Raw genomic sequence first — 144179 nt, 5'->3', positions numbered from 1 at the left:
TTTCCAGATAGAGAAAGAGAGTGAAGCAGCCTCACCTTCTAGTTGGGTTTTCTATCAAAAGGGTTTCCTTGATTTGATTGTGATAATTAGTTTACTATAATAAATTCCTTTTTAGAATATGTTAAAAGTTCTTAAGGATTCATAAGGTTAATTTTACGTTTAAACATGATTTTTTGAGTGTTTTTATGTAAATTTTATGTAGAAATTAACATAAATGAAAACAACAACATATAACATACATGAACATCACCAAAAATAGTATCACAACAGAGCATGATGAAGGAGTTTAGCCCTTCTGGCATATGTCTCCTTGGTCCAACTTCCAATGGCTTGGCCCTCTTTTTTATGCTCAAAAGTGTGAATACATTAGTGTACAATGCTGAGATAGCTTCGAAACCTATTCCTATGGCTCCAGGATGCCCAAAGATTCCTGTGTAGCCTTTTTCTACCATTGATTTGGTTAAAACATGAAGAATTTATGGCTTCCCCAAGTATTTCTGCTAATCGCACTTCAAATTCCCCAAAATCCAACACCATCCTACAATTTCACCAGGATTTCCATTAATCAGGTGCCATTTTTGCTGATCTTAAGGAAAAATTATCGACTGCTTTAATTAGCCTCTAATACCTTAAATCTGTAATTTATGTCCACATGGAGGCCACATGCTCGAGGCTAAGCCAATGGACCACCCCCACTAGCTGGGCCCCCCGCTCCGCTCCATCGGTAGACATGTGGGTGGCGCATGCCCAAGGGTTGGCCCCCACGGGCTAGCCCTTTCCCTGGAATGACACACACGTCAACAATAAATGGAAGGCACAACCATAGTTTAATAAGAACTATTGGTGTGGCGCATTGGTAGGAGGCTTTGGTCTTGTGCTTGGAGGTCACAAGTTTGACCCCCGCTGCTGCTACCCAGACCTTAATCAAACTTTTGGTGGCCTTGGGCTACCATGTGGCGACCTCTGGCTAAGTCATGTGTCATCCTGTGGTTGGAAACCTTCCAACCAATAAAATTCATCCAAAATCGAACCAATCATGTCGTGCCACTTGGAACCATACCATTCATCGAAGGTCTGTTGACTAGACAGCCTTGTCACATCAGACTACACAGTAAGCACCACGTCAGTAGTACAGACTACTGACTAGGCTGTCACATTTTTCAAAAAATTGCCCATTTGGGAAAGCGAACATAACATGATTCTAGGAGAATACGATTTTTGTTTCACGCAAAATGAGTTGCGTTGAAATCAGGAAGATGAGCACTACACAGTCATTTAGGTTCCACACTGATTCGACAACTTTGAATTTTGAGCTATTTTTTGAGCACTTGATCATTCCTCCACACTGGAAGCCTTTTGGACCCCAAAAGATCACTTTCAGTTATCCAACATGTGAGGGTACATTTCCCTCGCCTTTCCAATCTTGATCCATTTGGCCTTAGAAGGATTTGTTCCTTTGAGCCCCATACAAAGGTAATCCATACACATTCATTTTGAGGACCTTGTTCTTCTATCAAGAATGGTGTCTTGTTGTAGTTCATCATGGAATTTAGGAGAAAAATCCTTAATGGAAGGAATTTGGACATTTTCTCCTTGATCTTCAATCAAAGGAGGCTCATACAACCTTAATTTCTCAACATTAACAATAACATAAATTTGGATATATGAAGGCAAATCCAACTTGAAGGCATTGTTACCAATATTTTCTAGAATTCTGAATGGACCATATCTAATTGGCTTTAACTTCTTACCTTCTCCTTGGAGTCTCTCTTTTCTAATGTGAAGCCAAACATCATCACCAACTTGGAACTTGTGATCTACACGATGCTTGTCATGCCTTGCTTTATACTTGCCTTGGCTCTTTTACAGTTGTTCTTGAAATCTTTGGTGTACTAATTGGATTTTTTCATTGAAACTTGCTTTGTCTATGTCACTATGACCATCAATAGAAACATCCTTTCCAAAATTGAAATCCAATGGAGACTTAGGCAAGTATCCCAAACATGCCTCAAATGGTGATGTTTGAGTTGAAGAGTTCTTGACCCAGTTGTAAGCATCTTGAATGTACTGCAAATGTTCATCCCATAACTTAGGATGCTTGTTGCAGCACCCACAAGGAAGATATATCATTGTCCTATTCATCACCTTGGTTTGACCATCTGTTTGCAGATGAAATTTTGTACTCTTTTTCAATTTGGTGTCCATGAATCCCCACAAGCTTGACTAGAAATTCCTCAAAAAGCGAGACTCTCAATCAATAACAATGGATGTGGGCAATCCAAAATTCACCCATACATTCAGAAAGAATAATTGAGTAGTTTTTTCAGATGTAATTTTCTTTTTACATGGCATCAAAACACACATTTTGCTGAACCTATCCACAACTACATACAAATAATCATGACCTCTTTTTGACAATGGAAGATATATTACAAAATCCATAGAAACACTCTCCCAGAGTCGTGAAGGAACCGAAAGTGGTGTGTATAATCCTAACTTCCCATTGCTAGGCTCACTGACTGCACATAATGAGTATCCTTTAATAAAACGCGACACACTTTCAAGCATACGAGGCCAATAGCAATACCTTTGTAGATGTGCCACCACTTTACCTACACCGAGATGACCAACAATAAGAGAAGTATGTACCTCTCTTATGATGTTAACTCTTTCTCCCTGTGGAATACAAAGCTTACTAAGATGGTACAACAAGTTATCATGCAAATGATAATCCAATTTCTCTACTTGGTTAACTTGACTCAAGCTTTCATAAACATGAAGAAAGTCATTCTCTAATGTATATTGCTGAATATAACTTTCATGCAAAACAAAATTATGCTTGAGTAAAGTGGTTGCACTAATAATAGGCCTATAAATCATATCAACAACTTTATTGTAGATACCTTTCTTATACCTGATTACGAAGTGGAATTGTTGAAGAAAACCAATCCATTGGAAGTGCCTTGATTTCTGCAACTCAAATTGAGATTGCCAGTATTGAAATGGATAATGATTAGTGTAAATGATTATTTCCTTACGCATCAAGTAGCGTTTCCACTTTTTCACACTTTTCACCAATGCATATAATTACTTGTCATATGTAGCATAATTGATCACCACACCATTGAAAGTTTCTAAATGGAAACATATAGGCTTACCATGTTACATGAGGACTGCACCCATGGCATAGTCACTAGCATAAGTTTGTATCTCAAATGAATGTCCGAAGTCTAGAAGTGCAAGTGTTGGGGCTGAAATGATCTTTTCCTTCAATGCATCAAAGGTGTTTTGTTGTTTGCCTCATCACTAAAAACATTTTTCAAACTAGTCAATGCATGCAAAGGAGCTGCTATAGAAGAAAAGTTAGCAATGAATTTCCTCAAATATTGGGTTTCTCCCAAAAAACGTCTTACGTCAGTAACTGTTTTGGGCCTTCGCCAATTCAAAATGACATCAACCTTGGAGGGATATATTTTCGACTCACCTCCTCCAACAATATGACCCAAGTAAAATAAAGAAGTTTTTCCAAACTCACATTTTGACATATTTAAATACAATTTTTCTTTCTTTAAGACATCAAGTAATTTTCTCACATGCATGACATGTTCATCACGAGATTTACTGAAAATTAAGATGTCATCTAATTAGACTATAATAAACTCATCAAGAAATGTCCTCAACACATTATTCATCACAAGCAAGAAATTAGCAAGAGCATTACATAAACAAAAATGCATAACTAGCCATTCAAACAAACCTTGTTTTGTTTTGAATGTTGTATTCCAAATATCTCCTTCAACAATTCTAATTTGATGGTAGCCACTCCTTAAGTCCAACTTAGTAAAATACTTTGCATCTTTCAATTGATCAAGTAAATCATCTATTCTAGGTAGTGAGTAATGATTATTTACTGTAATCTTGTTCAATGCACAAAAGTACACAAACATGCACCATGTTCCATCCTTCTTTGGCACCAAAATAATAGATGAATCACATGGAAAATAATTTGGCCTCATGATCCCTTTATCCACCAACTGTTGAGTTTTCTTTTCAATTTCTGTACTTTCCATCATTGACATCCTATACATGCCAAGGTTAGGAAGAGGACTATCTTTCTATGGCTGTATCTCATGTTGGATTCATCCCTTGGGAGGAAATCCTTTTGGTTCCTGAAACATCTCATCGTATTGGTTAACAACATCAACCAATTCAGATTTATATATTGAGTGACAACCTTGAAAAGCTTCACTATTAACGTCATTCTTGGGTTTGATCAATAGAAGCACAAAATTCTTACTAGAATTCACTAGTATTTTCATCTTCCCCACATTAACAGGTGAAAGATTTAGTTTCTTGTTATGGGATCTTACAATGTATTCTACTTCATCTTTGAACAAATGGTATTTGTTCTCACATCTATGGAAGATAGCGTTTCTGTCATAGAGATACAAGCTACCCAAAACTATACCACATATGTTTAATGGCACAACATCAATCTCCACTTCATCTATGAAATTCGTAGTAATGGCGAATTTCAGCTTACAATTTCTAGTTACCTGCAATTGTGTATTTTTACACACCCATCCTAATGGATATCGTTTCTCATTTGGAATGGTTTCCAAGTTTAAATTCTTGACAATATTTTTAGAGATGACATTGGCTTGAGAGCCACTATCAAAAAGAGTATCAATTTTGCTATGTTTTGAGATTACCCTTATGTGGAAAAGTTCTATCCTCTTCTTTTCATTTGGATTTTCATGGTGTAAATTTAAAGTACTAGTGCTAGCAATGGATTATTTTCCTTTCATACCCATGGTTGTGATTTTAGTTTTGTCACCCGAATCGAATCCCAAATCTTGTTGAGTGGTTGTAGCTATCTTTTGTTTTTCCTTGTTGTTGAATTTCTTTGGTTTCATCTGAGGATGAAGCTTCCAATGATGAGCTTCATCGTGACCCTCTTTGGAACAATGTTTGCATGTTAATTTCTCTCCTTCCTTCTTAATGGATGCATTTTTATTTCCTTTCCCTTTGGAACCCTTTTATTTTCCTTTACCCTTAAATGGATTTTTATTACCCTCTTCTGGAGTATTTTTCCCTCTTGCCACATACCTCATCTAGATTATTTGGATTAAACATAAGTATAGTATGCCTAAGGTAACTATGTAAAACCCCTATATACTTCATCAACTTGTCTTGTGATTGAAAATCTACACCTACCATTAGAGACCTTCTTCTAAATTATTGGGTGTAATCTTTCATATTTTGACCATTAAGTTGTCTAATGTTTTGCCAATTCATTATGGATTTCTGCATATATTCTAGAGCGTAAAAGTGTCTTTTAATTGCATAAATGAAATCAGGCCAAGAAATTGAGATCTTACCATGTTTTTTTTTAATCTCTTCTTGTGTATTTGATTACCATCATAATAGTGTTTCACCCTCCAGCCTCAAGGAAGCTAACTGAATCTTTATGTCAACATATTGAAGGTTTTGGATTCTGTGATAGACCTCCAACTAACAAACCCAATTGTCATTCTTCTTTGCATTGACTTCACCATTATACATGGGTAGTTCAAATTTAACATCAAGTTTTAACAGGGGTGTTTTACCAGTTCCTTTTGAGGTATGTTGATGAGTATGAGTAAGGGTTGTATAAGTGTAAGAGGGTGAAGATGCCTGTGAAGATGAAGATGAAGAAGATGGTGGAGAGGGCAGAGGTTTACCTCCATTTCCATGACCTCCTCCTCCTAAATAACCTTCTCCTTTTGGAGGCTTGGAGCTTTCACCCTGCAGTCGTATTCATCTCTTGATAGAGGACCTTCACCATCTCTCTCATGTCAAAGAAAGTCTTTGTAAAAACCTTCTCATCCTCTGTCATATTTTTAGGCTCTCCTTCATGTGACATGTTCACTAAAGCTTCAACTACAACTTATGAAAGAACTAGTGGTGGAGATTGTCGAAACCTTGCACTCCTTCTCCTTGAACCAACTTCACGACTTTCAACCAGCTTCCCTTCTCCTCTCTAGAGCTTCAACCTTGTAATCATGGCATTCACTTGCAAACAGTTAAATCCTTCTTGCATAAATAAAACCAAAAGCTCTGATACCAAACTTGATGTGAATGGGATAATTAGTTTGTTGAACTAAATTCATTTTCAGAATATGTTAAAAGTGCTTAAGGATTCATGTGGTCAATCGCAAGTTTAAACAAGAGTTTTTGAGTGTTTTTATGTAAATTTTATGTACAAATTAACATAAACAAATGACTGGACAATAGCATATAACAGACATGAGCATCACCAAAAACAATATCACAATAGCACATGATGAAGGAGTTCACCCCGCTTGGGCTACATCTCCTTGCTTCAGCTTCCAATGGCTTGGCCATCTCTATTATGCTCAAAAGTTTGAATACATTAGTTTACAATGCTCAGATAGCTCTCAAACTTGTTCCAATGACTCCAAAATGCCAAAAAATGCATGTGTAGCCTCTTTCTGCCCTGATTTGGTAAACATTTGAAGAATTTATGGTTTCCCTAAGTCTTTCTGCTAATTGCACTACAAATTCCGCAAAATCCAGCACCATCCTACAATTTCCCCTGGATTTCCACTAACTAGGTGCCATTTCCACCGATTTGAGGGTGAAATTGTCGGATGCTTTAATTAGCCTCTAATGCCTTAAATCTGCAATTTGTGGTCACATGGGGGCCACGTTACCGGGGCTAAGGCCAAAAAATCGCCCCCATCGGCCAGGCCCCCCACTCTGCTCTAGTGGTGGACATGTGGGTGGTGTGTGCCCTGGGCTGGCCCCTTTCCCTGGAATGTTGTGCACATCAACAATAAATGGAAGCTGCAACCATAGTTTAATAAGAACTATTGGTATGTCGCATTGGTAGGAGGCTTTGGTCTTGTGCTTGGAGGTCGTAGGTTCGACCCCTGATAGTGCTGCCCGGACCTTATACAAACTTTTGCTGGCCCCCGGGCTGCCACGTGCTAGCCTCTGGGTAGGCCACGTGTCACCTTGTGGTTGGCCTCCTTCCGACCAATAAAATTCATCCAAAATCAAACCAATCACGTCATTCCACTCGACACCATACTATTTTACAAAGGTCTATTAACGAGTCAACCATACCATGTTAGCCTACAAAATCAGTGCCATGTCAACAGTATGGACTGTTGACTAGTCTGTCACATTTTGCAAAAAGTCACCTGTTTGGGAAAGTGAACAAGACATGATTCCCAGAGCATACAATGTTAGTTTCATGCGAAATGTGTTTCACCACATTCAGGATGATGAGCACTATAGGGTCATTTAGGTTCCACATTGATCCATAAACTTTGAATTTTGAGCGACTTTTGAGCACCTAATCATTCCCAAAGAGCATATCTTGTGTCTTATGTGTGTGAGCTTATTTTTTCGTTCTCTACCTTTTCTTCTTAATTTGTATTCAAATGCATGCACTAATTATAGTTAAATCCATAGATCTTAAAATTTAATAAACTGTAATAATGTAGAATTTTCAAAGTTTTAATATAATATCATTAGATCTATTATGACAAACTGTCCAATGGAATATCCACGACAATTTATGCATCATTTTTATATTTCAATTTCATAACCTCATATCACAATTTTAAGTTTATTTATATTTAAATTTCAAATCATGATAACATTTATATATTTATTTTTTATTATTTAATTTTGATTCTTGGATAGGGCGTATGATGAATACTTAATTGCCAACTCTATAGTTGAAAATTGATGCAATAAGACTGTGCCATCTTGTGTCAACTCTCATGAAGCTTACAGATGGGAGGTCTCCTTGTTGTTCGATTGCATTGAGGAAGAACAACGTGATGGGCTTGCTTTGTAAAAAACGCACAAGCTTTGACTAAGCAATGAATTTCCCAACTCAAATACTAGCTGCCATTCATGGTATTATGGTTTCAAAATAGACCTCACCAAATATATGAAATATCCAACAATGTTTCCTAATTCTTCATATCGTAGTTTCATTTCATTGAGGATTGAGTTTGGTATCCACCAAAACCAAAAGGAGAGTGCTCATCGAGTTAACTCATAATTCTTGGTGGAAGCACTCTACTACCTTCCCTCCTCTTCTTGCTCTTGTTTTGGTTGAGCCCATCCTCATAGGCCATCACTTCTTTGTTGGGGTTCACTCAACCTGTGTGGGATTTTTTTCCCTTCAATCAATAATGACATCCTCTTTTGTTGGGCTCCAAGCCCTAATTTTGGGCTTTTATCTCATCGATTTCTATATGTATTTTCACTTCACCCTCAATGAGGTTTCTGCTTTTTAGCTAGGACATTCACTCCGTTTAGGCATTCTTCCCTTGGCATGATATTCTCACACCTGCACTCCTAAGCCTCCTATTCTATAAGTCTACTATTTTGTTGAGTTTTATCCCTACTGAGCATGGAAAGACAAGGAGCTCTCTCTCCCATAGGGGAGATGGAGGCTATGATAGCCTTAGTAATTTGCATGCTCAAGGCAGAGCAAGCACAAGGATGAAATGATACAGAGATCACACACCATTGGCAACACGACAAGAAGGTGAGGATATTAAACAAGAGGTGGTAGATGCGATTGAAGATATTTGTGATACTAAAGTGCTTGAGTTGATAGTTGGCTAAATACCCAATTTGGACTTTGAGAGAGGAAGGCACAACTACTACCTCCTCACTGTGGAGTTATATGGGAGGCTTAAGAAAGTTTTGGGAAAGTCCTATTCGATTGTAATGCCCGCTACAATGTGTTGCTCCTTAGGATGGAAGAGTCAAACTTATTGTAGTAAACCATGGATCAACATTTTCAATGCATTGAATGAGTCCTCCTATATGATTGAATGCCTCTTCCTCCAACGATTGTTTAGGTCCAATCATTTGCATAATTTTATTGTTAATGTTACCTAATCGTTTTATTTTGTCTCATCCTACCAATATATGTTTTTTTCTAATTACTAAACTCTCCCTCTCTGAAAAGTTACAACCTAGATTTTGATCGTCTCAACAAACATATAATAAATATTTTGTCAATTTTGATGAACTATTACTAATTTCTAATTTCTTAATTTACTCTCCAACCTCAGTTTTTACCTTTGTTCTAATTTCTAAACTTACTCTCGAGTTTCAAAAGAGTTAATTGAATATAAATCTGAAGTAAAAAATGTTTTTATAATCTTAATCACAAACTTCATAGTAACCTTAGTAAAAGCATTAAATTCCAGCTTAAATTTAATCATGGCCAAATCGAAAGTCAAACCGTCATCGGCATCAACTCTGATTCATTTCATAAGATATAAATATTTTGAGGCATGAGGATCTGGTGTAATCGCATAAGTTAAGAAATATGATCATGGACATGATTGCAAGGGTAAATTTTGGGTTGTTTTAAAATTCTATAAACTAGCTTTTATTTTTAAAATTGTGAAATATTCTTAAAATTTATAATTCATACAAAACAAATTATTTAATGATAATAAAAAAAAACAAATTCAAATATAAAAAAATACTGAATTTAAATATAATATAATAAAATAATAATGTAGATTTTAAGAGGGTTTTTGCATTGCATTATATTAGAAGTTATTCATTTGTAACCATTTTTAAGAGAGCTAGTTGTAACTAATTAATTTCTCGTGATTTTTGAATAGTTCACTTAGTATTCATTGCATGGGGTGATACTCATAGGGGTGAAGAAGTGGAATTGATATTAGTGAAATGAATCATATAGTGTCATCAATTCCAAGGCTTACACCCTAAAGGTGATGCTTAAAGGTGATGCTCAAACGAGTGAAGAAGTGAAATTGAAACTAATGAAATGAATCACATAGTCAATCATCACTTCTAAGACTTACACCCTCCTCAATGACCATAAATAAATGACATATGAATAACTCATTTAAGACAATTCTAACGTAAATTTTACTGTTTTTTTGAATTATCTTTTACATTTCTATTTTGAATTCATCTCAATCAAAATTAACAGTTGTTGTTTTTGTAGGGAGTCATAATTTTAAGCTCTTGATTCGAAAGAATAAAAACAGATTTGAGATTGACGATTGATGTAGATTTCTATTATAGGCCGTGAGTTTGAATTTTAAATGTATTTTAATTAAATTTAAATATAATGTATAAACCTGCAGTGAGAGGCCGACAATCCACCACATGCCCTGTTGTTATTGCCTGTTTGTACACAGCCATGTCCTAAAAACAAAACAGTTGTACATATAAAAGAAGAAAAGAGCCCTCAAACGTAATAGTACGCAGACAGTAATGCAGACTTTGAGAAAATAATGCAGACTTTAAAACAAACTTCTATTTCATATTTAATTTTTATATAACTGTAAATGGGCCTTCTACTTTCGTCCTTTAATTTTGATGTTACCTGAACTTAGATGAAATTTGCTATACGGATGTGCAATAAAAGGTCGACAATCCACCACCTGCCCGCTTGTCGTTATTCCCTGTTTGTACATAGCCATTATACCAAAAACAAAATAGCTGTTTGACATAAAAGAAGAAAAGACCTTGAAACGAAAGAGTCTGTAGACAATAATGCGGACATTGAGAAAATAATGTGAGGTTTAAAACAAACTATTTGGATTCATTTTTGAGTTCTTCTGGATTAAAATTACAACTTTAGAAGCTGCGTCCTGACTGAGGCAAAACCTGAAATGACAGAAAGCAAATGTGATATCTATATATATATATATATATATATATATATAAAATATGTGATATGATATATGTCTCAGGTTTAGCACATCTAATTCCAATTGATAAACTTAGTAAACTTTGATATTGATTTTTGATCTACTTGTCAAAGCTATTCTTCTACATTTATTTGGAGTTACCTAACAATTAAAATGAACTTGGCAATTAGCCGGATTAAAAACAAATAAGCTCTTAACATGAATGAAAAAGGCATAAACAAATTTGATATTGATTTTAATAATATATTAATTTAAATGGTTTAAATTTAATTTAAAGTTATATTTTTAAATTATATGTAATCGTTAAAAAAAATATTATTAATAAAAAAAATTATTTTATAAATAAAATATTTGAATATATATTTATATTTGTTTAAAGTAAAATAATTTTATTGATTTTATATATATCACAATAAAATGTGTGATATTTCAATATTATAGAGGAGATGTTGTAATGTTATGTTCTGTTACCTTAAATATTCTGATTCAGTATTAAAAACATCACAATGAAATGTGTAATTTTTCATTATTGTGCCAAGAAATGCTCTCTAGCCCAATATGTAAAATATATTGTAACGCCATGTTCTATCCTGTTAAACATTTTAATTGACCTATTAAAAAAAACTAAAATTTAAAAACTCTCAACCTTAATATGAAGAAATGTAATTTTTAACATTTTAACATAAAAAAAATTAAATTAAAATTTAATAAAGGAAATTAAATTAAATTAAATTAAGAAACTAATGATTATAATTATTAATAAAAGATTTTGAATAGATATAACAACATGAAAATAAAATAACAAAATAAGAAATAATAATTTAAAAGAAATAGAATAAAAAAATAAATTATTTAATTAAAATAAAATAGCCAATTTACTCTATGAAACATTTTGATTTACCATTTTCACAATCCATGGATTTTTCCCATGGTATTCTTATCTAATCTAGTCTATAAAAATAAAAAATAAAATTATTTAATTAAAAGAAAATGTCCAATTTAACATTATTTAAACATTTTGACTCTCCATTTCCACAACCCATGATTTTTTTGCATGGTATTTTTATGTAATGTAGCATATTTAAAGGCAAAAAAAAATCTAATAAGTTTTAGAGACATAAAAATAACTAATTGTCATTTTTTTTTACCAAATCTGAATCCTTTTCTATGAGAGCCATATATTGTAAAAAATAAATAAAAAAAATTATCGAAGCAAAAATAACTATATTTTTGCATCAAAGTGCTTTATAGAATCAAAGTGCTTTATAGACAAAGTTAAAAAAAAAATTGTTTAGGTATATATAGTTTTTATGTCTAAAAATTAGGGTTTACTTTTGTATAATAATCATTGTGCTCTAACATGAGAATGTCTTATAGGCAATGTTCTCAATGATTTTGATGATTTCTCTATAGTCTTTATGTTTGAAAAATTAGGGTTTGTTTTTGTATAAGAGTGTATTATAGGAAAAGTTTATAATTTTTTATTTTTATTTATGTATAGGTTTTCCTTTTGTATAATTATTGTTTTTGTACGCAATCAAGCATCAATTTGTTAGGCCAAATATGAAATTTAAATCATTTTGTGTGAGAGCTATATATATATATATATATTGTAATCCAGGGATTAGGAACTTGAGTTGCCAATTTCATACATGGCTATTATTGGTAAACTAAGATTTCTCTTTCAAAACACCAAATTAAGGTTTATTTTTGTATCAGAATGTCTTACAGATAATGTTTAAAAAAAAAACCTAAAAAATTGTTAAATTTCTTCATTATAATTTCTTAATTAAAAAAATAAAATAAAAACTAGAGTTATTTTCTCTTTATATATATTTTTTCTTCTTCAATTATATTTTAAATCTTTGTGAATAGTATTTGTAAAAAAAAAAAGAAAATTCTCACACAAAAATATCTCTATTTATTGTTGTCCTCCAACATGAGAAGTATTTTTATGAATGTTTATTAACTTCTTCATTTAAATTTTTTGTGAAGGATCCTTATATCTCAAAAGTTGTGCTTTAGTTTAGTACGTTTTATAGGAAAAGTAAAAAAATAAATACGAAATCTCATTTTATTGATTTTGATTTATGTATTCATAATCCTGAATGGCATATATCTGGCATCTTTTTTTGATGCACTTAGCTAGCTGGGATGCAGTGATTGGCCGGACCTGCACTGGTCATTTAATCCCTTGCATCTCTTGTTCCTTTCCAACATCATCCTTGTAATGAATGGTTTTCGTCTTGCAGTTCACTAACGCCCAGTGCTTCTCTAGCCAATCCATCCCGATTAGGATGTCATATGAACCAAGTGGAAGCATATTCAAATCTGCTACCACTGGCTGCCCTGCTATTGTTAAGGGGCAGTTATTAACCTTCGCCATTACTCGCCTCTTAGCCCCCGTAGCTAGCTGTACCAGCCAAGGGTTCCTGAATTTTTCAGGTTGTAATTTACACTGTTCAACTATCTTTGGGCTAATATAACTTAAAGTGGCTCCTGGATCAATTAGAACAGCGATAGAAAAGTCTAAAATTTTACCTTCAAATTCTACCATGGTGGGCTGGTACTCTGCCTGGCGGTCGTCCAGAGCTGCGTTAATCCTTGGCACGCTTCGTCCCACATCGCCGACGGTTGATGCCTCATGAATCTGGGATATCTGATCAGTTCCCTTCTGTTGCGGATAGTTCTTGACGTAGTGCGGTCCGCCACAACCCCAGCACTGCACTAGGGGTCTGGTTATTCCTTCGTTGTCCAGCTTGGAAGATTGCTCACTCATTCTGGTTTCACCGATTGTCTTGGATCTGAACGAACCTCTTGGTGTTGTTCTGCTGTTCTGCCCTTTACTGCTTCCTTTAATTCTGCTGCCTCGGCCTCCTTTACTGTTTCCAGTAGTTTTACTACTCTTTTTCTCACTCCATTTCCTATTGGAAACGTTCCCTTACTGTTTGTTCTGCTGATAACAGATTCTGGCCTTGCGAATAGCTTCATCCATTGTTCTAGGATTGTCAAATTCAATCCTTTCTCTCATATACATGGGTAAACTACTAACAAATCTGCACCTTGGCTTTTTCTTCCTTAAGGTAGGGCACATAGCGAAGCAGGGAGGTAAAACGGTTAATAAACTCATCCATAGTCTGTTGTCTTAATCGCAGATCGTGGAATTCCTTTTCCTTTTCATCATAAAAGCGCTCTATCAAATATCTTTCTTTAAAATATTTCTGGAACTCTTCCCATGTTATGGTTCGTTCGCTTACCCCTTTAACGATTTAACCTCCTCCCGCCACAGGGTTGCTTTTCCTTGTAACTGAAAGATAGCCAATCGTGCCTTCAGGTTATGGTCATATTCATATAGCTGGAAATAGTTAATGAACCATGCTTCAGCCGCTTCCTCTTGTTCCCCATCAATGTGTGGGGGTTTGATTTTCCGGAATTCTCCCTGAAATTCCACTCTTTGACGTTTTGAGGTCTGCTGTTCGGATGCATTGCCAGATTGATCCTCTCCTTCCTCCAAATTTTCAGGTTCCGCTTGGTAGTGTTGTTCCTCCGTCATCCTCTGCTGTTCTGCACTGGGATTGGCTAACGGCGGGTTCTGTCTTTCAGACAGACTTTTTAAAATTCTTTCTTGCTCCATTGTCAATCGTGCATTATCCTCCCGCAACCGAGCAATCTCATTTTTCAGGTCCTGGACTGTCTCCAATATAGCCAGGTTCGTGCTCCGTGTCTCCTCACCAAGCTATACCCACAGCTCTGGGTTATCTCTAGGATTTTTTGCAGGTCCCTGTTCGGCCATGGACCTGTGCGGAGCGCTGCTAGCTCGCTGCATATTACTGTTACTATCTATTGTCTTCTGTTATTCTTCTTCCCTTTTTTTCCTGGTATAAAATCAGGGGAATATTTGACACAATGAGTTACTTTTCACATTTTAGTGAAGAAAAAAAAATAATCAAATACTATGATTACTTCCACAATTAACATGTTTAAGCTCATCCCAGAGGTCACAGTATGGGAACCTCTACTCTGATACCAATTTGTCACGTACCCGAAAAAAAAAAAATATTATTAATCGTATTTAATATTCTATTGCTCGTTATGGTTTCTGGTACGAATGCCTCACTGTTCGTTGACTTACCCACATATGGATTTATATGTTGTAATGTATATGAACATATATTGTTTACACAAATGATTGCTGGGAAATTAATTTATCAACGATTATGGTTTTCATAAACCTAGGGTGGCAAGGACCCTTGAGCGATTTGGTTGATTGCTTTATTAAAATTGGGCCGCCATATGAACCTTGGGTGTTATCAGAGTTGACAACCCGAGGCATCCATTGGCATTCCATTGTAATGACAGGTGGGCACGACATTAAACACGCCGTCTCGATCACGTGAAGGGAGTGGGCTGGCGTTAAGTCCCTGCCTAACTCTTTACCGCCATGATCAAGGGTGTGGATGGCCCGGGATGGATCCGAGGGCGGAGACGCCTCCAGATGTCATAGCCAACGTTTGGATGGTATATGACTTGCCCTTCTCGATTAATCGGGTTATTGTGAAGCTCGACGCCCCTTTCCTCTACTCCGCGCCACCTCGTTCCAGTCTGAGCTCTTCTGGTAAATTCCTCATGCGCTGAGCGCTCGTTCCTCCGCCGAGCAAGTAATCTTGCGCCAATCATCCGTCTGTTCATTATATATAAACATATACTATTGAAATCTGGAGGTATGTCACATATTGTAACCTACCGGCTCTTTTTTTTGTTGTTCTTTTGCTTTCGGGTAGATGATTATCTTCCTTCATGTGGCGGTGCTAATTGTTCCTTGCCATGGTGTGTGCATGCAGTAGAACCGGTTCGGAGTTCGTTCAGATGAGGAGGCCCTCCTTCGAAGGCTATGGTGCTCCCGGCTCTATACCAGGTGTGTTTCTCTCGGTTGCACGGTATTCGATTTGGGTTACATTTCTTACTCTTTATTTGGTCTACCCGCAGAGGGTCTCCCCTACGCCGAGCCATAGCCCAACCTTACCTCACCGTGGTTGGTCGCAGGTGGCAACGGGAGGCTCCCCACTGTACTATTCTGAGCCTGCCCTTGTGCTGGCCATGGGTTCCGTCGAAACCTTGGCACTTTCCGTGGTTAAGGCTAGAGATTCCTCCAGAAACTGGAAATTGTATTCGCATTTTAACCATTTGTAATTTGAACTGTTATGTTAATGTTGTATATCGAATGGTACTCCGGCCACGGCCGTGTGGTTTACAGATGTTTGGGCTTCAGGCCCTTTTTTTTTAATTCCTTTTCTAATGATATGTTACAGATATTGGGGCTACAGACCCTGTTGGTTTTCTTTATTGTGAACTGTTACGACCGTATGGTTTTTTATCAATTGACTTTAAATCTCCACCACTGTTTCATGTCGGCTAGGAGATTTCTTTTGCGTCAAGAATGATATGGTTCTGTAGGCCAAAGGCTGTGTAAACTTTCCATATAATGTTCTGGTTAATATTTATACTGTGGTTATGCTTTTGATACATGGTAGAAGTTTTATGTACATTCTAATGCATGAAGTCGCAACTCCCGTTACAGTTCTTGCATGGATATTCTATGGCTGTCCCACTGGCAGAGTATGCGGCCTCGGTTGTCCAGCCCTATGCTTACTCTGTGGACGGGAATGGTCTGAAATTCCGCTCTTACCAAGAGCCAAATGTATTTCTCTGGTTTATAGTTCAGTTACTTTACCATTTGCTATTACTTTAACCCCGCGGATGACAACCTAATGCTACTGGGTTTTATGTTCGGGGTTCTGTTTGTTAATGCATTATACATTGATACTGTTAACACATCAACATTCGTATTATTATCACATTAATCTTGGTATTGTTAACACATTATTCTTTGATACACGTTCTGTGGGGTCGCAGTTTGCAGAGGTGTACCGAGGCACTCCCGGTATTCACTATATGTTAGTTACTTCTTTATTAAAATCTCATTGCAGGGTTGTCTTGTATTGCAGGGGTTGCCCGACTCGGAGGGCTTGTCTCCCCTTACCCTTTCTATAATTATTCTATATCATGAGTTTAATGCCACACTCGAAAGACCACTGATCTTTCCTAGTAATAGAATTGAGTTATGGAGATTATTGTCTCACTTCCTTGTTTTTCATACCTGTAACTTGTAATTCGGCAAGATTCTCTCTCTGCTTTTCCCAACTACTCGGAATAGTAGTGTTGCGATCGGTCTGCTACAACCAGGGTTTTATTCTTACCCTTTCTCGTGTCATTTGGCAGTGAGACCGAAGCTTAACCGTTCGGGTCTCTGTCTGGAACAAGGCGCAGGCTCCTATACATAAAGACTAACATCTCTTATCCAGCTAGTGTGCAATTAGGAAGTAGCAATGATATTTTTAAGAAACAATTATCTCCTATGCATTACAGATATTTATAGGGTTTAACTTAAATGACTTGCAGATACTTGCAGAGATTTGAGGGTTTCAGTCTTACTTAGCTGGCCTCGGCCAACCCTTAAGTCCCTTAGTAGATCACCTGCACGCAAGGCTACGCATAACTATTTAGCCGCCCATCCGTGAGACTCGTCCTTCGAGACCAGAGCCTCCCCCCTTGCATTCCTCTTGCCGGATCACTATCCTTAGCAAAGTTGCACTGTGTGCTCGACTATCTGGTCCTTACCGGACGTAGTCTTTCATTCCTCTTTTTTTTTTTCCTCTGCCTGTCTCTACAGCGCAGATTTTTGCCATCCTCTCCCTTTTTCCCTGGAAGCTTTTCCAGTTAGGGAAGGTGGTTAAAGTCAGTTCCAATAACCGACTTTCCTCCCAAGAGTTGCCAACACTTATCATGAGTATTCTTTATTCAAATATTTAAATGCACATGTAAAATAAAAGAAATACTCTTAGGATCTTTAAAAAAAAAAAAACAGACAATAAAATAGTCTTCCAATGTCATTTTTAATCCAGTCTTTTACCGTAGTGAAATTTAAATATTTACATATTCCCGGGGTCATCACATGATCATTCTCCTTCTTGTCTTTCTATTGAAGTGAATGAAGCTCCCCATTATGTTAACTCCACCGAAAATCAAAAACCTTTGCTTTGGACATCTCTGTAACATTATTGATTTAGCTGAGTGAAGAAAGGAGGCAGCATTTCAATGGCAAATGATGGTTATTAATTTAACATTTTATGATGGGTGCAGTTTGTGCTCATAAAAAGGTTTCCTTTTAACTACACTAAGGACCAAACAAATGCCCAAATCCAATGAATTCTGACCACTACTAAAGTCAACCTCGTTGAGTGTAACTTAATGAATACGTATTATAACAAATTTTCAATTGTTAACATCCGTCCTGGCATTTAAATATGAAAGAATAAATAACATCATCATCATTTTAAATTGTATTTCATGCGAATTACAAGTGATTTCTATGTCAATGATAAAACAATTGTTTTTGTTATCCGTCCTAACAACTTGTTAGGAACCAAGGGCTTCTCAATTTATGGAATAAATATTTTTAATACTTAGATTGAGATGTGTCAACAATAAATTTGTATAATTTTGAGAAGTATATTTATATTTTTTATAAAAACTGGTCACTAAAGGATCGAGACACAAATTCGTTAATAAGTAATTGAATAGATATTTGCTTTATTAAAAATAATCTGAGATATCTGTATTGCAATATTTAAGTGAGATTTAAGATATAACATTTTTAAGTGAAATTCAAGATACAAGTATCCAAATAACTATTAAGTAATTAAATTCATTTATTTTCTTAATTAAATTAAAGATTAAGAAAAAGTATTAACATTTTACAATAATTTTTTCCCAAATAAATTTTATGTTATTATTCTTTTTAATAATTATATAATTTTATTTTTCAATCAATTTTATCAACTTAATTACAAATTTATTTGTTATAATAATACTAATAAATTTGTAAGCAAAAATAAATGAATATTATTTTAAATATTTTATTAAAATAAAATTATAATTTAAATTTTTATTTTTATATTTGGAATATCAAAAATTTATATCTATATTTTAAATTTATTTCAAATATTTTATTTTAAATTTTAGTATGTAATAATTTCTTATATCCATATACATTTATACATATACTCAAAAATATATATTTAAAAGTTCATCAAAATAGTTAGACACTTTTGTAATTATTCAAATTTGTAGAGTGTATCATATTTTATTGTTTTATTGGATTGTATTAATCTAAGTTCTTGAATATACTCTAATGTTTCTGAGATCAGATTTTACAATTTTTGTTTCACTTTTCCATATATATATATATATATATATAATGGCATCTATTGAACTGCACCCAATAACTCTTGTTTAATGTTGGATTTTCATATATTTTTAATCTCTTAAACTAAGGCTAATCACCTTGTCATAATATTTTAATTTTTTTTTTTTTTTTTTTTTGCAAATTCTTAATCTCATCAGAAATGTTGTAATACACATACAAGCATATGGTAATTAAAAATAAAAAAAAATTGAGGCACTTTCTACAACATAATGTGAGAAATATGTGTTGAATAAAATTGTGCCAACATGCATTTTTAATGTTTCGCTCTTTCCATGCTTAGCCTAGAGTTGACACATTATATTTAAAAAACATTATTTATAAAAAAAATTACAATCTGGAATAATATAATACTTTTATTTTTTATATAAACACATCCTATTTCTCTAAATAAATAATAAATGAAAGTTAAAAATTCATTTTACAAATAAGGGCTTATTTAAATAAAATTAATAACAAAAAAATATTGAAATAATTTATTTTTATACCAATCCACAGGACAACTCAATTAGAAATCACCATATTACTAAATATTATGTAAACCATGAAATCAACATTAAAATTATCAACTTTATAAATAAATTAGTAATTGAAAATAAAATAATTCTTATTTTATAAATAAGTGTTGTTTAGATTATCATTAGAAAGTACAATTTCTTGGATCCATGACATAATGTCAAAATACTAACAATAAAAAATTAATTCAATATAAATTAATAATAAATTCTTAATTTTCTTATTTTATTAAAAGGTATTTACATTACTATGAAAAAATATAATTCCTTCCATGCAGGACATAAAGTCAAAATAAATTTAGCACATCAATCATTGCACTTTGACTTTTTATTAAATCCAAAAATAACATAAATTTATACTACCTAATATAATTATCAAATTTAATATAAATTTAAATAATATAATATAATCTCACAAAACAAATAACGCAAAATAGTTGTGTATAGATCTTACATAAAATAATTGCGTATAAATCTTATATAAAATATTGTTGAAGGTATTATTTATCTTTAAATTCTCTATTAATAACTTGTACTTACCACCCTTCTTTAGATATATAAGTCGTACTTCGAAATTGTTGTCCATCCCTAAAACATTATGAATAACTCAGAATTAACTACGACGAATTATATTGATGTGGAAAATATTCTTAAAAATGGATTGTATAAATTACTAGTACATCTTATTTTAAGCAAGTCTTAGAATCTATTTTATAATTTTCTTAAATAAGTAATCGACGACCAGAATGACATTTGTTAGATGGATAATGTTCACTATCACCTTGAGGCAACCAACGTGCATCGAAAGGCATGACAAAAAAATGACAGTGGGCAACCTTAGAAAGTCAATAGCCTGATTTTCTTTCCCTCAACAGTTCTATAATGTCAATGGAGACGATTGCTACAAGAGGCATTATCGCTAGGGTTTATAAATCGTGGAGTTTGCATCAAATTCTGTATATGAGTTGCTATTTGTGTTTTCTTTCAAAATCATGAAGTTCCATCAAATTTTTCATATATGATGTTATTGCTATTTGAGTTGCTATTCTGTAATGATTGAGTCAGAGGTGTGTTTTACATTTTTAATATAAAGAGTCTGCACAATTCATTTTGTACTTAACGCATATTATAACATAATATCTACATATATATTAATAACGATTTTGTTGGGAATATTTATATAAATAAAATATTTCATTATTTATATAAATATTTTAAAATCAATTACATTTAGTGTTTTTTTTTTCTCAAATTGGATTATATTTATTTCGCATATATTTTCAAATTGTTCTTTTTTTTCTATATCAAATTGGATTAGATTTATTTTTCTTTGTGAGTGATAGATTATGTGAACTAATTTAAATACTAATTATGCTCCATGTTGTTGCGGAATCACATTTTTGAGTTGTGATGTTTATGGACTTTTGTAGCAAGGATTTGTATATGGTCAAATTATTGTGTATATCTCTTTATTCTTTTGCATGTTAAAGATGCTACATTTCTCTTTATTAGTTTAACATAAATTACTTATTTTCGATTATTGTGAAACTAATTTAGTCTTTATTTACTAAAATTAACATGCTCTATAATGTTATAATTTGGTAATTTCGAACTATTCATGTTTGCTAAGCCTAATGGATGAGAATACATTTTTCAACCTAAGATGTCATAAGCTCAAATGGAGAGGGCTTCTAAGATCTTTGAACTTAAATGGCCATAAGGTCATCTTAGACTGAAAGACATAATTTAATTATTTAATTCCATGTAAATCATTTTTAATAAAAAAGGTAACGAATAGTTATTTATATTCATGACTTATTAAAGAAATTAGAAAAATAATTGTTTTCAATTAGTAGTAACAAATAATCCCTAATAGGAGTGGATCCAAGGAGGGGTCTACGAGATCATGCAACCACCTCACCCATCTGAAAAAGACTAAATGAAGGAGGAACATGTCCTAGGCATTCTAGGCATGCTGGATCATGCAACCACCATGGTGGCATTAAAAAATAGCATTGGTTTGATGATCCGCATTTTTTGCCTGGTGGAGAAGGTGAAGGGTTGTCGTAGGTGACAAGCCCCTTCAACTGACTCTTGTGTAGTGGAATCCTAGTATAGTTTCGCACCTAGCCTACTTTCTATGAGGTAGGTCTCATTTGCATCTAGAGAAGTGGAGGGTGGTGGGTTCTTCCAGAGACAAGAAAGAGATTTAATTGTGGAAGTTGGGTTTTGGTCGTATGTGCATTGGTGTAGAGGGTAAGATACAAATTTTACTGAATGGTGATAAGAGGGGCGAGAAAACTCTACAAAGGGCACTAGGCATTTGGAGGAGGGTGAAGAACTCTAGGTGAAATGAGGACAACTAGTTGGTGGATTCAAAATTCAATGAGAGAGGTCATCATTGGCCTCAAATTGTGCTCCAGGTTAATGGTATGTTGGTATCGCCCTCTCTTTTTTACTTTGTAACTCTCAGTTATTTGTCTGATTATGTTAGTCTAGTCTGTGGAAATCCTCATCCCATTGCGTTGGTTATACTGTCACTGGTTCTTAGGTCTAGTTTGTGTTGGGGAGATATTTTTGTGTCTGGTATTACTATGGGTGAGGGTTACCTCATGTGAGAAAGGGGATTGACCTACACAGACCCTATAAAATTTGTGTAAGTTGGTGCAATTACAAAAGGGTTGGCAGTCTGCGGGGTTGGTGTTTTTTTTTTGTCTTATAATCCTGATGGCTGCATGTTCCTCTAATTGTAGAACCCACCTTAGGGGGGTCTACACATGAGGCTCATATTTCTGGTTCGATTTTTCATATGTCTTATGACAGTGCGGGTTTTTTGCTGGTTCATACTTTTGTTCAGGGTTGGGATGGATTTGTCTCTTACCATTTCTATGGTCATCATATATTTAATTTATTTTACAATTGATACCGACTCTTGTTTGTCATGCCACCTACAAAATATATGCAGTGTAGAAGGTGTGGAGGTTGCATCAACCCACCAGGTCAACGGAGGTCTCATCTCTTCGTTTAAGACTTAATCACTACATACATCAATGAATTCCCTCTAGAGACTAGAAGAGAAATCAGAAGATGGAAAATTAGGCTGGAGAGATAGTCTTTCTCTATTTATGAGGTTATTGAGGATGTTCCTTGCTGGGTTCTAGACCCTGGGCATACCAGGGGTCAAAAAAATAATATTCAATTTGGTTTCCCTTCTTTGGCAAATGAAGATGTTGTTGGCCTTGGTTCTGAAAGATAGCAAGTGAAACGATACATTGTATTCACCTCATTGGAAGACATTGAGCTGATATTGTGGAACCAACAATTCACTTTGAATAGGCTCGACTCAAGAGTGGCTCATATTGAGGGCCACCTCCTTTGTAAGTCAGACAGTGCTACTTCTCCTAAATTGAGTGTCAGGGATCTTGGTCCCATCTCTTCATGTGATTCCTAATGGTGTATTTTTGTATTAGTTATGACTAACTTTATTTGATGTTTTTATGTACTTCTCCAACATGTCAAGATTGTAGTATTGGATGTTTTAGCTGGGGGACAAATTTTGTATTTGGTTTCATAATATGATTTGCATCAGTTCACCAACAAGTTTGGCCTGTAGTTTTTTTTATGCCTAGCTAGAGAATAAATCTTGTATGAGGTAAGTTGGGCCTAACAAAAGAATATGTGTACTTAGTACCTTCAAGGCTCAATAGAGTCTTCCTTTGAGACCTGATCATATCAACCATGTAACTTGAGTTTTTTTGTTAATATAAATATCTTAAGTTTACAAAAAATAAGAAAAATAGTAATAGAAAATAAAAAGATGAATATCTATTCATAGCAATGTCACATGGTTCTAGTAAACAATATAGGATAAAATAGTAAGATATCAATATCAGTAAACATCAAAAAATTTATGACGCGAAATATTATCACCTGCACGGAAACTGCAAGAATAAATTACAAGCTTGAGTTGTGACATGAGGTTATGAGTTTTGATCTATGAACTTCTTCAATGGCTATGAGATTTGATGAGGTTCACCAAAGCTCAATTTTTTTTAAGGTTAGCCAAAATTCGAACCTCATGGTTAAAGTTTGACTAGCTTTGTTACATAGATTTATAGTAGTTCTATAATCTAGTATGGAGAAATGTAGTCATATAATATTATGTTACAACAAACACATATAACAAAAAGTCCATTAGGTCACTTCAATTAGTGATACTTGTGTTGTGAAATATATATCATATAAACCATAAAATTAAAAGTTGAAATCTCCTTAAATTGAATCAATAATATATATATATAAAAACACTAGAGATGTAATATTTTATCATATAATACAAAAAAAATTAAACTGTAACATAGAATTAATCCAAGATAGAAAATAGATATTAAAATAAAGATTACACTCGATGGAAATTAGAATAATATTAATTTTTTTAATTAAACCTCAGAAATTATATTAAATATAAACTAAAATAAGAGTGTTTTTTGAATAAAATATATCCGACATTATGTATAATTAATTATACTATATTCTTGGTTGATTCGATTATATTATTGGATAAGAAATAATTAATATATTGAATGGATAAAATATATTTACACCCTACAAAATTTGATCAATCATTTTGTAAATCAATGTTTATTATTGTTGGTCCAATCACTGAATATATGATCGGAAAAGAGTTGGGATCGTTGGATGTTATGAGTTGAAATGATTTTATTTGATAAAGCAAAGAAAGTTCTTGATCAGTTAAATGATGTTGATTTGAATAAGCTTTCTTGTAAATTATTTACAAAGCATGTCATATTAAGATTATGTAGTTTTTGATTCGAACTCTTATTCACATGTGTTCAGGTTTTTCTACATACTCTTGTGAGTAGCTATTTTCAACTAAAGTAATATGGTAACGTAACTTTGATTTTGATATTTAAATGCACTAATGTAGATTTAAAAACCAACGATGATTTTGATATTCTTTTTTATATTACAATAATCTTTTACATTTCCATTTTGAATTCATCTAAGTTGAAAGTAAATTATAATTCGCCAGTTGTGATTCTCGGTTTGTGGGGAGCCATAAGATCAAAAAGAGATAAACTCTTCATAGGAAATAATAGAAACTTTTCATATTGCTGATTGATATAGCTTTCTGTTCTAGTCCTTGCATCTCAATTTTGGATTTACTTCAACTAAATTCAAATATAATGTACAAACATGCAGTGAGGCGCCGACAATTCCACCACCTGCTCCGCTGTTATTCCACCTGCTCCGCTGCCATTTAATAAGAACAAAATATCTGTACATATAAAAGAAGAAAAGGAAACTCAAACCTAATAGTACGTACACAATTATGCAGACTTTGAGAAAATGATGTGGATTTTAAAACAAACTTCTATATGATATTGATTTCTTTTATGACTTTTGATGAGCTTTCTACTCTAGTCTTTTTCATCTCAATTTTGATGTTACCTTTCCTAAAATGAAATTTGATGTACACATGTGCAGTGAAAGGTCGACAATCCACCACCAGTCTACTGTTCCTTCAAACCTAATAGTACTTGGTCAATAATGCTGATATTGAGAAAATGATGTGGATTTTAAACAAAACTTCGATTTCATATTGATTTTTTTATATAGCTCTTGATTCGATTTTGAATTCATCTGAATTAAAATTAAATTTTCAACTTTAGAAGCTGATTTGTGACTGAGCCACATTAAAAACGCAAATAAGCTCTTGACAGTAAACAAAAAGCAAATACGATATTGATTTTTGATACATATGATGTTGATTTTTGATATGTCAAATTTAGTTCATTTAATTACTATGGATAAATTTAGCACACTTATCAAAGCTAATTGGATATGGGTATTTGATAAATATTTCAAACGTGATATCAATTTTTGATACAAATTTAGTACATATAATTACTATTTATAAATTTGGTACACTTTGACATTGATTTTTGATCGAAGTGGCAAGTTAATATTTTAGATCTCTTTTGAGGTCAATTGATAATTAAAATTACATTTTACCTTTAGAATGTGTTACACAGCCTAAAACAAATAAAATTCGTGAAAGAAAGAACCATATAGAAATTTGATAACCATTTTTATAAATATATTAAATTTAATTTTTTCCTAATAAATTTGATAGATTTTTTTTCCTCTGGGAAAAATTGTAATTTTCATTAATAGGAAAATTACATGCTGTGCTGTGAGCATATGAAAAAGTGGAGACTGTGTGCTAGTTCAAAAATTTGAGGTGCCAAAATAAACTACTCTACCTAGAAAGTATACTTGAGAAACATGTACTGTTATGTGCATATACAAAAATAAACAGAAATTAAATATTCAAAATTTTCATATATTCAAAATTTTCGTATGTTTTCAGGCTCTTATTGAGCCTCTTCTGCATGGTCCATATATGGCCGGTGGTAGTACTCCTGGATCATCCAGATGAAAGTTGGTCAGCGATGGTGTTTTGTTCCCTGTATATGTGATGACAAATGGAATCGCCAAAATATGTGATGCATCTATGCACATCATCCAAAATATGTCCCAATGTGAATGTGTGGCAAGTTGTGGTTTTGTTTATCCAATCACATACAATTTCACCGAACATTTGTAAATTATGACATTCTTTTACTATAGAAAATTGTATGAGGTAGTTCACTGTGCAGAGTTCAGCAAAGTTGTTGGTGATATTTCCAAGTCCCATTTGGATGTCATAAGAATGGTTATCCGATATATGTAGAACAACCCCTCCTCCACACCCTGTGTCTTGTGCGGTGCCATCAAAATATGCCGAGGGATTTGTACGGTCGATGGGTTCAGGGGTTATATTCTTGGGAGGTGTGGCTGCCAAGTCCTCAGGGAGGGAGTAGTAGTCAGCTATAATTCTGGCTGAGATGGAAGTCCAATGAGGGGTGATGTCTCGGAAGATATAGCAATTTCTAGCTATCCAGATTTCCCAACATATGAGTAGGGGAAGATTTATGGCCTTGGGTGATGTAACAGACGACTACCAATTTGCCCAAGCTTCCTTGGTAGTCTGTCCTCCCCAAATAATAGGCATGTGAGAGTGGGTGAGGGTGGAGGTCCAAAGATCAATAGTGACAGGACAGAAGAGAAATAGATGATCTAGGGATTCAAAGTTGTCCTTACAGAAACATCACCAATAAGGGCCATATAGTCCTCTTCTAGCCAAGTTATCTCCTGTCGGTACCTTGTTTTTCAATATAGACCACAATAGTAGTCTGGTGCGGGGAGGTGCTTTAAGCTTCCACATGTCTTTCCACCATGTTTCAATGTGCTGAGGTTTGTGCTTGTTGGCTAGTAGTAGATACCCTTCTTTTGGGGAGTACCGACCATTTTTGGCAATGGCCCATATGATCTCATCATCCCCTTCTCTGAGTCGAATGTGAGATTCCTGTAGAGCAGTAGTGTAAGTGTGCCAAGCTTGGTGCCATTGATGAGGGAGGAGCAAGCTGCGAGCTGTCTTCCAAGCTTGATGAAGGAAGGTCGATTGCTCTGAATCCGCTGCATGAATTAAGTGGGTGATTCCTTTCTCATTGAGGCTCTAGAGTAAGTCCAGAGGAAGCTGATGTGCATTTCCGCATCCTATCCAAGGGTCTCAACTGATTATAACCATCTCGTATAAGGGGCATCGAGTGCAAAACCGCTTTCCAGATATTTGAGATCCCCGTTTTGTTCCAGCTAGGTAGTCTCAGCCAGTCCAACGACCTGAGGGGAGCAATATATTTAGCGATAACAATTTTGGTCCAGAGACTGGTGGAGGTAATTAGATGCCACCCTAGCATGGCCGCTAGTGCAGAAAAAAAGTCCTCTAATTTTTTGATGTCCAACCCCCCACATTTCTTGCGTATAGATAGAAGGTTGCATCTAGCTCATGCAAATATTCTCCCAAATTAATTGCCTTTCCAAAGGAATCTGCTGCAAAGGTTCTGAATTCGGTTGAGAATGCCTCTAGGAATCCATGCAAGGGACATCCAATAGACCAAGATGGCCTCTAGTACCGTTTTGATGAGCTAGTAGACTAGCTCTCGAGAGGTGTTTATGATACCATATATTGAGTCTTCTCTCAAGCTTGGTGATCAACCATATCCAGTCCGCAATCTTATATCCAAGAGGATTTAATTTGTAACTCGGATATCTAAGGCCTCCATCTATCTGGCTCAGAGAGAAGGGAAACCTTTAAATAGCAAAGTTTATTTCATGGAGGGAACATTCTAAGACTGTTATAGTGGATCTAGAGTTGTTGATGATCATGCTTGTAGTCGTTTTGAAAAGATTGATGGTGTTCTGGATAGTAGTAAGGTCACCGATTCCTCCATTAAGAAACATAAGTACATCATCCACAAAGAGGAGGTGAGTTATAGTACAATCCTCCGATAGTCTAATTCCAGAGAGTCTACCTCTGTGATGCATGTCCTTAATCAATCTGCTTAGGCCTTCCATAACTAGGAGAAAGAGTAGAGGGGATAGAAGGCATCCTTGTCTGAGGCCCCTTTAAGAGACAAGGAAGGGTGAGGCAACCCCATTTATCAGAACACCATAGGATATATTGGTGATGCAAGACATGATCCATTTAATAAATCCTACTGGAAAGCATAAATGAGTAAGAAGCATTTTGAGGTATAGCCAGCTTACCTTGCCGAAGGCTTTGGAGAGATCAGCTTTGAGGATCATACCTTTGATTTTTTTAGATTGTATGGAGTGCAGCACTTTGAAAGCTAAACCGTTGGATTCATGAATTTGTCTGTCCTTTACAAAAGCAAATTGCTTTGGGGATATGTGGGCAGATAGGATGGGGTAGATGCGATTGGCTATGATTTTAGAAATGATTTTATATAGGTAGTTGCAGAGGGAAATGGGGCGGAAGTCATTATAGGATGAAGGATTGTTAGATTTGGGAATGAGTGCTATGAAAGTGGTGTTTATAGCCTCGTGCATGCACCCAGACTTCTTGCACTCCTACTAATAATAGTAAAATGTTTAAGTGTTAATTATAAATATATTTTTTTAATATTTAATGTTTTCTTAAAATAAGTTAATTTCAACAATTTTATGTAATTGAAAATTAAATATGTTTGTGACTTGCATATTATATTACAATGAAATTTTTATCAATTTTATTTATAGCTAGATATATAATTAAATGTTTTGGGTTTATATATTATATCATGATGAAATGTGGATTTTTTATTTAGTCATAGGAAGATAACTTTTTCAAGGATGAAATGGATGACTAGGCCTATAAGAACATGACAATAGAAAATGATTAAGAGGCTCCTTGACCATGATTGAACTAGAACTCTCACTATAAGTGGCCATGTAAAGAAGGAAATAGGGTTCTACACGCATTTAAAAATTTCGAAGATATACAAGCTTAATCTCATAAAGCAACAATTGGATAGAGAATACCCAAATTTTTATGTAAAAAGGCATCCCTCATCAAAATAAGTTTTGAGGGAATGGTGAAGTGACTAGAAACTACTCATTAGGAAGGACAAGGGGATGTACCCAACCACATAGTTCCACCCAATTTATACACTCACCATAATTTTCGTTACAAAGATCTACGAAAAAAGGGAGATTAGAGCCACCTTAAGCTAAAATGGGTGTCATTCATAGATTAAGTCATAGAAAAGGGCACATGTTTTAACTAGGCAATGACCTTTTTATGGAGTCTCCATAACTCAGTCATTTAATATGGAAAATTAGAGCTCATAAAAAATGATGGTCTTGATACGTTAACATATTTTATCAACCTTGAATGGATTAAGTGTGTATTCCCATTCATGAGTTGTAGATAGACTCTTGTTGAATTCTTGTGCATATTTACTACAAATATCTATGGGCTAATAAAATCATGCCTGAATTTCTTGAGATATAAGATGATTTTATGGCTCCGTTATATCAATTTCTTTTCAATAAGCCCACTTTTCATCTCTTGGAGGAAGCACAAGTCATAGTCATGCTTATAGGAAATGAGAGGAACATTCAACATTCCCTTTCATTTATGGCATCATTAATACCTCTCATCTAGCACTAAAATTTATCCTAGACATGGTATCCATTAGAGAATTTTTGTCCAAATAGCCATGGCTCACTTCCATGAGTCCTTATCCCATAGTAACAAGAACCAATGCTCTAATTATCTATTTACACTCATGTTTTATACATTACTCAACAACTCACCTTTTAATATAGAAAACAAACACATTGAAGAGTTGAATATCTATGAGGGTAGGATTAAGAATATGATCCCAAAAATGTAGTCAATAATCATTGTTCAAACATTGAATTTCATGAGCCTTACACTCACTAGGAATTTTCAGAAGAAGAAATATCCTATGGATCTTAATATTATTTGTAGTTAAAGGAGAGGGTGAAAAACACTCCAAAAGGACAACACCACTTACAAAAAAAGGCCTTAGAATATGATAGGCAAATAAAACTGGAAGAGGAAATAAAGAAGAATTTAGAGCATGTAACTATTTAGCAAGAACAAAAGGACTATGAAGTGGTGGAGGGAGAAGGATGCTAGAATTTATATCAAAATAAATTATTTTTCTCTATGCCTATCTTGTCTTTACGCACAATAATTTCCAACAAGACCTACTACTCAATTGTCTATTACAGGCTGCCAACTTCAGGAATAATTTCTCATGCAACTATATGGAAATAAAGGAGGAAGAAAACCACTTACGCCTTTTTTAAAATAGTTATCTATATGCATGAGGTTTTGAAGACACTTTCAGGTCACTATGGGCTTCTCTCAACCTTAATTCCTCTTGTATCTTCTTCTTGGCCCTCTTGTAGTAGTTCAGGCCTTCTTGTAGCTTCCTCTTATAACACTTGCAAATAGAATTCAAAACATTTCGGTGTCACCCTAGGTAGTCTGGTAACATTAGCTCATCCTTCCTCCAACTATTTTTAAAAAATGAGCGATGGTGCAAATGAAGTTGAGCCTAGTACATAATATTCCCTTTGTGGTAAGAACTCAGGGTGCTTTGGTGACATGAAACATACACGAGTTTCGTTTTTTGAATTGTTGTGCCCACTCCTTGTAATCATTACCCTCCGCCTCATGATTTTCACCCTGCTTCTCATAAGAACCACCTCACTCGAATTGAAATTTCCACATTGCATGGTTGACTAAGATAGAATTTAGTTTACTAGCTGAGGGTGGCCAAGTTCACTAGCCACCTCGAGCATATTAAAACTCCTTTCTCAAATATTAACCTCGAGTCTACCGTTAGATTGAATTTTTAGAGATGGTTACATTTTGGAGTTGGGCCTCATAACATCATGATCTTGAGGGAGATGACTTCCTTGGCTTGATTCTATTTAGATCTTCATAACTTGATGATATTCTGACTGATAACCTTGATGTTTGTGTAGGTGCCTTCCCTGTGTCTAACCTACCACTGCTGGAGTAGATGCCTTGCTTCTTAAGGATGATGTGCCTCCTATTTGCTATAGAAATGGCTCCATGCTACTCTCTATGGGTGAAAAACAATTCAGGGACTTCTGTTGTGACTGTACAAGCTGCTACAAGAGGAGTCTCGTTCTTGTAGAAATCATTTAATCCTCACTTGAAGTCTTCATTTTTCATTATAGGCTGAGGGAACGTGATGAAATCCATGATAATAGAATTAGGATAACGAGAAGGTGGTGTAGGAAATAGAAAAATATAAAACAAGGATTTTCTGTGTTTTTTTAGATGCATGAACAAGTGGAATTTTTTAGAATATTTTTTGCTAGATGGAGTGGATGGGTGATGGGGTTGGAATTGGAGGAACCTTCTTAGAATTTCTGAAAGACAACATGGCCTTCTGGTTTCTTTTTCCCATTAGAATCTCCTCATGTAGCCTTATAGGCTCCTCCTATAGCATTACATGTTCCTCCTGTAGCATCACAGCGAGGGGGAAAAATTGGAGACTTTTGTTGATTGCATGATGGTGTGAGGTGAGTATGTGAGAGGAGAGTGTGGAAATGAAATGTATAGGTGGAAGAACGGAGGAATGCACTTGTGTAATTTTCTATATAACCATGATTCTGTCACTGTTTGGAGTCCTGAAGAAAGAAAACATTAGTAGAAATGGCGTAAGAACTCCTTGTATTTCTCTTCTTCTCTTTTTCTTTTTTTTTCTCTTTTTTTTTTCTTCTCTTTTTTCTAAGACAAGCAGTACCTATGTAAAGGTTTTCAACCAGCATGCCTTCCCTAGGCGCGTTAGAGGAAGTTTTCACATAAGGATATTTAATTTTTCTTTTTTCTTTTTTTTTTCTCTTGGGTTGCCTCAGAAAGGTTTTCAACTCATGAGTTGGCCTCAAATGCCTCATGGAGGTTTTCATCTAGGTCCTCCTATTATATTTTCTTATTTTTTTTGAAATTTGGTGGACTGAGGGCTGTGACACAACCAATCTCATTTAACTCTCTACTAACTACACTGGAAAATTATTCCTTGGACAAAGGTTTCTTGTACAACTTCAACCTATGACCATTGACAAGTAAGCGAATCCCTTCCACATTAATTGTTTTGATTTGGAAAGACCCATTCTCATTACACTTCTTTACGACATAGGGACCCAACCATCTTTTCATTAATTTCCCCTTGATATCCTTGAATTTGGAATCATACATCAAGGTTGAATCTCCTTCTTGAAAATTCCTTTCAATAATGTGCTTATCATGCCAAATCTTCCTTTGTAGCTGGATTACCTCAGTGTGCTGGAGAGCTTGCATTCCAAATTCATCTATACCACTGAGTTGGAGAAGCCTTTCTTGTTTTGCTATAGTGAGATTCAAGTCTACCTGAGTTTCCATCCTCAAGGTGTTGTACTAAAATTTAAAAGATAATAGGGCCTTCTTCCCATAGACCAACTCAAATGGAGTGAATCTAGTGGTGGTCTTCCAAGTGGTGTTGTAGGCCCATGTGGGTTCCACAAGTATGTCTGCCCAATATTTTCTGCTACTCCTAACAACCTTGGTAAGAATGTTCTCCAATGCTCTGTTGGTGAATTCCACCTACCAATTTTCTTGAGGGTGCTAGGTAGTAGATGTTGTGTGCTTGATGTGGTGTTGCTTCATAAGATATTTAATCAAACTTGATGTAAACTGTGCTCCTTGATCAATGACTATTTCCCTTAGAAAACCAAATTTGTACAAGATGTTATACCTCAGAAATTTGACCACCTTCTGCTCAGTTATTTCCTTTACTACTTTTGTTTCAACCCATTTGGTCAATTAATTAGTGCATACAATCATATGCCTTTTTCACCTTGATGTGGGATCAATAGGTCCAATGAAATACATGCCCTAATTTTCAAATGGCTCTAGATTCAATTGAGGTTGTAAGGGAATTTCATCCTTGGGTGTTGACTTACCCATTCTTTGACACTGATCACACCTGGTGGTGTACCTTCTTGCATCCTAATGCAAAGTGAGCCAATAATAACCTACTTGTAAAAATTTCAAGGTTGTCCTATTAGAAGTAAAGTGGCCCCCACAGGTTCCATCATGCCATCTTGAGAGGATTTCAAAGACCTCTTCTTCCCTCACACATCTTCTCAGGACCTGATCTAGCCCCATTTTGAAAATGTTTCCCCCAATCCAAGTGAATGGAGAACTTTTCCTAACAAACTTGCTTTTCTTCCTAAAGGATAAGTTAGGAGGGAACCTCCCAACAACCAAATAATTAGCTATATCAGCAAACCATGGAGAAAGAACTGAGATGGAAAAGAGATGTTAATTTGGAAGTCGATCATTTATCATTTCATCCATTCCTGCAGATAGGGTTAGACTTGAAAAGAAATCCACAACCACATTCTCTTTCCTTGGTTTATCAACAATAGTTAAATCAAATTCTTGTAATGATAACAACCATCTAATTATCCTAGCATTGACATTAGGTTTAGTCATTAAATGCTTAATGGTTGTATGATTAGTGTGAACCAAATTTTGATAACTAGCTATATAATGCCTAAACTTATTTAAAGAATGTACTAAAACTAAGATTTATTTTCTAGTTACAGTTCAACTCAACTTTAGGCATATTCTTACAAATGAAATATATAGGATAAGGTAATTTATCTCCACTTGTCCTAATGCAGCCCCTACAACTTTTTTTGAGTAATATATGTGTATATGAAGGTAATGTCTAGTTGGGACCCATAAGGATGGGTGTAGTGGTAATATTTTCTTTTGGTATTTCAAACGCTTCTTGACAGTTTCTATCTAGCAAAAAATTGAATCTGTAGCAGGACGTTCAAACATGGGTGAAGTCGGTTTTCTAAAATCTTTAATGAACCTTCTATAATACCTAACTAATCCAAGGAAACCCATGAAATCTCTTTGATTTTGAGGGACAAGGACCCTTTTGATCATGGAAATCTTGTTTGGGTCAACTTGTATTCCTTCCTTGGATATGGAATAGCCAAGGAAAGTCCCTACATTCATAAAAAATTCACATTTATCATGACCCAATGAGAGATTCATTTTAATACATTTCTTCAAGACTTTGCATAGATTGGAGAGAGCTTCCTGAGCATCACATCCATAAGGAGTGAAATCATCCATGTATTTGTCAACAAAGTTATGAACAAGTTTAGTAAAAATATACATAACTGCCCTCTGAAAAGTAGCACAACATTGCACAGACTGAATGGAGGAACTCTATAGGTAAAGGTACCCTAAGGACATGTAAATGTGGTCTTATATTGGTCTTTAGGGTTGATATGGATTTTTTTGTATCCACTAAATCTATCCAGGAAGGGGAATAATTTATTTCCTGCAAGGCCATCTAGGACTTGGTTAATGAAGGGAAAATGAAAATGGTACTTCTTTGTATCTTTGTTAAGTTCTCAATAATCAACATAGATTATCCACTTCCCATTCTTATTGGTCACTAAAACTATAGGTGATACCCCCTCACTATCTAAAATGGGGTCTATGAACCCTGCATCTAGTAGCTTCTGTAATTATTCTTTCACAATGTCCTCAAGAGCTAGGTTCATCCTTCTCTAGAGTCGGCACATAGGTTTGCATCCCTCTTTGATGTAAATATGATAAATACAAACTGAGGGATGCACACCTTTCATTTCCTTATAATTCCAAGAAAAAACAACCAGGTGTTTCCTTAGTATAATGAGCAATTGTTCATCATGTTTGGCCGAGAGAGATCGATTGATCTGTAAAGCTCTTGATGGGACAAAATATGCAATCTTCAAATGTTCTGGACATGAGTCAACAGAGCACAATTCAGTCCAAGGAATACTCCTAGATTCATTCATTAGCTCATCAATTGGCATGGAGGTGGGAGGTTGGTTTGTAAGATATGGTCAATGAGGTCATCTTCATCAGGTTCCCCCCTCTTATAATAGTATCTATATTCTAGACTAGGTAGGGGTTCATGTGATACAATTCATCCTCTTCCTCATCCTCTACCCATAAGGCTAAGTCATGTCTAATAGAAGGCTGAGCAGGAGGATAAAACACAAGTTGTTTTGTATCTTGACAATGAACCACACTGGTTGGTTCGAAACACAATAACAAAATTCTCCTTAACGTGATTATTTCTGAAATAATTTCTTATAACAGAAAAAGTTGTTTTAATAAATGTCTATTCTTAATAGTCATGTTGCCTACCCTAAAACTAATGTAGGCATCAATAGTGGCCAACCGAGGTCAACCTAATATGAGAGGATAGCCATTAAACTTGGTTTTGGGTTGGAGTACGAGGAAATTATATTAGGGTATTCCCATGAATAAATGGAGACCATGAAATCATCAATAATTCCCTCAAGAGCTATGATGGATTTTTCTACAAGCTGCATCACTGTGCTGGTCTTTCTCAAAGCCCCTTGGAGATTGAGCTATAGCATGGATTCCCTAGTCATCATATTGGCTATAGCCCAAGATCAATTAGGGTATTGGCGACCATAATGCCATCAATGTGCACATCCACTACTTGCCTACCAAGGTCTAGGTATATTTGGGAGATCACCTTCCCAAGCATTAGATCAGATAATTTTTCAAAAGAATTGATGGCGGGGGTATCTCTTCTTCTTCTCCCATGAATTTTGAAACATGTTTCTTTAATAAGGTTGTTGTATATGGGAACATATTTAATGTCCTTGAGAAGGGGTATCTTGACACACAAATTCTTCAATTCTCCAAGAAGTTCAACCTCTTCTGGGGTGTGATGGTTAGGGTGGATCAATCTTTCAGGATAGGGGTGCATTGAATTGAGGGACACTCTATTCCTTCTCTTCTTTAAGCTCTTCAAGTGGAGAAGGTGAGTGATTATCTAGGAGTACCCTATGAAAGCGAAGATTCATTTTTTGGATTTCCACAACATAAGCAGGATATGATATTTCCCCGCTATATACATGTTGTTCAGGGTTAGATTGGGTTGAGAAGGCATTTTAGGTGGCTTAGGTGGGGTATGATGAGCTATTTGTGGTTGAGGTTGAGGTGGAGGCAATAAAGCAGGAGGCTTGTTTGTTTGAGGCATTCACCCTTGTCAAGGGTTTCCCCATTAGGAAGATTGGGGTGGATATGGATGAAAATGATGGTTGGTAGGTTAAGGAGGATATGAAGGAGCATAAGGCTAAGGAGGAGGTGTGGACCATGATGGATGCATGGAAGGTTACCAAGGCTAAAAATGTGAATTCTAATTTGGATTGTAGTGAGGATAATGTGCACCTAAATATGTTTGAGGTCCTGGGGTTCTCCTTTGGTTAATGAAGTACAGTTTTTCTGACCAACTTTCTACTCCTTCGTATACGACCTTTAGGGCAGGAAGAGAGGGAAATTTTTTTGTTGCATGATACTCTTCACATACTAGGAATACTGCTATGATATTTAATGGGCATTCATTCCTAGCATGTATTTTAGTACATATAGGGATAAAATAGCTAGTTCCCTTTCTGCTTCCTCTTGTTTCCTTTTGATTTGCATAGTATCCAATTTTAGGGTAAAGGTGTGAAACATTTAGCTCTTGAAATCCACCAACATATTCCATATTTCATGCTTGATGGATGTTTTGGAGGGAGATGAACTGACCAAGCTTTGTCTAGACCTACCCTTATTCCTAACAACCCTAGAGTAGTTCTTGAATATAGTTTTCATGTCATCGTAAGGAAGTTGGTAGATATCTCCTCCATATAGCATGTTGATGGTTTCCATTACACCTTGCCTGATCCCTTGGAGAATAACTGGCTTGAGTGACTGAGTATCAAGGGTACAGTTGGCCCTCCTATAATTGATTTGAATCCTTTCCTCATAGTCCTCCAAAGATTCATCAGGTCCAAGGGTCATCCTAAATATTTCCTCCTTTTTTTTATGGACCTATAGTAATCCCAATATTTATCATTGAAGGTTTGTTGCATTTGTGCCTAGGTATTGATGCTACCTCTAGGTAGACTCATAAACTAGTGCAAGGATGCATATTTGATGTTATAAGGAAACAAATTAAACTTATGCTCATCATAGGCATAGGCATAGGTCATATAGACAACAAAATACTCAAACATGAAGGTTTTAAAATCCTTAGAGGTTATTCCATGAAAGTGTGGAAGGGCAACAGGGCTTATATTCTTCATTCTAGCCTCTCCATTGGTTTCTATGATGAGGAAAATCTCATTGTTCCTCTTTCCAACCATGGTTTGGGTAGGTGAGATGGGTTCGTCTTATTCCTCAATAGGTTCTTCAAAAATTTCAGGTTGCTCACCTAGAGGGTATTCTAACTCCCCTGTAGTGAGACAGGGAAGTTCATAGTCACAGAAGAAGAATGACGGTTGGCTACTTAAGGGTATGGGGGATTTTGGTAGGAATTTTCCTTGGTTATCCTTAACCCTACGAGGCATGAAAGAATTTTTTTTTTAATTTTCACGTTTTCAAAGAAATAAGATAGATGCAAAACATAAAAAATAATGCTTAAGAAGAAAAAACTCCTACTTTGACACCTACCCGGTAATAACACTAATACATGGTGAGCCCTGGTATTGCACCAAGACTGTTGCAACTCACAATGGCTCCTCAAATTAAATTATCAACCCGAGGTTCTAACAAGCTTAGAGGTGACAATGTTGTATGCATAGTAGGTTAGGTTCTACTCATGCCACCCTCAGTTATGATATCATATCAAGGTGTTGAGAGACCATTCCTCCAACTTAACTATAGTGAAAACTCCTGATGAAACTGATTTTAACTATGAAAGTGAAAATTTCATTCATTCAACTTGTAGATGCTAATTAACATTACATGAGAAAATGGCTAGTCTACATGCAAAAGTGAAGCTACTCTATTTTTCACATTTCATCAAATCAATAACATACTTGCATGCATCATTGATCTACTTTACATTTTCTTGAAAACCATAAATCTAACTTGTAACATGCTTATGAATTAAAAACACTAATTCTACTATGTATGTAGTGAGGAAAAGATGAGGTTGGATTGGTCTAAGATCTTCTCTAGATCATAAAATCACAATTTGGGGGTCATTATTCATCTTAACAAAGCTAAGGTTGAAGTGAGGAGAAGAATAGGTGGAGGAAAATGGTGCTACATGCCTGCTACAAGCGCTACTACAGGAGGCCCTATATTGCTATAGGAGGGGTTTCGAGAGCCTTTTGAGGGTGGAGATGATATTTTGAAGGCAAAACAAGATGGATGAAGGTAGGAGGGAGTGAATGAAGTTTGGGGATACCTTCTAGACAATCCCAGGACCTATCATAGGTCTTTCTTACATCAAGATGGATTCCCATAGTGTCCCTAGTTTCATAAACAAAATTATTATGAAAACATAGTTTGAGAGTAGTGTGAGAGGTAAAGGGGGAAGATGGAATAGTCTAAGTGGAGGTGAAATATGTGGGCACCTTTTCAAGTCAACACAACCCTGCAACTAGACCACTACATGCATTAAATGATCAATAATAGAGTGACATAAATTTTAATGCATAAAATGAGTTGAATTTGACTACAACCTTATTCTATTTCATAATGTTCGTTGAACTAACTCCTAGGTTGTAGAAAGTAAATATGAAAAATGATAAGTAACATCTACCTATTTCCAAGGAATCAAACAATTTTTTTTAGAATGAGATTGTGAATCTTTCCCACCCCTTTTCCCAAAAGAGAGGTGATAAGAAAGCCTTCAATCACAAGTTTAATATTTTTTTTAAATTTTAATAATAAGTTTAAAAAACTACTTTTTAAACTCATATTTTCAACTTATCTCCCTATGGTTTTACTCAATTTTTTAGCGAGATCACTTGTTGTATGCATAATTTAACTCCTCAGGTAAAGAGTACACATTTTGCATATTTTCGATCGACCCTGCTACATGAAAAAATAGAAATACGTGAAAAAGCATGATTGTAATCATGTTTTTTCATGTATTTCTCATTTTTCATGTAGTAGAGTCCATAAAACGTATGTAACATGGATACACCTTGGATGATGAATTTAATTTTGTATCAAAGAAGTGCTCCTGCTTGAAATTTGAGTAAAATTGTAGGGAGATAAGGTAAAAATATGAGTTGAAAAAGTAGTTATTTTTTTCGCTCTAAAATTTGATGATGTAATCTAATCTTATTCTATTACTTTCACTATTTTTTATAATATTCTTTAGGAGGCCCATTTTAGACCTCAAATTTTCTCTAATGGGTGACTGATCATCATCAATCTAGCTAATATTGATTTTCCTAACTTTCAATAAGAAAGGACTATGATGATATAAATTACTATAAACCATATATGTTTTTCTTAAATTCCGACTTGAGATACTTCAAGTCATAGGTTTTCATTTCATGTTTGTTTTGTCTGTCACGATTTAGAAATCAATATCAACATACTATTCTATTAATATCCTAATTATCATTCTATTTTGATTTATGTAATGATATAATGACACTTAAACATTGATTTTATTGCATTGGGTTACTTCTTGTTTATGGCAGCGTTTCTTTCCATATTGATTCAAATTTGATGTTTGATCCAGATTAACCCTAAAATTAACTAAATCTCCCCTGAAAATGAACACAAGTATTTTCAACATTTATTTACCGAATCTATGTGTATTCATGACATCATTCAAGTGCTCAATAACATTTACTTTGTTATCTTGTTTCACTACCAACCAATGTTTTACTATCATATTAGAGTGAGAGAAACTTGGTATTGACGTTTGTTGAATACTAAGTGCATTAGTGATTTCAAATTTGTGAATGGAACACCTATTATCCAATATTAAATGAAGTGTGTTTTTAATCCATGTTAGGAAGGAGTGTTGTATGGGAGAAAAAATATGCCGAGCAACAAACACAAAAATTGTTTCACAATGTTTCACACTTTTGCATACATTCTTCCTCTACACAATACTACACATAAGTCAATTAATTAGCAATTCTAGATTGTTAAAGTTTGGGGCATGAAAATTTTGGTTTATATGTATATTGAATGTGGAATAAGTGTAGATGATTAACTTTATCTACGAGCCAATTTCATATCTTGAATCGATATGGTTTCTACCGATTCATATTAAGAAAAAAACTAGCATTTGAAAACTATTAGTAATTTTTATGATTTTTAATTTTAGTATGGCTTTTATATTTTTAGTGTGTGATAGGTGTGTCAACTAAATAAAAAAAATGTTCCCCCTTTCCACATAAAGACTGGATATTTTTTTGTACCAAGAAAAAGTGTGTGAAGGGAGCATGTGTGGAAGAGTGTGCATCCCTTACTCCACACGCCCATTCCCTGCACACTTTTTGTTGTACTCCCCGCACAACTTTTCTCCACACACCAAAATAGAGTCTATTATGCTCATATCTTAGATTTTATATGGACCTTTGTAATAGTTCATATTCCTAAGAATATTTCTCAACAACAAGATGAACCATTTGATCTTGCTGATGGAGAGGTGGAAGCATTGTGTAGGGAAATAGATTGCATCCCGATCTGAGAATGATTAATAACTGGTCAACTACATAACTAATATATACTATTGTGGGAAATCAAAATCTTAGTTTGGGGATTCTTATTGACTCCATATTATCAATTAATGTAAATATTTGACCTTTTGAATGTACAAGGATTCTAGGAAAGGAGGCTTGTTGTATTAGTCTGCACAAAGGGAGAATTAATCTATTGAACCATCAGCATAAGTTTCTTGCACATAGGAATGCATTGAACGTAACTTCAGCGAGATGGATTGAACATTAAAATAAAGTGTTTGAGTTTTAAATGTTTTTTGGGAAGCAAATTAATAAACTAATTGATGTTTTTTGCTTATTAATGTGTGTGGGGAAGAAATGTTGTGCAGAAAGATAAGTGTTCAGAGCAAGGAATTAAATCTTTCTTTTGTAATGTCTTGTATCTCCACATACGTTTCTACACACTACATATTAATCAATTAATTAGTAGTTTGGTTTTATTAAAGTTTGACACATGAAAAGTTTGGGTTATGTGAATACTAAGTGCATAATTTCTGATTTCACATTTGTTAATCGAATAGTTATATTAAATTAAGTCTCTTTTCAATGTGTATGAGGAAGAAATGTTGTGCAGGAAAACAGATGTTTGGATCAATGCACATAAAGTCTCTTTGGAAATGTTTCATGCCTCTTCATACATTCCCACAAGGTACATATTAATGAATTATCTAGTGGTTTTTAGTGTAAATAGAGCATCGTTTAAATGCTAATAGCATTTATTGTAAAACATTGTGTAATGTTCGCTAGTTCATTTGGCTTCATAGCTAGTATCCATTCTAACATATTCAAATGATATGTGCAATAAGGATATGTGTGGGAGAACCTTTATTCACCCATATTCGCAGCTTTGCATAGACTCTCCGTATGCACACCTCGTCTAGACACTGCAAAACATCAACTTTCATGGTATTTAACAGATATTTTCCCATTCTACAGCAACAATTCTACGAAATGTCACATAACCTCAATCAACTTCCCACACTCCGCACATATTCCCACTCCATACACTTCTTTCTACACCTTGCTAATCGTCAATCTATACGTTATTTGATACACACATTTTCTCATTCTGGAATGATGTTTTTATTGGTGAAACAAATCTAGTAATTAATTTATCTTCATAGATAGTTGCATGACTTGATTCTTCCACCGCGCAAGTAATAATTTCCTCCAATTACAAATTTCCAACGAACGTGACAATTGGTGTCATGTATATCTATATAAATGTGATATACAATTAGCTAAATTTGGACAAAGCTACATTTCTGTCTCTATTTATTACCTATTTTTTCTCCTATCACTGTGTCTCCTACTATATCTACTTTTGTAATTGTGCTCACATTATTTTAATAATGAAATGGTTATGCCTCACATTTTAATATTTTAAATATGAATGTGTGGTAGTATGGAAAAAGAAGAATAAAATATTCATTTGCACTATTCATATATCATTTAGATGTTTTGGGTTTTTACCCAAAATAATAAAACAATTTATTGAACAATTCATTTGTTTAATTAAATAAATTGATTTGAGATAGAAAAATAAACATGTTTTTTAAAACTATTTATCCATTCATTTGTACATTTTAACATTCCTTTCAGTTCACTAAAAGGCAAGGATTTCTTGTTGAACCTCTAGACAACATCCTACATTCAATTATGGTGTTGTGTGATATGATAAATAAAATATTTTTAATGCATTTCATTAAAGCGTAAAGCATAATATATTAAATACAAATGAATTCCAAAACACTAGGATTGGACACCTTGTCCTAAAGAAGAAAAACAATCATCTCATCAAATTTTAAATAAAATAAATGAAAATAAAGAAAACAATATGCGGATACCATATCAAGAAAAGTGAATCCTCGAACACTCAACAATGTTAGAAGCATTTGTAAGTGAAGCTAACTGTCAATTTATCCAAAAATGATTACATTGTCGATAAAAACTTGACAAAATCTTACCGGCCTTAGCCTTCACATATTTGTTGGACAATAGCTAATTAGAAAAAAAACATTACAAATTGTAAAAAATCGCTTCACTTCAAAAAAAAAAAAAAAAACAAGATCCATAAAATTTTCAAGATCATTACACAACCAACAACTATTAACTATGAGGGGTATTTAACAAACATGAGTCTCTAGTCTTGAACATGGTGACGATAGAGGCTAAAAATCATAGTATACATGTTGCTCCATGTGACCAAATTTCCTTTTAAAGAGATCTAGTTTTTAGTGTTGACACCCTTAACCCCTTTGCAGGTTTGTTAATTTGTCCAACATCTACCATTGGTTGCATTGGAGATCATTCATGAATGAGATGATCATATTTGGGTCATCATTTCTGTCTCTTATGAGTTGTTCTATAAGCATCTTGAGATATCCAAGCTGATTGAGAATTTTTCTTTTTATCAGATGTAGGGTCGTTAAAATTAGATCTATTGACTAGGTTGAGTTTTATAGCCTCCCTTTGACCAATGCTCTCCAGGTGATGTTGGCTTGTCTCTCCTCATTCACCAACTCCATGCCTTACTCTACTTTGTTCACATTGCATCTTGTATTTCATTAGAAAATAAGAAAGACTTGAATACAATAATACTATGGACGGTTTAAAATAACAAAACGTTTTACGTTAAATATAAGAAAAACTTAACCGAGAACAACAACTACCCACCTATACTTGCAATGCAATGAATAAAGACATAGTCCCAAAAGAAACTGTCTAAATGAATAGTCACAAACTGCAAAAGAAAATTTACAGAACTCGCAAGAAGTCAGTTAGAACAGAGATACAAAAAATCCAAAAGGAGATGCAGGAGCATCCAGACTTAGCTAACAATGTGAAGGATTGTTCACATGTTGTGGATAAATGAGTTGAATTTCACTGGCTTGCGTGGTCAAAAGTCAGTTTTGGCCGAGAGGGTTGGAACTCTCCAAAATGATCTGTAATTCATTATTGTAATAGTTAGGAAATTGTCTTATTTTAGTCTAAGGGATAAAGTTGTTAGCATAGGTGTGTAATAGATATTGAAAATAGAGATCGATTTGTTCATACATTTAGAATAGGATTTGATTCATAAGAAGAAGAAAATGTAATGAAGAAGGATTAGATGAGATGATTGAGGATTGAGTGAGAGGCGACAGTTAAGTGATAGAAAGGGTTTTGAGATTGAAACAAAGGTCTGTAAAATTGTTGTAATTGAGCGAGAGGGCCAAGACTTTGTAATGATAATTATATTGAAGAAATTGATTACGTGTGTGATTGCGTGTCAATTCTGGTGAAGACTTTCATTTACTTCCGTGAATCTGCGTTCTGCAACGCATCCAAGTATTTTCTTTGTTTTTTGTATTTTAATTATAATGCTAGTATTTATTGTTAATCATGGTCATTAGTATTAATAATGGGGGTAGAAGAGCACAGAGAGGCTCGATCGTGATTGAAGGCCCATACTCCATCCTAACCATCGATTTAAAGTTCAACTGTTTACGTCATAGTCAACAGTGGGGTTATGCCTATGTTTAACCTGTGCATTAGTTGAAGTCACATGAGCCGTAGAATCTGATGGATTCTATTATCCAATGGATATTGGGGTTTAAAGTGATTAGAGTTTAAGTCTAAACTCGAACCCAAATATTTATAGATCAAGGTTTATAAAACATATCGACTCCATGAGGCCGGTAAGCGTCACGCAAGTTCCATGTGCAATATCGCGTCAACTGTTGGATGACTATTGATTGATGACCATTGGGTCATATCGCATCGCATCATTCAGGAGTGAATGAACCTTGGCCGGGTGAAATTGTGATTTGCGATGCCACTACCGACCATTAGATATGGAGAGAGGAGATCAACGACGTAGAGTGAAGTGTTGGTCAAAAGAGAAAGTCAACATGGGAAGTGAACATGGGACCAGTTGTTGTTCAATTGTTGTTCAGTTGCTATTCAATTATTGTTTAGTTGTTGTTCAATTGTTGTTCAGTTGTTATTCAATTGTTGTTCAGTTGTTGTTCAATTGACGTTCTACATCATTTTTGGTATTAGAGAACAAAGATTAGGTTTGACTGCAGTAAACATGACTCTAAGGAGAGGTGCTACATAGGTCAAGGAAGACCTAAAGAAAATGCAGTTCTGCTGGAAGAGATCTAGAGTCTACGTACAAGGATGGACACAATGGAGACTGCGCAATGGAGAACACTTGATGAGGGAGATGCCAGTGCTGCAAAAGAATATTTTGAGGAAGAAGAAGAGGAGGAAAATGAAACTACCAAAGTTATCAATATGTTGGCTAAAGTAGGCAGAAAACCAAAGGTGGAAATTCCTGTGTATGAATGGAGTCTCAATGCAGAAGAGCTAATGGATTGGATCAGTTAACTAGACAAATATTTTGACTATGAGGAGGTTGATGACAAAAAGAAGGTGAAATTTGCAGTTACCAAATTGAAGGATCACACAACTATTTGGTGGGATGAGCTAAAAACATCCAGAACAAGAAAAGGAAAGTCCAAGATTAAGCAATGGGACAAAATGGTGAGTAAAATGAAATCTAAGTTTATGCCAAAAGATTATCAGTTAAATCTTTGAAAACAATTACATAATTTAAGGCAAAAAGGAATGTCTGTTAAAGAATACACAAAAGAATTTTATAGATTAAGTATTAGAGCAAGACATGCAGAGGATGATATGGAGAAGTTAGCTAGATATATCAATGCATTGAGATATGACATACAGGATGAGATTAGCTTGCTGAGTCTGAAGACCATTGAAGACGCCTATCAAGTAGGTTTGAAGGCAGAAGAGAAGATGTTGAGAAAAGAAAATCATAGGAATAGAGTGAAAAGTTCAGTAAGAGTTAGAGGAACTACTAAACAAAGGTTTCAACAACATCAGTATGAAGAAGAAAGTTCAAGTAGCAAATCACCATAGAGGGGATATTTTAATAGAGGAAGATTTGCACCCAGAGGAAGAGGCTGAGGAAGAGATATTTAGTGTTACATGTGTGGAGAATGGGGACATGTATCGTGGAACTATCCTCATAATAAAACATCAAGTTAGAGGAATACGTATGTGGCTGAGGCAAAGAAAGAAACACCTCGAATTATAGAAAAGGAAGAATCCCCTGAAGTAGGAGAATCCCTGTTGTTGAAAGGGGCATTGCTTAAGGTAGAGAAAGAGACTAAAGAACCAGCACAGAGGAAGAGTTTATTCAAAACTACATGCAAATCCAAAGGTAAATGTTGTAAAGTGATAATTGATAGTAGAAGTACTGATAACGTTGTTTCAACAGAGATGGTCGACAAGCTAGGATTAGTAAATACTATACACCCCACTCCTTATAGAGTGTCATGGTTGAAGAAAGGACATCAGGTCATTGTGATAGAACAATGCAAGGTAGAGATATAGATTGGTACGTATAAGGATGTGGTATTGTGTGATGTAATTCCAATGGATGTATGCCATGTATTTTTGGGAAGATTGTGGCAGTTTGATCAGAAAGCTATTCATGATGGGAGGAAAAATACTTACACTCTGGAGAAGAATGGAAATAAACATACATTGCTGCCATTGAAGGATGATGCTGACAAAGTAGCACCTGGAAACAATGTGCTGATGAGTGGAAAGAAGTTGTTGCAAGAGGTAGGAAAAGGTGAAGAAATGCATTTTGCTGTAATAGGGAGACCTGAGGTAATTTTAACTTCCACAAACTTGGATGATTTACTTGAAGAAATCAAAACTCTGTTAAATGATTTTGCTGATATTATTGTGGATGAGTTGCCAAATGCGTTGCAACCAATCAGGAGTATTAGTCATCATATTGATCTAATACCAGGAGAAAGTTTGCCAAATAAAGCAGCGTATAGATTAACTCATCAAGAGAATGTAGAAGTTTGAATACAAGTGCAAGAACTAATGGATAAGGGACTAATTAGAGAGAGTCTTAGTCCATGTGCTGTACCAACGATACTCAATCCAAAGAAAGGAGGTGAATGGCATATGTGCACAGATTCTAGAGCCATAAACAAGATCAATATCAAGTATAGATTTCCTTTTCCATGCATGGATGATTTGATGGATTGTTTGAGTGGGTCAAAGTATTTTATTAAAATAGATCTGAAGAGTGGATATCATCAAATAAGAATTAGAGAAGGAGATGAGTGCAAGACTACATTTAAAACAAACAGTGGGTTGTATGAGGGGTTAGTGATGCCTTTTGGACTCACTAATGCACCTAGCACGTTCATGAGATTGATGACTGAAGTCTTGAAGGAATATGGAGGAAAGTTTGTTATTGTTTATCTTGATGATAATCTAGTTTTTAGTAGAAGTAAATAATAACATCTAGATCATCTTAAATTGGTTTTAAGAACTCTGAAGGAAGAGAAACTACTGATAAATCTGAATAAATGTAGTTTCATGAAAGAAGAATTAATTGACTTTGGATTTGTAGTTTCTAAAGAAGGGTTGAAAATGGATCTAGAGAAAGTCTAAAGAATTTGGAACTGGCCTATTCCAAGGAACATATTTGAGGTAAGAAGTTTCCATGGTCTTGCAAGTTTTTACAAGAAATTTATCAGAGGTTTTAGTCAGATTTGTGCACCAATTCTTGAAACAATCAAGGAACCTAATCATCCATTCAAGTGGATAGAAGTAGCAGATAAGAATTTTAAGTTGTTGAAGAGGAAAACCATAGAGAAACCAGTTTTAGCTTTACCTGATTTTGGAAAAGTATTCCAAGTTGAAAATGATTCTAGTGGAGTTGTGATTTGAGTAATTTTGAGTTAGGAATAGAGACCAAGAGCTTACTTCAGTGAGAAATTAAGCGAAGTGAAGAAGAAGTATTCTTTTTATGATAAATAATTTTATGCTATTGTACAAGCCCTAAAAAAGTGGAGACATTATATTCTACCAAAGGAGTTTATATTGTATTCTGATAGTCATGCATTGCAGTTCATAAACAATCAGCCGAAATTGAATCAGAAACATGCCAAGTGGGTAGAGTTTTTGCAGAGATTTAATTTTGTGATAAATCACACAAGTGGTAAGTTGAACAAAGTTGTTGATGCTTTAAGCAGAGTAAATTTCATTGTGCAAGAATTAAAAGTTGGTGTTGTAGGATTTGAAGAAATGGTTGAAATATATAAAGATGATGCAGATTTCAAAGATATTTACATAGCAGTTCAAGATCCAATAGTTCATAACCGAAGTCAGTGGTTAGATTATCTTATTCAAGAAGGTTTATTGTTTAAAGGCAACAAGTTGTGTATTCCCAAATGTTCTATGAGGGAAAACATAATAAAGGAGAAACATAGTGGAGGATTAACTGGTCACTTTGGACAAGGAAAAACCTTTGCTCAGGTAAATGATTTTTATTATTTGCCAAAGATGCAAACTGATGTTAAGAGATTTGTTGAGAAGTGTAGAATATGTCAACATGCTAAAGGGAGAAGCCAGAATACAGGATTGTATCAGTCATTACCAATACCAGACTGACCATGGGATGCAGTTAGCATGGATTTTGTTTTACGGTTACCTAAAAATCAAAGGGGGAATGATTCTGTTTATGCTGTGGTAGATAGATTTTCCAAGATGGCACATTTCATTGCATGTAAAAAGACTAGTGATGTAACACATATTTCTAATTTATTTTTTCAAAGATTGTAAGATTACATGGACAGCCTGTAAGTATTGTGTCTGATAGAGATACAAAGTTTGTTGGGCATTTCTCGAGAAATATTTGGAAGAAACTAGGAACTAACCTCAGTTTCAGTTCAGCATACCATCCTCAAACAGATGGACAGACCAAGGTAGTAAATAGAAGCTTGGGGAACATATTGAGAAATTTAGTGTATCAAAATCCAAAGCAGTGAGATTTAGCACTAGCTCAAGCTAAGTTTCCTTTTAATGACACTCAAAATCGAAGGACTGGAATGAGTCCATTTTAGATTGTTTTTGTGATGAATCCAAGAGGTGTGTATGAGCTCAGAAATTTTCGTAAACAGGAGACAAGAAGTGTAAAAGCTGAAGAGTTTGCATAGCAGATGCAGAGACTACAAGAAGATGTCAAAGGAAGATTGCAGGAAAGTAGTATCAAATACAAACAGAGAGAAAATAGGAAAAGAAGAGAGAAAGAATTCTAAGTGGGAGATTTAGTGATGGTATATTTGAGAAAAGAAAGATTTCCTGCTCAGAATTACAATAAACTAAAAATGAAAAATATAGGACCATGTAGAATTGTAAGAAAGTTTTCAACTGATGCTTATGAAATTGAATTGCCAGAAGGGATTGGAATATCACATATCTTCAATGTTGTAGATTTGTATCCATACAAAGAGACAGAGATAGAGCTACAAGAGGAGACTACAAAAGATGAAGTTCAAACTTTGAACTGGGAAGAACAAATGCCAAAAACAGTTAAGAGAGAGGTGGAAGCTGTTTCGGAGAAAAAAGTATCCAAAAGAACCAAAGGACAGGTTTATTATCAATATCTAGTCAAATGGAAAGGACAACCAGTGGAGGATGCTAGTTGGTCGACAACAGCAGAGTTGCAGAATTATGGAGTAAACCCTGAAAATAGGAGGGATGATTCTTTTCTTCCCCGGGAGTGTGATGCATGAGCATCTAGACTTAACCAGCAATGTGAAGGATTTTTCACATGTTGTGGTTAAATGAGTTCAATTTCACTGGCCTGCATGGTCAAAATTCAATTTCGGTCGAGAGGGTTCGATCTCTTGAAAATGATCTGTAATTCATTATTGTAGTAGTTAGGAAATTGTCTTATTTTAGACTAAGGGATAAAGTTGTTAGCATAGGTGTGTAATAGAGCTTGAAAATAGAGATTTGATTGTTATATTGATTAAAAATAGAGATCGAGTTGTTCGCACAATTAGAATAGGATTTGATTCATAAAAAGAAGAAAATGTAATGAAGAAAGATTAGCTGAGATGATTGAGTATTGAGTGAGAGACGAGAGTTAAGTGATAGAGAGGGTTTTGAGATTGAAATAGAGGTCCGTAAAATTGTTGTAATTGACCGAGAGGGTCAAGACTTTGTAATTATCATTATATTGAAGAAATTGATTCTGTGTGTGATTGCGTCTCAATTCTGGTGAAGACTCTCATTTACTTTCGTGAATCTGCATTCTAAAGTGCATCCAGGTATTTTCTCTTTTTTTTTGTATTTTAATTATAATCTCAGTGTCTATTGTTAATCATAGGCATTAGTATTAATAATGGTAGTAGAAGAGCATAGAAAGGCTCGATTTTTATTGAAGGCTCGTACTCCATCCTAACCATTGATTTAAAGTTCAACTATTTACATCATAGTCAATGAAGGGGTTAGGCATGTGTTTAACCTATGTGTTAGTTGAAATCCTACAAGCCGTAGTATTTGATGGATTCTATTATCTAATGGATATGGGGGTTTAAAGTGATCAGAGTTTAAGTCTAAACCCAAACTCAAATCTTTATAAATCAAGGTTTATAAACCATATCGACTCCATGAGGCGGGTAAGCATCACACAAGTTCCCTGTGTGATATCACATCAACCATTGGATGACTATTGATTGTTGACCCTTGGATCATATCGCATCACATCATTGAGGAGTGAATGAACCTTGGCTGGGTGAAATTGCGATTTGTGATGTCGCTACTAATGGTTATATCTAGAGAGATGAGATCAACGATGTAGAGTGAAGTGTTGTTCAAAAGTGAAAGTCAACATGGGAAGTCAACATGGGTCCAACTGCTGTTCAATTGCTATTCAGTTGCTATTCAATTGCTCTTCAGTTGTTGTTCAATTGTTGTTCAGTTTCTGTTCAATTGTTGTTCAGTTGTTATTCAATTGTTGTTCAGTTTCTGTTCAATTGACCCTCTGCATCAAAAGAAAAAAAAAATACGTAAATCATTGTACTAGCTAATAATAACAAAAATTAGTCAAACAACAAGAAAAATAAAAAAATATAACAACAAATATCAAATGAAACCAAAGCATAAAAGCATTCAGCCTTATCTCGTTATCAAGCTGGGAAACAACATAATATCATATTATCAAACTTTTCAAATAAATAACGTTTAATTCCCATGGGTAACATGTGTCTATATACCTCTTCTTAATTTGTTGGTTTTACCCTACATTAATGTGGATCACCACTCATTTAGCCATTGCTATGATCTGGGTGCAAAAACTTATTTTCTCCATCTTTCCATAAACCAAAAAATATTTCCCTCATTTAACTTTTGTATTTCTCTTTTTCTTGCTTGTTTTCTATTTATTTCATTATGTCTCTTACAATATTTCATTCTGTTACTATACTCACATTATATTAATAATGAAATAGTTATGCCTTATATTGCAATTTGTGTAGTGTGGAGACGCATGACTATAGAGGAAGCATAATAAAATAATCCTTCTCACTCCACACATATCATAGATGTTTTGGGTTTTTCCCAAACTATATTCCCAAATTTTAAAACATTTCCCTAATTTTAAAATATTTACCTAATTTAATTTACATATTTTTCTGTTTCTTGCTTGTTTTTTGCACCTTTTGCTATGTCTCTTGCAGTATCTTCTTTTGTAATTATGGTCACATTATTTTAATGTTAAATGGTTATGCCATACATTGAAATTTGTGAAATTTAGAGTTCCTCACATATCATTTAGATGTTTTGGTTTTTTCAGAAAATTTAATAATACAATTTATCAAAATATTTATTTCTTTAATTAAATAAATTGATTTAAGATACCAAAATAATGTTTTGAAAACTATTTGTGCATTTATTTGTGCATTTCAACATTCTTTTCAATTCACTAAAAAGCAACAACAAAATTGGACTTGTTTTATTACTTTTATATTTCCAAGGCCGAATATGCACGATAAATCGACATGCTCCACAAGTTTCATTTATTTTAATAGTTATGGAAACAATTGTAACGGGAAAAGAACAATTAATTCATAATTATTATATTTCTATATTCGTTACAAATTTCAATATTGACATAAATATAGACAACTAAATTAGTAAACAGTAACCAGGGAAAAATTTTAAGGATGGAAAATTATCATAAAGTTTAGAAACCCTGGCGATTCCCACTAGTCCACAATATGCAATGTGTAAAATGTTCGGTGATATTTTCTGTAAAAATATTCAAATTTCTAATAATTTTATATAACCTCTATACAAATTTTTGGGGATTTTTAGGGTAAAATAATTTTGTACAATAACATTTGGGAAAATTATTTTTAGAAAAAAATGGAAATTAGCGAATATTTTTTCGGAAAAAATATAGAAAATTAGCCCAGCTATGAATATTAGCCCCTAGATCACTTACAACAATAAAATCAGTAACTAGATTACATCTAACCAGAAAAAAGTCCATAATTCATGAAATTTGGACAAATAATAGTTGTTGCCTTATTAAATTCAATTTGATTCTATCTAAGTAACCAATATAGTAGATAGAGATCTATGCACATGACTTCTAAGGTAGTATTGTTGAAGCGATCACCGTGATTAAATTATTTGAGAAAGATATCTTCATATGTACTTAACCTAACTAAACAAAAATCTCACATTGAGTCCTTTACACATACTTACATATCTTTCCCAAGAAATCATGGAGTTGTTGTCACCCCATTCTCTAATTTATTACCTTTAATGGATACTACCTTTGAGCATTGAACAAACTACAATCAAAACCAATTTTCATTTTTGTATTGCATTAGAGAGGTACCTTAGCTTCTTCATCGCCCTTGTTCACAACAAGACCATGAAACACAAGTAGTACTATAAATTCTCTTTAAAGAGTGAATCTAAAAGATATGAGTTTCTCAAAGATGTTAATTAGATTTTCTACTTCATTCCTTCCTTTGTACTAAAGTTTGGCCCTTGATATCATAAATATTATGGCTTTACTAAGTGATGTATATTGTGCCATGTTTATTTTTGCAACACTGAAACAAGAATAATCAAACTTTTTCCTCCATTTCATTTGTGTATTTTGAAAAAGGGTCCATATTTCATTTTCTTATGTTCCCTTGTTCATTCTGACCTATAAAACCTTGAGATGAAAGGAACTTGTCACAATTTCTTCTTACTATAAACAAAACAAAAATGTGACAACTCTGTAACATGAATAAACAATAACCAAGAAACAAGAGCTACTAGAAAAAATCAATAGGCTTGAATTCACATAAGATCTAAATATATAATGATTTTACCATTACTCTGCTATGAACTCTTATGATTTCAATAGTACTTTCCATTAGGATATGGAAAGATATATGTTAATCATAGGATTAATCCTTAATTATGTTTATAATATCTTCTAATCTATGATTTGGGAGGTTGATATGTGTGGAAGAGCAACATATTTGGAGGTGTAAAAGGGAGGGAACAAAGGTTTTGAACACGTATCATTCTTCTACGCATCCTTCTAGTCTTTTATAATGGATATTGGTTGTAAAGCCATGTTTATGCGTGGATTCATTGAATAAATATTGAAAATACTATTTTATAATATCGACAGATACGATCATCTTGATTTATTAAAAATAATTAATCATTACACAATGTGTTAGAGTAAATGTATTAAGCATTGGAGAAAGGTCCTCATTACACATCGATTCACTGAATAAATTCTTACGTTAACGAGGAAGGGACCTTTGGTTAATGTAGGATTCAACCTTAATTATTATTTTAATATGATATTAAGAAGTTAAAGGATTTCCTAATTACATGTTGATTGTTCTTTTATATTTGATATTCTCTGACATGGGAGGTTGATTGAATCTATGTAACATTTCACCCAAACATTGTCGAAAAATGAGGCAATTTACGCAAGAAGTGTCAAAAACATATTATTTCAATATGCTATAAGAACCCTACACATATTATTGACTTGTTTACAAGTAGTAAATTCTACTAATCACTTGAATGATGTGTGGATTCCCCAAATAAATTTCGAAAATAATATTTTATAATATTGATAAATGTAACGGTCCTAGTGAAAATTCCATGTAATAAAAGTTAATAAAGGAAAAATAATAACCAAGGTTGATGGGGCACTTATTCTAAGTTGAATGTTGGGCAAGACATGCTAGTGTGGGTGTTCATCAGTCTATTAATGGCTAAGGAAATTAGCAAAGGCAATGACTAAGGATTTGGAAAGGAAAAATTGAATTCTTGGCACATTTATTTATGAAAATAATGGAAATTAGGAGAAAAGGGAAGTGAAAGGTGACAAGTCGCACGCGAGGAGGAAAAAGAAGAAAAATAGTGGAAAATTAAGAAAATAGAGGCTTCATTCATAAAAAGGCTTCCGAGGATCAATACACATATTTTTGTGAGTTCAGTTTTGGAGCTCTCTCATTATTCTATGTCTCTCATACTCTTGTATACTTAGAGTTTACTTGGAGCACTCTTGGAGAGTGGGGCATAATTTGATTTATGGAGCAAAAAGTCAAAGGAAGAGTAGGAAAGCGCAAGAGTATATCAGGATCAACAACTAGAATGGATTTGGCTTGCACGTACTGAGTTGCATGTATGTTTTTCTCACTAGCTTTGGCATGCATGGCATATGCATGTGGATTATTGGTCATGATATGTCACCGGCGTGGATGATTTCCTCGATCGAGAGTGGATTTCCTAGCCTTTCCATTTCCTAGATAGCCATGGAGATTTTGGGTTTATTCCCTTGTTCTGTTTTGGTTGGTTCTCATGGTTTCCTTAGCTTGGTTGAGTTGCTAGTCTTGGAAGCCCTAGTTGGAAAAATGCTCTGTAATCCCCATAACAGTTTGGGTTGAATTATTAGTCCTAGAAGCCTTGGGTGGAAAGACACTCTGATAGCCCTTGGTAGGTTGAGTTACTAGTCATGAAAGCTCTAGTTAGAGAAATGCTCCAGAAGCCTGGAATAAGTTGTGGGTTGAGTTACTAGTCCTGGAAGCCTTGGTTAGACAAATCTCCAGAGCCCTAGAAGGCTTGGATAAAGACCTGTCTAATGATGGTCTTTTGATCTCTAGCCATGAGGTGGAATCATTGTTTGATGGGTTGAGGTGGATGGCCTCTAGAAGCCCTAGATGGTTTTGGATTGATGTGTTTTATGAGATCCCACATTCATGCTTGGAAAATGGAATGGGGGTGAATGTCTGAAGAGAGATTTGGCTCATCCATTCTATGGTTGGGTCGAACGTGGAAGCCCCATCCCAGGTTTGGATTTTGCATCATCAATATGAGGTTATTTCTCCTCATGTTTCTATGAGTATTATACTAGTTTATATGTGGATTATACAACTGTGATTTCCTCAGTATTTTTGTTGCTATTATGCTGGTTATGCATATGTTTTATGATAATTGTTATGCATGGATGTCATCATGTTTTTACTTATAAATGAATGAATAATGTATCTATGACCTAATGGATGAAATGGCAGGCAATGCATTGAGGCATTAATGTTTCTTAGATATTCTCAACTAAGTATGAGACCCCTATGCTTAGACATGTTATTTACACCTGTAGACTACATATTCATGATATGTTTAACGAAATGGTTATCATCGCTAATAGGGGTCTAGTCAAGGTATTATTCAAGTAATTTCATTTATACTATCATTTTCCTATTCTCTTACTATTTTGAAGGTGTCATTCAATTCTTGATAGTGACCTGGGATTTGGGCCTAAAAAAGTGGCCAAATCTTGAGGATGTTGGCACAACACTAATCAAAATAGTCTTTTGATGCTCGCATTCCTCTTTTTGCAAGTGTCCAAAGCCTCCTAGACACTGGCATGCCTATAGTGTGGGATGGTCAAGTCGTAAAAAATGTCAGTGGGACCCAGGACCTCGTTGGCAGAAAGATTGGGTGGGTTCTTGAGGGTCCTAATATTGATGTTGAAGGTCTATATGGTGTGTTTCCATCGGTTCCATTTCCTTAACGTGATTTAGGAGATCAAGTCATATGATAGTGGCCTCTCATCACATTTTCCCCGGTTGGCCTATTGCTTCGGAAGATGTGGGAGGAGGTTATTACAAAGTGGTATCAAAGCATGGTTCACCACTCAGACTGTATGGGTTGGGTGTTTTTTTCATGCATTCATGCCAGTTGCATGTGTGTCTCTTATGTGTGTATTCCATGTGTTTTTTTCATTTCATGGTGTTGATCATGGTTGTAGTGATGTCCCCATGTGGAAGTTGATGGTGATGCTATGGGATGCATCATCATGAATGTATGACTGGTTACATGTCATTATATGTCATTTACATGTATCATTATTTTATGGTCGGTCACATTCTTTTATGCTTGGTTACATGTATCATTCTTGTAGGATTTGTTACAAGTATTGTTAGTTTATTCTTGATTATATGTGTTTATGTGTGCATGTGGTGGATTATGAATTTCTTATGCATGTCAATGTTTGCATGTGGTCAAGTGTAGAGTGATGTAATGGTGGTTGTCATGCATGAGTTTTTAGTATGTTTGGTTGACATGGTCATGCATCGGTGACTGGCCTCTAGCTAGAATGAAGGTTGTATGGTTATATACTTATGTGTTATGTTTCTATATGTTGTCATGATTATGTTATACATGTATCACACTGATTTGTTGATCATGTAGATAAGGTATCATCCTCGCGCTATACTAAGGTACATTGGCTTATTGTGATTTGGTCTAGCTAACATGATATACCTTGTAGGAAGAAATATCAAATGGATAGCAAGATGGTAGACTACAAAGACTCTACCTATCAATCAAATGAGAAATATGGTGTTTGGAATTATTATGGTTTGGCAGATACAATGAGAAGCTTAAAGGAAGAAATAAGGAGTTGTAAGGAATATAATGAAAGAATCATATAGGCACAGGAGAAGATAATAGAGGTAAATGCAGTCATACTTCATAGTTTGTTAGATTTGCAGTGATAGGGACCACTTCAGATTAGCCATGAGCAAGAGGAAAAGACTAATGGGGCATATGGCAGTAGGTCACATCATGGCCACAAGTCAAATAGAGATGACACGACCAATGATGGAAGATTTTTGGACACTCCAGATAGGAGAGGGGATAGCCATTAGGTACTATTCTAGTTTTGGTTCAGATAGGCACTATGATTTTCATCATTATCATCCTTACAAGAGGAGTGTTGGGGATACTTGTCCAATGAGTTTAAGAAAGAAAATACACCTACATTTGATAGAGAGGTAAAGAAAATGTAGCATGTAGAGGTATGGGTGCTTAGTATAAGGAAGTTCTTCAGGTTGCATGATTATTTGGAGAACATGAAAGCCAAAGTAGTTACATCCAGTCTCAAAGGTAAAGTAGACATTTGGTGGGAAGATGTGAAGAATGTTAGATATATTCATGAGGAAGAATTGACTTGGGGTGATTTTGAGTGGTTATTCAGGAAGAAGTGCCTATCAGAGAGATACTTTGATGACAAGGAAAAATAATTCTATGAGATAAAGATGTGATCGATGAAAGATGAGGAATACACTAGCAGGTTCTTAGAGCTACTAACGTATGTGGCTTACCTCATGGAGGAGAGGCCCAAGATTCAAAGGTTCATTAGTGGATTATTGGTTGCATTCAAGGACAGGATTGAGTTCAATGAACCAAAATAATTGAAGAAAACCATTCAAAAGTTAAGGAATTGTTATTGACAATCAAAGCTTAGATCTGAGACTAAGCGAGACTAGAAAGATAATGCAAAGAACAAAGGAAAATGGGACATAAAGTGAGAAATACCTTAGCGTACATGCAATAAATAGAATGAAACTCCATCTAATAATTTCAATGCATCAGATAGAGGACATGGATTTTGATAGGAGGAACAAAACAAGCATGCAGGTTGGAAGCCTATAAAGCATTGGAATGGTGGCAAGGATCATCACAGGAGATATTGTCTGTAGAATCAGGGTGGTTGGCCTTAGATATATAGTAGAAAGGATGCACAGACTGTTGGGGATGTTGTTCATAGTTTTCCTCATATATATGCAACATTGGATAATAAACAAGTAGACCATCAGGCATCTATCATTGAGATGGACAATAAGCTTTGTGATCAAGTTATTTCTACTTTAATTTAACCTGCATCTAATTATAACTACGTTAGTCTTGAATTGGTGGATAAGTGTGCTTTGAGTAAGGAATTGCATGTAGAATCTTGGATAGTGTGGTTGGCTACAGGTACAAAAATGTTAGTTCACCATTGGGTAAGAACTTGTGTATTTGATTTGAATGGTATGCCTATCATAGCACATTTGAATGTATTACCGTTTGGATCATACAATATGTTGTTGGGCATGGATTGGTTGTACTCCATAGAACTAAGGTGGATTTTCATAAAAAAAACCATTTAGTGTGTTTATGACAATGGGGAACTAAGAGTCTTACTGTTATCAAACTAACTCACAAAAGATAGAAAATATAGATAAGTGACTTCAAAATCAGCCTCTTCAAGGGGGAAACCTCATTTACATTACACAAATGAACAATTATTGGATGATAGAAATGACAACACCTCCTTTATATATATAGGATTCTAAGGGGTCATAATATAATCAGAGTGGACATAACAATAATAATGTAAGGGCACAGCAATAACAATAGTGGGGTTCTATGGGGCACAATAATAATAATATGGGGACTACATGGGCACAACAATACAATAAGGGGGTTGGTTGCACTAATAACAATAAGGGGTTACACGAGTAGTATAGGGACCTAACATGCTCCTCTCCTCCAAAAAGTGTTGTCCTCAATGCTTGAGTAGTTCTAGAGGCTTGTTTATACAATTCTCATCCTCCCATACAGAATCTTTAGCAGGTAAGTTCTTCCACTTGATGAGATACTCTAAAATTGATCGATTTCGTAGCTGTCGAGTTCTTATTTTCATGACTGCTTCAGGTTCCAATATCATTTTTCCTTCTTCATAAAGTTCTGACAATATTGTTTGAACTAGGATATTCTCACCTATAACCTTCTTTAAGCATGAAACGTTTAAAACTGGGTGCACTCGGGAAGATGCAGGAAACTCCAATTTGTATGCCATAGTACCAATCTTTTGTAACACCTTGTATGGACCATAATTCTTTGGCAATAATTTATTATCCTTCTTAGCTTTCTTGAGGTACATTTGTTTGTATGGTTGTAGTCGTAGAAATATCCAGTCACCTACATCAAAAATTCGTTCACTATGATGTTGATCTACATGTTGTTTCATTCTATTCTGCACCAAAGTGAGGTTATCCTTTAAGAGTTTTAGAAATTCTTGTTGATGACTAATGTGATCCTCCATTGATTGAACCTTAGAATTTTCTTTTAAAGATGATGTGATGGACAGTGGATGATATCCATAAAGTGCCATAAATGGGGTCATTTTTGCTGTAGTATGGAAGGAAGTGTTATACCACCATTTAGCCAAAGGAAACCACTTGACCCATTGTGATTATTTATTAGATACAAAGCAATGAAGGTATCCTTCCAAACATTTGTTCACTATCACAGTTGCCCATCAGATTCAGGATGATAAGATGAGCTATGAGCTAACTGAGTACCCAAATATTCCACCTCTTGTACTCCAAACAAACAATTGGAGCTTTTTGCATATAATTGTTTCTCCTTCAATAGTTTGATCACCCTATCAACATCCTAAACATGATCCTTTGAAGGCTTGATGTAGATTAGTATATTATCAAAAAATACTAACACAAATTTTCTAAGTAAGGGTTTGAAAATGGAATTCATCAAACCTTGAAATTTAGAAGGTGCATTGGTAAGGTCAAAAGGCATGACCAATAATTCATAATGACCCTCATGAGTTCTAAATGTTTTTTTTGGAAAGTCTTCAATCTTCATTCTTATTTGATGATATCCTGAACGAAGGTCCAACTTGGTGAAGTAAATTCCTCCATGTAATTCATCCAATAATTCATCAATGGCAGGAATGGGAAATTTATCTTTAATAGTAAGCTTGTTGACCTCCCTATAATCTGGAAACATGCACCATGATCCATCTTCTTATGTAAAAATACCATTAGAGCAGAGAAAGAACTTTGACTAGGTTGAATTATACCAACCTCTAGCATTTCTGCAACCATATGTTCAATTTCACTCTTTTGAGCATATGGATATCTGTAAGGATCGATGTTTAGGGGAAAACTTCCTTGAATCAAATGAATAGAAGGATCATGATCATGAATAGGTGGGAGGCCTTTGGCTGTCTCAAATACCTTCGAATGATTGTCCAGAACTTTTTGGAGATATGGAGAAATGGATGATTTCGATGTGGGTACCTCTAGTAAACATAATTGTGCAATTTTGCCTTGTTGTTCTTTCTTTAGAAGCTTTCTCATCCTGTTAGAGCTAATTATCTTTCCCAGTTTCCCTACAATACCCCTTAATTCAACCTCCTTTCCTTCCCAAAAAAAATCAAGAAAAGTTCTTGAAAATTAAAACCTATCGTACCCGAAGATCGTAGCCATTGAACTCTTAGTACAACATCTACACCACCCATTGGAATGGAAAGCATTGGAATATTCAATATATATTCTCCCATGGATATCTTGATATTATGGAACTTTCTAGAGAAATTTATGGTTCCTCCATTTGAAACCATTACTTGACACTCCAGTGTTGGATATAGGAAGCAATTCAATTCCTTGGCTGTCTTAAAATGAATAAAATTATGGGTACTACTCGAATCAATCAACAATATTACCTTTCTATTCTTGATATTCCCTTCTATCTTGAGAATTTGAGGAGACATAATTCCTGTCAATGCATTACAAGATATGGTCATATCTATTTCTTCTTTATCTAGGATTGGTTTTTGGTGTATATCCTCTTCTATTGACGTTTCTTGTTCCTTTTATTTCTCATTTTCCCCATCTATGTAAATTAATTTCTTCTCAGCACACTTATGACCTTTAGTGCAATTTATATCACAATTGTAACAAAGCCCTTTTTCTCTTTTTTCTTCAAATTGTTGTGGTCTCAACCTTATAGGTGGTGAAAGTCTAAGAGAAACAACACTTCGATGTTTATAGTTATGAGTGGTAGGCTTGATTCTTGCCATAATTGCTTTCAATTTTTCTTGCCAACCTGTATTCCTTCTCCAATGAATCAGGTTCCCAAAGGTGAACCTCATGTTGAATGTTAGCCTTTAAAGTCCCTATCAAAACATCAATCCTCTTCTTCTCCGAAATATCATTTAACCTTATATTCAATTTTTTGAAGTCCTCAATGTGCTCTACCATTGAACCCTTTTGTTTGAGATTTATAAATTGGCTAAAGAAGGTGTTGCTTTGTGTATCCTCATAATGTGCTATCATTTCCTCCATGAAAATTGACCAGGTGATAAGTGGTTTACGAGAAAAAACCCCTTTATACCATAAAAATTTATTCGGTTCTAAATATAAAGATGCAATATGTACCTTTTGTAACAATTGCACATCATGTAGATCAAAATATTTCTCCATCTGTAGTATCCATGTTATGGGACCCTTGCCATCAAACTTCCTCATATTGATATCTGGAATATTGTGGGTGTTCAATCCAATGTTAGATTGTATGAATCATGATTAACATTTATTTTTTTCTCATCATGAGTTTCCTCTACCACCTTTTTGACATCAGGAGGCGTTTCTTGTAGTAGCTTTGTCCCACCTTCCCTCAAACCTTCCATGTATTTCTTCAAATCTTCCATGCCTTTCTTCAAATATGATTCCCTACAATTGATATTAGCTTCCCTAGCACATACAAGTCTATTTATCTTAGCTTCGATTGCATTCTCCAAATCCTCCATACAATTTTGCTTGATAGGTGTTTCTGTTTTCTTGATTCGAGTCATTCTTTTTCTTTCTTTTAGCGGCATGATCTTAAATCTGTTGTATATATGAAATTTTAGATCTCTGAGGTCTAAAATTGCGACCTGTAGTAGCCCTCTGCGTCTTATTTCCAATACCACCAGTCTTATCGAAATTGGATTCTCGAAGAAAGAGTTATTCCCAATCTCCCAAGATGGCCTAATTATATATGCTTTTCGTAGAGCGAACTTGTAAAAAGTGCCACATGTCATTGTCTCGACCTTCAGACTTGAAAATACTACACAAAAACTTACATTCCATCCTATTTTTGTATCTTTTGACGAAATTTCAATCTAATGTTAAGAGAGAAAGTTATGATAATTTTCCCTAGATCACCTGTTTGGGATGTAATTCGAGAGCCTACAGAAACCCTCAATGTCATGGACTGTATCTCCAAAAACATAGCGCAACAATATCTAAAATTTGGGCCTGAGCTTTACCATGATATCGGCTCAAATAGGTTTTAATTTCAGAGACTGAACCTTCGTAGAAAAAACATTATAGCGATAATTTGATGATTACCTGTTTCAGATGGAATTTTAGAGCTTGCAAAAACCCTAACATGCTCATATCATATCTCCAAAAATATAGCGAGACAAGATCTAAAATTTGGACCCAAGGTTTAGAATGATTTTGGCTCAAATGGGTTTCTTTTTTAGTTTCTAAAATGTCGTATAAAAAATGTTATATAAAAAATTCCACGATGACCAGTTTAGAGCAGCGAACCCTATAATCCAAATCTCTGATACCAAATGTTATGAAACCAGCTCACAAAATATAGAAAAGATAGATAAATGACTTCAAAATCAGCCTCTTCGAGGGGGGAATCTCCTTTAGATTACACAAATGAACAATTCTTGGATGATACAAATGACAAGACCTCCTTGATATATATAGGAGTCTAAGGGGTCATAATATAATCAGAGTCGACATAACAATAATAATGTAAGGGAACACAATAAAAATAGTGGGATTCTATGGGGCATAATAAGAACAATATGGGGACTACATGGGCACAAAAATATAATAAGGAGGCCGCACTAATACCAATAATGGGTTACACTAGTAGTATAGGGACCTAACACTTACAAGGAAAGAAGAAAGCCACATTAGTTAGGATGGTAACATCTATGCAGGCGAAGCGCAGTCATAGGAGGGGGTGTTTGTTATTCATAGTGCACATTTCTAGTGATAGAGGTAAGGAAGTTGAGGATGCAAATGTTTTGAGCAGGTACTGAATTCTATAGTAGTTTCAAGATGTATTTCATGAGGACATTACAAAGTTTCCACTGGATAGGGAGGTAGACGTCTCTATTGAGTTACTGTCAGGGGTAGCTCCAAAATCAGAAGCACCTTACAAGATGCGCACACTTGAGTTGGTAGAGTTGAAGTTACAGTTGAAGGAAATATTGGACAATGGATACATTAGGCCAAGTGTATCACCATGGGGCGCATCGGTCTTGTTTGTGAAGAATAAAGATGGTACTCTTAGATTATGCATTAGCTACAGGTAGTTCAACAAAGCGACCATCAAGAACACGTATATGGTACTGAGGATTGATGACTTGTTTGATCAGTTGAAGGGAGTAGTAGTGCTCTCGAAGATTGATATGAGATCCGGATATCATCAAGTAGACATCAAAGAGGAGGACATCTATAAGGTAACATTCTAGACTAGGTATGGAAACTATGAGTTTGTTGTAGTTCCATTCAATTTGACTAATGCTATAGCTACATTTATGTGCTTGATGAAGAGTGTGTTGTGTCTGTACTTGTTTAAGTTTGTTATTGTGTTCATTGATAACATATTGATATATTCTAAAAATGAAGAAGAGCATGTCGAGCATTTAGCAGTAGTGTTGAGATTGTTGAGAGAGCATTAGTTGTAGGCTAAGCTCAACAAGTGCAGTTTCCTTTAGAATGAGGTACATTACTTGGGACATGTTGCCTCCAAGGAGGGCAGGGAAAATTTTAAGGATGGAAATATATCTTAAAGTTTAAAAACCTTGGCGAATCTTACTAGCCCCTAATATGCAAAATGTAAAATGTTTAGTGATATTTTTGTACGAAGAAATTGAAATTTCTAATGATTTATATAGTCTCTATAAAATTTTGGCAATTTATAGGATAAAAATAATTGTATACTATAAAATTTGAGCTAATCATTTTTAGAAAAAATGGAAATTGGTGAATCTATTTTTTGGAAAAACTATGAAATATTAGCCCACTTGCGAATATTAGCCCCTAAAATTTTCCCTGAAGGAGGGCGCTGAAGTAGACCTAGAAAAGAAAAGGGTCATCATGGAGTGGGTAGCTCCTATGAATGTATATGAGGTGAGATCCTTCATGGGATTGGTATGTTATTATAGGGGGTCCATCAGGAACTTCTCATAGATTGATTATCCTATTATATCATGTTGGAAATAATACTGAGAGGGGGGGTGAATCAGTATTATCAAGTCAATAATTTTCTTTTTCAAACCCAGATCATATACGCTACTTCAGTTAATGAAAACCACTTATATAAGCAACTACAGATAAGGAAACTCGTGTATACCATGCAAACTTATAATTAATCTATCTTATAAATGTTGATCATTAATCCGTGTATCATAATCAAATAAACAGTAACCAGAAACAGTGAAACAGAGCAGAAGACAATCACACACAAGAACACAAGATATAAGGTGGAAACCCAATGTGGGTGAAAAGCACCTGTTGTAATTCATCTCTATCTTCTCTAATTAGAAACTTCTTTTTACAATGATTATGTACTAGTGCAGTTCTTTACCAGTATGCAGGCTGCAACCTGCAGAGAGCTACAACCCTCTCTCGTTCAGTAGCTTCTCCTGGAAGGGAGCTACAACCCCCTTAGCTCTTGCACTAGCCAAGATACTAGTATGTAGGTGCTGGCCTACAGAAGGCTACAAACTTCTCTTTCTTCCAGGGACCACATTTCATAAATTTTCAGACTGGATCCATGAACATCAATCAATCATCAAGAATTTATGCATAAAAGAGTCTCATTTTCACCAATTAGAACTGAATCAAGTAGACACTTCTCTGACAGTTGTACCCAGAACACAGTAACAGTAACCACAGACCAAATTCTGAACCCAGAACACTACTACAACAAACAGAATCAACCAGAACACAACTTAACAGATGTACGCTAGTTCAATACCCAGAAACCTGTGTGCATATGCTTCTGTGTTTGGACCAACCTGCGTATACGTTGTTTTTACTCACAGAACTAGTGTGTATACGCATCTTCGATTCACTGAACCTGCGTACAGATTTATAAAGGATAACTCACTCTTTCAAATATTCAGACATTAATTAAGCCAGATTACCAGATTTATAGATCAATCATGCACCACATATAACGGATCGAAATCATACAAAGATACTATTATTCAAGCCTTAAGATTATGACCCATCAATAGAACTTATCCTTCTCTTTGCACTTAGGTTTCTCCTTCATTCAGATCTAGATCTGCACCATAACCCAACCACCAATATTTCAAATCTAGCACTTTATCAGATATTCAATAATTCAGATCATATCTTGCCAAATGATCTCCTTCCTCTTTTATAGTCTTAGGCCTTTCACAATACCATGGTCCAAAACCATAACGAAACAATACCATGGACCCAATACTTGGGTTCAACACTTCTGACGAGATACCATGGCCCAAAACCATAGGTTCAATTACCAAGGACTAAATACCACGGACCAAAAGTAAGTTCTCCAACATGTACATGCTTTTCCTTGTGTGAAAGTGCGTGTATACGCATACGTGCCTTTGAAACGTCTAACCCGCGTATATACGTGTCTTCATCTAGGTGAACCTGCGTATATATATTTTCCTTCTTTCTGAGAGCCTCAACTGAGATCTGTCACTAGAGTGAGTTGCCATCAAGGACAACACCTGTGCCATAATGCCAACAATCTCCCCCTTTGGACTTGATGGCAACCCCAAGATCCTCAAAGTCATTCTCCCCCTTTGTCATCAAGGGAAAATGGTTCTGCTCCCCCTGAGTACATGCTGAAATCTCTGCTCTACTGTGCTGACCATGCTCCCCCTAACTGTAGGCAAGATCTGCAAAAAGATGTTCTTCAAGAAGAACCATGACTTATACATCATAAAATACATTCCTATCAGCAAAAGACTCTATACATACATCCATCACCCAACCAAGTGGGGATCATCCACCCAACCAAGTGGGGATACATAAAAAATTTACATATGACAACCAAGTACATTACATCATTCATCCCAGGCATAGTGGGGAAACCAAAATAGGCCATTACATGACCTTGACACCATAAAAGAGATACATGACATAGAGACGAAATATTTAGAGCAATACTTATGATATTCACCAATAACTGATATCAACAGCATCTGTCAATCACTATTCAGATCAACAACCATGTTTTCCTTCTGTTCTCCCTCTACATTTGTTCCACCTGAGATCAACAGTTGTGAACCTGAACCAAGAGCTTCTAATGTAATGCCAACAATGCATTATCAGAAGTTTATCTGCTCCCCCCGAACCTATGCCAGATGGTCTATATCAAACTTTCTTCAACCAGAGTTTGTCCCCACTGATTTCTTTCAAACTGCCATATACGCGACTGTCTCTGCATAAACCAGTGTATGTACGTGGATCCTCCTCAGGCAACTCACATACACCCATTTTTCTCTGAAACAAACAAGTTTCAACAGCAAGATGATGCATCAACTACTCCCAGCTTCTGTCTGAGGTATTCAAAAGTTTCCCTGGGCAGTGGTTTGGTGAGAATATTAGCAACTTGTTCCTTAGAGGGAACATACTCCAATTTGACCTTTTGTTCCAACACTTGTTCCCAGAGAAAATGATACTTGATCGGTATGTGCTTAGTCTTTGAATGCATGACAAGATTCTTTGAGATACTGATAGCACTTGTATTATCACATAATATGGAGATAGGTGGAGTACAAGTGATTTGAAAATCCTGCAAAGTTTGCATCATCCAAAGGAGTTGTGTGCAACAAGATGCGACAACCACATATTCTGCTTCAGCTATAGATAAAGAAATCGAACTCTGTTTCTTCCTGAACCAAGATACTAATCTGGAACCCATAAAGAATGCACCACCACTTGTGCTTTTTCTGTCATCCACGCTTCCAGCCCAATCTGCATCTGTATAGGCATGAAGAGTGAGATTTGTATCTCTTGGATACCACATGCCATAGTTTTGAGTTCCTTAAAGATACTTGAAAATTCTCTTTACTACCTGAAGATGAGTTTCCTTAAGATTTTCCTGAAATCTTCCAACCATTCCCACTGCATGCATGATGTCTAGTTGGGTACCTGTTAAATAGAGTAGACTTCCAATCATGGATCTATAAGTTGGTTGATGCACTGGTGCTGATTCATCATTTGCACTGAGGTTGCATTGTGTAACCATAGGGGTACATACTGGTTTCGAATCTTCCATGCTATACTTATTCAAAATCTGCTTGCGGTACTTGGTTCGAGATAAAAAGATACTGCCTTCATTTTGTTGGATTTGTAATCCAAGAAAATATGTCAGTTCTGCAAGCAAGGACATTTCGAATTCTTTCTGCATGACCAAGGCAAAGTTTTGACTCATAGCTTCTTCATTGCTGCCAAAGATGATATCATCAACATACACTACAAGTATTAGCAATTTGTTATTTTTAATTTTTATATAAAGATTGCTATCTATTGATCCTTTTGAGAAACCTTGTTAATGAAGATATTTGTCCAGAGGATAATACCAAGCCCTTGGAGCTTGTTTAAGACCATAGAGAACCTTCTTAAGTCTGCATACAAGTTTTGGATCATTTCCAAGGATGAATCCATCTGGTTGCTCAACATACACTTCTTCTTCTAAGTCTCCATTCAGAAAAGATGATTTCATGTCCATTTGAAATACTTTGAACTTCTGAAAGCCTGAGAGAGCAAGGAACATTCAGATGGCCTCAATTCTAGCAATTGGAGCAAAAGTTTCTTCAAAGTCTATCCCTTCTTGTTGAGAATACCCTTTACAAACAAGTTTGGCCTTGTTTCTAATAACTTCCCCATTTTCATTCAACTTGTTTTTAAAGATCCATTTTGTCCCTATGACATTCTTATCTTTTGGTCTAGGAACCAACTCCCAAGTGTTATTCTTTTCGATCTGCTCAAGTTCTTCATCCATTGCCTTGACCCAGCATTCATCTTTGCATGCCTCTTTTACATTTTGTGGTTCACTGGATGAGAGCAATGCCAAATAGCTTGAGGCTTCTGCAATTGTTCTTCTTGTTTGTATACCTGCCTCTTTCTGCCCCAAGATTTGAGATTCTGGATGATTCTTTTGAACGTACCTAGATGGAGTCTTTTCTTCTATCCTTATCTGTTCTTCTGGTGCCCCATGGGTTTCTCCTTCATCATGAATCTGATTTGATGATGATGGATAGTCCTCATTATCTTCGAAATCTTCAAATCTTACCCACCTAGGAGTGTTTTCTTCTTCATCAACCACTACATCAATACTTTCAACAATTTTTCCAAGCCTTTTATTGTAACACTTGTAAGCTTTGCTATGGGGAGAGTAACCAAGGAGAATGCCTTCATCTACTCTAGGTCCAAACTTGCCAAGATTTTCATCAATATTTTTGACATAGCATTTGCTTCCAAAAATTTTGAAATATTTTACTAAAGGAGTCTCACCATACCAGAGCTCATGAGGATTTTGAGTGTTGTTCACTCGGACATTTGTTTTGTTGAGAATAACAACTGCAGCAAATGCGGCTTCACCCCAGAAGGTTGCGGGAGTTGCAGACTCATCAAGCATAGCATGAGCCATTTGTTGAACCGTTCTGTTCATCCTTTCCACTACTCCATTTTGCTAAGGAGTCCTAGCTGTGGAGAATTCCCTTCTTATTCCATGTTCTTCACAAAAATTGAAAAATTCATTCGAGGTAAATTCTCCTCCTCGATCAGACCTGAGGCATTTGATTCTGTGATCTGACTCATTCTCCACCATGGCTTTGAATGATTTGAACTTTTCAAAGGCTTCGTCTTTGTGCTTCATAAGTCCTATCCAACACATCCTGGAAAAGTCATCAATGAATAATATAAAGTATTCTTCTCCTCGAGGTGACCTTTTCCTAGATGGACCACATACATCAGTATGGACAAGTTCAAGCAGCCTGCTGGCTGATCCTTCCTTCTCAGGGAAGTTAGTTTTGGTTTTCTTACCAAACTGACATGATTTGCATATTGTATTGTCTAGAATTTTGATGTCTGGAAGACCATGAACTGCCCAGTATTTGCATGCTTTCCTTATCTGTGAGAAACTAAGATGCCCCCATCTTCTATGCCATAGCCAGTGTTCATCATTCTTGCTTAGATAGCATTGATGTTGTCCTTCTTTGAATATGTATAAATTATTTGGAGTTCTTATGCCTTTGATCACTGTTTTTCCTGTATCAAGATCACGAACACTACATCCATTTGATCGAAATATTACCTCAATTCCTTGATTGCACATTTGACTGACACTCAGTAGATTATGCTTTAAAACATCAACATACATAACATTTCTAGCTTTGACCCTTTCTTTCAACTGAACTGAACCTTTACCTTTTATGAACACAGGGGTGTCATTTCGAAATGATACTTTCTTCTCCATCTCTAAGGCACAATATGACTGAAGTTTTTCTTTATCACCCGTCATATGTTTTGAACATCCACTGTCGATGTATCATTGATTTTCCTGCCCTTCCACATATAAGGCTATACCACATCTTTCTGGTTGTGGTTCTTTCATTCTCCATGTTCTGGCACTTGAGGCTTGCTCCTTCTGAGTTGTCTGCCAAAACCTGTTCCTGCATTCAGAATCTTCATGACCAAAATTGTTACAAATAGAACATTCTATTTCATTTTCAAGAGAAGAAAAGTTATTGTAGGTCCTTTTCATGATCCCAGTCACGCTCCTCTATTTTTGAGCTTCTCTAGTCATGATAGTTTTGTAGGCAACACACTGAGCTGCTTTGTGTCCGAAGTTATGACAAGAGAAACATTGGCCATTGAAGAAAATCCTTCGATTATCAAATCTACCAGCCAAGTGATTGTAGCTTCTATTGATATCCATTCTTGAGGCAAATTGAGAAGGTTTTACCTGTGGTTGGTTGTAGCTTTTGCTCATCCTTAAAGTAGATTTCCCTTGATTTACCTGGTAGTCTTTTCTTGAGGTAAATTGTCCCTGATTTACCTGGTGAGCAACATTGTGCCTTTGCTGTTGATTGTCAACTATTTCACTTCTCCTTGCTGCATCAAGATAACTTTTGGAGGTGGATGGCTTCTGCGCTTGAGATGATTCTTCATTATATCCCAGACCTGTCTTGATTAGTTGAGAACACTGCACTTTGATAATCTCATTTAAAGTGTTAGATCCTTTAACAAATATAAGATTAAGAGATTTTGTTTTCTCAATCTCTTTTCTAAGTCCTACAATTTCACATTCTAACTTTTCATGATGTTTTTCCTTTTCAACAAGTTGGAATTGTAGAGTATCTATGATCACATTCTTCTCTTCTAAACAAATTTTGAGTCTAGAAATCTCTTCATAAAGACCTTATTCATCTATAGCATCCACAAAATCATCATCTTCAAAAGCCATCAAAAGTTTATAATTATAACCTTATTCATCTTCATCACTATTTGAACGTCCATCACTATCTTCATGAGTGTAATAGCTTTTCTTATTTACATTCTATTTCTTGTTCCATTTAACAGGTTCCTTACCTTTGTCAAGGTTATCTTTATGAGGACACTTGGCAACATAGTGACTGAATCTTCCACAAGCAAAGCATTTGAAAGGTAACTTACCTCTAAATCTTCCAGCACCCCGTTGAAGGTTCTTGACAGAATTTGATTCTTCCTCTTCTTCTGACATATGTCCTCACTCATAGTAGTCTCCTTTGCCTGAAGCCTTGAATGCAGCTTCTCTTCCGTCTGATGGTCCTCCTTTCCTCATTTCGTAAGTAGTTAGAATTTCGTGCAGCTGTGACATGGTAAGGTTCTGTAGATTCTCCTTTCCTTCTATTGCAGAAAATTTTGATTCAAACATAGGGGACAAAGATCTTAGAACCGTTTCAACCACAATAGCCTCTTTTATTTCTTCACCCATGTTTTTCATACAATTAACAATCTCATCTATACGTAGGAAATAGTTAGCCACACTTTCATCATTCTACATTCTGAGATTTTCATACTGAATTCTGAGGGTTTGAAGTTTTGCTTGTTTTATCTGTTCATCTCCTTCATAGCTCAGAACGATCTTGTCCCATATTTATTTTTCGGATTTATACTACATAATCTTGACGAATTATGATTGAGATAGACATCCTAATAGAGTATTGACAGCCTTTGCATTTGTTTCATATTGCTTCTTACCAGCCGTATCTGTAGGAGTTGCTGAAGGAAAAGTGTACCCTGTATCTATGACATCCCAGACTTCTATACCAAGAGATTGAAGATAGGTTGTAACTCTTACCTTCCAATAGACGAAGTTGGTCCTATAAAAAATTGGTGGCCTGATTGATGCTTCTCTCTCGTAGTTGCTCATGATGATAGATCTTCCTTCAAGCGATCAAGCGTCTTCTAAAGGACCTACTCTGATACCAATGGTTGGAAATAATACTGAGAGGGGGGTTGAATTAGTATTATCAAGCCAATTATTTTCTTTTTTAAACACAAATCATATACGCTACTTCAGTTAGTGAAAATCGCATATATACGCAACTACAGATAAGGAAACCCGCGTATACCATGCAAACTTATAATTAATTTATCTTACAAATGTTGATCATTAATCTATGTATCAGAATCAAATAAACGGCAACGAAAAATAGTGAAACAGAGCAGAAGACAATCACACACAAGAACACAAGATATAAGGAGGAAACCCAATGTGGGTGAAAACCACTTGCTGCAATTCGTCTCTATATTATTTAATTAGAAACTTCTTTTTACAATGATTATGTAATGGTGTAGTCCTTTACCAGTATGCAGGCTGCAACCTGCAGAGAGCTACAACCCTCTCTCGTTCTCCAGCTTCTCCTAGAAGGGAGCTACAACCCCCTTAGCTCTTGCACTAGCCAAGATACTAGTACATAGGTGCTAGCCTACAGAATGCTACAACCTTCTCTTTCCTCCAGGGACCACGTTTCATAAATTTTTAGATAGGATCCATGAACATCAATCAATCATCAAGAATTTATGCATCAGAGAGTCTCCTTTTCACCAATTAGAACTGAATCAAGTAGACACTTCTCTGACACCTGTACCCAGAACACAGTAACAGTAATCGCACACCAAATTTTGAACCCATAACACTACAGCAACAAACAGAAGCAACTAGAACACAACTCAACAGATTTACGCTACTTCAATACCTAGAAACCTGTGTGCATACGCTTCTGTGTTTGTACCAACCTGCTTATATGTTGTTTTTACTCACAGAACCAGCGTGTATATGCGTCTTTGCTTCACTGAACCTACGTACAAATCTATAAAGGATAATTCACTCTTTCAAATATTCAGACATTAATTAACCCAAATTACCAGATTTATAAATCAAGCATGCACCACATATAACGGATTGAAATCATACAAAGATACTATTATTCAACCCTTAAGATTATGACCCATCAATAGAACTTATCCTTCTCTTTGCGCTTAGGTTCCTCCTTCATTCAGATCCAGATCTGTACCATAACCCAATCACCAATATTTCAGATCTAGCACTTTATCAGATATTCAATAATTCAGATCATATCTTGCCAAATGATCTCCTTCCTCTTTTATAGTCTTAGGCCTTTCACAATACCACGGTCCATAACCATAACAAAACAATACCATGGAGCCAATACTTGGGATCAACACTTCTGATGAGATACCATGGCCCAAAACCATAGGTTCAATTACCAAGGACTAAATACCACGGAAAAAAAGTAAGTTCTCCAACATGTACGTGCTTTTCCTTGTGTGAAAGTGCGTGTATATGCATACGTTCCTTTGAAATGTCTAACTTGTGTATATACGCATCTTCGTCTAGGTGATCCTGCGTATATATCTTTTCCTTCATTCTGAGAGCCTGAACTAAGATCTGTCACCAGAGTGAGTTGCCATCAAGGACAACACCTGTGCCATAACTCCAAACCTGTGCCATAATGCCAACACATCATTGTAGAGAAAATGTAATAAGTTTGAGTGCAAAGAGGACTGTGAGTCTAGTTTTAAGTAGCTTAAGAAGTTTTTGACACGCACCATTGTTAAAGATTGCAAATCTGGACAAAGAGTTTGTGGTATGTACATATTCTTACAAGAAAGGACTTGGTGGAGCCCTTATGCAAGATGGATAGGTGGTATGATATGAGTCACGAAGACTAAATGAGAACGAGAAGAACTACCGCAACCATGACCTTGAGTTGGTAGTGATCATACATGCATTGAAGATGTGGAGACATTACCTTTTGGGTGGGAAGTTTATGTTGATGAGTGATCAAAGTGGTTAGTGATATCTATTTGACCAGCCAAACCTGAATGATAGGTAGGCTTGGTGGTTGGCCACAACCAGTGAAGTCTATTTTGAGATCAGGTATATCAAAGGTAAAGAGAATAGGGTAGCAGATGCTCTTAGCAAATAGATATAGGTAAATCACTTAGCAGCTATGAGATCCTATGGGACAAAGTTACATAATAGGATCTTGTAGGAAGGTTATCAAGATCTTAGGTATATGGAGATTTTGCGAAGGTTGTAACAAAGCACAGGTACATGTACATGTAGTAGTACAGGTATAGGTACATGTAGTAGTACAGGTATAGGTATAGGTAGTGGTACAGGTATAGGTACCGGTGCAGGCACATAGAATATGACTATGGCCTTACAACAAATGGATTGGCTAGATTTAGAGACAAGATATATGTGCTAGACAATAGTGAGATAAAGAAGGTTATCTTAAGGGAGTTTCATGCGAAACCATATTCAAGCCACCCAGGTTATCATAAGACATTGACCGCAGTGAAGATATTTTATTATTGGCCAAATCTAAAGAAGGGGATGTAGCAGAGTTTGTGGCTAGGTGTTTCAGTTGTTATCATGTGAACGCATAGTGTAAACATCCAGGTGGACTTCTGCATTCGATTGCGATTCCAAAATGGAAATGGGAGGTCATTTCCATGGACTTTATCACAGGTTTTTCGAGGACAATGAGAAGACATGATTCCATCGTGGTTGTTGTGGACAGGTTGAAAAATGTTAAACACTTCAATCTAGTGAAGTGTACAGTCTAAATTAGTGATCTAGCACAAGTATTCATTAGACATGTGGTCCAATTGCATGGTGTTCTGAAGAAGATTGTGTCAGAAAGGGATGAAAATTTCACTTTCAAGTTTTGGAAGGAGTTATTTTCATGTTCAGGCACAAATTTGGCCTTCAATACAACTTATCATATGCAAACAAATGGAAAAACTAATAGGGTCAATAGGATATTGGAGGACATGTTGAGGATTTATGTGATGCTTTTGTAGTGAAAGTTGGAAGAGTATCTTCCACTGTTAGAGTTTGCTTACAACAGTGGATATAGAGAATCTTTGAGGATGAGACTGTTTGAGGCATTATATGGGCGGAGTTTCAATACTCCCATCAGTTGGAGTTATCCAATTGATAGGATGTTAATTGGAGTGGACATGTTGGGGGACATTGAACAAGAAATGCAGGTAATCAAGAAGAATCTATAGGCAACAGAGGATAGGCATAAGAGATATGAAGATCAGAATAGGTTGTTCAAGGATTTCAAGGTTTGTGAACAGGTTTATTTCGACATCAAACCAAATAAGATCTCCATATAGAGTGGATCATGTCCCATCATTATTGAGAGGATTAGGCTAGTAGCCTATCGACTTGCATTACCTCCAACAATGAAAGTCCATGATCTAAAATGATCATAAGTCAAAACGGATGTAGAATTGATTAGCCATTATTGAATTGATTATTAACTGAAAGTGGGGGAATCGAATAAAACTACTTGAGAAGAAGACTTTACGACAGCTGATTAAACATAAGAAAGATGCATTACAGAAGTGAAAACAGTGAAAACACAACAATACTAGACAACAAATTTGATTACGCAGTTCATCCCTGATGGACTACATCTTTGAGTCTACTTTCAAGATGGGTGACCGCTTTATTAGGATTGAAACAATAGAGGTCAATTACACTTGGATTTGACCAAACTAAATGTGCACATAGGCACTTCTGGTCACTGTCAACAGATATCCCTCTAAACCAAATTTCCAATGCCTATCACAGTTCCCAATTCCAACTCCAGATGCTCTTGTTACACTGGAAACAAAATTGCCTATGACCTCCAGAATCCGCATACAAAAACCGAAATCACTAATCTCCCTTCAATGAAGAAAAATTGCCCGTTATAGTCCTGCAAGTACATTGAAACTACTCTCGCTTAAAATTGGCACGAATGTGCTGCATTAAGGTGTTCATTAGCATTGGTCTAGTCATACCATGAAACCTAATGAGGAGGCTACATGGTGGATGCATTAGTTTGTTTAACAAAATTCAAACAAAACCCAAAAATAACATTGGATAAGTGCAAAACCATTGGCAGTTAGGTTGACCAGGTGGAGGATGCTGACGGTGGTGTGTGACTAGGCGCAGTCTAACCGCAGGCTACCACCTAGTGGTTAACCTCTGGCACTTCCACTTTCAAAGCTCCAGCAGTTCCAGTTTGGGTGTTCACATGTCAACTATCCGACGGTTTATTCTCCGCAGTTTGCTCTGGCGGTTATTTGTAAACTGTTCACATCTCCATGGTTAATGTTAACTTTCCACTACAAATGCTAACTCTTGGTTAACATATCCGCTTGTCTGTTCACATAGACATGTCTGTAGTTTTCTCTGTTGCAGTTAGGAACTGGCAGCTTATGACCTCCTACGTTTACACACATCTAGTCACATGGCTTGGTTGCGGCTAGAACCCCGCATGGTCGGAGGTGGCAATTACGTGACTATGTATTGTTATTTTTAATGTTTTATATGTAATTGCATTAGGCGGAGATCTAATACAAAGGTTTTTGAACTTAGGCATAGGTTCTAACACATATTTTTCAATACTTTTGAAGTCTGATAGGTATGGATTAGGACTAGGTAATGGTCTTTAGGTTTTTGATGGTGTAGACATAAGATTTAATAAATTTAGATTCTAGATTTAGGTTTGATACATGGATTTTTAGCATAAGTTTTGTATTAAACTTTGATTAGGTTTTTAGATGTAGATTAGGGTTTTAATACATAGAGTTCATCAAAACCCATTTACAATCAATCATCACCAAGCGACATTAGCAACATTTGTCACATGACGACAAACCTGTCAACATAAAAACCTATGAAGGCGGAAGACAACCACATGTCAATGACTAATCCTAGCGGAACTATCAATGACATTTGTTGAAAACCAGATACAAACCCATTCTGATGAAAACCATCAACATCACCTAAACAACCTGAACCATAATCAACACTGTCGAAATTGAATGATACCAAACTGAATACTGACAATTACACGGAACTAAATGCTGGTGATGACACTAAACACTGACAATGACCTGTGCAAATAATCTGACAATGATCTTTCTGGATCAATCCTCTCCACTTGAAAGGTTTTGGACCACAAATGTTTGACTAAAAAAATAGTCGATGAGGGTAGAACTCCCTCACTTTCCACCTTGACCTTATGATGTACCAATACATTCTATCAATCACCTGCAAGTGCTGACGCTGATGATGCTGGCATGGCATTTTTTCATTCAGTGACCTATTCCATCCATCTGCAGTATGAACAACTTGCGACGATGGTCAAATAACCTATTATGAACATGGAAATTGATTTCTTTCCACGAAGAACCATGAGTTAGTGATTCATAATCAACTTGTAAAATAGTCTCTGCTGGATATTCTCAATACCATCAACATGTATTAACAATCTATTTTATGCAATAACAAAGAGAATCAGGGATGTTTTTGACATCAAACCAGCTATACTTTCCTGATGCTTGATTACTAAGTGAACTTGCTGCAATGAACCCATCAAACTGTAAGGTGAAAATTGATGTAATTTAATTTGTCTTTGAAAGTATTGAATTAGCTATTGATTTGTTTGAATCACTTTTTCCTTATTCATTAAATGTTGTTTCCATTGATTAGCACTTTCCCTTGATGCATAATTTTCCCTTAGATACTTTGACATTGCTTTAGAAAAGGCTTTGATATGAAAACAGATAGGTTTCCGCTCCACCTGAAAAGAGGTTTCCAAACTATATTTGAAACATGAAATGGTGACACAATATAAGAGAAATTGAACACTGACTTTCCCCAATACTGACCTGTATCTCTGTATCTGTTAATTTCCAAACTTGAACTGATTTGATTCATTATGACATTAAGAAGAGGATCTTTAGGCACAAACTGTAATTCATGTTGTATTCCCTGCTTATGGGTAAGATGTTTGATTTTACATAGAACTAGAAATGTTTCTATCTCTTTGACCAAACCATCTTTAAGCTGAGTCTCATAACTTAAACAATCATCATGTTGATTATTACGTTATTCCTTTACACACATGATTACAAATCTCTTATTTGAACTTATTAATCGCTTCATCTGATTAGCATTAATATTCAAATGATTTTTACTTTGATGTTCCCCAAAAATAAATTCAACCCCATCTTTCATAAGGTGATATTTATACTCTCTCCTGAAAAAAACTGCATCACGATCATAAAGATAAGGACTTCCTAAGACAACTCCACATATGTCTACTGGAACCACATCTAATTCCACTTCATCAATGTAATTAGCTATAATGGAAAATCTTAATCGACACTGTTTTGTGAATTTTATTTGAGTTGATTTATTTAGCCATCCTAATGGGTAATGTCTTGTATGATTCCATGTTTCCAAACCCAAACTTTTAACTAAATATTCAGACATTAAATTCACCCATGATCCACTGTCAAACATTTTATCTATCTTTGTATGCTTAGAAATTATCTTTATGTTAAACAATTCAACTCTTTTGTCCTCATTTGAAGGATTTATGTTTGATGAAGATGCAATAGTTTTTGAACTTGAACTAGTGTTAGAAGTTTTACTTGTCATAACCATAGCAGTTATCCTCCTTTCATCACTTGAATCTGAACCTAGATCTTGATGGACTGCTGCAATTGCCTCCTTTTCATCCTTCTCCTTAAGGAACATTTTGGGCTTAAGTTCTGGATGAAGTTTCCAACACTTAGATTCATCATGACTGATTCTCTGGAAATGAGAACAAGTAGGTCTTTCCTTCTGAACTATCTCTTATTTCATTCTCTTCGAATTGCTCTTCCCCTTACTGTCATTAGAATCTTTGATTTCCAACGGATGTTTGAGATGAAAACTTGAATTGTCTGCCACCTTATTCAATATGCATGGCCTGAACACACACTTCATCAAAATCATCAGGATTAAACATCAATATTTGTTTGCTACAAATATTAATGCAAATTGTCGATGTATTTTAACAAAGTTTCACATGTACCCAATGAAATATCAAGCACCAATGCTTTCTTTCTGAACTCCTGAGTAAACTCCTGAACAGTCTACCCTTTAGCTTGCCTCAGATGCTGCCAATCAATATCAACTTGCTGCATGTATCCTAAAGGATAGAATTTTTTCCTAAGAGCTTTTAAAAACTTAGACCATGAAGAGATGACTTTCCCTTTATGCTTTACATCTATGTGAGTTTTACTTTCCCACCAAATTAAAGATTTTCCCCCCATTCTAAGTGTAGCTATCTAAATTTTCATTTTATCATTAGAGATGTCCTAAATACGAAAATACACTTCTAACTGCTTAATCCAGTTATCAAACTTTTTAGGATTCATTTCGCCATCATAAATAGGTAACTCAAATTTTACACCAAGTTTCAAAAGAGATGTTTTCTTAGGTTTCTTTTCTGTTTCGTATTCTGCAATGGAAGAAGAATACGAATAAGATGATGGATATGATGGAGGTGAAGGTGGTTTATCATCCTTGCCTTTACCTTTGTCCTTCTTCGATGTCTTTGAAGAAGAAGTTGCATCTCTCACCTTCTTGTCTTCATATAGTTCTCCCAACATCTGCTGCATAGTCAAGAATGCTTGCTGAAACTATTCATCACATCTTAGTTTCAGTGTTTTCACCTGCATCAGATCCTGTCATGGTCGACTTATGAACGACTTGTCGCTTTCCAATCTCTGGATCAATCTTCTCAAGGGTTCCTTCTCCTCGTTGCGACTTTGAGCCAGTTAACATTCAACAGAAAATTCTACAAACGCAACCTTCTCTGATACCAAATTATATGATCTAAAATGATCATAAGTTAAAAATGATGTAGAATTGATTAGCCATTATGTTAGGATATTCTGACACATAGGAAATAGTTAAATATAACTTGGTCTAGTGTAGAGTTAGGCAAAGTGTGTTTCTTTACTATGTACATTTATAACTTACAATCTGATGGTCAGGATATGTAGTGATCTGACAGTTCATTCTCTCCTCAGTATTACCAACACTTGATCCATGGCTTAACACCCAATTATTCCATGATCTCTATTTAAAGAGCATGGAGGATCATTTGTAGGGTAACTGTTCATGAGAGAAGCTTACATAAATTTTCATTCTTTTATTAATAAATTGCCCGAAGTGGCCATGTTGGCTTAGGCCGTGGATTATTTCCCTATTTGAGGGTTTTAACCACGTCAAGAATGCTAGTGTATTGATCTGTGATCTATTTGTGAGTAGTGTTCTTTGTTGTTCTGTCTGAGGCACTTGCCCTGTAAATTCCTACATGGTATTGGAGTTATTTGAGGGTTGCATCCATTGGTGATATAAATCTAAAGCCAGTAGAACTACATCTAACTGTCACTTCCTAGATATACTATTTCTGACTGCTTTCAGGCTGAAAGGGCTTCTCAATTATGTTAAGAGTAGTTGTTCCAGTGAGGAACCCCTTTTGTTTCACGTGAAAAGGTTTCCAGTAGCCCTAGCTATGTCATTTTTAAGATCTGAAGATATACAGTCTTTATTTGCAAGTTTAGCTACTCATCTTTATGTTTATTTTGGTTTATTTAGCTCTCTATTTTTTATTACTAGATCTATACCTTTCATTTTTGTGTATGCTCTTTGCCCTGCGACTCTGTGCGATCTGGGAAAATTAGAAATAGAAAGGAAGGATTTTTCTCATGCGTATGCCCTTTTCTGTCGCGCCTTAGTGTGATCTCAGAAAATCAGAAACATTGAAGAAAATATTTAGTTTCCAGCTAAAGCTAACTTGAAGTCGTAAGGTTTGTTTTTTATTGTATGTTTTTGTTGGGTTTTATGGTTTTTGTTTTTTTAGGCAAAAAAGAGTTTTTTCAAGTAAGCACGCACCCCAAAGCTTCAGTGACTTAGAAAAAAATAAAAAATAAAAACCCTTCCTCTTTTCCAAAAATTACTAGCCTTTTAAACCAGTTCACTTGGTCTAAAGTTACTTTACGAGAATAGAGGTATTGAGTTCAAGTCTTTCTTTTTGCTGAGTTACTTTTTCAAAAAGCACATGTAACTTATGTTTTAAAGTTACTATATGTAAAAGTGTTCTCAGCTGTTATAAAAAGTGAGTCACTTATAATTCTAAAGTCTCTTTATCTTTTATTTAAGTTACAATTTAGTGGGTAGCTCATAAAGTACCATTGTAAAAGTGACTTTCACTTATTTATAAAGGTGAGTCACATAAAATATTTTTTTAAAAGTGAGCGAATTAGATTAAGTTTGGAAGGAGGGGGATTTTTTTTAAATATAACATTATCATTCATTTCCCCACATTCACACACTTCGTCGGCATCTTCAAGAACTTTTCTTCAAAAAGCCATAACTTCTTCATCCAAAAGCCATTTTCACAGCTGTTTTTTTTTTAATCAGCCTAATTTTTCGAGATCTTTCCATTCGAAAACTTAGTTTCAACATCCACAGCTTCAATTTCAGTTAAAATGGAAAGTCCATGCCAAGTTATTCTTGAAAGCACCAACTACTTCCAATGGTGGTCCTACATTGTGGATTTACATAGAAGTAAAAGTCTTTATAGAATAGCCTCATGCCAAGAAAACAAAACGCAAGATAAAGATAAGGCAACCAAATGGGAAAATAGGCAAGATCAAGCACGTGGGTTGATAGGAATGTCTATTTCTCCATACACACTTGGGTATACTTCTTAAAACTCAAAAGTGAAGTATTTACCATGTTCTTGGCCTTTCAGGCCTTTGTTGAAAAACAATTTGGACATCAAATTCTTAAGCTAAGATCTGATAATGGTGGAGAATATGTTAACAACAAACTCATCAAATTTTGCAATGAGGATGGAATTCAAATGCAACATACTGTTCCATATACTCCACAACAAAATGGTGTAGCCAAAAGGAAGAATCACGCCTTAAAGGAAATGGCTAATTGTATGCTTCAATCTAAACGACTTAGTCTTAATTTTTGGTCAGAAGTAATTAACTGTGCAAATTACATAGTAAATCACACTCCTACTAAGGTTTTAAAGAATATCACTCCAGAAGAAGCATGGAGCTCAATTAAACCAGATGTAGGTCACTTTCGTGGTTTTGGAAGTAAAGCATGGGCCCATATTCTAGATGATCAACATAAAGCTTTAGAACTTAAGAGTGAAAAATGCATTTTTGTTGGATATTCTGAAGATGTCAAAGGATATAGACTTATTCCACTTAATTCAAAAAATGTTATCATTATAAGAGATGCAAAGTTTGCTAAAAATATATCGGCCTACGAGCCTACTTCGGTGGATGTGCCACCTCTCTCTATCCATTCTACTTCTGAAAATATTTCTTCTTCAGATGATAACAGGGAGGATGAAAACCCTCCCCCACCTTCTCAGGATCATCCTTCAACTCCTCAACTTCAAAAATGGGTCTATGCTACTCAAGATGTAGCAGGTGCTCTTGCAGTGATCTTACAGATAGTGACGTACATGTTCTCAGTTCGATAGAGCCTCTTCTTTACTGGCTCAAGCTTCGATGAATTATGATCTTGACACCTTTGCAAAAGCTTCAGGCCATCTATATTGGGAGACAACTATGAATGAAGAATATAGTTCATTATTGGCAAATGATACATGGGATCTTGTTCCTCTTCCAAAGGGATGAAAACTTGTTAGATGCAAATGGGTTTACATAACCAGGTATGGACCAGATGGACAAGTTGATAAACATAAAGCTCATCTTGTTGCTAAGGTTTTTTCACAAGTTGAAGGCATTGACTATACTAAAACCTTCACCCCTGTTGCCGAAATGAACTCTATCCACCTTGTTCTTTCCCTTGCTGCCTCTTTCAAATGGGAAGTTCATCAGATGGATGTTAAATTTTCCTTCCTGCATGGGGACTTGCATGAAGAAATCTATATGGAACAACCTATTGGCTTTATAAAAACAGACTCCAGCCTTGTAGGTTAGCTTAAGAAATAACATTATGTTATAAATCAAGCCCCTCGGACTTGGTATGCCAAAATGGATAGCGTTCTTTTAGATACTGGCTTTTTTAGGTGTCATTCTGACAATACTGTCTATGCCAAGAAAGTGGGTAAGTCTCTTATCATTCTTATTTTTTATGTTGATGACCTTATCCTTACTGGTAGTGATCCCAACCTTATAAACCATGTGAAGTCCAGCCTTAAAAAGAAGTTTGAAATGATAGAATTAGGACACTTACATTATTTTCTTTGTCTTAAGGTCCTGTAATCCAATGAAGGTATTTCCCTTTCCCAGTCCAAGTATGCCTCTAATATTATATGCCACTTTCACATGTAATTTTGTAAGACATCACCTTCTCACTTTCAATCTGGAGCCAAACTTTCAGTGACTTGTACTTCCCCTAATGTTGATGCTACCTTATACTGTCAGCTTGTAGGAAAACATTTTTATCTGACCCATCCTCGTCCTGATGTTTCCTTTCTTGTTGGCCTTATTGCTCGATTTATGCAAAACCCACATGAAAGTTATTGGAAAGTAGGTAAAAGAATGCCTCGTTATGTTTGAGGTACAGTTTATTTTGGGATTCAATACAGTGCAGAAGCATCTCCTTTATTGGTTGGTTTCACTGATTCTGATTGGGCTGGTGACCCTAATGATCAGAGGTGTTTGGTCTAAAATGCGGATGCAAATTAGAGTTTGATTTACTATCAATCTGGGTAAGTAGACTTTGAGGATCATCCAATATATATGGACTTAGAGACAAACTAAACTAAGCTAGGTGAATAAATTCCAAAGCTCCCTTATAAGAGGTCTTTCATTGGGATCTCCAACACCTATTTAGTCATTTAATCAAAATGAAATCTAAAGACATTGTGACAAGTGTAAGAAATATTAAAGCTCCCATACAGGAGATTGTTCATTAAAATTTCTAACATCTTAACCAATTAACTAAGAAATGAAGGCATTTAAACATAATTCAAATTGATTACAGGAAATATTAAAGCTCTCTTACAAGAGACTATTCATTTATATTTCCAGCATCAAGATCTTTAAACTAATGAAATTAAAAACATAAATGAATGAAATCTTACTATACCAAAACAAGTATGCAAGTGAGGCAATGGGGGCCCTCCATAGCTCCACAAGCACACTCTAGAAAAAAGTCAAATGTAGAAGAAAATCCAATCCACTTTATTTATCATCAATTCCAAATTTCAATTACAAGCTCCAAGTTCTACATTCCAAGAGGTCCTAAACTCTACATCACAATGATTCTAAAATCTAAAATTACAAATGAAGAACTAGGTTTCTAAATTCTAAAAATTAAGATTACAAATGAAGGAGATAACACTACTATTTATACAAAATCTATGATAAAAAACTCATAAATGTAAATCAACTATTCCCTCCTTTGGCCCCCATATTTCTCAACCAATGGTGACACATAACCCTATCCTCCATGATCTCCTCCATGAGGTCCATGATCTTCTCCATGAGGTCCACGATCTCCTCAATTTCGAATTTGAACATAGAGTGCCACATAAAGATGCCTTGGAAGCTTCCTTTGTACCTACACATGTCAACAAACTCATTCTAATTGTTAAATATAAGTATATGGAGATTATTTTCTAAAGTTTAACCATAAATTCTCTTAAAAATACTAAGAATTAATAATGCTTTGGAAAATACAAAGGTAACCCATATAATGATGAAAGTGAAGCTGATGTGGTGACATGGTGGTGGAATAAAGGTGAGAAAACGTGTGAATGGAGTGAAAGTGGATGTATTTTAAGGATAATTCATAGGACCAATAGGAGGTCTACTACAGGTTATGTATTCACTCTTGGTTCTAGACCTATTACATGGGCTTACAAGAAACAAAGTCCCATTTCTCTTTCTTCAGCAGAAGCAGAGTATCGTGGCGCCATAGAAGATGGTAAGGAAGTCCTGTGGCTCCGTCAGATCCTATCAGAGTTTGGATTTCAGCAGCAGCATCCGATTACACTTTGGTGTGATAATCAAAGTGCCATTCAACTATGCAAAGATCCAGTCCAACATTAGTGCAGAAAACACATTGAAATACACAAGCACTTCATCAGAAAACTCATTCATGACCATGTTCTTGAAGTGCAATATTGTTCAACTAATGATAAAGTTGCAGACATCTTTACAAAGGCTCTCACAGAGGCGAAGTTGACTAAACTTCGATTTATGGTTGGAGTGCAAGAAGTTGTCACTAAAGAGGGATGGCTCTAATGCCTCCTTCCTTCTCTTATTGTGTCATATTTGTACATCCTTCAGTCCTATCCCAAGTTGTTCTTAAGGGGGGATGCTAGGATATTCTGACACATAGTAAATAGTTAAGTATAACTTGGACTAGTGTAGAGTTAGGTAAAATGTGTTTCTTTACTATGTACTTTTGTAACTTACAATCCAACAGTCACGATATGTAGTGATCTGATGGTTCATTCTCTCCATGGTATTACTAACACTTGATCTGTGGCTTAAGACCTGATTGTTCCATGATCTCTATTTAAAGAGCGTGGAGGGTCATTTGTAGGGTAACCGTTCATGAGAGAAGCTTCTGTAAACTTTCATTCTTTTATTAATAAATTGCCTGAAGTGGCCACATTGGCTGAAGCCATGGACTGTTTCCCTATTTGAGGGTTTTAACCACGTCAAGAATACTTTTGTATTAATCTGTGATCTATTTGTGAGCGGTGTCCTTTGGTGTTCTGTCTCAGGAACTTACCCTATAAATTCCTACACATTATTGAATTGATTGTTAACTGAAAGTGCGGAAATCGAGGAAAACTGCTTGAGAAGAAGACTTTATGACAACTGATTAAAAATAATAAAGATGCATAATAGAAGTGAAATAGTAAAAAAACAGTGATACCAGACAACAAAGTTGATTACAGAGTTCGTCCCTTATGGACTATGTCTTTGGGTCCGCTTTCAAGATGGGCAACCGCTTTATTAGAATTGAAACAATAGAGGTATATTACACAGGGATTTGACCAAACTGAGTGTGCACACAGGCACTTCTAGTCACTGTCAATGGATAGCCCTCTGAACCAGCTTTCCAAAACCTATCACAGTTCCCAATTTTGACTCTGGATGCTCCTGTTACACTGAAAACAAAACTGCCTATCACCTTCAGAATCTATATACCAAAACCAAAACCACTAATCTCCTTTCAATGAAGAAAAACCGCCTCTTATATGCCTACAAGCACATCCAAACTACTCTAGCCTAAACTTGGCACGAATGTGCTGCATTAAAGTGTTCATTAACCTCGGTCTAGTCATACCATGACACCTAATGCGGAGGTTACATGGTGGTTGCATTAGTTTTTTTTAACTAAATTCAAACAAAACCCAAAATTAACATTGGATAAGTGCAGAACCGATAGCGGTTAGGTTGACTGGGCAGAGGATGCTGACAGTGGCATGTGACCAACCATGGTCTAATCGCACGTTTCCACCTAGTGGATAACCTCTAGCGGTTCCACTTTCAAATCTCTAGCGGTTTCGGTTTGGGCTTTCACATGTCAACTATCCGAAGGTTTATTCTCCACAGTTTGCTACGGTGACTATCTGTAAATTGTTAACATCTCCATGGCTAGTGTTAACTCTTTGCTACAAATGCTAACTCTTGGTTAATATATCCACTTGTCTGTTCACATAGACATGTCTGCGGTTTTCTCTGTTGTGGTTAGGAACTGGTGGCTTATGACCTCCAACGTTTACACACATCTAGTCACATGGCTTGGCTGTAGTTAGAACCCCGCATGGTCAGAGATGGTGGTTATGTGACTATGTATTATTATTTGTAATGTTTTATATGTAATTACATTAGGCCGAGAGCTAATACAAAGGTTTTTGGATTTAGGCATAGGTTTTAACACATAGTTTTCAATACTTTTAAAGTCCGATAGGTATGGATTAGGACTAGGTAATGGTGTTTAGGTTTTTGATGGTGTAGACTTAGGATTTATTACATTTAGATTCTAAATTTAGGTTTGATACATGGATTTTTAGCATAGGTTTTGTATTAGACTTTGGTTAGGTGTTTAGATGTAGATTAGGGTTTTAATACATAGAGTTCATCAAAACCCATTTACAATCAATCATCACCAAGTGGGATTAGCAACATTTGTCACATGATGACAAACCTGTCGACATAAAAACCTGTGAAGGCAGAAGACAACCACATGTCGATGACCAATCCTAGTGGAACTTTCGATGACACTTGTCGACAACCAGATACAAAACCATTACCATGAAAACCATCAACATCACCTGAACAACCTGAACCATAATTAACACTGTCGAAACTGAATCATATCGAACTGAATACAGATGACGACACAGAACTAATGCTGGTGACGACACTAAACACTGATGATGACCTGTGCAACTAATCTAACGATGATCCTCCTGGATGAGTCCATGATGTTTTCCATTTTCATTTCTTAAGAAGTATGTTAAAGATGTTCATAGTGTGATTGGTTGGTCTGTATTGCAAGTGTAACTAGATGGAGAACTCCAACTAGAGCCTCAATGAATATTTAAGAAAAAGGTTCTCATGCTCTAGAATGAAACAATCAAGCAGGGTAAAGTGCTATGGAACCACTTTGGGCCCGATGAAGCTACATGGGAAATGTAAGATCAGATGTAGGCTATGTATCCTTCATTGGTATATGTCTTGGTACATGTTTTGATATATGTTATGGTGATATTTGGTATATGTACAATGGAAATATTGCCATGAGCTATGTTATAAAGATCCAATAAGTGGTATGGGTGTCATGTCATTATGATGTTATGTTTTCATGTTGGTTTACATGTCAGCAGGTTGATCATTGTAAATACTGCATCGAAGTAAGTTATAAAGCTCCATCGATAGTATTGTTTTCTTACAACAGTCTTGTGGTTATAGGTATTTTTGGATGCCAATGATGGTGTTCCCCTAAGAGGGAGGGTTCTATAACATCCTTGGTGAAAATTCCACGTAATAAAAGCTAATAAAGGAAAAACAATAAACACGGTTGATGGGCCACTTATTACAAGCTAAATGATGGGCAAGATATCCTAGTGTGGGCATTCATTGGTTTATTAATGGCTACGGAAATTGGCAAAGGAAATAGCTAAGTCTTTGGAAAGGAAATATGGCATTTTTTTGCACATTTATTTATGAAAATAATGGAAATTAGGAGAAAACGGAGGTGAAAGATCACAACTTGTATGTGAGAATGAAAATGAAGGAAAATAATGGAAAATGAAGAAAATAGAGGCCTCATTCATAAAAAGGATTATCAGGATCAATACATAGACTTTTGTTAGTTTAGTTTCGGAGCTCTCTCATTATTTTCTCTCTCTCTCAGACTCTTGGATACTTAGAGTTTTCTTGGAGCAGCCTTGGAGAGTGTGGTATACTTGGAGTTTTGGAGCAAGAAGGCAGAGGAAGAGTAGGAAAGCATAAGAGGACATCAAGATCAACGAGTACAACATATTTGGCTTATAGGTACCGAGTTTCATGTATGTTTTCCTCACTATTTTTGGCATGCATGGCATATGCATGTGGATTATTGGTTGTTATCTATCACTGCCATGGAGGATTTCCTCGATTGGTAGTGGATTTCCTAGAATTTCAATTTCCTAGATAGCCATGGAGACTATGGGTTTATTTCCTTGTTTTGTTTTGGTTGGTTCTCATGTTTTCCTTATCTTGGCTTGATTTACTAGCCCTAGAAGCCTTGGTTGGACAAACGCTCTGGAAACCCTGTAACATCTTAGGTTGAGTTACTATTCCTAGAAGCCTTGGGTGGATAAATGCTCTCGAAGCCCTTGGCGGGTTGAGTTACTAGTCCTAGAAGCCCTAGGTGGACAAATGGTCTGGAAGACCAAAATAAGTTGTGGGTTGAGTTACTAGTCTTGGAAGCTTTGGTTGTACAAACGCTTTTAAGCCCTCAAAGGCTTGGATAGAGACCAACATTATGATGTTTTTATGATCTATAATCGTGAAGTGGAATGACTATTTGATGGGTTGAGGTGGATGGCCTCTAGAAGCCCTTGATGGTTTTGGATTGATGTGTTAAATGGGATCCCACATTGATGCTTGGAATATGGAACATGGGTGAATGGATGAAGATATATTTGGCTCAGCCATTCTACGGTCAGGTGGAACATGGAAGTCCCATCGTAGGTTTGGATTTTTCATCATCAATACGAGGTTATTTCTGCTTATATTTCTATGAGTGTTATACTGGTTTATATGTGGATAATATGGTTGTGATTTCCTTGGTATTTATGTTGCTATTATGTTGGTTATGTATATGCTTTATGACGGTAGTTATGTTTTATGACGGTAACTATGACCTAATGGATGAAATAGTGGCCAATGTGTTGAGGCATTAATGATTCTTAGTTATTCTTAGCTATGTCTGAGACCCCTATGCTTAGATCTATTCCTTACATATGTAGATTACATATCCATGATATGTTTGAAGAAATGGTTGTCATGGATAATAGGGTTCTATTTAAGGTCTTATTCAAGTAATGGCATTTGTACTTTTATTTCCCTGTTATCTTACTATTTTGAAGGTGTCATTCAATTCTAGGCAGTGACATGGGTTCTAGGCATGAGAAAGTGGCTCAAATCATGGAGATTCTGCACAACACTGAGCAAAATAGTCATTGGGCACTGGCATGGCTTGTCACGCGAGTGTCTAGAGCCTCCAGATGCTTGTAGGCCTATAGCATGGGAGCGTTCAGGGTCAAATGGTCCAAAATGTCAGTGGGATCGAGGGGTTGGTTGGCAGAAAGATTGGGTTGGTTCCTAAGGATCTTGATGTGGATGTTGAAGGTCTGTATGGTGTGTTTCCATTGGTTCCACTTCTTTAACGTGATTTAGGAGGTTGAATCATATCATAGTGGCCTCTCATCGCATGTTTAGTCTGGTTGGTTGGTTGCTTGGGTAGATGTGGGCAGAGGGTGTTACAGTAAATACAATATTCTTGATATGTTTGCAATGGTCAATCATTACACAATGTGTCAGAGTAAATTCTATTAAGCATGCGAACAATTTAATTTCTCTATGTGAGGTGTGGAGTTGTAGACGATGCTTCCATTGTGGGGAAGAAATGTGCAAATCAGAAGAAGTTTGTGAAGGAGATACACACATCATTTCAATTTTCTATGATGGATACTAGCTGTGGAGACTTTTGCATCCTCTTGACTTGTTTATAAATAGTAAATGTTATTAAGCACTTGAATGATGTGCTCATTACACGTCGATTCGTAGAATAAATACTGAAAATACTATTTTATAAAATCAATAGATATGATTTCATTAATATATTTATGACCACTAATCATTACATAATGCATCAAAGTAAATTCTATTAAGCACTCAAGAGATGGCCTAATCCTTGTTGCGGAAGGTTGATTGAATCTGTGTAACATTTCACGAAAACATTGCCATCGTACGAGGCAATGTGCAGAAGAAGTATGCAGAGGGAGGATGATTCAATCTATGTAACATTTTTCCAAAACGTTGCCAACAAATGAGGCAATGTGCTGAAGAAGTGTGCGAATTCAAAGGTGTGAAAAGAGGATCCACATATTGTTTCAATTGACTATGATGGATATTTGCTGCAGAGACTTGTGCATCTTCTTGACTTGTTTACAAACAATAAATGCTATTAAGCACTTTAAAAATGTGTTGAATTTCTCTCGATTAACCAAATAAATGTTGAAAATGATATTTTATAATATCAATAGATACGATTTTATTGATATGTTTACTTCCAATAATCATTACACAATGCATTAGAGTAAATTGTATTAGGCACTCAAGTGATGGCCTGATTGCATGTTGATTCGCTAAACAGATATTAATAATACTACTAATCCTTAATTAATATTGTAAATCTAAGTGCAGAGTCGTCTGCACCATATTCAACATCTGTCACTGCAAGATCCCACATCGTTGCAAAAATTTTAGTCTCAACACAGATTTCTGATATATTGCTTCCCTGCATACTTGTCCTTTATCGCATGTTCTGGTATGAAATTCTTTCAATAGTTTGGATAGGTGAGATTTCATGATACAATATGTTATAAACACTAATATTTACTGCTAATCCTTGGTTCTATCAGTATATAGTTTGATGTGTACAAATGATATGGACAACATGGTTATGTTTGGCCCCTGTAATAGTGACATGTGTTAACCGGATAAATATCTACACTAATTCTCCAATTAAGTGAAAGTTTGTTGTCTTATGAATTTTGTTAGGCATTGATTTTGTGACTTGCCATTGCATGAAATGAAAAAGTGTGGAGGAATCTTTCATTGTGCTCCTTCCGCACTCCATGCGACCTTAACAGATTAATTAGTGGAAGAGGCAGGTACTATGTTGCATTGTAGCTATTAATCTTGTTATATATATGATCAAGAGAAAACCAAGAATAAGTATTGAAGAATTAATTCCGAATTGTTACTAATTAGAATAAATATTTTATTGTTATGAATCATTGTAACTTGGTGTAAAGTTTTTAATTGATATGATAATAACAACATGGTATTAACATATGTCACAAGGTTGGTTGTATTTGAATTATGAGGTTAGAAATTCGGTAAATTTAATATAAATTTTTAATATTAAGATTTTGTAAACAATGTTGAATTTTATATTTGTTTATCCTAATTGGATCATTATATTATTTATCACTCGTCTCAATGCATTTGGAGAGGAAAAAATGAAGGAATCAACTCACATGACCGTTTTTACCAGTGGGTCCGAGTTTGGCGAAATGGGGTGTGAAACCTTCCACGAGCATTTTTTGGGATCAAACAATGTTTTTTGGGAGTAAAAATTATTCGCTTTCATGCCTCACCTTTTGATGTTATTCTACACATAGAAACCTTTCCAACGACGCAAGAAGCATGTCAATCAGAGGAAGTATGCAAAAGTTATGCCACTCAAAAGTTGACCTTCCTGTATTCACACCTGTAGTTCGGGAGGATGCCACGTCAACCCCCATTATTTATGGAAAAGGGGCTAGCCACGTGTTTGTGATGTAAAAGACTCTAGAAGAGGCTATTTTGTAACTCTAGTTAAGATTTCATGTAGTCAAACTTAACCACTAGTATCCTATCAGGTTGTGTTATAACCAAGCCACTAGGAGGAAGAGGCATTCCATTCTTTCGAGAACATTTTGTTCCATAGCTGAGCAAAGAATTACTTCTTTGTACATGCAATCATATTTCTAGATAGAGAAATAGAGTGAAGCGATCTCACCTTCTAGCTGGGTTTTCTATCGAAAGGGTTTCTCAGAGAGCATATCTTATGTCTTATGTGTGTGTGAGTTTATTTTGTCGTTCTCTAATTTTCTACATAATTTATATTCGCATGCATGCACTAATTACAGTTAAATCCATAGAGCTTAAAGTTTAGTAAATTGTAATAGTGTATAATTTTCATAGTTTTAATATAATATCATTAGATCTATTATGACGAACTATCCAATGGAATATCCATGGCAGTTTACAGATCATTTTTATATTTTAATTTCATAACCTCATATCACCATTTTAAGTTAATTTATATTTAAATTTCAAATCATGATAACGTTTATATATTTATTTTTTATTCTTTAATTTTGGTTCTTGGATAGGGTGTACAATGAATACTTCATTGCCAACTCTCTAGTCTGAAATTGATGCAATAGGAATGCCCTGTCTCCTGTCAACTCGCATGAAGCTTACATATGGGAGCTCTCCTTGTTATTGGATTGCACTGAAGAAAATCAAGGTGATGGGCTTCCTGCACTAGCTCTGATTCAACAACAAATTTCCCAACTCAACTGCGAGTTTCCATTCATGGTATTGTGGTTTCAAAATAGAAATGACCAAATATATGAAATATCCAAGAATTTCTCCTAATTCTTCATCTCATAGTTTCATTTCATTGAGGATTGAGTTTGGTATCCACCAAAACGAAAAGGAGAGTGCTCATCTAGCTAACTCATAACTGTTGGTGGAGGAACTGGGCCTTCATGTCCTGTTACCTCCCCTCCTCTTCTTTCTCTAGTTTTGGTTGAGGCCATCCTCATAGGCCGTGAGTTCTTTGTTGGGGTTCTACTTGTTTGAATACTCAACATGAGTGGGTTTTTTCCCATCAATAAATAATGAAATCCTCTTTTGTTGGGCTACAGGCCTTAATTTTGGTCTTTTCTCTCATCGGTTCCTATGTGTATTTTCACTTCACCCTCAATGTGATTTCCTCTTTTCAACTAGGACATTCACTCCATTTAAGCATTCTTCCCTTGCCATGCTATTCTCATCCCTGCACTCATGAGCCTCCTATTCTATTTATCTACTATTTTGTTGAGTTTTATCCCTACTGAGCATGGCAAGAGAAGGAGCTTACTCCTGCAGGGGAGATGGAGGTTGTAATAGCCTTAGTAATTTTCATGATCAAGGCAGAGCAACTGCAAGGACATAATTATATTGAGAGCACACACCACTAGAAGCACAACAAGAAGGTGAGGATATTAAACAAGAGGTGGTAGAGGAGATTGAAGAGATTTCGGATACTAAAGTGTTTGAGTTGATAGCTGGCTAAATCCCTGATTTGGACTTTGAGAGGGGAAGGCGCAACTAGTACCTCCTCATTGTGGAGTTATATTGGAGGCTTAAGAGAATTGGGAAATTCCTATTCCATTGCAATGCCAACCACAATGTGCTCCTCCTTAGGATGCAAGAGTGACACTTATTGTAAGAAATCATGGATCAACATTTTCAATGCATTGAATAAGTCTTTCTATATGATTGAGTGCCTCCTCCTCCAACAATAATTTAGATCGAATCATTTACATAGTTTTATTGTTAATGTTACCTAATTATTGTTTGATCCATCATCCTACCAACATATGGTTTTTGCTAATTACTAAACTCTGTCGGTAAAGAGTTACAACTTAAATTTTAGTCTTGTCTCAACAAACCAATTATAAGTATTTTGCCAATTTTGATAAACTATTACTCAAACCTCACATTTTACGCTTGTTCTAATTTCTAAACTTACTCTCAAGGGTCAATAGTGTTAATTGAATATAAAATCTGAAGTAAAAAATGCTTTTATAAACTTAATCACAAACTTCATAGTAACCTTAGTAAAAGAATTAAATTCCAACTTAAATTTAATCCTAGCCAAACCGAAAGTCAAACCGTAATCGGCATCAATTTGGAACTCTGATTCATTTCATAAGATATAAATAATTCGAGGCATGACGGTGTGGTGTAATCGCGTAAGTTAAAATATGATCAGGGATATGATTGCAAGGTAAATTTGGGGATATTTTAAAATTCTATAATAGCAATGAGGCGAAACAATTGAATTAGTGGTTGTTTTTAAAATTCTGACATATTTTCAAAATTTATAATTTAGATAAAAAAATCATTCGATGATAATAAAAAAAATCAAACTCAAATATTAAAAAAAAATATATATAGTAAGGATGATAATATAGATTTTAAGAGAGGTTTTTTTAGTGTATTATATTAGATAATTTTTTGGGGTTTAAGGATTAAATTATGTTAAGTAATTTATTTATTTATTAACATTTCTATGAGAGGTAGTTTTAGTTGACTCATTTCCCATTATTTTTAAATAGTCCACTTAGTACTAAATTGAATGGGGTGATGGTCACACAGGTGAAGAAGTGGGATTAAAACTAGTAAAATGAATCACATAACTTTAATCATCACTTCCGGAACTTGCACTCTGTAAATGGTCATAAATGAATGAATTACTATAATAAATAGAATAACTTATTTAAAACAATTGAATCCTAAAAAATAATATAATATAATTTTAATTTTTTTTAATTTATCTTTTACGTTTCTATTTTGAATTCATCTAAATCAATACCGTTGTTATTCTTTTTGTAGAGTCATAATGTTAAGGTCTTGACTGGAAAAAATAGAAACAGAATGGATATTTACTATTGATTTAGATTTCTATTCTAGCCCTTGAATTTTAAATGTTTCTAAATTAAATTCAAATATAATGTATAAACTTGCAGTGAGAGGCCGACAATCCCATCACATGCCCTGTTGTTATTCCCTGTTTGTACACAGACATATCCTAAAAACAAAACAGCTGTACATCTAAAAGAAGAAAAGAGCCATCAAACCTAATAGTGCGCAGACAGTAATGTAGTCTTTCAGAATAATGCAGGTTTTAAAACAAACTTCTATTTGATATTTAATTTTTATATAGCTGTAGATGAGCTTTCTACTCTCGCCCTTTACATCTCAATTTTGATGTTACCTGAACTAAATTGAAATTAATTTGCTGTAGAGATGTGCAGTAAAAGGTCGACAATCCACCACCTGCCCGCTTGTTGTTATTCCCTGTCTGTACATAGCCATTATACCAAAAACAAAATAGCTGCTTGACATAAAAGAAGAAAAGACCTTCAAACGTAACAGTATGTAGACAATAATGCGGACATTGAGAGAATAATGTGGAGTTTAAAACAAACTATGTGGATTCATTTTTGAATTCTTCTGAACTAAAATTAATTTTACAACTTTAGAAGCTGCGTCCTGACTGAGGCAACTTAAAAGTTAACCTGAAATGACAGAAAGCGAATGTGATCTATATATATATGAGTGAGAGATATTGAAGATATACATGTCAGGTTTAGCACATTTAATTACAATTGATGAACATAGTACACTTTGATATTGATTTTTGATCTAATTGTCAAAGCTATTCTTCTACATGTATTTGAAGTTATGTAATAATTAAAATGAACTTGACAATGAGCCAGATTAAAAACAAATAAGCTCTTAACATGAATGAAAAAAGCATAAATAAATTTGATATTGATTTTAATAATAATTTTTTTAAATTTAATTTAAAGTGATAGTTTCAAATTAATATGTAATAGTTAAAAGAATATTATTAATTTTTTTATATAAATTATAAATAAAGTATTTAAATATATATTTATATTTATTTAAAATAAAATATTTTTATTGATTTTATATATATGTGTGAAATGTGTAATTTTTATTATTGTGTCGGAGAGGTGCTCTCTAGCTTGATATGGCAAAGATGTAATGTTATGTTCTCTGATATTAAACATTTTGACCAAGTATTAAAAATATCATAATGAAATGTGTATTTTTTCATTATTGAGCCGAGAGGTGCTCTCTAGCCCAATATGGAAAATATATTGTAATGGCATGTTCTATCATGTTAAAAATTTTGACTATGTACTAAAAAAAAAAAATAAAATAAAAGAATTTTTCATTATTGTGCCGAGAGGTGCTCTCTAGCCCAATATAGAAAAGATATTGTAATTCCATGTTTTGTCCGGCTAAACATTTTGATTCAGTGTTAAGAAAATAAAATAAAATTTTAAAACTCTTCTATTTAATATGGAAGAAATGTAATTTTTAACATTTTAACATAAAAACAAAATAAAATTAAAATTTAGTAAACAAAATTAAAGTAAATTAAATTAAGAAACTAATCATTATAATTATTAATAAAATATTTTGAATAAATATAACAATATAAAAATAAAATAAGAAATAATAATGTAAAAATAAAATAGAATAAAAAAATAAACTATTTAATTAAAATAAAATAGTCAATTTATTCTGTGAAACATTTTGACTCACCTTTTTCACAATTCATTTTTTTCCCCATGGTATTCATATCTAATCTAATCTTTCCACAACCCATGGTTTCTTTCTGTAATGTAGCATATTTAAAGGCATACAATTCTAATGACTTTTAGACATATAAAAATAACCAATTGTGAATTTGTTGTGTCAATTCTCAAGCCTTTTCTATGAGAGCTATATATAGACAAAAAATGCATAGGGTCATTCACAAATTAGAACCTTGGGTTGCCAATCTCACATGTGGTTATTATTGGTAAAGGTAAGCATTCCCCTATAAAAACATCATACAAAGTTAAAAAGGGGAAAATTTTGATACAACTTTTTCATTATAATTTCTTAATTTAAAAAATAAAATAAAAAATAAGAATTATTTTCTCTTTGTTTTTATTTTTTTAAATTATATTTTAAATCTTTTGAGAATGGTTTGTGTAAATAAAAAAAAAATCATCAAAACAAAAATAACTATATTTTTGTATCAAAGTGTCTTATATGCAAAGTTTAAAAAAAAAAATTGTTTATGTATCTTTAGTTTTTATGTCTAGAAATTAGGCTTTACTTTTGTATAATTATCATTGTGCTCCAACATGAGAATGTATTATAGACAATGTTTTCAATGATTTTGATTAATTTCTCTATCGTTTTTATGTTTGAAAATTTAGGATTTGTTTTTGTGTGAGAGTGTATTATAGGAAAAGCTTATAACTTTTTTTATTATTATTTTGATTTATATATCTATAGTAATTATGTCTGAACATTTAAGTTTTACTTTTGTATAATTATTGTTTTGTAGGCAACCAAACATCAATTTGCTGTGCCTAATATGAAATTTGAATCCTTTTGTATGAGAGCTATATATATACATAGAATATTGTAATCTAGGGATTCGGTCCTTGAGTTTTCAATCTCAAGGGTGACTATTATTGTTATCACAATGTCTTATAGGCAAAGCTTTAAAAAGAAATTATGGAAAACATTGTTAACTTTCTTCATTATAGTTTCTTAATTTAAGAAATAAAATAAAAACTAGAGTTATTTTCTCTTTTTTCTTTTTTCTTTTTAAATTATATTTTAAATATTTTGTGAATGGTATTAGTAAATAAAAGAATATTCTCGCACCAAACATATATCTATTTACTGTTTTCCTCCAACATAAGTTTTTTCTATGAAAGTGTATTAACTTCTTCATTTAAAGCTTTTGTGAATGATCTTTATATCTGAAAATTTGGGCTTGATTTTACTACGTATTATAGGAGAATTTAAAAAAAAAAATAGGAAAAATCATTTTATTGATTTTGATTGATGTATTTATAGTCTTTATGTCTAAAAATTTATGCTTTACTTTTGTATAATTATCTATTATGTAAACCATCGTAGAAAAAAAATAGGAAATCTCATTTTATTGATTTTGATTCATGTATTTATAGTCCTTATGTCTAAAAATTTATGCTTTACTTTTGTATAACTATATATTATGTAAACCATCGTAGATCCATTAAATCCCCATCTATCAAGAAATTAGAGGGATCAAATCTTTTGAGTTGTGAACTTTTCCCCAAGTTCGATATTTAAAGCTCTTTTTGAGTGCAAACCTTGAGGAAAGATTTGCACCTCAGAGAGATTTGATCCCACTTGATAGATCCAGTGTCAAATGGATCTACATTGATTTAATATAAATTTAGAAAGTTAAATACACATATGACCATGATCACAATGATGATAATTAACATCCACTAATTTTAGAATTGGTATATTACATCATAAAAAATGTTTGAGATTATTTAGATTTATTTACTATATTTTTTTTCATATTTAAAGGAGTTACAACATCACCATAGTTTTGATGATATACAAGGTTAAAGAAATTGATATTATGCAAGACTTATGAAATTGTGATTTAATTTGGTTATATGAACATCACTTCAAAAAAACGTGTTTTTTAATCTTCAACAAAATTGATTAATGTCTACTCTCAAGCTTCAAAGTTTGAGAGTTTGTTCTTACTATTCCTTGCCCCTAGAAATCAATTTTTTTTGTTGATCATTATTACTTTTGCATTGACCATGGAAAATTATAAGGTTTATATTTTTAAATAATTAAAATTATTTTATTTCAATTAAAATAATAATTTGTTATCATTTCATTGTATTAAAAATTGCTACTTCTTATTTCAAGTTCCTCACATGTGTACCATGTTACCCATAAAATTTATTTACCCCAAAAATTACCAAGTTCCTCACATGTGTACCATGTTACCCATAAAATTTATTTACCCCAAAAATTACCCATTTTCATAGCATCTATACTCCTCTCGAGTTTTGAAGCCTATCCTACTGGAAGTTAAGTTGTTATTTCATTAATATAATTAAAACCTTATTTATTTAAGTTGTTATTTCATGAATATAATGAAAATCTTATTTACTTAATGTCAATTATAAAGCCGAGAACTTTAATTGATGCTCTGAGAAAAAAAAACAGGGGTCTAATCTTTTCATTTTAAATATCTCTTTACTATTCCTCTTTCCTATTGGAGAAACAAAAAAGGAAAAACAAAGATGGGTTTTAATCTTTTCGTTTTTATATATCATTTTATTATTCCTCTTTCTTATTGGAGAAACAAAAGAACAAAGATGGGATCTAATCTTTTGATTTTAAATATCTTTTTACTATTCCTCTTTCCTATCGGAGAAAAAAGAGGGAAGAACAGTAAGTCCCACATTGAGGATTTGACTCATCTGTCTATTGAAGCCAAGAAAAAATAGACGACACATAAGGCGACATCTGATCATTCTCCTTGTTGTCTTTCAGTTGAAGTGAATGAAGCTCCCCCAAACATCAAAAACCAAAACCCGCTTTGCTTTGGACATCTCTGCAACATGATTGATTTAGCTGCGTGAAGAAAGGTTGCAGCATTTCAATGGCAAATGATGGTCATTAATTTAACATTTTATGATGTGTGCAGTTTGTGCTTATAAAAATGTTTGCTTTTAACTACACTAAGGACCAAACAAATGCCCAAATCCAATGAATTCTGAACACTACTAAAGTCTACTTCGTTGAGTGTAACTTAATGAATATTTATATATTATTACAAATTTTCAAAGTGTTAACCTCCGTCGTGGCATTTAAATATGAATGAATAAATAACATCATCATCATTTTAAATGGTATTTCATGCGACTTACAAGTGATTTCCATGTCAATGATAAAAACAATTGTTTTTGTTATCCAATGGCTTCTCAAGTTCTGGAATAAATATTTCTAATACTTAGATTCAGATGTATATTTTTAATACTTAGATTGAGATGTATTAACGATAAATTGGAATAATTCTAAGAATTACCTTTTATATTTTTTTATAAAAACTTGTCGCTATAAAGTAAGGATATAACACCAACCAGTTAATTAGTAATTGAATAGATACTTGCATTATTAAAAATAATATGAAATATTTATATGGTAACATTTTGCACCTGAGATTTAAGATACAGTATTTACAAGTGAGATTCAAAACACAAGCATCGAAATAACTATTAAGTAATTAAATAAGTCTTATTTTTTTAATTAAATTAAAAATTAAAAAAATATCAGCATATTATAGCAATTTCATTTTAAACAAATTTCAAATTTTATGTTATTTTTTATTTTTTATAATAATCATACAAGTTTATTTTTCAATCAATTTTATAAACTTAATTACAAATTTATTTGTAATAGTAATAATAATAAATTTATAAATAAAAATAAATGAATATAACTTTAAATATTTTATTAAAATAAAAATTATGATTTTTTTTTTTATTTTTTTTTAATTTTGAATATAAAAAATTTATATGTATATTTTAAATTTATTTTGAATATTTTATTTGATATTTTATTATGTAATAATTTCTTATATTTATACATATAATTAAATATATATATTTAAAAGTTCGTCACACCTCTGTAATTATTCAAATTTGTAGAGTGTATCATATTTTATTGTTTTATTGGATTGTATTAATCTAAGTTCTTGAATATATTTTAATGTTTCTGGGATCAGATTTGACAATTTTTGTTTCACTTTTCGATTGAACTGCACCCAACAACACTTGTTTAATGTTGGATTTTCATACATTTTTAATCTCTTACGTGACACCTCCATAATCACATAAATATCAAAAAAAAAAATCACTATTTGTAATTTCGAATAAGGCATGGTTATAGAATATTTACAATGTATTGGCTTATAATGTATTGTAATTAGATATGAGACTTAGGATGACTTCCGCATGCAATAACCCTACAAAAACTCGAGATCTGACAGGGATATAATTGCACAAGTGATTTTCTTTATATATTCAAATCACTCTCAGCTTTAGTTACACGCGGATTTGGTTTGCAAATTGATTACATATTAATGGTATGCTCTGCCATGGAGTCGTGGCAAGAGCAAGCTTCATCCGTTCACCCAACTGCCCACCAGCTGTACTCCTTACCTCGTTCCTCTCGCTTCATCGACGGTGTGGAAGCTTGGGCTCTGATCCGATGGTTGTGCTTCATCCTGGAAATCTTCAATGCTTTGTTTGCTGGTGATGTGATTCATTGTTCACCTCTGCTCTTTGGCTCTTGGCTCTGCTACGAGGGTTTTGCTTCAGGTGAGTTCGGCTCTGCTACCAGGGTTTCGCTTCATGACGGTTGTATAGCGTCGAGGCTATCATGGCTCTGGCAAGGACTCCTGGGGTAGATGGATTCACTTCTGAGGTGTAGTAAGAACCAAGCAAGTTATATGCTTTATTTTCTTTGACATTACATTTAATACATCAATTGCTAGCTTTCATTGACATAATGTTGATTCTGGTTGCAAGTCACGCGTAAGCAGCCATGAGGGGCTCAGAGTTCACCATAGAGGGTTTTGCAGAACATGCTTCTGAAATCCTACTCCAGTCGTCTAATGGATTACAGGTACATAATGTCTAGCCTCACTTTACAATATTATTGGAGTAGGGGATTGAATGGTTGATTCAGTGCTTAATTTTCTTAGACAGTTGGAGTACTCTGTCGAGGGTTTCCATATCCAAAATGGTGCAAGTGGCATGTTGAATTTTCAACCAAGGGTTTGGTTTGAGATTGAGCCTATCATAGAGAATCATTATCGTAATAGGGTAAATGCCTTTGTTTGAGATGTTTACACAGAACTTTGTTCTCTTGAAGTCTTTTCAATGGAAGCTTTGTTTCGTCTTGTAGCTTATTCGTTGAGCCTCCTTTTAAATTGTTTCATGGTTTTATGCTACCAATTTCTGGAAACTCGATAGAAGGCCAAAGTCCCTTCTCTGTGGCACTTCCAGGTGTTCTGTTGTCTGGCATGTGAAGCTTGTAGCTATGGCTATCCCAGTTCTTTTCTTTGTTTTAAAAAAACTGCAATTTAATTGGTATTCTCTGTTTTGCACTTTCCCGAGTTTTGTGAAGTGGTGCATACAAAAAGCTGGGTTATTTCTAGGTTATGCTATATCTATTATGTAATATTTGAGACTATTAGTTATGTTTAAGTTCTATTAATTTCCAAATGTGTAATATTTGAAGTACTGGGTTCATGTTTAAGTTTTGTCATTTCCAAATATACAATGTTGGAGGTACTCCATTTTTTATAAGCATCAATCTCGAACCGAGAAGTTTACCGGCTTGTGATATATGTTTTTATATGATTTCCACGGTTGCACTTCTTATATTAATATATTATGCTCATTGGTAACATGCTTGCACGATAACTTCTTTCTAAGGATTTCAAGTTTCCACTATTTGATGTACATTATTCTTCTTCTTAGGTCTTATTAGCCAATCTCAGGAAATGATAACAAAAGAAGAGTTTACAATAATTCTTTTAATTTGGAAATTAAACAAACTTTTCCTATTGTTTCTACGAATACCATCGTTCAATGTTCTCTATTTTCCTTCTTTTTGTTTGCAAAGAATTATTTATCCACTCTTCCTTCTCATAACTAGCTAGACATAGTTCAATTTAGCGTTATGTTGTGCATGTTTAATTCTATTTTTGTTTATTCTATGCATGTTTAATGCTATTTATCGTTGTGTTGCACATGTTTAATTCTAATTGCATTTATGCTATGCATGTTTAGTTCTATTTTTCCTCTCTAGCAGAAGAACAAAATAAAGACTATCTTCCTAAGTCTGTACCTAAATGCCCAAACTCTATTTATGTAGGAATATTTTGCCTCTAAGTTTTAGATATTGTTGTACAACATTCATTTCAGACATTAACTTCTACCAAATCTGAACCTTTGAATAAACAACTTATATCAAATAGATTATACCAGGTTATTTACCTACCTGAACTGTTGTAATAAAGAAGAAATTTCAACTGTTGAAGTCAGCTCTGTTATTTACAGATTTAAATCCTCCCAACCATGAGACTTGTTGTCAGGTCCAAGTGACCCCCCAAGCTTGCTCACAAGACCAATGTCTTTCTGCATGTTTTTGCACACAGTGCTCCGCTATCTCGTCATCACCAGACTTAGCTTCTCTTACCATCTGACCTCCCAACACAGTTCCTCCTCCCTTTCTCCATGCTCCCCAGGGCTTTCTTTTGAGAATTCATAATCACGGAGGTAGTTAGTGTTTTCTTCTCAACTTCCTTCCCTAACTTCCTTGTTATGAAAAGTTACAAGATTTGCTAATACTCAAACATTTTTCCCTCTTTAATAATTAACAACCATTAAATACTTAATTCAAATAATAATCATAGTATCCAGTTTTATTTTTACTGCAATAAAATAAAATATTTACAGTTTTCTGGGGACATTACATCTCCTCCCCTGAAATCAAACATCGTCCCGATGTTTTCCTGCCGCGAACAGTCCTGGAAAGGCTTCCTTCATGAGCTGGTCATCCTCCCAGGTGGCCTCATCCAGACCGATGTGCTACCATTACACTTTAACTTGGGTGATAGCTCATTTCCACAGTATTACTTCTCTCCAATTGAGTATAACTAGAGGCTCGACCAAGAATTCTCCTTCCGGTTCGACCTGAAAAAAATACAGTAACTTGAATCAATTTTTCCATTATCATTACAGTTTTATTTGGCTTACTTAAGAAACTTTCTTACCTATATATATTTCCAACTGATTATGTGTTTAGGATCATAAACATATCTTTTCAATACGAACACATGGAAAACATTGTGGACTCGAATATGGCTCGGTAAGGTGAGTTGGTATGCCACTGGCCTAACCCTTGCCAAAATTTGAAATGGACCACAAAATCGGGGTGCTAACTTAGCACACCCACTCCATTGTAACGTACTCTTCTTAGTGCGTACTCTCACATATACATGATCTCCTACTTGGAATTCTTTGAAATTCCTTTTTCAATCGGCGAAGTTCTTTTGCCTATCTTGGGCAGCCTTTAAGTTAGAACGCACCTTCTTAACCATTTCTTCCATTTCTTTTAACATCTCAGGTCCCAACATCAGCTTGTCCTACAGTCCCCCCCCCCAACTGGATGGTATGCGACACTTGCGTCCGTAAAAAACTTCAAATGGGCTCATTTGTAAGGAGGTATGGTAGCCGTTATTATAAGAAAATTTGACTAGATGTAAGTAATCTTCCCATTTGGATGGTTGTTGCATTACATATGTTCTTAGCATATCTTCCACTACCTGATTCACTCGTTCTGTCTACCCATTTGTCTGAGGATGATAGGCGATACTGAAGTTTAACTGAGTACCTAACCCTTCAAACAGGGTCTTCCAGAAGGTTGATGTAAACTTTACATCACAGTCAGAAATTATAGTTTTTGGCAGCCCATGTAGTCTAAAAATATTTTGCATGAAAATATTGGCAATCTGCACTGCCCTGAAGGTGGATTGTACTGGTATAAAATGAGTTGATTTGCTTAATTTGTCTACTACCACCATTATTGAATCATTTTTCCTTTTGGATTTGGGTAGTCCTGTGATAAAATCAAGGGAGATGGTCTCCCACTTCCACTCCAGAATTGGTAATGGGTGCAGTAACCCAACGGGATGCTGGTGTTCTATTTTTACTTGCTGACATTCCAGGCAGCGTGTCAAATATTCTGCTACATCCTTTTTCATACCTGGCCAGTAGTACTCTTTTCGGAGTTCCATAATTAGTTTTTGGTATCCTGGGTGTCCTGCATAGGTTCTCTAATGATATTGATCCAGAATCATAATTTTAATGTTATTTTAATTAGGTACATATAATCTTTTCTTATAATTCAGCATACCCGTGGAATCCATTTCATATCCTAGATGATATTCATGGTTGTTTGTGTTTTGAGCTTGCTGTCCTAACTACTGATATTCTAGGACCTGCTCCTTTGCTTCTCTAATTAATTCATCGAAGGTAGTTCACACTTCGCTGTAAGAAATTTGATAAAGACAATGTACCTTTCGACTCAAAGCATTAGCTACCCGTTTCTTCTTTCCCTTTAGATGTTTGATCTCGAAATCAAATTCACTTAGAAAATCTACTCATGGGGCTTGTCTAGCGTTTAAAGTGGGTTGCTTGAAGTAATTAGTCAAGCTGTGATGATCAGTCATTAAAAGAAACTTCCTACCCATCAAATAGTGACGCCACATTTTTAATGCATGAATGAAAACTACCAATTCTAAGTCGTAGGCGGAATATTTATTCTTGTGTTCCTTCAATTTTATGGACTCATAGGTGATTACCCTCCCTTCTTGCATTAAAACTCCACCTACCCCTTCCTTGCTAGCATCTGTACACACCACATAGTCCTTGTTTGGATCTACTATTCTTAAAATTGGCGCAGTGGTGAGCAGACGCTTAAGCTGCTCAAAACTCTTTTGACATTCTACTGTCCATTTAAAAGTTTTTCCCTTTTTTTGTAGGGAGGTAATAGGATAGGCCATCCTGGAAAATCCTTCAACAAATCGTCTATAGTATCTTGCCAGTGCCATAAAAGATCTTATATCTACTATGACTTTTGGTACTGTCCATTCCATTATAATATTTATTTTTTCGGAGTCTACAATGATTTCATCCTTGCTAATAGTGTGGCCTAAGTACTGAATCTAATCTATAAAAAAATCACTCTTGTTGAATTTGGAATACAGTTGATGTTCCCGGTGAGTCTGCAACACTATCTTGAGGTGCTCCTTATTTTCTTCAATATTCCGGGAATAAATCAATATGTCATCAATAAAGATTAATACAAATTTATCTAAATACTGATGAAATATACTGTTCATTAGACACATAAAGGTCGTGGGGGCATTGGTTAGCTCGAAGGGTAACACTACAAACTCGTAGTGTCCATAGCGGGTCCTAAAAGTGGTTTTAGCTATGTCTTCCTCCTTGATTCTCATCTGGTGGTATCCTAATCATATATCAATTTTTGAAAATACCGTTGCCCCTTTCACTTAGTCAAATAGTTCATGTATTCGAGGTAAAGGGTACTTGTTCTTCATAGTCAACTTATTCAGCTGACAATAGTCCATACACATACGTAGGGTACCATCCTTCCTTTTGACGAATAGTACAGGGGCTCCCCAACGCGACACACTGGGGAGGATGTAATTTTTATCCAATAGCTCTTGAAATTTCATTTTTAGTTCCTCCAGTTCTGGTGTGCTCATAAGATAAGGGGCTCAAGACACCGGGGCTACTCCCGGAACCAGTTCAATGTGAAATCTATGTCTCTCTTTGGAAGAAATACATCTGTAAAATTATGTATTACAAGGATACTTTCCAAGGAAACAGACTTGTCCTTTGAGTTGGCATAACCAACCTGAATAGCATAAATCTGGCATCCTTTTCTAATGCACTTTTCCAATTGAGAGGTGGTTATTGGCCATAATTTTAGTGGTCTCAAAATGCCTTGTATCTCCTATTTGTCTCCTTGCTCATTCATATAATAGATAGTTTTTGTTTTACAGTTTATAATGGATGAGCGCTTTTCCAGCCAGTCCATGCCTATCAAGACATCATAAGATCCTAGGGGAAGTACATTTAGATCTGCCACCAAAGGCTGACCTGCTATTTCCAAAGGACAATTATTGATCTTGGCCAACACACGTCTCTTTGCCCCTGTTGCTAGCTGTACTAACCAGGGGTTTTTAAACTTGACAGTTTGTAAACTACATTTCTCAACTATCTTAGGACTAACATAACTTAACGTAGCTCCAGGATCAATTAAAACAAATACAGTATGATCAAAGATTTTACCTTCGAATTCCACCATAGTCGGCTAGTATTCTGCTTGATGATCTTCAAGGGCGGCATTGATTTTTGGAATACTCCGGGCTACATCTCCTACCATAGATGCCTCGTGAATCTGCAAAATATGTTTAGTGCCTTTGTGGTTAGGACAACTCTTAATGTAATGCGGCCCTCCACATCCCCTGCATTATACTAGGGGTCTAGCTGTTGGTTTGATTTCAGTTCTACCTGATTGCTCACTAGGTTTGGGTTCATGGGGAGGTCTAAATTTCGACTGATTTCTATGGATATTTCTATTAATTTGGCCCCTCGAAGGCCCTTTACTTATATTGCTTTGATTTCCCTTATTGTGAAGAACAAACTTTTTCCCCTTCTTCTCAGTCCATTTCTTTCCCATAACTTCTCCTTTCTATTTGCTTTGCTGATAGCATATCCTAGCATTTCATATGACCTCATCCATCATTTTTGGGTTATCGAACTCAATTCGCTCCTTCATGAAAAATGGTAAACTACAAACGAATCGTTGTGCTTTTTCCTTCTCTTCTCGTATGTAAGGTACATACCAAAGTAAGGAGGTAAATCTGGTAATAAACTCATCCATTGTTTGTTGTCCAAGCCGCAGGTCATGGAACTCTTTTTCCTTCTCGTCATAGAATCACTCAGTTAAATATCTTTCTTTAAAGTATCTCTGAAACTTTTCCTAGGTTATATTTTTCTCATTTACCCCTTGTACAATTTTTACCTCTTCCCACCATAAGGTGGCCTTCCCCTACAACTAGAAAATGGCCAAACGAGCGTTTAAGTTGTGGTCATATTTGTATAGCTGAAAATATTTATTCATGTTAATAAACCAGGCTTCAGCTGCCTCCTCTAGTTCCCCATCAAATAGTGGTAGCTTTATTTTTCGAAACTCCCCTTGCAGTTTTATCCTCTGCCTCTTCTGTGTTTTATGCTCGGAGGCATTATCTGACTTTTCCTCTTGATTTTCTTCCCCTTCCTATGTTTCCACATACTCAGTTCGATACTCTTGTTCTCCTAACATATGTCCATGTTCTGGGCTAGGAATCGGCTGACACTAATTTTGCTTATCTGACAGGCTTTTCATAATCTTTTCCTATTCCAGCATTAACCTTTCATTGTCTGCCCGTAGTCAGGCCATTTCGTTCTTTAATTCATGCACAATCTCCAATATTGTAGGATTGGTGTTGCGAGGTTCTTCTCCTAACTGTACCCATACTTCAGGGTTGGTTTCAGGAAAAGTTGCAGGTCCTAGGCCTGTCATGTTTCTGTGAGGAACGTTGTCTGTCCTTCTCATGTTCTTCTTTTGTTGTACATGCACAAGACTATCAGTTAACAATAATTGTATTTTCTTATCTGTTTGGCTCTAGAGGCCTCAGTTTGGTAACCTTGGCTCTGATACCACTTGTCACACCTCCATAATCACATAAATATCAAAAATAAAAATAAAATTCACTATTTGTAATTTCAATTAAGGCATGGTTATAGATTATTTACAATGTATTGGCTTATAATGTATTGTACTTAGATATGAGACTTAGGCTAACTTCTGCATGCAATAACCCTATGAATAATCGATATCTGATAGGGATATAATTGCACAAGTGATTTTCTTTATATATTCGAATCATTCTCGGCTTTAGTTACACGCGGATTTGGTTTGCAAATTGATTACTTATTAATGGTATGCTCTACCATGGAGTCATGGCAAGAGCAGGCTTCGTCCGTTCACCCAGCTGCCCACTAGCTGTACTCTTTACCTCGTTCCTCTCGCTTCATCGATGGTGTGGAATCTCGGGCTCCAATCTGATGGTTGTGCTTCGTCCTAGAAATATTCAACGCTTTGTTTGCTCAGGATGTGATTCATTGTTCACCTCTGCTCTTTGGCTCTCGACTTTGCTACCAGGGTTTTGCTTCAGGTGAGTTTGGCTCTGCTACTAGGGTTTCACTTCATGAGGGTTTGTATAGCGCTGAGGGTATCATGGCTTAGGCAAGGACTCCCATGGTAGATGGATTTGCTTCCCAGGTGTAGCAAGAACCAGGCAAGTTATATGGTTTATTTCCTTTGACATTACATTTAGTTCATCGACTGCTAGCTTTCATTGACATATTGTCGATTCTGGTTGCAGGTCATACGGAAGCAGACATGAGGTGCTTAGAGTTCACCATAGAGGGTTTCACAGAACCTGCTTCTGACCTCCTGCTCCAGTCGTCTAATGGATTACAGGTATGTCATATCTAGCCGTGCTTTACAATATTAATAGAGTAAGGGATTGAATGGTTGATTCGGTGCTTAATGTTCTCAGACATTTGGAGTATGCTGCCGAGGGTTTCCATATCCATAATGGTGTAAGTGGCCTGTTGAATTCTGGACCAAGGGTTTGGTTGGAGATTGAGCCTATCGTAGAGAATCATTATGATAACAGGGTAAATGCCTCTATTTGAGATGTTTACATAGAACTCTATTCTTTCAAAGTCTTTTCGATGGAAGCCTTGTTTCATCTTGTAGTTTATTCGTTCAGTCTCCTTTTAAATTGTTTCAGGGTTTTATGCTGCCAATTTCTGGAAACTTGATAGAAGACTAGAGTCCCTTCTCTGCAACACTTCCAAGTGTTCTATTGTCTGGCATGTGAATCTTGTAGCTACGGCTATCCCAGTTCTCTTCTTTGTTTTAAAAAAACTGCAATTTAATTGGGTATTCTCTGCTCCACACTTTCTCGAGTTCTGGGAAGTGGTGCATATGAAAAGCTGGGTTATTTCTAAGTTTTGTTATATCAAATATGTAATATTTGAGACTCTGGGTTATGTTTAAGTTTCGTTAATTTCCAAATGTATAATATTTGAAGTACTGGGTTCATGTTTAAGTTCTGTCATTTCCAAGTATACAATGTTGGAGGCACTCCATTTCTTATATGCATCAATCTCGTACCGAGAAGTTTATCGGCTTACGATATATTTTTTTATATGGTTTCTGCAACTGCACTTGTTATATGAATATATTATGCTCATTGGTAACATGTTTGCATTATAGCTTCTTTCTAAGGATTTCAAGTTTCCACCATTCGATGTACATTATTCCTTTTCTTGGGTTTTATTTGCCAATCTCAAGAAATGATAACAAAAGAAGAGTTTACAGTGATTCTTTTAATTTGGAAGTTAAACAGACTTTTCCTATTGTTTCTACGAATACCATCGTTTAGTTTTCTCTGTTTTCTTTCTTTTTGTTTGCAAAGAATTATTTATTCACTCTTCCTTCTCATAACTAGCTAGACATAGTTCAATTTATCATTATGTTGTGCATGTTCAATTCTATTTGCATTTATGTTATGCATGTTTAGTTCTATTTATCGTTATGCTGTGCATGTTTAATTCTAATTGCATTTATGCTATGCATGTTTAGTTCTATTTTTCCTCTCTAGCAGAAGAACAAAATAAAGACTATCTTCCTGAGTCTGTACCTAAATGCCCAAACTCTATTTATGTAGGAATATTTTGCCTCTAAGTTTTAGATATTCTTGTACAACATTCATTTCAGACATTAACTTCTACCAAATCTAAACATTCGAATAAACATCTTACATCAAATAAATTATACCAAGTTATTTACCTACCTGAACTACTGTAATAAAGAAGAAATTTCAATTGTTGAAGTCACCTCTATTACTTACATATTTCAATCCTCCCAACCATGAGACTTGTTTTTAGGTCCAAGTCTCCCCCTGAGCTTGTTCACAAGACCAATGTCTTTTTGCAAGTTTTCGCACATAGTGCTTCACTATCTGGTCATCACTGGACTTAGCTTTTCTTACCCTCTGACCTCTCAGCACAGTTCCTCCTCCCTTTCTCCATGCTCCCCAGGGCTTTCTTTGGAGAATTCATAATTAGGGAGGTAGTTAGGGTTTTCTTGGCAACTGCCTTCCCTAACTTCCTTGTTATGAAAAGTTACAAGATTTGTTAATACTCAAACAATTTTCCCTCTTTAATAATTAGCAACCATTAAATACTTAATTCAATTAATAATCATAATATCCAGTTTTGTTTTTACTGCAATAAAATAAAATATTTACAGTTTTCTGGGGACATTACATCTTACATTAAAGCTAATCACCCTGTCATAATATTTTAATTTTCTTTTGTTCTCTAATTCTTAATCTCGTCACAAATGTTGTAATACACAGACAAGCATATAATAATTAAAAATAAAAAGTTTGAGACACTTTCTACAACATAGTGTGAAAAAGATGTGTTGAAAAAAAATATGCCAAAATCCACTTTTAATGTGTTACTCTTCCCATGCTTAGCCTAGAGTTGACACATTATATTTAAAATACATTATTTATAAAAAAATTATAATGTGGACTAATATAATACTTTTATTTTTTTATATACACATTCTATCTCTCTAAATAAGTAGTAAGTGAAAGTTAAAAACATTTTACAAATAAGTGCTTACTTAAAAAAAATTAATAACGAAAAAAACACTTCAATGTGCCATTGAAATAAAACAATTTTATATCAATCCACAAAGCAGCTCAAGTAGAAATCACCATATTATAAAATATTATGTAAACGATGAAGTGAAGACTAAAATTATCAACTTTATAAATAAATTTGTAATTGAAAATAAAACAATTCTTATTTTATAAATAAGTGTTTTTTACATTACTATGAAAAAGTGTAATTCATTCCATCCATGTCATAATGTAAAAATACTAATAATCAAAAAATAATTCAATATAAATTAATAAGAAATTCTTATTTTTCTTATTTTATAAATAGGTATTTACATTACTATGAAAAATTATAATTCCTTCCATCCATAAAATAAAGTCAAAATATAAACTTAGCACATAAATCATTGCACTTTGACTTTTTATTAAATCCAAAAATAACATAAATTTATACTACCTAATATAATTATCAAATTTAATATAAATTTAAATAATTTAATATAATCTCACAAAACAAATCACGCAAAATAGTTGTGTATAGATCTTGCATAAAATAGTTGTGTATAGATCTTATATAAAATATTTTTGAAGTTATTATTTATCCTTAAATGCTCTATTAATAACTTGTACTTACCACCCTTCTTTAGACATATAAGTCGTACTTCGAAAGTATTATCCATCCCTAAAACATTATGAATAACTTAGAACTAACTACGAGGAGTTAGATTGATGTGGAAAATATTCTTAAAAATGGATTGTAAAAATTACTAGTACATCTTATTTTAAGCCAACCAAAAGCATCGGAAAAAGTGACAGTCGGCAACCTTAGAAAGCCAATATTCTGATTTTCTTTCCCTCAACAGTTCTATAGTGTCAATGGAGACGATTGTTACAAGAGGCATTATCGCTAGGGTTTGTAAATCATGGAGTTTGCATCAAATTCTGTATATGAGTTGCTATTTGTGTTTTCTTGTGACTGCGCCAAAACGTGCTTTCAAAATCATAAAGTTCCATCAATTTTTTCATATATGATGTTAGTTGTATCCTTGGCTGTTTGTAATGATTGAGTCAGAGGTGTTTTTAACATTTTTAATATAAAGAGTCTGCACCATTCATTTTGTACTTAACATATAATTAACACATAATATAACATAATACCTAAACATATATTAATAACGATTTCGTTTTGAATATTTATATAAATAAAATATTTTATTATTTATATAAATATTTTAAAATCAATTACATCTAGTGTTTTGTTTTCCTCAAATTGGATTAGATTTATTTTATAATGCATATATTTTCAAAATGTTGGCTTTTTTTTATTAAATTATATTATATTTATTTTCCTTCGATAGATTATGTGAACTATTTTAGATATTATTTACTTCAAATTGGATTAGATTTATTTATCATATATTTTCAAACTGTTCGCTTCTTTTTTTATTAAATTGGATTATATTTATTTTCCTACTGATTGATAGATTATGTGAATTAATTTAGATATTATTTATGCTTTATGTTATTGTATAGTCATATTTTTGAGTTGTGATTTTTATGGACTTTTGTAGCAAGGATTTGTATAAGGTAAAATTATTGTGTATATTTGTCTATGGTTTTGCATATTAAAGATGCTACATTTCTCTTTATTAGTTTAACATAGATTACTTATCTTCCCTTTTTTCTTTTCTAAAATTAACATGCTCTATTATGCTATAATTTGGTAATTTCAGATTATTCATGTTTGCTAAACTTAATGGTTGAGAATACCTCTTTCAACCTCGGATGTCATAAGCTCAAATCTAGAGGCCTTCTTAAGAACTTTGAACTTAACTTCTTAAAAGTAAATGGCCATAAGGTCATCTTAGACTCACAGACATAATTTAATTAATTAATTCCATGTTACTTAATTTTTAATAAAAAAGTAATGAGTACTTATTTATATTCATGAGTTATTAAATATATTAAAAAAATAATTGTGCTTAATTAGTAATAACAAATAATCCCTATTGGCAGTGTGCACATGATCCAATGAGGGGTCTATGAGATCATGCCACCACCTTGCCGACCTAAAAAAGAATAAATGAAGTAGGAGGAACATGTCCTAGGCATGTTGGAGCATGCAACCACCATGGTGGCGTTAAAAAATAGTGGTGGTTTGATTATCTATGTTTTCTTCCTGGTGGGGAAGGTGAAGGGTTGTCGTAGGCGACAAACCCCTTCAACTGACTCTTGTGTGGAGGAATCTTGGTATAGTTTCTCCCCTAGCCTACTTTTTGTGCAATAGGTCTCATTTGGATCTAGAGAAGTGGAGGGTGGTGGGTTCTTTCAGAGGCAAGAAAGAGATTTCATTGTGGAAGTTGGGTTCTAGTCATATGTGCATTAGTGTAGAGGGTGAGATACAAATTATACTGAATGGTGATAAGAGGGGTGAGAAAACTCTACAAAGGGCACTAGGCATTTGGTGGATGGTGAAGAACTCTAGGTGCAATGAGGAAATCTAGTTGGTGGATTCAAAATTCAACTAAAGAGGTCATTGTTGGCCTCAAATTGTGCTCTAGGGTAATGGTGTGTTGGTATCACCCTCTCTTTTTGACTTTGTAAGTCTCATTTATTTGCCTGATTGTGTTAGTCTAGTCTGTGGCAATCCTCATCCTGCCGTGTTGGTTATACTGTCACTGGTTCTGAGGTCTGGTTTGGGTTGGGAAGATATTTTTGTGTCTGGTATTACTATGGGTAAGGGTTACCTCATGTCGAGTCTGAGAAAGGGGATTGACATAAATAGACCCTATAAAATTTGTGTAAGTTGGTGCAATTACAACAAGGTTAGTAGTCTGCATGGTTGGTGTTTTCTTGTTTGTCTTATAATCCTAACTGCTACAGGTTCCTCCGATTGTAGGACCCGCCTTAGGGGGGCCTACACATGGGGCCCCTATTTCTGGTTCAGTTTTTGATATGTCTTATGACGGCGCAGGTTTTCTGTTGGTTTGTCGTTTTGTTTAGGGTTGGGATGGGCTTGTCTCTTACCATTTCTATGGTCATAATATCTATAATTTATTTTACAAGTGCTAACCCCTCCTATTTGTCATTCCACCTACAAAACATATGCAATGCAGAAGGGGTGGAGGTGGCATTAACCCACCATGTCAAGGAAGGTCTCATCTATTCACTTAAGACTTCACCACTACATACTTCAATGCATTCCCTCGAGAGACTAGAAGAGAAATTCAAAATATGGAAACTCGAGCTAGATCAGAGAGATAGTATTTCTCTAATTATGAGGTTATGGAGGATGTTCCTAGCTAGGCTCTAGACTGTGGGCATACTAGCGGACAAAAAAAATAATATCTCAATTCGGTTGGCCTAAATTGGCAAATGAAGACGTTGTTGGCCTTGGTTATGAAATATAAGCCAGTGAAATGATACATTGTATTCACCTTGTTGGAAGACATCAAGATGATATTGTGGAACAACAATTCACTTTGTATAGTCTCAAATCAAGACTTGTTCATGTTGAGGGCCACCTCCTTGCAAGTCAAGAACTGCTACTCCTCCTAAATTGAGTGTTAGGGATCCTGGTCCCATCTCTTCATGTGATTCCTAATGGTGTCCTTTTGTCTTAGCTATGGCTATTGTTATGTGATGTTCTGTTGTAGTTCTCCAAGATGTCAAGATTTTAGTATTGGATATCTTAGCTGGGGAACAAATTTTGTGTTTTGTTTCATAATATGTTTGGCATCAGTTCCCCAATGAGTGTGGCCTGTAGTTTTTTTCTATGACTAGTTAGAAAATAAAGCTTGTATGAGGTAATCTAGGCCTAGCAAAAGAATATGTATACTTAGTACCTTCAAGGCTCAATAGAGTCCTCCTTTGAGACTTGATCATATAAACCATGTAACTTGAGTTTTTTTGTTAATATAAATTTCTTAAATTTACAAAAAAGAAAAGAAAAATAGTAATAACAAATATAAAGATGAAAATATATTCATAGCAATGTCACATGGTTCTCATTGGGGTTGGGTAATGATTAGGTTGGGTTTTAGTTTGAATTTTTTGATGTGGTTTGGATGGCGTGCTCTATCAGGTTTGTGTGTGTGTGTGTGTATATATGTATATGTATATATATATACATATATATATATATATATATATATATATATATATATATATATATATATATATATATATATATATATATATATTGAAGTATATGACAAACTAATAAGAAATTAACATGAGTAAACATAAAAAATCTATCGCGAGCACGAAAACAGCAAGAATAAGTTACAAGCTTGAGTTGTGACATGAAGTTATGAGTTTTCATCTATGAACTCGATCAATGGCTATGACGCTTGAGGAGCTTTACCAAACCTGAAATTTTTTTTAAGCTTCACAGAAATTCAAACCTCAAGGTTAAAGTTCGACGAACTTTATGAAATAGATTCATAATAGTTCTATAGTCTAATATGGAAAAATGTAATCCTATAACATTATGCTACAACAAACACATATAACAAAAAGTCTACTAAGTCACTTTAATTAATAATAACTGTTTTATGAAATATGTATTATATAAACCATAAAATTAGAAATTAAAATCTCCTTAAATCATACCAATAATATATATATATAGATAGATATGTATAAACTAGAGGTGTAACCTTTTATCATGTAATACAAAAAAAATTTAAACTGTAACATGGAATTAAAGGATGAAAATTGACTGAGTCCGAGATGGAAAATGGATATTAAAATAAACATTACACTCGATGGAAATAAGAATAATATTAATTTTTTTTAATTAAACATGAGAAATTATATTACATATAAACTAGAATAAGATTGGTTTCTGAATAAAAAATATCAGACTTTATGTGTAGTTGATTATACTATATTCATGTTTGATTCGATTATATTATTTGATAAGAAAGAATTAATATATTGAATGGATAAAAGATATTTACACCCTACAAAATTTGATCAATCAGTTTGTAAATCAATGTTTATTCTTGCTTGTCCAATCACTGAATATATGAGCGGAAAAGAGTTGGGATCTTGGGATATTGTCAGTTGAAATGATTTTATTCGACAGAGCAAGTTCTTGATAAGGTTTCTTGTAAATTATTTTACAAAGAATGTCATAGTAAGATTTTGTAGTTTTTGATTCCAACTCTGATTCACCTGCGTTCAGGTTTTTCTACATAATCCTCTGAGTTGCTATTTTAAACGATATGGTAACGTAGGTTTTGAAAGAAACTTTGGTTTTGATAGTTAAATGCACTAATGTAGATTTGAAAACCAACTTTGATTTTGATATTGTTTTTTATATACCTGCGTAATTAATCTTTTACATTTCCATTTTGAATTCATCTAAATTGAAAGTAAATTCTAATTGGCCAATTGTTATTCCCGGTTTGTGGGCAGCCATAAGATCAAAAACAGATAAGCTCTTCATCGGAAATTTACCTTTCATATTTCTGATTGATATAGCTTTCTGTTCTAGCCTTTGCATCTCAATTTTGGACTTACTTCAACTAAATTCAAATATAATGTACAAACATGCAGTGAGGTTATTCCCCGTTTGTACAAGCCATTTAATAAAAACAAAATATCTGTACATATAAAAGAAAGAAAAGAAAACTCAAACCTAATAGTACGTAGACAATAATGCAGACTTTGAGAAAATAATGTAGATTTTAAAACAAACTTCTATTTGATATTGATTTCTTATATGACTTTTGATGAGCTTTCTGCCCTAGTATTTTTCATGTCAATTTTGATGTTTTTTTTCCGTTCGAAAAAAAAATCTGTTTTGTATTATATAAAACAGTATATAATTCAGAAAATTGGGCTTTGTAGCCACTTTTTTCCATTATCCTATCTATATTTAGCATACATGCATCTAAAGCCCCATATTCCTCATACAGTTTTACAATAGGTATATGACACTAATGTATATACAGAAAGTGAAAGTATTCAACATTGTCCACTATGTGCAGCAGCACGATGGGTCATGGTTTATATATATACCATATACAAAAAGGTTGAGTAAAAACACATATAGATGTATACTTATCTCTTTTAGCAGTGTTCTTCGTTAAGTGAAAGTATTCAACATTGTCCACTATGTGCAGCAGCACGATGGGTCATGGTTTATATATATACCATATACAAAAAGGTTGAGTAAAAACACATATAGATGTATACTTATCTCTTTTAGCAGTGTTCTTCGTTTTGTGTCAGTAGAATGTGTTCACTACATAGGCAGGTGGAGGTATCTAGTATCTGTAGTAAATGTCGTCATCTTTATTTCATTGTGTAGTCCTTCCAATGCATCCAATAAATCCTTCTTGGACATATTATCTACATTCTGGTTATGGTCCTAGCCAATATGTTGTAGAGTGGATTCCTGAAATGTAGCCCATAGCTTTTTAATCCGACATAGCCAGCCTTGTAGTGTATTCTGTTGAATCTTGATTTTTCCCGTGATATGGTCAATGATGATATGGGAATCCCCAAATACATGCATGTGAAGTATGCCCATGTATTTTGTGAACTAGAGTAATCTCCACAAAGCCATGGCTTCATCTTTCATGCTCGCACCCCATCCCACATTCTAGTATACCCGGTACTCTAGATCTTCAGAGAACTTAATCAAAAAACCACAACCTCACCTCCCTCCTTGAGATGCCCTGTCAAAAAACCCCATGGGGTATGCACTATGTGGAGTCGCCACCTTATCAGCCTTGTCCTTATATGGGCTACAGTTATCATTATCAGCACTGATCCATTAATTTATGCGGGAAAGTACCATATCTTCTTTTACCTTGACATTTTCAAAAATAATTTGATTGCGCCATCTCCAAATCTCCCAAAAAATAGCCAGAGAAAACATCCTCCATCTAGTACATTGTATGCTCCACCAATTCAAACAGTCAGAAATATTATTGTATTGTACATATGGAATGTTCATATTAACAGAAAAATGTTTCCATATGCGGACCAAGCAAGGACATTTCTGAAACAGATGGCGTTACCTTCTCCTTCATTCTAGCATAGATAGGAGATCTCCGTCCCTTGTCGATTTCTCTTTTGTAGCTTGTCCTAGGTAAGAATTTTATTTTTCCATGTCAACCACAGGAACGTAATGATCTTGGAAGGCACTTTCATATGCCAAAATTTGTAAAACCAACAATTTCTAGTGAGTTGTAACTCTTATGTGCAAAGGTTGAAATATGTGTCCGCTACTTCGATCTCCCCGATCTTTTTCTTGCTAGCCCATGTGACCTGGTTGCCCCTTCCGTCATGGCATATACCAATGCATTTCATCATTGTTGTGATACACTCCCATTCCAATGCCAATTGTCTAGACAAATTGTAATGACCCCAGAAAATTTGTAAATATTTTATTACCACCGTAGGTGAAAACATTGGACAAGGATTGTTATTTTCCGTTTTAATTAATAACACTGTTAACTTTGAATTTGAGCATTAATTGAGTAATATCAAATATTGTAACTTCTCATTTGGAAGTTGTTTTCTTTTCTTTATTTAAAAAAAAAAAAAAAACAGTTGCCAGCAGAAGGGGAAAACCCTAACTACCTTCCCCAGCGGTAAGAGGTGGGGAAAAAGGAAAAGACTGGGCTGTTGAGGAATAGACAAAGGAATGATGGAAAAATTATGCTAAGTCTGGTGATGACCAGATAGCATGGGCATGAACGTGCAACAGGTTTGCTGAAGGCTGTGGTCTGGCAAACAAGCTTGGGGGGAGATTCGGTCTTGCAGACGAATCTCGCGGATGGGAGGAAGACAAGCAGAAAACCAGTGTTTACAAAGCTCTGAAGGAGCAAGAGGAAGAAATACTGAACGTACCGGAACACAGGTAAGTACAATTTGTGTCACCCTTCTTCTGTAAGTTATTGAGTTGTTGAAGTGCTCCATTCAAAGTGGTCTGGTTTATTTTATATGGTCTGGTTTATTTTATATGGTCTGGTTTATTTTATATGGTCTGGTTTGATTCTATTAAGTGGGTTCTGTTTTATGTAAATCTGGTTACATTCTGTGAGAGGCTTCCCATTTGGGAAACCCTGGTGATATTAGTGTAGGCAGAATTACTAAGAGTGTGGGGGTGAACGAATGGCGCTCAGTCGAAAAATGCAGAGATCCCTTTAGTTACAAGAAGGCTATATGCACTTGTTAAGACACCTGTGGCCATATGGACCAGGTGGAAAGACTTAGGAGAGATCTGGAGAACTCATGTTGTGGATGAACCGAGGAGGACCTAGCCATAAATTCATATCCATAGTTAAGCCGAAGACCGTTAGGGGGAAACTGGTAGTGTTTCTAGATAAATTTTAGAGCAAGTTGCAAAACTGTAAGTTTTAAATATAGTTATTTTCAGCAATCATAATAATACTTTTCTTCCAGCAAAAGATTAGCGTATTCTGTTCGAACAATTGAAAGTAAACAAAAGAGACTGGAACATTTCTTTCACAACCAGGAAAGTGAAATTGTAGTAACGAGATGTGGTTAACTGGAAGATTTGACTAATACTGAATTTATTGGCTGACCCACAGTAGTCATATGTTTATGGTGAGGTACCCTGTATGACAACATGAAAGCAAAGCAGATACGACCAGCGCCTCAATAGGGCCCTTGAGCACCCTAATGGGTCAACTATGGGTTAGGGTCTTAAAAATAGTATGTGTCATATAGCGAATGGGCTTTCTCAATCAAACAGAGTACAAACAAGACTTCTGAGAACTCATAAACTTCATTATCAAGCATAGCTGTGTCCTGATAGTCGCATGTACATATAACAGAATAGTAAAACACTGATAATAATGAAATAAAGCACAATTCTACGCTGAAACTATCCAATATTTCTCAAAAAAAACCTGAACGCATATAGAATAACGAGTATAAGAGTCTACCATTCATTCTGGGGTAGAACCAAATGTAGCGCAAAGAAAATTAGATGAGTACAGATACAAGTGTATACTTTACTGAGAAAATTTAACACACATAGACCGGCCAGAGCAAGGGGTAGCTGGCCATAGCATAATCTCAGAGAACCAAGAGACTTGTAACAGAGTTTTAAAAAAAAATTCTTATATCCTTTAACATAGCAAGCCAGAGGAAAGAGCAGCAGAGCTAGCCCAACTTAAGAGTCGTTAAATCCTCAATACACAAGTACAGGGAACCGATGAATGTATATAAAACATAACCATAAGCCGAAGCTAAATCGGCACTGCTACTATTACAAAAACCTCGATCTGGGCAGAGGAGCCGCCGAATCTTGGAAACAAAACCGACTACAACAAAATACAATAACAGAATACATGCAGACAGAAGCCCTCACTGGGCAGCAAACTGGGGAGCACCTCCATAATAGAAAGAGAACTCGGACGAAACCCCTTCCAGAAGGGAGCAAACAATTAACCTGGCAAGAGGGAAAACGTGTATGAAGCCGCTGAAATCGGAAAACCCATTAACTATCACAACCCTGGTATCAAGAAAGGGTTCGGAATATGGACTTACATGGATAAATCAAGCTCCATGCATGGAGCAAAAGCTATTCCACCCTCATAACCTTCGGCGCTTGATATTCAAGGTACTGCTCAGCCTGTCAGAAGGAAAACAGAATTAGAGTTCGTCATTAAACAAAGAAAAAGGGCAGAACCATGTGTAGCGAGTAAACCAAATAGAAAAATACCTGACCTGCTAGGATAAGGCTCTTGAGATCCATTAGATGGAAGGCACTAAGCTCGCCCCTATAAGATGGAACAGGAAGAACCTCTGGCCTGCAAACCCATGAACAGAAGGAACCCTCTGGAAGCCAGTTCCAAATTGCATCGAATGAGAGCCAAAACCCGTAAGCGCCAGATTGAAAAGTCACCCGGAGTAATTCTAGCCGTTCGATGGAAGGGAGAGGGTTCCCTCTGTTGATTCAATTAGGAATCCCAAGAACGAGGTACCACAGCTGCAAACATTAATTCCACAGCACCACCAAGAGTTACCAACTAAGATTGTATGTGGTTGAATTCGAGGTGGGGCTTAGCTGTCACACTCTCGGGCGAGTAGAACCATGTGGATCTGGTAAACCAAATAGAAAAATCCCTGACTTGCTAGGAAAAGGCTCCTGAGATCTATGAGATGAGAGACGCTAAGCTCGCCCCTATAAGATGGAACAGGAAGAACCTCTGGCCTACAAACCCATGAACAGAAGGAACCCTCTGGAAGCCAGTTCCAAATTGCATCGAATGAGAGCCAAAACCTGTAAGCGCCAGATTGAAAAGTCACCCGGAGTAATTCTAGCCGTTCGATGGAAGGGAGAGGGTTCCCTCCGTCGATTCAATCAGGAATCTCGAGAACGAGGTACCACTGCTGCAAACATTAATTCCGCAGCACCGCCGAGAGTTACCAACTAAGATTGTATGTGGTTGAATTCGAGGTGGGGCTTAGCTATCACACTCTCGGGCGAGTTACCAATAAATGCAGAATGGGGAAGTTCTGTCACCATACCCATCAACACCCAGATCAATACAGTGTAAACAGACCCGTATGTGGATGAGTTGGAGTGATTTGTATAGCTAATAGAGAATGGGTCGAAAACAATAAATAGTTACCTTGGGAAATTCGTAAGATAAACTTAATTTTTTTTACTATTTTCACCTTGGTTATGGGGAGGTATGACATATGGTATCAGAGCCCAGTTACAAAACTGAGGCCTCTGGGAAATTGGAAGTGGCATACAGAAATAACATATATAATAAGATTACATTTTACTCGTGCAATTACCAGTTAGTATGCTAATTCTCTTCCTTCTATTGTCATTTATCTTATGTTCAAGGAAAGGACCAGGAACCAGAAGATTGGCAGCATGAGGAGAACGGACAGTACATCCCGCAGATATGCGATGGGACAGGGAGTACCTGGCCCCGAAAATAACCCTGAGCTATGGGTACAGCTCGGGGAGGAAGCCCGAAATACAAACCAGGCAATTCTGGAGACTGTGCAGGAGCTAAAAAATGAAATGGCTCGGTTACGCGAAGACAACGCACGACTAACAATGGAGCAAGAAAGAATTTTAAAAAGTCTATCTGATAGGCAAAACCAGCCACCAGTTAATCCTAGTACGGAACAGCAGAGGGTGTCGGAAGAACAGAACCATCATATACCACCTGAAAGATCGGAAGAAAGAGAGGAACGTTCTGACAATGCATCTGAACAACAGACCTCAAAAAGGCAAAGGGTGGAGTTGCAAGGAGAATTTCGTAAGATTAAACCACCGCACTTTGACGGGGAACAGGAAGAAGCAGCTGAAGCGTGGTTAATTAATATGAACAAATATTTTCAGTTGTATGAGTATGATCATAACCTTAAAGCACGACTGGCTATTTTTCAGCTGTAGGGAAAAGCTACCCTATGGTGGGAGGAAGTTAAGATTGTAAAAGGAGTGATCGAGAAGACCATTACTTGGGAAAATTTCCAAAGGTACTTCGAGGAGAGATATCTGACTGAGCGCTTCTATGATGAAAATGCAAGAGAATTCCATGACTTGTGGTTGGGACAGTAGACCATGGACGAATTTATCACCCGTTTTACTTCCTTGCTTCGTTATGTGCCATATATTAGGGAGGAAAAGGCTAAGGTGCAAAGATTTGTTAGCAGTTTGCCACTGTATATGCGGGAGAGGATTGAGTTCGACAATCCAAAGTCAATGGATGAGGCAATTCGTAAAGCCAGAATCTGTTATCAACAGAGCAAACAAAAAGGGGAAACTTCTGGCAGAAAGTGGAATGAAAAAAGAGGCTATAAGTCAGTCGGAAGCAACAAAGGAAATCGTAGTGGCGGAGGCAAGGGGAACGGAAAAGGACAAAACAACAGAACTGCACCAAGAACTTCATCCAAATTCAAGACAGCTAGTGAATCCAGGGTCAGCGAGCAACCTGCAAGATTGGACAGCGAAGGGGCAACAAGGCCCCCAGTACAGTGCTGGGGCTGTGGAGGGCCTCACTACGTCAAAAATTGTCCACAGTGTAAGGGAACTGAATAGTTATCCCAAATCCATGAAGCATCGATAGTCGGCAAGGTAGGACGTAGCATGCCAAGGATTAATGCGGCTCTGGATGATTGTCAGGAGGAATATCAGCCAACCATGGTCGAATTTGAAGGTAAAATCTCAGACCTTACCATAGCTGTTTTAATTGACCCTGGGGCCACACTAAGTTATATTAGTCCAAGGATAGTGGAACATTGTAAATTGCAACCTGTTAAATTCAAAAATCCATGGCTAGTACAACTGGCTACAGGGGCCAAGAGGCGAGTAATGGCAAAAATCAGTGACTTCTCCTTCACAATAGCAGGACAGCTAGTGATGGTTGATCTAAATGTGCTTCCTCTTGGTTCATATGACATTCTGATCAGTATGGACTGGTTAGAAAAGCACTGGTCATTAGTTGACTGCAAGACAAAGATTATTTACTATCGGGATAAGCATGGAGCTAGGAAGGAAATGCAAGGAATTAAGCGGCCAGTGCAGGTTCGACCAATAACTGCAACCCAGCTAGCAAAATGCATCAGAAAAGGGTGTCAGATTTATGCTATCCAAGTGGGTTATGCTGATTCTAAGGATAAAATAGCCACGTTAGATAGCATCCCTGTAATACAGGAATTTGCGGATGTGTTTCTAGATGAGATTCCCGGACTGCCGCCAAAAAGGGATATAGACTTTACCATTGAATTGGTACCAGGCGCAGCCCCGGTGTCACGAGCACCCTATAGAATGAGTGTGCCTGAATTGACAGAATTAAAAATGCAGCTGCAAGAATTACTAGATAAAGACTATATTCGCCCCAGCGTGTCTCCATGGGGAGCCCCAGTATTATTTGTCAAGAAAAAAGACGGAACCCTTCGCATGTGCATTGATTACCGTCAGCTGAACAAGCTGACCATCAAAAACAAGTATCCTCTACCTCGGATCGATGAACTGTTCGATCAAGTGAAAGGTGCAACAGTGTTCTCTAAGATCGATCTGCGATTAGGTTACCACCAGATCAGGATTAAGGAGGAAGATATTGCTAAAACAGCTTTCAGAACGAGGTATGGTCATTATGAATTCGTGGTGTTACCCTTCGGGTTAACTAACGCCCCTGCAACTTTCATGTGCTTAATGAACAACATATTTCATCAATATCTGGATCGATTTGTGTTGATATTTATCGATGATATATTAATATATTCCCGCACCATGGAGGAGCACAAGGAACACCTCAGATTGGTGCTACAGACTCTTCGAGAACACCAGCTATATGCTAAGTTCAGTAAGTGTGATTTCTTCAAGGAAGAAATCCAGTATCTGGGTCATGTGATCACAAGGGAAGGGATTGCGGTAGACCCAGAAAAGATAAGAGCCATAATGGAGTGGCCCGTACCGAAAGATGTAGCAGATATCAGGTCTTTTATGGGATTAGCCGGTTACTACAGACGATTTGTGGAAGGCTTCTCCAAAGTGGCATATCCCATCACTTCCTTACAGAAAAAGGGAAGGGCATTCCAATGGACCCCAGAGTGTCAAAGGAGCTTTGAGCAGTTAAAACATCTGCTCACTACAGCACCCATTTTGAGCATAGCTGATCCTGATAAGGACTATGTGGTGTGTACTGACGCAAGCAAGGAAGGCGTGGGAGGTGTATTGATGCAAGAAGGTAAAGTGATTGCGTATGAGTCTCGGAAGCTAAAAGAGCATGAGCAGAAGTACTCTACTTACGACTTGGAGTTGGCTGCCGTCATACATGCCTTAAAGATGTGGTGGCATTATCTTATGGGTACGAAATTTCTGTTGCTAACCTACCACCATAGTCTGACCAATTATTTTAGCCAGCCCACTTTAAACGCTAGGCAAACATGGTGGGTGGACTTCTTAAGCAGCTTTGACTTTGACAACAAACATTTGCAGGGGAAAGAAAAGTGGGTGGCAGATGCCTTAAGTCAGAAGGTATAGAGTCTGTACGAAATCTCCATCAGTGTATGGAAAAGTCCTTTTTGGGAAATGATAAGGAAGGCAACAGGACAAGATGTTGAATATCAGCAAATAAAACAACAAATACAACAGTCTACCAGTGAGAAAAATCAGCAAGGATATGAGTTGGATGATGCTGGGATGTTGTACTACAAGAAAAGGCTATATGTACCTGATCAAAACAGCATTAAAAATCTGATCTTGGATGAATTCCACATCAGTCATTATGTTGGACACCCGGGTTATCAGAAAATGATCACTGCGATTCGGAAGGATTACTTTTGGCCAGGAATGAAGAGGAATGTGGCTGAGTACTTGGCGCGGTGTCTAGAGTGTCAACAAATTAAGGCAGAACATCAGCACCCAGCGGGACTACTGCAACCGTTACCCATTCCGGAGTGGAAATGGGAAACCATTTCTATGGATTTTATCACGGGACTGCCTAAAACAAGGAGGAATAATGATTCCATTATGGTGGTGGTAGACAAGTTGAGTAAAGCTGCACATTTTATACCTGTGCAATCCACTTACAGGGCTACACAGATTGCTCATATTTTTATGCAGAATGTGTTCAAATTACATGGACTTCCGAAGACAATAATTTCAGATCGTGACGTGAAATTTACGTCAGCTTTTTGGAGAACATTATTTGCTGAGTTGGGGACTCAGCTGAACTTCAGTACAGCATATCATCCTCAGACCGACGGACAGACAGAACGAGTGAACCAAGTGGTAGAGGACATGTTAAGGGCCTATGTAATGCAGCAACCGATGCAGTGGGAAGAGTACTTGCACCTGGTTGAATTTGCGTACAACAATGGGTATCATACCTCAACGCAAATGAGTCCCTTTGAAGTCCTATACGGCCGGAAATGCCGTACACCCTCAAGCTGGGGTGGACCCGAAGACAAACTGAGATTAGGGCCGGAAATGCTTAAAGAAATGGAAGATATGGTGAAAAGGGTACGCGCTAATTTGAAAGCTGCTCAGGACAGACATAAGAGTTTTGCTGACCGAAAGAGGAGGTTCAAGGAATACCAAGTTGGTGACCACGTTTATATCAGAATTCAAGCCAAAAAGAGTACACTGCAATGGAGTGGGTGTGCCAAGTTGGCACCCCGATATTGTGGACCATTCCAAGTCTTGGCAAGAGTCGGGCCGGTGGCTTACCAGCTCGCCCTGCCAAGTCACATCTGGGTTCACAATGTCTTCCATGTTTCAGTGTTGAAAAAATATGTTTATGACCCTAGACATGTGATCAGATGGCAGGACATTCAGGTGGGAAATTGTTGTTACAATAGACCTGTCAAAAGGTTCATTTTCAAGGAAACTAACTTGGAACGTTGCATGTTGCAGGTCGAACCGGAAGGAGAAGTCTTGGTCGAGCCACTGAGCATCCTCGACCGGAGAGAAGTACAGCTGCGGAGACGAGCTATTACCCAAGTTAAAGTGCAGTGGTGGCACTTTGGGCCTGATGAGGCCACTTGGGAAGATGAAGAACTGATGAAAAGGACCTATCCAGGGCTGTTCATGGCTGAAAGACATCGGGACGATGTCCAATCTCAGGGGGGGAAGATGTAATGACCCCGGAAAATTTGTAAATATTTTATTACCACCGTAGGTGAAAACATTGGACAAGGATTGTTATTTTCCGTTTTAATTAATAACACTGTTAACTCTGAATTTGAGCATTAATCGAGTAATATCAAATATTGTAACTTCTCATTTGGAAGTTGTTTTCTTTTCTTTATTTAAAAAAAAAAAAAAACAGTTGCCAGCAGAAGGGGAAAACCCTAACTGCCTTCCCCAGTGGTAAGAGGTGGGGAAAAAGGAAAAGACCGGGCTGTTGAGGAACAGACGGAGGAATGATGGAAAAATTATGCTAAGTCTGGTGATGACCAGATAGCATGGGCATGAACGTGCAACAGGTTTGCTGAAGGCTGTGGTCTGGCAAACAAGCTTGGGGGGAGATTTGGTCTTGCAGACGAATCTCACGGACGGGAGGAAGACAAGAAGAAAACCAGTGTTTACAAAGCTCTGAAGGAGCAAGAGGAAGAAATACTGAACATACCGGAACACAGGTAAGTACAATTTGTGTCACCCTTCTTCTGTAAGTTATTGAGTTGCTGAAGAGCTCCATTCAAAGTGGTCTGGTTTATTCTATATGGTCTGGTTTGATTCTGTTAAGTGGGTTCTGTTTTATGTAAATCTGGTTACATTCTGTGAGAGGCTTCCCATTTGGGAAACCCTGGTGATATTAGTGCAGGCAGAATGACTAAGAGTGTGGGGGTGAACGAATGGCACTCAGCCGAAAAACGCAGAGATCCCTTTAGTTACAAGAAGGCTATATGCACTTGTTAAGACACCTGTGGCCATATGGACCAGGTGGAAAGACTTAGGAGAGATCTGGAGAACTCATGTTGTGGATGAACCGAGGAGGACCTAGCCATAAATTCATATCCATAGTTAAGCCGAAGACCGTTAGGGGGAAACTGGTAGTGTTTCTAGATAAATTTTAGAGCAAGTTGCAAAACTGTAAGTTTTAAATATAGTTATTTTCAGCAATCATAATAATACTTTTCTTCCAGCAAAAGATTAGCATATTTTGTTCGAGCAATTGAAAGTAAACAAAAGAGACTGGAACATTTCTTTCACAGCCAGGAAAGTGAAATTGTAGTAACGAGATGTGGTTAACTGGAAGATTTGACTAATATTGAATTTATTGGTTGACCCACAGTAGTCATTCGTTTACGTTGAGGTACCCTGTATGACAACATGAAAGCACAACGAATATGACCAGCACCTCAATAAGGCCCATGAGCATCCTAATGGGGCAACTATGGGTTAGGGTCTTAAAAATAGTATGTGTCATATACCAAATGGGCTTTCTCAATCAAACAGAGCACAAACAAGACTTCTGAGAACTCATAAACTTCATTATCAAGCATAGCTATGTCCTGATAGTCACATGTACATATAACAGAATAGTAAAACACTGATAATAATGAAATAAAGCAAAATTCTATGCTGAAACTATCCAATATTTCTCAAAAAAAAATTGAACGCATATAGAATAACGAGTATAAGAGTCTACCATTCATTCTGGGGTAGAACCAAATGTAGCGCAAAGCAAATTAAATGAGTACAGATACAAGTGTATACTTTACTGAGAAAATTTAACACACATAGACCGGCCAGAGCAAGGGGTAGCTGGCCATAACATAATCTGAGAGAACCAAGAGACTTGTAACAGAGTTTTAAAAAAAATTCTTATATCTTTTAACATAGCAAGCCAGAGGAAAGAGCAGCAGAGCTAGCCCAACTTAAGAGTCGTTAAATCCTCAATACACAAGTACAGGGAACCAATGAATGTATATAAAACATAACCATAAGTTGAAGCTAAATCGACACTGCTACTATTACAAAAACCTCGATCTGGGTAGAGGAGCTGCCAAATCTTGGAAACAAAACCGACTACAACAAAATACAATAACAGAATACATGCAGACAGAAGCCCTCACTGGGTAGCAAACTGGGGAGCACCTCCATAACAGAAAGAGAACTCGGACGAAACCCCTTCCAGAAGGGAGCAAACAATTAACCTGGCAAGAGGGAAAACGTGTATGAAGCCACTGAAATCGGCAAACCCATTAACTATCACAACCCTGGTATCAAGAAAGGGTTCGAAATATGGACTTACCTGGATAAATCAAGCGCCATGCCTGGAGCAGAAGCTGTTCCACCCTCATAACCTTCGGCGCTTGATATTCAAGGTACTGCTCAGCCTGTCACAAGGAAAACAGAATTAGAGTTCGTCATTAAACAAAAAAAAGGGCAGAACCATGTGTAGCTGGTAAACCAAATAGAAAAATACCTGACCTGCTAGGAAAAGGCTCCTGAGATCCATGAGATGGAAGGCGCTAGGCTCGCCCCTATAAGATGGAACAGGAAGAACCTCTGGCCTGCAAACCCATGAACAGAAGGAACCCTCTGGAAGCCAGTTCCAAATTGCATCGAATAAGAGCTAAAACCTGCAAGCGCCAGATTGAAAAGTCACTCAGAGTAATTCTAGCCGTTCGATGGAAGGGAGAGGGTTCCCTCCGTCGATTCAATCAGGAATCCCGAGAACGAGGTACCATTACTACAAACATTAATTCCGCAGCACTGTCAAGAGTTACCAACTAAGATTGTATGTGGTTGAATTCGAGGTGGGGCTTAGCTGTCACGCTCTCGGGCGAGTTACCAATAAATGCAGAATGGGGAAGTTCTGTCACCGTACCCATCAACACCCAGATCAATACAGTGTAAACAGACCCGTATGTGGATGAGTTGGAGTGATTTGTATAGCTAATAGAGAATGGGTCGAAAACAATAAATAGTTACCTTGGGAAATTCGTAAGATAAACTTAACTTTTTTTTTACTATTTTCACCTTGGTTATGGGGAGGTATGACACAAATCTAGCTGAATGGCCTTCATCCAAATAGGTATACTGCCAAGGCATTCCCCGATGACTTGGTTCCAGAAGAAGATGCCTCTGTTATTGAAAAAATGTAGTAAGTCTATAGAGATAAACAACTCCATGCACATACCCAGGATCTGACCACCTCCTATCATAATCCGGTGTCCAGTATCGAATTGCGAGCATAAATTTTGCAGAGAAATATTTTTAATCATTTTAAAACTAAGCCATATAATCGAACCCATTGTGATACCAATGGATCCCTGGCGAATCGAGTATATAAATTCTTTGTTCTTGAGGTATTTACATCGTATCACTTTACCCCATATACCCTCTCCAAAGATACCATGCCATAACAACTTCAGCAGCAGCGCCCAACCAAAAGGTCCGAGATTTATTATGCCCCAACCTCCAAGATTTTTGGGTTTGGTAATTTTCTCCATTTTGACCATATTGTACTTATTGTTTTGTGTAGCCCCGGATCAAATATAGTGTGCCATAATGTGATTTATATTTTTAACAATGAGACGAGGAAGTCGAAATAAGTGAGCCCAATAGACCCCCAGTTTGGTGAACACCGACTGAGTGAGGTTAATATGACCCCCAAAAGAGAGGCACCAGAATTCCCAACCCCTAATTTTCTTATGAAATCGATCAACCAACCACATCCAGTTGTTGTTCTTGTACTTACATGGCTTTAAGTAATATCCTAGATATTTCATGCCCGCTGTGAGTGGACCTGCACCCACCCCAAAGTTTCTATGTATATATGCAATGTCATCCAAATTACATGTGCCATATAAAATAGTGGATTTAAGAAAATTCATAATGAGTCCTGTGGCCCATCCAAAATTGTTGAAAATATGTGATAATGTGAGCCATTTATATCTATCAATCATGCCCATAATCAGAATATCGTCCACAAAAAAACTGTGGGATATAGAGATATGTCTACCTATGTGTAATGCATCAAAATGACCCTCCGCCACCACTTTTTTTATGTGTAAACTTAGACCGTCCATAGCAAGAATAAATAAAAGGAGCAAAAGGGAGCAGCCCTGTCTATGTCCCCTCCCAGACCCAAAAAAATGGGATGGATATCCATTTATAACAACAGCGTACTTGACATTAGCGATGCATGCAATAAGCCATTTTGCTGCATTGGACTGATCCCAATCTTGTGAAGTACCATTGAGAGATATCCCCAGTATAAACAATCGTATGCCTATTTTATATCAACCTTCATAACAGTTGCATTCATGTTTTTTACTTGAATGGAGTGTAGGCATTCTTGAGTAATGGCCATAGCATCTTGAATTTGTCTATTCTGTAAGAAACCACACTATTCCAGGGAGATATACTTTGATAATATTAACTTCATCCTGGTGGCAATTGTCTTTGAAATAATATTATATATAAGATTGCAGAGTGAGATAGGATGGAAGTCTAAGAAGGTGGACATCCTTTCCTTCTTAAGGAAGAGAGAAAAGTATGTAAAATTAGTGTGAGGATGAATAAAACCCAATTGTCTTGTCTCTTTCACCATGTTTAGAAGATCCACCTGAAAGATGTCATAAAAATGTACAAACAGTTTAACCGTCCAGCCATCTTGTCCCGGCCTTTTATCCCCCTTTAGTGATTTTACCTATTGTATCTCCTGGACTATGACAGCCTTGTACAGTTCCAAGTTTGCTTCCTCATCAAACATCCTTGGGTATTCACTTACCCCCCAAAATTGTTCCTCCCCACAGTCAAGTTCCCTACGACTGTAGGCTTGTTCAAAGTGTGTAACCACTAGATTAGTGATCTGCTGTTGAGAGTGGAGTAAATTTCCTTCAACGTCTGATATCTCCCAAATGGTATTGACCTTCCCCCTATGACTAGTATAGTGGTGGAAGAACTTAGTATTCATTTCACCCTCCTGGATCCATATAGCCCGGCTCTTTAAACGCCAAGTAATTTCCATTTGCCATAGGATCTTCTTCTTTTTGAGTTCTAGTTCAAGAATTTCATTTTGCACCTCAACTGACGGGGATGTGAGACCATATGATGATGGAGAGACTCCAATGCCTTTTCAATATCAATCATCTCCTATTTCTTTAGTGACTTCTTCCTACGTTCACAAACCTTAACCACTTCCTTTAAGGCACATAGTCTATTCAAGATATCCGCCATGGGAGATAAGTTGGCTACTCTATCCCGTTTCTAGTGAGCTCGAATTCAGGGTCTTCCAACCATACCCTATTAAATTTAAAAGCAATACCAAATCTAGTATCCCCACGACGCCATGTGAGGATAATAGGACGATGGTCTAATGTATAATTATTAACAACACAGGATTGCAAAGAGCCTAGTTTCTCCACCATTTTTTCGTGAATAAGAAAACGGTCTAGTCTCTTTGCAACATATTCCATGCGAGCCCTCCCATTGTCCCAGGTAGGCGTGATCCTTGTAGGGCTTATATCAACCAAGTTTTGTTGAAAGATAATTTCTTCAAACTTATCAGCCATATGATCAATACTACGGGGCTGGCCCCAAACTTCATCTAGCCTAGTAGTGCAGTTTAAGTCTCTAGCCAATATTAGAGAAATCAAATGCAATATTCCAGAAGATTTAATGTTGCGCAAAAAAATGTGTTAATCCGTGTATGGGGCGTATACGTTTAAAATATGCGTCCTCCCTAGAAGGCCCCTTATGTGCTTAGCCACCTGCTGAACAAGAAAAAGCTTTCATCTTGACCCAGCGAGGATCCCATAGAGCAGCCAACCCCTCCCCCTGACCTCCTAGCAGCGTCAGTAGCCACCATATGCCAGGATGGGAGCATCCTCCTGAAATAGTTGATCAACTATTGAGCAGGGTGCATAGTTTCTTGGATGAGAATGATGATAGGACAAGAAGAAAGGAAAAGCTCCTTGAGGGCTAGGAATTTTTGAAATGCCCCCAATCCCCGAATGTTCATAGAAAGGATGAAATTCATGTAGGGTGAGATATGGGCATGCTTTCTCTAAGGGCCCGAGGAGAGATGGGGGAAGAAATAGGAACATCAATTAGGGAAGGAGAGTCTATAAGAGTGGTATTAGTGTGGTGCAGGCATCCACAGAAATGTCAACTTCCTCTGTTTTGTTTCCTTCTAATAGTAATGTTCCTAACTGAGGATGGACTGATGACCGAGGATGGAGAGCCTAACGGTTTATGGATGGTGAGTGAATGAAGGTCAAGAATCTTCCTTTGAAGTAAAAAGTTTAAATCACTATCCACCGAGTTGTTTGGTGAGGATACCAGGGATCTTGGAGAAATAGGCCGAGTAGGAGTCATAATAGGGTGGTGAGTAGAGGGGGAGGGGATGCATGTCATGTTGTAAGTAATGTAAGATGTGGATGGAACGTCGTAAGGAGGTCTTTGAGCTGGAACAGATTCCAGGGGGGTGATACAAGGGTGGAGAGGGGAGGGTTCAATTCCATTGGGGATGAGTCAGCAATGGTAGGGGTGCCAGAGTGCTCTGACGTCCAAGGAGATGAGGGAATATATATGGGAATGGACATGTCATTTTCTAAAAAGGGGGATTTAGTAGAATATGATTGTGAAGGGTGATTAGGATTACCAGTAAAATTATGTTCTCCACCCTATGAGACGTTCTTACCCCGAGTCGAATTGTAATATTCAAGTCTGCCCATCGCCATATTCTTGGTGCTAGTCTGATGACGACCATGAGGATATCGATAACCACCCTTTCCATGAGGGCATTGTGCCATAAGATGGCCTGTGTGATGGAAAATTAGGCATCGAAATGGAATGCCCCAGAAGTTGAGACGTTGCTTTAAATTAGTGTCCTCCCATCTCAGCTCGATATGATTAGAAAAATCCCCACAATATTCCTTCTCGATCAATGTCCATTCAATTATTTTGTCTCGGGCACCCAGAGATTGAGGGTCGACATAAACAAATTTCCCGATAGTATTCCAAATATCCATAATATTCCAAATATCCATAAAAACTTGCTTGGTCCAAAATTCAATTGATAGTCCTGGAAGCTTGACCTACATAAGCTTGTTCTTCGGCATCTCCTTCAAAGGATTGAAGCCGATGTACCAGGAATGAAGAGCAAGGAACCTCTGACCCTTGACCCATGGAAGAGCCAAAATTTTGCGTAAATCCTCCTCATTGAGGAAATGATAATTATACCAGACACACATTAATCGAACCACCGTGACCATATATCCTAGTAAAGACTTCCATTTCGTAGCAACCCAACTCCTCATCTCACCGTCATCAACCTCAGCAGAGTACCATTTACCGATCAGAGCTCCTTTTTGTAAGCTAGTGACTTTGTCTATGACGACATCGTGGCCAAAACAAAGGAAAGGTGTCGGGGGATGTTATTTTGATGGCACGATGTTTTTGGCCACACCGTCTGCCACCACCCTTGTAACGAGTCTTGTGTGAAACATACAGAGCATGTATTTCATCTGTCCATAGATCCCACCCATCCCCAAGGATCGCCACCTGAGGGGCGTGGTGGCCCATCCCCTACCTAGTCCCCGGGTATGAGTGGTGAAGTGAGTTAGCATCCATGGTGGCCTGAATAAAGGCTTCATGTGCTGATGTGTCCGACGCGGATGTGTCCATCCAGGAAATCCACCAAATAATCAGGCATAGTAGAGGTATGAGTGACGTCCGGCCAAATGAACAAAAATCCTGCAAGAATATTTTGGGATATACTGTCTACAACGAGAATGTCAGAACCCACGTCGATAGCACCTAGATCACGCCTGTCGAGGACAAAACCACCGCCAAAACGATGGCGAGATATGGAAAAATGTACCCCTTATATCCAAAAATAAATAGTGCCTGATCGGCAGGATCAACACGTAAGCACCCACGGCCTAGAGCGTCAGAGGTTAGCTGTGTTATATGTGTGATGATATAGACCGATGTCTAATATGAAGTTAATGCCAAGCCAACTGCCAAATTCAAGTTCAAAAACTGCCAGATTTTGAAATTCTGATCATCGACGCTTCCCCCTGCCCTTAAAAACCAGAGCATGTAGGCCGATATGTATACTATCCAGACGACGATCAGAAAGTATACTAGAAACCCTCACAACAACAAATACAAAAGCAGCCCCAACAAGACCACCACCGATAACACAAACGGAAACCAAAATCCTTGTATGGTTGAGAAATAGTGAATGAATTACACCATCTACACTAAAGTGTATAGAATCAATTAGTCTAAAAGCATGAAACCTCCACCTGGGATTGTAGTGGGCAGGAGATAGGCGAAAGGTTAGTCCAGACAGACATAGGCGAGGAGGAAGAAGTAGTGTGTGTGCTAATTATGCATACTAGAATGTATACCATACCTCAGTGAGAAAAAGTAAGATGATATAAAAAACTTCCAAATAAATGAGGGGAGATAATATGTCTCGGTAATATGCAAGCATACTATAATGGATGTTCAAAGATAAGGCTGAAAGATCATACATGCACATTCCAAAGTGGCAAGTTAATATTTAACCTCTCTTTTGAAGTTAATTAATAATTAAAACTACCTTTTACCTCTACATATGAATTGTTATTACACAAGCCTAAAACAAATAAAGTTCGTGAAAGAATGAACCATAAATAAATTTGATATCCATTTTTATAAATATTTAAATTTAATTTTTTTCTAATAAAATTGATAGATTATATTTAGGAGATTAATAATAATAATAAAACGTTTAAGTGTTAATTATAAATATATATTTTTAATATCTAATCTTTACTTAAAATAAATTAATTTTATCAATTTTATTTATAGCTAGATAGATAATAAAATGTTCTTGGTTTATATATTATATCATGATAAAATGTATATTTTTCATTCATTCATAGGAAGATAACTTTTTGAAGGATGCAATGGATGGCTCTACCTATAAGAACATCACAGTAGAAAATGATTAAGAGGCTTCTCGACCATGCTTGAACTAGAACTCTCACTATAAGTGGCCATGTAGAGGAGAAAATAGTGTCCTATAAGCATTTAAAAAATTCAAATAAATACAATCTCAATCCACTAAAGCAACAATTGGATAGAGAATACCAAAATTTCTATGTAGAAAGGTATCCCTCATCAAAAGAAATTTTGAAGGAATGGTGGAGTGACTAGAAATCATTCATTAGGAAGGACAAGGGGATGTACCTGACCACATAGTTCCACCCAATTTATACATTCACCACAATGTTGGTTACAAAGCTCTACAAAAAAAGGAGATTCATGCCACCTTAAGCTAACATGGGTGTCATTCATCGATTAAGTCATAGAAAAGGGCACATGTTTTAACTAGGCAATGACCCTTTTATGGATTCTCCATAACTTGATAATCTAATATGGCAAATTAGGACTTATAAAAAATGATGGTATTGATACATTAACCTATTTTATCAACCTCGAATGCATTAGGTGTGTATTCCCATTCATGATTTGTAGATAGTCTTTTGATGAATTCTTGTCCACATTTACTACAAAGATCTATGGGCCAATAAATTCAAGCCTGAATTTCTTGAGATATAATATGATTTTATGGCTCCATTATATCAATTTCTTTTCAATAAGCTCACTTTTCATCTCTGGAAGGAAGCACAAGTCACAATCATGCTTCTAGGAAGTTAGAGGAACATTCAACATTTCCTTTCATTTATGGCATCATTATTACCTCTCATCTACCACTAAAATTTATCCTAGACATGGTATCCATTAGAGAATTTGTGTCCAAATAACCATGGCTCACTTCCATGAGTCCTTATCTCATAGTAACAAGAACCTATGTTCGAATTATCTATTTACACTTATGGTTTATACATTACTTGACAACTCACTTTTTAAGATAGAAAGCAAACACATTGAAGAGTTGAATATCTATGAGGGTAGGATTAAGAAATATGATACCAAAAATGTAGTTAATAATCATTGTTCAAACATTGAATTTCACTAGCCTTACACTTACTAGCAATTTCCAAAAGAAGAAATATGCTATGGATCTTAATCTTATTTGTAGTTAAAGGAGAGGGTGAAAAACACTCGAGCAGGACAACACCACCTGCAAAAAAATGCGTTAGAATACGAGAGGAAAATAAAACTAGAAGAGGAAATAAAGAAGAATGCAAAGCATGTAACTATTGAGCAAGAACAAAATGACTATGAAGTGGTGGAATTTTTTAGGTCTAGAGTGGAGATGAAAAAACAAAATGAATGAAATGATGGCCATGGTTTAGAAAAAAAGTAGTAGAAGTTTAACAAATAATAAAATCAGAAGAGTAGAAGAAGAAAATGTAAGAAATGTAAGTCTTTAAGGAACTAGAGAAAAATAAGGAGTACATGATTAAACAAGTACCCATAGAAGAAAGAAGAAAGGAGTAGGGAGATAGCTTGCTACAGTAGGTGGAATGGAAAAAGGGAGTAATCTATGGCTCCCCAAGGTAGTTATCAAATGTGAGGGAAGAAAAAGTCAATAACCCACTATCGATGTCACACTAATAGTTATAATAATCATATCACACACACCTATGGGTCTTGAGATTGAAAGTGTAGATTGGGGAGCATATAGTGTCCCTCGAGAATTACTTCTACTCCATATTGCAATAGAGCACCATGAATAGGTATAAGGAGGAGAGGAATATATGCACTCTTTTAGACATGGACACTACAGGTGAAGTAATAGTCTATAACTTTTTTGACACTATATCCCAAAGAATAAGCCTCTCAGATGGATTTCATCTTGGCAGCATTTGCTCAAGAAAATGGCTCTTCAATTAAGGAGCTAATCACAAACTTATATCATTAGAGAAGTTCGGTTTCCATCCTAAAAGGAAAATTTATACACAATGAACTATCTCAAGCTAAGGATCTCAATGAACTACCATATCAATGGTTACAAAAAATGAGACTGAAATGGAATGGCTTGATGATGTCCATGTATATAAAATCATCAACCAAATATAAGAAGTAGCACAAGAGAAAATGCCTATGGAGAAGTATAATAAAATATTTAAGAGGCAACATACCAACATAAATAGGAACTGTCCACATTAAAGGATCGTCTAGTCCTATAAGAAGCAACATGAGTGGAAATGAAAGAATTCCAATCCTCAGGTATAACAACATTTGAAGATATGAGAAAGCACTTGGAGAAATTCTTTAGTAAAATCTTAATTTTATTGGTTTTCCATGAAGTTATAGTTGACTTCCATGATGAATACGAGTCACAAAAGCTAAACATGAAAACATCCAAGAAGACCTTCAAGGAATCAAAGAATATCAATCATAGTTTGAAGAGAACCCAGCTAGGGTCCCAATATTGCGTCGAATGGAGTTATAAATAATTAGCCCTTAATCAATTCTTGGAAAGAGATTATGCTAGGGTTAAATTTTAGTGTAATTTCTATTTTAGAGAAGCACACCCAAATGTGGGAGACCATTGAGAATCACCATTAGATCTTACATGGCTATCAGAATTGGAATAAATAAATTCCAAGCGCAAGAGACCTTCAAAAAATGTAGTCAAATATTAGAGTAGAGGGTGAGCATGATGCACTGATTGAAATGGCTATTGGATATAATTTCCTGATGATGGAACAAATTCTCCCACAATGTGATGTCCACAACCAATCAGAGATTTCCATAGACATCAAATGCAACACATCTTCTTGTCCACCTCTAGCTACCGAAGCTTGTTTTAGTCAATTATCTGTCAAATTCTTGAACCAATTTCGTATTATTATAATTGGGATACCACTCCACCTCATTAGAGGGATTGATTGTTGTAATTTTATTAAATGTGGAATATGCCCTAGATGGGAAAGGTTGGGAAATTTTGTAGTTTGGGTTACCATTAGAGGAATCTAATATGAACTATTTCTATTGAATTCTAAATTTTAAGAAGTCATTGTTGCTAAAATTTGTAGAGAAAATTCATGTCTATTTAGACTACTCCCAATTTAGTTATGTTTTTTTCAAATAGAATTAGCTTTGGTTTTCTTGTGCTTCTTAGAATAAGTGAATTAGTTAAGATACTATTTATGCTGCAAATTGTCCATTAAGGATACTTCTAAGTTGTGATTTCTATGGAATTATGTAGCAAGGATATGCATATAGCCAAATTATTCTATAAATGTGGTTTACATATTAAAATAACTATGTTTCTTTTAATTAGTTTAGTATAAATTAGTTATTTCCAATTTTGCCAAATTAACTTAGACTTTCTGTTTTGCAATTAATGTAGTATATCATACAATAATCTCATAATTTTACACTAATCATGTTTGTTAAACTTAATGTTTAAGAACATGCCTTTTCACCTATGAGGTCATAGCTTCAAATCTGGAGAGCTGCCATTAAATTTACTATATTTACTATAATGGATTTGAAACATTTAAATATTTTTATTATTCCACATTTTGACACTTTTGAAGATAGACTTTCTCATCAAAAAATTTTAAAATACAATTAAAATTTATTGAAATTATAAGTTTAACCTATATAATCTAAAAAAATCCAATTGCTAAAAAAAAATTATACATTTTAAATTTAAAGAATGATTTAAGAATGATAAATCATATATAATAGTGTAATGAGAATCATATCTATCTATCTATCTATATATATATATATATATATATATATATATATAATATATATATATATAAATATATAATTAGTAAATCTGTCTTAACATAAATTTATGAAGTATGTGGAAATAAAATTTCTAAAATATAAATCTTTTTGCAAATTTTACCATCTAACAAAGAATGTTTAGTACTTTAATAAATTTCATCTTTTTTATTCTTACCAAATCCCTAATTAGGATGGATTCACTAATCCATCCATCTATTTTATACTTACTAAATCCCTAATTAACATGGATGGACTAATCCATCGATAGTGAAGATGAACCGATCTAAATTAAAAAAGGGAAGTGAGATAGGCATTGGGCTGCAAATTAAGGTTTTTAGCATCTAATGGTTGGCTTCGTCCTTGGCATACACCAGTCTTGCCCTTATTATTATACATATGATCGAGAACAAACAAATATTAAAGGCTGAATATTAATTCGGAACTACTACTAAGTAGATCAGATGTGTTCTTTTTGGTAAGTGATGAGAACCTGGTGCAATGGTGTTAATTAATATGGAAATAACAATATAGTAGAAAATTTATTAATTTGGAGTTTTTATTATTTTTTAAAGTGGTTTATGGAGATTGAGTGGCGGTTATATTTTCTGGAAAATCTAGGTCAATCAATTCTAAAAGATTTACAGGCCAGCCAAACTAACAAAATTTAACTGCAAAACTGCAAAATCATTCAAGAAATTTGATAGCATAACCAACTAATCTATCCCTTAAAGCTTAAGAACTCTGATTCTTTTAATAAAATATAAGTATTATTAGTGAGAGTATTTGGTGTGATGTCATAAGTCGAGAATTTTGACTGTGTAAATAAGGTCAAGAACGTTAGTTCAGAACTCTGAGGTCACTGTGAAATTTTAGCTTTCAATTGACAAATATTGTGGCATGCAATATGACAATATATACCATATATACGATGTTTATGCTACTGGGAGTTTAGCTTTTGGCAACTATGTCGCTTTATGCGACTGAGATAGGTTCTGCCACTAAAACATTGGAATTAGTTATCTTTGCAGAAGGTTTAAAGTAGTTTAAACATTGCCTATGGTTAATCCCAGTTTGTACTGAGCACTCATGCTATAAATAAATAAGATTTGGATATGAGTAAAAAGAGATAATAATGGAGACTTCTCTGCACATGAATGAAGGATAAAAGGAGCACTGCAATATCATAGTGAAATTTTGGAATTTCTCTAATGTGATATTAAGTATTGCACGAAATATTATAATATAAACCATGAAATTTGTTTGACTTGATATTTTTTCCTTGGTAAGTTATAAAATGTATGCTTTTACATAGAATCTGAAATAAATTGTTATTTCTTACTTGTACATACTACACAGTACGTGGCGATGTGGAAAACAACGAGGTTGGGTAAAGAAAAGGAAATTTTGTATTAATTATTTATATAGTGGCTAAATAATGTTCGGATATTAACTATTTATATATCAGTCCGAGTTAGGGCAGATTATTTGAATACGTATGTTAAGTTAGTTATTTTTATTTTCATAGTTGATATAAGGGATGTTTTGGAATCCAATAGTTAAGATGTCAAGTTTTTGACTCACTCTTGTTCATTTGATTTTAGAATCTTTCTAAAATCATAATGACGCTTTGGATTCAAATCTAGTAAACTATGAAGTTTTTATTTCAAATCCAAATTTATCTGACTTGTCTATATCCACGTTGTTTACAGATAGCTATTCAACTAAATGTACAATGACTCACTCTTGTTCATTTGATTTTAGATTAATTATATTATTAAAATTAATTACATTGTTAAAATTAATATCGATTAAACTGAAATATGCTAATAATTACTTATGAGGACCAGGAATTCCTCCTACTGTTGATAAAAGAAGAAAAAAAAGCACAATAAAATAGCAATAATATTGTAGATTTTGAAACAAAATTTGATTTGATATTGTTTATTATATGACGGTGTAATTAATCTCTTACATTTCGATTTTGAATTCATCTAAATTGGAGGTAACTTCTAACTGGCCAGTTTTTATTCCAAGTTTGAAGGGACATAATAGAATCAGATTTGACATTGATGATTACTATAGCTTTATATTCTAGTCCTTTACATCTCCATTTTGGATTTACCTAAACTAAATTCAAATATAAAGTACAAACGTGCAATGAGACGACGAGAATTCCACCAAAGGCCCTATTGTTATTCCCTGTTTGTGCATAACCATATACTAAAAACAAAACAGATGTACATACAAAAGAAGAAAAGAACCATCAAACCTAATTGTACGTTGATAGTAATGCAGACTTTGAGAAAATAATGTAGATTTTAAAACAAAACTCGATTTTATATTATACTTTTATATAACTGTTGATTAGCTTTCTACTCTTGTCCTTTGCATCTCAATTTTGATGTTACCTAAACTAATGAAATTTAATGTACAACTGTTCAGTGAAAGGTCGACAATTCCAGCACCTTCCTTCTTGTCGTATTATACAAAGATATTATACCAAAAACAAAATAGACGTGTGATATAAACAAGAAAAGCACCTTCACACCTAATATTACGGAGAAAATAATGTGGAATTTAAAATAAATTGTGGATTTTAAAATAAATTTACGTTTGATATTGATGTTTTATATAGTTCTGGATTGAATTTTGAATTAATCTGAATTAAAATTAACTTTTGTATTCAGGCTTCTGTGATCTATAATGACTGTGGTTTATGAGTTAAGTAAAAAAAATTGTGATCCATAATGTATTAAGTATAAAAAAATTAATAGAAATTACATGAGAGAAATTTTTAACTCCTTTTCAACTTTAACACTAAATTGTAAATTTTGATTAAACCAATTTAAAAACAAATAAAATAACCATATTTAATATAAATGTAAGTGTGATATTGATTTTTTATACATACTAAAATTTAATACATTTAATTGCTTTTGATAAATTTAATACACTTCGACATCGATTTTTGATCTAAATGTCAAAACTAATCTTTCACAGCTATTTTGCAGTTACTGAATAATTAAAATTAAGCCTTAGCTTTAGAAATGTGCATATAAGTTGTGATTACCCAGGTTAAAACAAATAAGTTCTTAACACTGAAGAATGAAACACAAATAAATTTGATATTGATTTTGATAATACTTTAAATTTAATTAACGTTAGCTATTTTTTTTATAGCGTTTAAAAAAAGACTTCAATATTAACTATAAATATAATATTTAATTTATTAAAAGTAATTTTATTGATAAGTACATGTATAATAATTAAATAAAAAAACTTAATGTAATTTTTCATATATATATATAATTATTATTATTATTATTTTTTAGATATTTCAATATTAAGATTATATATATATGTATGCAAAATAATTATGATAATAGTTATGATTAATATTTAATAATATAGAATTGATATAACACATTTTAAGAAAGTTAAGAGATTATTTGGATTTGTTTATAATTTTATTTTTGTTAATTTTTAAGATTATTTAAATTTTAATGAAATATATAGTTAAAGAGATTGTTATTGTGACAAATATGTAAAATTGTGATATAGGTTGGGTATGAGCGAGAAAGAGGTTTTAATATTAATTTAAGGGAGAATTTTTTTAATTTTCCTTTTTTTTGGAAATTGTTCAATGTCTAGTCTTAGATTCAAAATTTGTGAGAAATTTATTCTTACTTAAAAATGTTGGATTTTCTTCTTTGCTCCGGTCAAGATGGAGAGATATTATTAATCTTTTAAATTAAAACTAATCACCTCTTTATACAGGATCACACCTAGAAACTTTTGCTAAAGTTCCAACCACTCAATCCTCTTTATATATATATAATTATCATTTAAAAAAAATATTAAAAACAAATGTGGACCAATAGAATATATTTCTCTCTATAACCTATTTTTATAAATAAATAATTGTTAAAAGTTATATATATTCATGTAAAAAGTTTCTATAAAGAGATAAATGTATTTTATTAGTCTACATTAATTTTTTGTTATTAATAATAACTTTTTAAATGCCATTTATCAAATATATTCATGGAAAAAGTTTATATAAAGAGATAAATGTATTTTATTGATCCACATTATTTTTATTATTATTAATAATATTTTTTGAAATGTAATTTATTAAATACATGTTGAGTATAGAAACATGTCACAGCCTTGTTCACAATACACATAAAAAAAAATTCCAATGTATAACTTATATAAGGAATCTACTATACAACATGACTTATTCACTACGCATGACCACATGTCTGACTACATAACGTATAGAACCATACTTTATGCCATGTTTTGAACAGCTAGCTGGCCTAATGTCTTGTCATCGCTATAACCTTGTGTACGTATGTTATGTTATATTGTTTTATGCTGTCATATGGTTTAAGACAGGCATTTGATTATGGTGGCTCCCAGCCGTTAGTCTACTCTAATCTGCAATAAGTATTAATGCGGCGCGGGATTTGGTGGTCCGGCCGCAGCCCATGCAGGTGCCAACTCACCCATTGCCTTAATACCTTCGATCCACACCATGGCAGGTGGCATGGCTTGTCCCTTCGGCCATGTGACACCTCGATCACAGTTTTCTCGGCATTCCCGCTTTGCTTTCCCGCCTTGCATGGACGGTCACGATTGCTCTCTTGGATCGAAGGGTTGGAATGTTTTCAAGGGTTTAAGTCATCACATAAACTCATTTGGGCCGGCTCAGGGTTTATTTGTTCCTTTGGTTCTTCCGGCTCCGCTTCTGTGTTTATTCTCTGGTTCGATACCACCGGCGTTTTGTTGGTAACCTGCTACTGCTCCGAAGGCCGTGAGGTGCACATCAATACGCCCTTACAGGTATTGACCCTTAACTCTTGAATCTACAGAAAGCGTTACAGTTCGCTGTTAAATGTCATGAATCTTATGGGTTTGTTTCTGTTTTGTTGACAGGGCGTGCAGCTGGGTTATTCAACCCCCTCTGCCGGTGCCAAGGTGGCTAAGTTCGAAGGTTTACCCCTTATCGGCGGCCACGGTAAGTCCTCAACTCTTAATTGCCCTGCTCTGCATACGAGAGCTCGGAGTTCATGATTTTGAGCGGATTATATTATGGTTTGGTGCAGACCGCTGTTCGAACGAGGGTTTCCTTGCTTCGATGCCGAGGTATTTCTCCACAGAGAACCCTCACGGTTGCATTCAGTATTTCTTGTTGTCTGGTTGAGTTCTGGGACCCGCCCTGTTAAATTATCATCCACGGCGGAGTTTTCTGAGTGCTACAGCATGCATTTACGGTTTCATTTTGTTTATATTACTGCCCTTGCGGCATGCTTGGACCTTGGTTTGGTATTTCTAATATAACTTATAAGGCATCGGGTCTGGCCGTAATGCACAGACCTGGACTACCGGATTCAGGTTCTGCTCAAGGTTTTCCGTTATTAATGTATGCACAGTTATTACCCCTTCACGATTTCACCACCCGGGTGTTATGTTTTTGTAATTTATATACGGAACTGTTACTCTGTCTATGTTTCCAGGGTAACTAATGCTTTGTGTATTCTATGAATGTTCTCTGCGTATTTAAC

At 35.3% G+C, this 144179-nt stretch overlaps 1 long non-coding RNA gene across 1 annotated transcript; it reads right to left on the bottom strand.

Annotated features, from left to right (window-relative positions):
• Positions 1-127941: 127941 nt before the first annotated feature.
• Positions 127942-128531, bottom strand: LOC149195068 (uncharacterized). The gene is made up of 3 exons (XR_016255137.1): positions 128369-128531; positions 128195-128270; positions 127942-128096 (listed from the first exon to the last, which is right to left on the bottom strand). It is a non-coding gene; the product is annotated as an uncharacterized LOC149195068 (long non-coding RNA).
• Positions 128532-144179: the final 15648 nt, after the last annotated feature.

Source organism: Pinus tabuliformis, chromosome 2_2 (assembly GCF_031772625.1).
Source record: "Pinus tabuliformis cultivar Carrire ecotype Pingquan chromosome 2_2, CPIR1, whole genome shotgun sequence".
Lineage (NCBI taxonomy): Eukaryota > Viridiplantae > Streptophyta > Pinopsida > Pinales > Pinaceae > Pinus > Pinus tabuliformis.
The sequence above is the reverse complement of the archived record's forward strand: the minus strand, read 5'-3'. Positions and strand labels throughout refer to the sequence as shown.